Source organism: Podarcis melisellensis (assembly GCF_964234715.1).
Source record: "Podarcis melisellensis genome assembly, chromosome: 9".
Taxonomy (NCBI): Eukaryota; Metazoa; Chordata; class Lepidosauria; order Squamata; family Lacertidae; genus Podarcis; species Podarcis melisellensis.
In genome coordinates this window covers 11,319,657-11,463,835 of record NC_138541.1, presented here as the reverse complement: position 1 = coordinate 11,463,835, position 144,179 = coordinate 11,319,657, and positions in this window count along the sequence as shown.

Below are 144,179 nucleotides of genomic sequence, written 5' to 3'. Positions count from 1 at the left end.
TCATTCATTTTATCTGTATGCCATTTTTCCACAAAAGAAATCATGCTGGAAGCAGTTTGCAACAAAAAAACAAACAAACAGGGATGCATTTCAAACAAACACTACAAAAACAATTTCCTAATGACACAACCGAACAATAGCATAATCACAACTTCATAATAACATAGCAAAATGCATACAACGAAATCATATTTCAATACTACATAAGAAGGTTACTTAGACTACCCAATAGCAAAAATAACAAGGAAGCTTCACAGTTTCACCTTAGTCCCAGAAACCCTCCTTCCATGATGTTGCTCACAGTCCCTCTCTTGCAGCAACTTCTGATAAGGCTTCCAAGGGCAAAGGTTGGCAGAGCTGGAAACAACCCTTCCATGATGTTGGGGATAGCATGTTAAGGCAGCGGGTATGCCTGCAGAAATCAGAACTTCCACCAATTAGCTTCCACTAATTACTTCCATGACTTATGCACAAGCTGATAGTAACTTGTGCCTGACCTTCCTGAGTATTGACTCACGCAAGCAACCCAGTGGAAATTATTAGCAATGGAGTTTGCGTCTCATTGAACAGCAAGCTCTCTGGTACCTTGGGGAGATAAAAACAGGACCCACCTTGGTCAATATTCATTTTTGGGAGAGGTCACTGAATACCAGTGCTGACCTCAGCCACAAAAGATTCAATATGATCATGTCACTTACATCTGTCAAGCCCACTGTTAGAAATATAGGACATGTACAGTGGGGTAAGAACTTAATTCGTTCTGAAGGTCTGTTCTTAACCTGAAACTGTTCTTAACATGAGACACCACCTTAGCTAATGGGGCCTCCCGCTGCCACTGTGCTGCTAAATCGCGATTTCTGTTCTCATCCTGAAGCAAAGTTCTTAACCCGAGGTACTATTTGTGGGTTAGCGGAGTCTGTAACCTGAAGCATCTATAACCTGAAGTGTCTGTAACCCAAGGTACCACTGTATAATAATATGCATATTACAGAAGTATTTAAAATCAAAACCACTGTCTATGCTTAAGAGTCAGAGATGCTTGCCCAAAGCAGTGTAGGTGAGCAGAAAGGACCTTACCCTCAGCAACTATGTTCTTTGACAGGAGATTAATAACTGACCAGATAAGAGGAAAACATATTGGAATAAGGGTTGGCACCAACAAGGAGAATTGCCAAGGACAAGTCTGGGAGGGAAGGGTAATGGAATGTGTAAGCAAAAAACCTGCTGGAAAAGAATGGTTAAGGATGGCACCTTGATAAGATAACTGGAGTTTTTAAGTGGAAAACAACTCCAAATGTGGGATGTCCAATTAGAACATCAGGTAGAGTGTCCATGAGCTGTTCATGCATTGCTGTAGCCAACAATGTTTTTCAACATCGACTTTGTTGAACTGGTCATGTCGTGTGGATGCCTGATTATCGTCTTCCAAAGCAGCTACTCTATTCTGAACTTAAAAATGGAAAGCGTAATGCTAGTAGTTAACAAAAGAGGTGACTCTCTCAAGGGAAATCTAAAAAAATGTAGTATAAGCACCAACAACTGGGAAACACTGGCTTGCAAACACTCCAGTTGGAGAACAGCCTTTATCAAAGGTGTCGTGGGCCTTGAAAGCACTCAAACTAAGAGGAAAGCACGCTTGGCAAATCCACACCATGATTAACTCCTGCCCAAAAACCTAGGTGGAAGGACGTGTGGATCCAAAATTGGCCTCCACAATCACTTACAGACTCACTGTTAAAACCGTGTCACTCGGCTACAAGTGATTGATTTTGTTTTTATGTGTTGGAAGCCAACTGGAGTGGCTGGAGTAACCCAGCCAGATGGTTTCTCTGTCTTGTGATTCCAGTAGGAGAACACTTCAATCTCCCAGGACATTCTATACAAGATCTCAAAGTAGCTGTTTTACTACAAAGGAATTTCAGAAATAGACTGGAAAGAGAAGCTGCTGAATTGCAACTTATTACCAAACTTAAAACCATGGAGAGACCTGGTCTGAACAAAGACATTGGATTCTTATCTCATTATACATGACAAAGCCATTTTTCACCTTCTCACCCCTTGCTTTTTCCTGTAAGACCTATTGCAGTCGTTAAGAGTCGTCAACAGGCTCATCACAGCTATCTGCCAATCACCCATTCCCACCACCCTTCTGAGTAATACCCCTCCCCACCTTCTCATTATATAGAAGGGTCTGGTAACTTCTGTTTCAGTGTATCTGAAGAAGTGTGCATGCACACGAAAGCTCATACCAAGAACTAACTTAGTTGGTCTTTAAGGTGCTACTGGAAGGAATTTTTTTTGTTTATGCTTAAAATCGCTCTTCAAAACTGAATGGCACTAGGAATGTGATAATCTGTTGGTTTTCGTTCTCTCGGTTTCTCATTTTTCTAATCTAAAATTCAGTTCCGAACATTTTGCAGCAATCTGTGGTTTTTAAAAAAATCCTCATGGAAATGTTAGTGTGAATTTCTCCTAATAAACACATTTTTATGTGCACTTTTACGTAAGGTACACATTTTAAGAAGCCATTTTTCCTAATATGCATTTTTGTATGGTATTTTCATTAACTGAATCACAAAATTCAGATAAATGTGAATTTCAAAGGATAGCTACATTTTGGTTTACGTATTGTTTCAGATAGTGTGGATTTTATTTGTTCAGCTTAAAATGTGTACTGAATTTAATTTCTTCTCCATCCCACTTTTGTACAGTTTTTAATGGTGTTGTATGTTTTAACATGGTGCACCATACTGATGCTTTAGCTTGCAGCAATATATACTTTTGTAAATAAAATAAAATAGCCTTTGGCACAGCCTTCCAATCCCCTAGGTATGGAAGATAAAATTCATTCTGTTCACTTTTTAATTTGTACTTCCAGAAACAATACACAAACTGAAACAATTTATTTTAAATTCATAACTTTAATTTTACAATGCAGCTCTCCAACTGAAAAATGTCTATACTAGGGGAAAGTGTGCACATAAATACATATCTTTATGATACACAAAAACATATTTACCATGTTAGGTAGATTTGTTTGCAAAAATGTGCATGCTAACTGAAATTGTATACAAAAAAAGTGTATATTTGTGAGGGAAGGAAGCTTTCTAAAGTTGTGATGAATTTTCATGAGGACTTTACGAAAATAGTAACTTCAAACTGATTCAGCAATAGGAGCAGAACCTGAGAGTGAGAGAAAAGAGAAACTAACGTACTTGGGGTTCTAAACGATATGGGGAGTTGTCCTTTTTTTACAAGAACAAGAGACTCCCCCTCTTCAGAGGCTCCTGAAGAGATCTTCTGTGTGGTTCCTCTCTTGGAATTCTTCAGGTGTCAATCCTTCCATTGGAAGATAAGAAGAAGAATTTGGATATGATATCCCACTTTATCACTACTGTAAGGAGTCTCAAAGCAGCTAACAATCTCCTTTCCCTTCCTCCCCCACAACAAACACTCTGTGGGGTGAGTGGGGCTGAGAGACTTCAGAGAAGTGTGACTGGCCCAAGGTCACCCAGCAGCTGCATGTGGAGGAGCAGGAAATCGAACCCAGCTCACCAGATTACGTGTCCACCACTCTTAACCACTACACCACAAGGTCTCAAGTGCCTTTTAATCTTTCCAATACTTATTTTTTGTTTGGTTTTTTACCTGAAGCTTTCCTAACCCAATGCCCAAGCTGGCTGGAGCTGATGGGTATTTCAGCTTAGAACATCTGGAGGGCACCAAGTTGAGGAAGGCTGAAGGAGCATCTCCACCCCCATCATTCAGCCCGGACACTGAGGTCCAGCCTTCTGGTGGTTCCCTCACCGCGGGAAGTGAGGTTACAGGGAACCAGGCAGAGGGCCTTTTTGGTAGTGGCACCCGCCCTGTGGAACGCCCTCCCATCAGATGGCAAGGATATAAACAAATATTTTGCTTTTAGAAGACAGGGAAGTTTTTAATGTTTGAGGGTTTTTGTGTTTTGATATTTTGTTGGAAGCTGCCCAGAGTGGCTGTGACAACTCAGCCAGATGGGTTGCCAATAATAATAATAATAATAATAATAATATATAATAAATATAAATAAATAAATTCTGTGGTTCCACTATGACTCTATGACAAAGAGGCCCTTTAACAGGGCCGGGCCCATCCATGAGGCAGAATGAACCAGCTGCCTCACGTGGCAGAATCCAAGGGGCACCTCCAGAGAGGCAAAGAGATGCGGCTCCTGCAGCTTTCAGGATTTGGCAAGATTTTGCGAAAGCCCTGTGAGATTACGTAGAGACCTCTGGAGCTCTTGTGAGATCTCACTGGAACCCGCAGCTGTGCGACCCCAGTCAGCGAGGCTTTGGCAGCGGCAGTGAGGGGACACAGCATATACAGAGGGCGGCACCTTCACATTCGCCTCAGGTGGCCAAATGAGATGGGCCAGCCTTGCCATTTAATCACTGTGTGCTTGCTCCATAGCCCTGTTCCAATCAAGAGGTAGATGGAGAATGCCAAATTCTAGCAACAAAAACAAAACCCAGAGAATTGCAGGGCTGAAAATGCTTCTGTGATTTGATGAAGCAATTGACAGCTTATCTATGTGCCGCAGCCAATGTTTAAACCCCAACATCTTGGATATTTATTCGTTTTCAAATGCCGCGAACCATAAGTGAATGTTATAGACAAACCACTTGTCAAAACTCTACTATTTTGCCCCGTTTTTTATTTATTAGTGTTCCTTGAAAGTGCAAAGAAGCAACTTAAACAGATAACATTATTTTCACACTCGCATCAAATGAAAATAGCCAAGCCCTCAAATTTGGCAAAGGATTTACTGAACAACTGAAACAACTCCCAAGCAAAGATATCTCGGCTTGCCAACTTCTGATGACAGTTGAGATGTGGATATTATCATATATGGATACACAGATTCCTAGTGGAAAGTATTAGTGGACATTTTAGAGGGTGAGGGAACTAGACAGCTGTGCATACAATCGTACAACAAAACCCTGGAAACTTTCAAGGGAGAGAGAAAAACAAACTTTTTCTCAGTGGATTAATTTTCCACAATAGATTCATGTTATTTGTTTATTTATTCATTACATTTATAGGCAGAGTGGTGGATTTTGCCAGGACCCGAATCCAAAATTGGGTCTGTTCAGAGGAATTTGGGGATCATCCAAATCAGATTGAGACAGCCACGGATTGGATAAAATAGGTTGGATGAACTAGTGATCTGTGGCTGTTAGGGGGCAGGGCATCACACAGGAAGGAAAGGCAGGAATCAGGCAGGAAAACCGCACAAAATATTAGAATCATAGGGTTGGAAGGGACCATGGGGGTCATCTAGTCTAACCCTCTGAAATTCAGGAATCTTTTGCGCAACATGAGGCTTGAACCCATGGCGCTAAGATTAAGAGTCTTATTCTCTACCAACTGAGCTATGTATGTCTTGAGACCTACCTAATGAAATTTGTGGTGCAATTCTCGAATAAATAAATGAGTTCCCTCCAAAATGCTTCTACAGTGGTACCTCAGGTTACATACGCTTCAGGTTACATACGCTTCAAGTTACAGACTCTGCTAACCCAGAAATAGTGCTTCAAGTTAAGAACTTTGCTTCAGGATAAGAACAGAAATCGTGCTCTGGTGGTGCAGCGGCAGCAGGAGGCCCCATTAGCTAAAGTGGTGCTTTAGGTTAAGAACAGTTTCAGGTTAAGAACGGACTTCCGGAACGAATTAAGTACTTAACCCGAGGTCCCACTGTATTTGTGAAAAGTACAGTGGTACCTTGGTTTAAGAACAGCCCTGTTTGTGAACTACTCTGTTTATGAACTACGCAAAACTGGAAGCAGTGTCCCGCTTTGCTAACTTTACCTCGGTCTAAGAATGGAATCCGAATGGTGGAAGGGCACCGGCGACAGGAGGTCTCATTAAGGAAAGCGCGCCTCAGATTAAGAATGGTTTTGGTTTAAAAACAGACTTCCGGAATGGATTAAGTTCGTAAACCGAGGTACCACTGTAAATGCAAAAATAGGTACATTTGTGAAAATAAATAGCAGAAACAGGCCTTTGGAACCCAACCAAGGTGGGAAAGTGGTATTGCTGCTTCAGCAACCTATTAACCGGATGTACAGTGGTACCTCAGGTTACAGACGCTTTAGGTTACGGACACTTCAGGTTAAGAACTTTGCTTCAGGATGAGAAGAAAAATTGTGCGGTGGCAATGGGAGGCCCCATTAGCTAAAATGGTACCTCAGGTTAAGAACAGTTTCAGGTTAAGAACAGACCTCCAGAACGAATTAAGTACTTAACCTGAGGTACCACTGTAACTACAGAAACAGGGAATGGTGATTAATGATAGTTAGATGTTTATTCATTAACCAAGGTACATGACACTTTTTATTTAGATATTTAAAAGCAAAAGGTGTGGGGCAGAGGTCAGGTCCCTTAAACCCCAGGAATTTAAAATCTGAATGTCCTTATAGAAAGGAGATGGCAAAGAAAAAGGAGAATCAGATTTTTTTTTATTAAAAAAAAAAGAAAGGAAGGAGAACTAGACATAAGAACAGCGAAATATTCCCAGTTCTGGTGCACACTGTGATGGCAAACCAAGATTGCTACCAAGTGCCCAATCAACAGGGAGCTCACAAAAGTATAGTCTCCAGATCAAGGGAAGTAATAGTACCACTCTATTCTGCTTTGGTCAGATAACACATGGAGTACTATGTGCAGTTCAGGGTGCCTCAATTTAAGAAAGATATTGACGAGCTGGAATGTGTGACCATGATTATCACATTTCTGGAAACCAAGCCTTTTGAGGAATGGTTGAGGGAGCTGGATGTGTTTAGCTTGGGAATCAGGAGAGGAGATATGGTAGCCACCTTCAAATATCTAAATGGCTGTAACATGGAAGATGGAGCAAATTTGTTTTCTCGTGCTCTGGAGGGTGGGACTCAAATGGCTTCAAGGTACAAGAAAGAAGATTCCAACCAAACATCGGGGGGGGGGGGATTCTGACAGTAAGAGCTGTGTGGTGTAGTGGTTAGGAGCGGTAGTCTTGTAATCTGGGGAACCGGGTTCGCGTCTCCGTTCCTCCACATGCAGCTGCTGGGTGACCTTGGGCCAGTCACACTTCTCTGAAGTCTCTCAGCCCCACTCACCTCACAGAGTGTTTGTTGTGGGGAAGGAAGGGAAAGGAGAATGTTAGCCGCTTTGAGACTCCTGAAAGGGAGTGAAAGGCGGGATATCAAATCCAAACTCTTCTTCGACAGTGGAATGGTCTCCTTTGGGAGGTGGTGGACTCTCCTTCCTTGGAGGTTTCTAAGCAGAGGTTGGATGGCCGTCTGTCATGGATGCTTTAGCTGAGATTCCTGCATTGCAGCGGGTTGGACTAGATGACACTGGGAGTCCCTTCCAACTTATGGTTCTATTATTCTAATCCTGACTCTCTTGAAATGAATTATCTAGAAATCCAGCTATGGAAAGCAGACTCCATAACAAAATATAAACTTGGTATAATTCCTATGGGGTTATCAAGGAACACTTGCAGTCATTCTGGCTCCATTAGCTATGAGTGGCTCACTGATGGGGACAAAGCCACAGCAATAGCCTCCCAGCAGTGGAGTCATGGCTGCATATTGGGGGGGGGGGCAAGGAAATGGCGATGAATTATAGTGCTGCAGGAGACTCTTGAGAATCCCATGGACTGCAAGAAGATCAAACCTATCCATTCTGAAGGAAATCAGCCCTGAGTGCTCACTGGAAGGACAGATCCTGAAGCTGAAGCTCCAATACTATGGCGACCTCATGAGAAGAGAAGACTCCCTGGAAAAGACCCTGATGTTGGGAAAGATGGAGGGCACAAGGAGACGGGGACGACAGAGGACGGGATGGTTGGATAGTGTTCTCGAAGCTACCAGCATGAGTTTGACCAAACTGCGGGAGGCAGTAGAAGACAGGAGTGCCTGGCGTGCTCTGGTCCATGGGGTCACGAAGAGTCGGACATGACTAAATGACTAAACAAAACAAGGCGATGGCAATGTTGGGATTTCACAGATGTACTGGCAAAGACTGTCCAGCACTCCTGCCACTGTCTCTGCCACTTTAGCCACACATCACTGGCATCACCACCACCTCTGCCCTCACCCTCCCACTAAGTGATTCCACTTCTGGGAGGCTATTGCTGCAGCCCCATCTCACTGAGCAAGCTCTGCCATGAGATCTCTTCTAACCAAAACCCGGTGACAAACCAGCATCATGCTAATGAATCCATACTCCATACTGAAATTCTAACCCATCACTTGGTAGAAAGCCCCATGGCTTTCAATGGAATTTGCTAGTGGCTTGGATTTGTGCGTGGGAGTCCTCAATTTTCTTCCAATGCAACCCAAACTTCTCGCTCCAAAACAGACTCCAGAGGTTTCTCTAGTGTGGCTTTGAAGGAGATGGGGAGGAGGGCACAGAGAACTGAGATCATCACAGCTAAGAAGTGCCTTCCATTCATGCAACAGGACCTCTGCAATCAAAGGTTTCAAACAGAAATTTCAAACAGATTTCAAGAGTTCACTTTGTAAGTCTACCCCACCGTGATTCCCTTATTTCACTCCCTTTTCAACTCTTTCCCCAGCTGCTCCCCCCCCTTTTCCTTCTGAATTTCCTTTTCTTCCCAAGGTCACTTTATTTTCGGTTGTTTATTCCCTGCTCCGCCGTGTTTGTGATGTGTCTTTCTCTTAATCTTAGGGTTGCTTTCTTCAACTTGAAATGAGTTTTGCAGCAAAGAAATGCTTGTACCTCTCCGGGGAGGGGGAAAGAGGCATTGTTTTTAATACACTTGTATCAAATGCTGGCGGTCCTTGGGGAGGTTCAAAGGACCTCAAAGGCACTAGTCCTCTGCCCGGGAGCAAAGAAGCCATTACAGCTTGTACTCGAAGATTTAATAGGTGTCATAATTTATCATGTAAACCGAAAAGTGTTTCTTAATTAAGTGCGTACGTTAATGAATTTTTTAATTTGATCCCTGTAAGTACCTTGCTATACTAATTGCAATATTCTACACATTAGTCATCCGCTGTTGCCCTTGGCTATTTTCTACTCTGAGAGGGAGAGGCAGAGCTTTTCAGTTAAAGTTCATTTAACTCTTTCCACCCAACAAATTAGGTCCTCCTTTGACTTCTGCCAGAGAGTGACAGCCATATTTCACTCCCACCGCATATGAAAAATGTTTTCTGTGTACACGGGCTGGAGTGGCTCGAGTCTACCATGGAACAGAGACCAAAAGAATAAGAAGGAAACATGCCCATCTGCCAGATCCTCAGCACACCTGCAGTATCATGTCCAGTTCTGCTCACCACGTTTTAAGGAGGATATTGACAAACTAGAACATGGCCAGAGAAGGGGTTTCTGTCAACCAAGTCCTATGAAAGTGTCAGGGAACTGACATCGGAGCCAGACGTGGAGGCAGGGCTCCCAAGCGATGCCGGAGAAGGGCCAAGCAGGGAGAGAAGGAACTCATCAGCTGGGGAAGGAAATCAGCGTAACACCAGGGATAAAGGGGGGCGGATGGGGGAATCAGTGAGGGGGCTCCAGGACTCTTCGCTGGAGACCAGCAGGGAGAGCACAGGTCCTCCGCTACCCACACCCACCCTGCGCAGAAGACTTCTGCGCAGGGAAAGTAGGCGTAGACTTGGCGTCAAAGAACTTCTTTGCTGGAAGAAGTTCAAGAAACGCCCACTGACGGATTCTGCTAGCGACTGAACAGCCACGAAGTGACTGAACAGCCACGAAGCACCTGAACAGCCACGAAGTGAAGGGCTGTCCAGCCCAGGAAAGGTTTAACCAGGCTACCTAGCCAGGAGTGGCGGCAACGTACGCACGAGCAACCCCATATAACCATTACAGACAGGTATTGTTAACCTTCCCCATGTTGCTGGGCTCCAACTCCCATCAGCAACAGCCAGTGTGGTCAATGGTCAGGGGTGATGGGAGATAGAGTTTGAAAACATCTGGAAGGCCACAGGTTACCCATCCCCATTGAGGAATGGATGAAAGGACTGGATATGTTTCACCTGGAGACTTAAGTTTAAGGCCTGACAGATGTATTCATATAATCTGCAGCATAATAACAAATAATATTAACATAGGTGAGAGAGACACCGTGCTCCTTCTGAAGTAGTTTGTCCATCTTTGGTCTCCACCCTACACTTAGCTCTCACCCATGGCTCCTAGAAGCTGTCAGCATGCGATAGCTTCCATACCACAGGAATGGCAGAAAGGTCAGCTGGCCTTCTAAACCAGGTGAGGTTAGTTGATGAGTCTCAAACCCTTGGTAAGTTAGGGACTTACCTGCATGCAAAGACAGGCTCTGACAGATTGAGCGAGACAAGAACAATAGTTAGTTCCACAGTCAAGAGGGCGGTTTATGCATGTGCTGTACAGAGAAGTGAGAGGCAGATGGGACTCGTCCACCTGGGAAGGGAGCCCTGAGAAGGAAAACTCTGGTCCCACACCTCTTCTGCCCTGTGGGACATATTCAGGAGAAGAAAAGGCTAAGGAGTAAACCGTACATAAATCCAGAGTGGAGTCCCTAAGACAGTTGGATGGTGCCTTGTAATCTCCCTTCTGTCAACTTCTGCAGCCAAGCTGGTGCTGAACACATTATTCCTCTTATTCTTTGGACCACATTAACAAGATCAAGAGGGGGTCCTGTTGACTGGGCAGCCCAAGACCTCCATGCACAATGCCCAGGCTTGCACCCAGGGAGGTTACTTGGGTGGATCAGAGTGGGAGAGGTCCTTCTCAATGGTTGCTCCCAGATATTGGAACTCTCTCTCTCTGGAGAAGCTAGACTGGCTCCCTCTTTCTTGGTCTAACAGGCTGACTGCTTTTAATGGGTAATTACCTGTATGGTTTTAATAGATCATATACTGTGTGTGTGTGAGAGAGAGAGGGGGGGGGGAAAGAATTTACAGCTTTAATTCTATCAATGTTTAATTGATTTTTATTGATAGGTTTTTGTTTTGTTTTTTAGCACTTTTTATTTTTATCTGTAATCCGCCTTGAGTATAAAGGCAGGGTATAAATAAATGTATAATTATTATTATTATGGTTTACAAATCTTTATTGATTAGTTTTATTTTATTTATGCTGAAAGACACTTTGGTACATGCCGTGAAAGTGTGGATTCAATCCATCAAATAAATAAATAATAAATCAGAAGCCAGATCATGGACACATATAGTTAGAAAATGACCAAATGAACAGAGAGACAATTGACATCTGTGTTTTGGAGGCCACCAGTCTTTCCAGGTGTGTTCCAACCCAGGGTATTGGAACTACCTGGTCATTAAGTTACAGGTTGAGGTGGGAAGGAGTTCAGGATGGTGCGCCACAGGCCCTATACAGCTTAGGTCCAGGCTATCTGAAGAACTGCGTTATAATAATTATAATAATTTATTATTTCTACCGCGCCCATCTGGCTGGGTTTCCCCAGCCACTCTGGGCAGCTTCCAACAAAAGATTAAAAATACATTAAAACATCAGTCTTCCCTAAACAGGACTGCCTTCAGATGTCTTCTAAAAGTCAGAAAGTTGTTTATTTCCTCGACATCTGATGGGAGGGCATTCCACACGGTGAGTGCCACTACTGAGAAGGCCCTCTGCCTGGTTCCCTGTAACTTCACTTCTCACAGTGAGGGAACTGCCAGAAGGCCCTTGGAGCTGGACCTCAGTGTCCTGGCAGAATGATGGGGGTGGAGATGCTCCTTCAGGTATACTTGACTGAGGGCTTTAAAGGTCAGCACCAACACTTTGAATCGTGCTCGGAAATGTACTGAGAGTCAATGTAGGTCTTTCAGGACTGGTGTTATGTGGTCTCAGCAGCTGCTCCCAGTCACCAGTCTGGCTGCCACATTCTTGATTAATTGCAGTTTATGGGTCACATTCAAAGGTAGCCCCACGTAGAGTGTGTTGCAGTAGTCCAAGTGGGAGATAACAAGAGCATGCGTTCCCTCATACAAACCTGTCCAGGTTCTAAGGCCCTTCTCTCAGTCCGACCACCCTCACAGCCACACTTGGTAGGGATGCAGGAGAAGGCCTTCTCTCATCACTCTTGCAAGCTGGCCCCTCTGGGCCCTAACTGTTTCCCCATAAAAAATTTTACCACGCACCAGTGAGGTTGTGTATCCCCAGTAGTGACCAGAGGAAGAATGACCGCTAGGAGAAAAGAAATGTCATGGTGCATTTGCAGCAGCACAACTAGACACCTTCATTTGCCCCAGCTCCAGGTCCCGGGGGGAAGGTTACTGCTACCGTAGTCAAGGTTCAGTCCTGAGTCACTAGCCTGGAAATAGTCCACAGGATGAGAGGCGAGGTCCGAAACAGGGAGCCTGGCGGGGACAGGAACACTGGAGGAACAGGACTGGGTGCTGGCCGATACAGCTCTTCAATGACGACGTTGCTCCCGCAACCTGGGACCGGGCTGACTGGCCTTTATCTTCTCTGAGGCCAGGGGCGGTCCCGGCCCCCAGGAGCCCCGCCTCCCTTGGCCTTAAGGCGAGCACTCCTCCTGGAAGAAACCAGTTCCCTTCGCCTCTCTGCCCTAAGCCTCTGCAGTTCAGGAGAGGCTGAAGGGTTGCTGGGCCCAGGGGGAGACTCACCTGCAGGCACTGAGTCCTCAACCACCTCTGGGGCCAGAATGGATTCACCTGGTGCCTGCTCCTGAGGATCCGGCCCAGGTGCAGGCTCCTCAGAATCAAGGCCCTACCTCAGTTCAGCCGGCCCTGGGGGCGGGGACTCCTGTGCCAGCTGGGATTCCTCCGGTTCACTCTCAGACTCGGAATCCCAGGCCATCACAATGTCTCTCCTGTATCACTCTCTACAGCCACAGCAGGCGCTGTGACTTCCCAACTTTTTGACTTTACACTTTCCCAGTCTTTCCCAAGACACTTCACCCCATCCTGTCTCTCCCCTCTTTGTTTTTCATAAATGCATACATACACCAGAATATCTGGTAAACCTGACAGGAATTACTAGAGCAAAGCACATTTTAAAACAGTAATTTTTCATCCGCTTATGAGATATTCACTGTCTTCCTTTTGTATCTCTCCCTAAGTTTAAATGACATTAATGTGAGCAAGTCAGCTGTTCAAGTCTATTACATCACCGAAGAGAACCAGGCTTAATTGCTTTGCTGCTACTAGCACATATAGCTTAAAACAAACTGTTTTCTATATTGCAAATTAGGAAATATGTGTGGTCATTTGCTCGGAGCTCCTGTTGGGGAGAAGAGGACTTAACCTCAGGCAAAACCCAGACTTGAGAGGATTGCAGGCTTTGCAACACAAGTGTCTACTTAGAATTACCGTATTTTTCACTCTATAAGACGCACCAGACCACAAGACGCACCTAATTTTTGGAGGAGGAAAACAAGAGAAAAAAAAATTCTGAATCTCAGAAGCCAGAACAGCAAGAGGGATCGTTGCGCAGTGAAAGCAGCAATCCCTCTTGCTGTTCTAGCTTCTGGGATAACTGTGCAGCCTGCATTCGCTCCATAAGATGCACACAAATTTCCCTTACTTTTTAGGAGGAAAAAAGTGAGTCTTATAGAGCAAAAAATACAGTAACTAATACTTGTCTGCAATTCTGTGCACACTTATAACAGGGAGTAAGCCTCACTGAACTCAACAGGCCTTAGTTTTGTGTAGACACAGTATAGGATTGCAGCCTTGATTGCTTTAACTAGTTGGCTTATTATTGGCTGGATGATTATCTGCTTGGGATAACACAGAGGCGGATTCTAAATCAATGTTACTGTCTTCTTCCTTTTCATTGACCTCTGCACCACACCACAGTCTATGCTACCTTGAGCTCCTTTGAAAGGAAAGGTGGGATATAAATTGATTGATTGATTGAATGAATAAGGTTCTTTTCACCTGTTCTTTTCTATTTCTTTGAATCACTTTGAAAATGTATGGGATTAAACTTTTTCCCCCAGTGATCTTGTTGCTGCTGTTCTATTTAGCAAACCCTATCAGAGTTTTCAGGAGGAAAAGCAACTGTGATATCGCAAGGGCCGAATAATTGACACAATATAATGGAAACTACTTTAACTGGTGTATCCTGATCTTATTCCTGAAAAGAAGGCTGTGGACAACCAAAATAGTATGTGTGCAGTGGTATGGCAGCCTTGGCCCAGTATACCTGAAGGAGCTTCTTCACCCCCATCGTTCAGCACCGAAAACACTGAGGTCCAGCACAGAAGGCCTCACCGCAAGAAGCGAGGTTACAGGGAACCAGGCAGAGGGCCTTCTTGGTAGTGGCGCCTGCCCTGTGGAACACCCTCCCATCAGATGTCAAGGAAATAAACAACCATCTGACTTTTAGAAGACATCTGAAGGCAGCCCTGTTTAGGGAAGTTTTTAATGTTTAATGTTTTAAATATTTTGTTGGAAGCTGCCCAGAGTGGCTGAGGAAATAAATTATTATTATTATTATTATTATTATTATTATTATTATTATTCTCACTTTTAATCTCACCTTTCTATATTACTAAACACAAGGCGGTTTACCAGCTGAAGAAACAACAAAATAGACAGCAAAGATCACACACCTAATAACAATCTGATCCAATACACAGAAGTCATAATAAAAACGTAACTTTAAAATAAACAACTTCTATCAAATAAAGCAATATTCAATAGTCCATTAGAGGGCAACAGCAAACAGTAAAATTAAATATCAGCAAATAATTAAACAGTTTACACTTAATTACAAGAAAGAATTACTAAACTGTAATCAATTTTAAAAATGGCAAATTACAATGCATAAAATACCACAGCTCATGCAAACCATGTAAATGGATCAGATTGAGAAACAAGGACACAAAATGTATAACATTATTTAAAAAATATATATCCATGAACTCCTCAATGGAGTATGCACCCCATTGAATAGGGGGTCCCACTGGATTCTTTGGTATCTGCTATGGACCAGACCGGCAAGTTCAACACTGCCTACGCTATCATCAGCAACTGTGAGACTCCCAAGAGCAGGCGCTCAAGTTATTGACCTCATCATCAAACATGAATGTCTAATTCACCTCTGAACTAAAAAAGGCTGAAGACTACATCACTCAAGACTTACTTCTTTTAAAACAACCCCTTTCCGCCACTTTTGTGAATGCTGTATTGATTTGCTTCAGCTGCAAGCTCTTCTGACAAGCTTACACATACAATTAACTGAATTATAGGGAAGATGTTTAAATAGCCTAAGAACTTCTGAAGCCAAAAAGGCTTCTGCGGAGTAAGTCCTCCGAAAGCATTCACTCAAGAAGCTAGCTAGCCACCCACTCACATGTGGGGCTTGTGAAATTAATGGAGCCAGTGCAACCGATCACGCTTCTTTAGAGTGAGACTTCCTGATTTGGGTGGCTGTCACCTGCTTCTCAACGAATTTCAAACGGTTTTGCCTACAGCAGCCTGTTGTATTAGATCAAATGAGTCTTGACACCTTTCGTACTCTATTATGCCTGGCTGCTAAAATCTTGAGATGCAAACCTACGAAGAGATTCCTCCCTCTTTTAAATGGGGGGGGGGGGGATAAATAAATGCTGTCCAGTAAATTGCCAAGGGCTAGTTGTGCTGAGCTTTGAGGTTAGCAAGGAGGCTTTGCATGTGTGAAATTCCATCACACACATGGACCTTGGGGAATTTGTGTGTGTGCACACTGATATGCACATCCAAATTGCATAGGCCACAGTAAGACAACCACTATCATTGTCCATAGGAAACCGAAATTTTGTAAACATGTGGTCACTCTACATAGGGAACTGACTTCAGGAGTTGCATTTTGTAGCCGGATCAATTTAGTGCAACGTAAAGAATTTGCAGAAACAAAAAATAAGCCTAGTGAGTCCCAAATTTATGTTTTTATGACACTTTTATGTTGTATTTCTATATACTGTTTAGAGATTTTAAAATGTTAAGCAACTTAGAAATGCTTTCAAATAAATAAAATTAATATGGGTTGAGCATGATCCAGCTCTGTGTGCTCAAACGGACTTTTCGCTCATCTAAAATAAAACAGGTCATCCATGCAGAGTAAGAATAAGGAACCTATAGCCCGTCAGGTGTTTTTGGACTCCAACTCCCATCAGCCCCTACCAGCATAGCCAATGGCAACCATCTTCAAAAATCTTAAGAGCTGTCACATGGAAGATGCAGCCAGCTTGTTTACTCCCTGACCACTGGTCCTGTTAGCTAGGGATGATGGGAGTTGTAGTCCCAAAACATCTGGAGGGCCAAGTTTGCCTATGCCTGCTTTAAATGTATGGAGTGGAAGTGGCCTAGGTAAAGATGAGAACCAATTATCAGTCTTCCTTGGTGGTGGCACCACATCTCTCTAGTTGCCTCCTCCTGTCACCTGGTTTCACTCTGAATGATGCTTTATGCATTTGGGGTCACCAATGCCTTTATTCGTAGAGGCATTTAAAACATGGTGCTAATATTTGGCATTGAATCAGCAGTTCTTAAAGAGTTTTAAATGTTTTTAGTGCAGAGAAGCAGGACTAAGATGTGGAGATATGCTTCAGAGATCCAGACCGTGGGGAGCTCTGAGAAATTAATAAATATAAGTTGGACTATAATTTGATCTTTTTTATTTTAGTTTTTTTATTTTAATTGAAGTATTATGATTGGATATTTAACTGGATGTTTTTTATTGGAAAAATCAATAAAAATGATTATTTATTTATTTATTTATTAGTGCTTTACTAATGTTTTTAGTGCTTTACTTTTTTCCAATGTTCCCCCCGCCCCGCTTTTTAATTTATAAATCTTGTTTTTGAGGTGCTGGGGGTGGGGGTGTTGTAAGCATTTATCTTCTTATATTTCCTACCAGCCTCGCAAGGAATCGTGATAAGGCAGGCTGCTAATCCAGTTAAAATAATAACAATCACCCAACCTTTTAATATATATTTTAATGCTGCATTTTATGTTGACTTCTCTGCTGGTGTTGTCTTTCTTGTAATTGTCACCACCCCCAAACGGTTAGTATCATGGGAGGGAAAAGAGAATAAAATAAAGTCAAATCCCGTAGAATCTGGTAACTCCTTTACACCTGACTAATAAAGTCAGCATCCTTCTTCCCTGCTGCACTGAGGTGTATTGCAGCAATGTTTGTATCAAGACTGACAACTGCTTTAAGCATTACAAATGGCATGTTTTCGTGCCATGTAGGTGGTCTGTCTTATCTGGGAGAGGAATCCGCGGAACAGCTGAGCGATGCCTTGCCTCTTGATATCTCTCTCTCCCTCCCTCCTTCCCTCCTGTATCATTCATGTTAGGCTTTTCCACCTCAGCTTTATGTCTTCATCTGGAACAAACGCTGTACAGTGGTACCTCAGGTTACAGACGCTTCAGGTTACATATGCTTCAGGTTACAGACTCCGCTAACCCAGAAATAGTACCTCGGGTGCTTCAGGATGAGAACAGAAATTGCACGGCGGCAGCAGGAGGCCCCATTAGATAAAGTGGTACCTCAGGTTAAAAACAGTTTCAGGTTAAGAACAGACCTCCGGAAGGAATTAAGTTCTTAACCTGACGTACCACTGTATCTGATACACTCTGTATATCTCCCTTGCTAGCTAAATTTGGGTTGCGTTCCAGTCTAAATGGAGATTGTCGCTTTATGAAAAATTGAAGGGCCTGGGGCTTTCCCCACAAGAACTTATAGCCTCAGGTTTTGAAAAGGCTAAAAGGATAGTGAGCCAACGAATAGGAGATGTAGAGCTTCAGGACCATATGAGCAAGATAGATAAATATCCAGCTATCCAAGATTATGGAAAAGGGTTTAATCTAACACCATATTTGCTGGATCTACAAATCGCAAAATACAGGCGGGCGTTTACCCTTACCAGATTTGATGTACTGCCATCTGCCTTACTAAAGGGCAGATACGAGGGCACACCCTATGCTGAACGAGTTTGCCCATGTGGTCTGAAAGAGGTGGAAACGGCTTCACATGTGTTGTTACACTGCGACCTTTACGGGGATATTAGGTCACTGTTTATCTCCCCTATCGTTCAGAAATTTCCATGTCGATCTGAATCTCAGCGGCTGAAAATCCTACTAGGAGATAAAAACCCAGAAGTAACACTGAAAGTGGCCAAATTTTCTGCAGCTGCGATCAAGCGGAGGGCATTAGCTGTAAAAAAGTAAAAGACTTGACCCCTGGACAAGCCCCTTCATTTTTAAGCCTATACATATACTGTAGTGCATATATGTGTATATATGTGTGTGTGTGTGGGTGTGTGTGCATATGTGTATTGCTTTTATGCATAATTTTATAATTTTTAATTGACACCATTATTCCCTTTGTAAACTATTGTTGTTGTTTTTTTATGCTTTTCTGGTCTATGACCGTAATAAATTTATTCATTCATTCATTCATTCAAATTTGGGTTGCAATCAGGAATGGACAAATTTGTCAATTTCAGCTTATCTCCATCTCTCGTTTTTCCCAGGCTTAAATTCAGGTTGCTATATTTCCTTATCAGTTTGCCCCCCGCCCCCTTCTTCCCTACCTTATTTATGTATTTATTAACATTCCTATAATACATCAGTAAGCATTGTCATGTAAGGGACGCAGGTGGCGCTGTGGGTTAAAGCCTCAGCGCCTAGGACTTGCCGATCGAAAGGTCGGCGGTTCGAATCCCTGCGGCGGGGTGCGCTCCCGCTGCTCGGTCCCAGTGCCTGCCAACCTAGCAGTTCGAAAGCACCTCCGGGTGCAAGTAGATAAATAGGGACCGCTTACCAGCGGGAAGGTAAACGGCGTTTCCATGTGCGGCTCTGGCTTGCCAGAGCAGCGATGTCACGCTGGCCACGTGACCCGGAAGTGTCTTCGGACAGCGCTGGCCCCTGGCCTCTTGAGTGAGATGGGCGCACAACCCCAGAGTCTGTCAAGACTGGCCCGTACGGGCAGGGGTACCTTTACCTTTACCTTTAAGCATTGTCATATTACATTATAGGGCTTCTTATAATATGCTTTCCAACATGAATACAAAGATTATATACAAATTTTTTTTTGTACCTGAAAAGAAAGAAGAAGAAAAAGGAAAGGTAAAAGGAAAAATAAAGACAAAAATTCGCCGCCCCACTTCTTAAAGTGCTCACAAAATTTGACAGCATTTTAGTGTGCCTTTCTCCTACAATACACATTTTTACAAGCAATTTAATATCATAAATTTTTTTGGTAGGTTGTTTTCACTAGAATCTGCATTCCCCCCCCCCCACACACAAACACTTCCTCTTCTATAAGCCATCCAAGAGGGGTTATCAGGGGCCGATCACATCTAGGATGAGTTATGGGAGGAAGGGGGAAGTGTATGATTCCCTGCCCATCCCTCAAATTACTAGAATACAAAGCTGTAATGGGAATTGGGGTTGCTTGTGCGTAAATTCCAAACTGCTCCAAGCTGGTTGTATAGCTGAACCTTTCCCCGGTTTGACAGCCCTAACAGAGCGACTGTCTCAGTCACTGGCAGAATCCGTCAGTGGGCGTTTCCTGAACTTCTTCCAACATAAGAATTCCTTGACAGCAAGTCTCCGCCTCGCTTCTCTGCGCGGAAGCCTTCTGCGCAGAGTGGGCGTGCCAAGCGGTGGTCCTGCGCTCTCCCCACTGATCTCACTGGAAGAGTCTCGGAGCCTTCCCTCCGAAGTACTCTCAGCCTCTCCTTTCTTCCTGGTGTCACCTTGGTTTCCTTCCCCAGCGGAAGCTCTCTCTCTCTCCTTGCTAGTTCCCTCTCCGGCATCATTGGGGAGCCTTACCTCTCCACTCGGCTCTGATGGCAGTTCCCTGACAAAAGCCATTCCATGAAGCTGAGCATTAGAAGAATTGGAACACACGTAAGAAAATCCTTCTTGCCACGGTGCATCGTTAAACTATGGAACGCACTCCCTCAAGCAGCAGTAGTGGTCACCAACTTGGACAGCTTTAAAAGAGGTTTAGACAAACTCATGAAGATTCAGGTGGCAACCAGCCATGATGGCTAAGTATATACCACATCCATTGGCAGAGTTGGTGTGCCTCTGAATTCTCCAGTGTTGGGAATCACAGGTGGGGAGAGTGTGGCTGCATGCAGGTCATGTTTGTGGGCTTCCTGCGGGCCTCTGGTTGGCCACAATGAGAATGGGAGGCTGGACCAAGTGGGTCCTTTGGTTTGACCGAGCACAGGGTTGTCATAGGGTGGCCTTTGGTCTGGGCCCAGTCTGACCCCCTTCTTTCTATGGGACCCTGTATGTAAGTGGCCTCCTTGGCTCTTTCTATCGGCCCATATGGGACCAGCACGGGTGGTCAGGCCTCGTGAACTTTTAATTCCTTACCCCTATAGTTATGGTTTGTGGGTTCCCACTTAATTTTTATTTTTATTTTAAATGTGATTTCGAATTGTATTTTCATTTGATTTTGTGTTTTTACTGTTGTTGTTTTTACTGTTTTTACTGATTTTGTGTGTTTTACTATTGTTAGCCACTCCGAGCCCGGCTTCGGCTAGGGAGGGCGGGATATAAATAAAATTTTACTATTTTATTATTTATTATTTAATGTATTATATATTTGGTGTTAGCCACCCTGAGCCCAGTCTCGGCCAGGGAGGGCAGGGTATAAATAAAAATTATTATTATTATTATTATTATTATTATTATTATTATTATTTCAAAAAGCAAACCCAAATTGTTGAGCTGTTTCCCCTGCTTTTTCCATCGCGTTGCCATACATCCAAGTTTCGCCTTAAATTTTGCCACTTCAGCAAAATTCCCCTTGACACCAGAAAACTAGGACATGTCAGGGATTTTCCTGATGTATGGCAACCCTAACCCAGCAGGGTTTCTCTGAACATGGAGTGGGGGAAAGCGCCATCTTGCCTCGGGTAGCATAATGCTTTGCACTAGCCCTGGTTTCGACACACATTTGTGGTCCTGAAGACAAATTTCCCAGAATTTGTGTTTGAACCGCTCCCACAGCACAACATACTTAAAATGTTTTATCTGTCTTCACCCTTAATCATAACAAGAGCAGCATAGTCTGCGTCTGTCTGTCTGTCTGTCTGCCTGTCTGTTTGTCTCCATTACTTAAAATAGTCTATCCACTTTTTCAGTACAATAATTTAATAGCTTTATCTATTTCCAAGAAAACAAAATCTGGTGGTACAGCAGTGACACCAATGGCAATAGCAAAGAAGTGCATGGCCTCCCAAAATCATAATACTTTGTGATTTGGGGTGAGCCTAATTTTTATTTGTTTAACTGTGTGTGTTTTGCTCAAAGTCTGGGATTTCGGAGGGGGAGAGAAGACAGCCGAGTAATTTTCAAAAAACGCAACACACTCCTTTGAAATAGTTGTGTTGACATTTCTCTCCTGATTTGTTATGCCTCATTGCGTTTGATGACAACACAGAACTTACAATTCCTATCATGCTCCATCAATGTATCAAGAGAACTTCATGCTCATTCAATCATGACTCATTCTTCCTTCTCGTCATACAGAAGAGGCATTTTAATGTGTCTTCATTGTTCTTGGCCAATGGATGAAGAAGAGAGAAGAGAATGAGAGCTATTATGAGGAACAGCTTTCTGGCAGTAAGAGCTGTTTGACAGTGGAACAGGCTCCCATGAGAAGTGGTTGACTCTCCTTCCTTGGAGGTTTTTAAATAGAGGTTGGCTTGCTTTAGTTGAGATGATCTAGTTGAGATTCCTGCATTGCAGGGGGCTGGACAAGATAACCCTGGTGATTCCTTCAGCCCTACAATTCTATGATTGCACATCCAGGCACATGATGCCTGGGAGCCAGTGAGGGGCCAACCATAGAAATAAGACATAGGACATCAGTATTGAGTTTTAAAAGGCCAAAAAAAACAATGAAAAAAGAAAAGCCACCTCTATTGGTCTGTCACCCCCCCCCCAACTTTATTACCTGGGTTATGAAGGGGACCTAAAGACGTTAAAGCAAAAATTATGGGATAATACACACAGTGACTTGTGATCTCGATGAAACGCAGTCTGTAGTCCATTGGCAGTAGGAGTACAATATGGGCATGTCTTTAAGTTAACACCTTACATTAAAGACCTGACAGTACCAAATTATCGAAGGTTATTTACCAAAGCCAGGCTAAACGTCTTTCCTTCTGCAGTGTTGGATGGCAGGTTGAGAGGAGTTCCCTACCAGGACAGACTTTGCTCGTGTGCTCAAGACATCGATTCTATAAAACATATTTTGCTGCACTGTGCGAAATATGAGCAAGCTAGGGCTGAACTGATATTACACTTGATGGAACCTTTCCCTGGAAAATCAGAGGCTCACTATGTCAGGTTCCTATTGGAAGACTGGACAAACACTAGAACATTAGCAATGGTGAAGTTTTTATTGGTGGCTGCAAGAACAAATGATCCCTATCTTTAAGTCTGAACAAAATGCATGTTTAACCTGGAAGGCTGTCTGAATTGTGCATTGCTTTGTAACGATTTGTTGAGTCTCTGGACCATAATAAAGATTGATTGATTGAAAATCAATTATTACAGATGTAGGTAATACCAAGGCATTTGGTATGTATCCAAGTATCAATCAGGTTGGGGTATCTAAAATAAAGCTGTCAAAACCAACTACTTCTGATGACTAGGAAGGTACACACAGAGAGAGGAAGTTAGATCTCACAGGGTCTACAAGAAATCCACCCTGTGAGAGCCACTTCCGCTGTGTCCAGCCAGGTAAAGGGGTGCAACCTATATAAGCTGGTCACATCCTGCCCTCTCTCTTATCTCTTCTCTTTGATGCTTCATCAGTGACCGGGGATGTAAGACATGTGTTGAGTCTGAGTCACAGCTCAGACTCCAATCCTAATCTAAACTATAATAAATGTCCATAACTATATTTTAAGCCTGCCTCAAGACTGCTACTGAGAACCTGAGTGAGTAAATCTATCTTTACTTATAAGAAGACTGTTTTGTGTGTTTATTGGGGGGATGGATGAAAGGGGAAAATACCAGGAAAGCCAGTCTTCAGCATCCTGGTATCTGAAGAAGTGTGCATGCACACGAAAGCTCATACCAAGAACTAACTTAGTTGGTCTTTAAGGTGCTACTGGAAGGAAATTTGTTTTGTTTTGACTATGGCAGACCAACACGGCTACCTATCTGTAACTGTTCAGCATCCTGGATTACTGAAAGGCTAAAGTTAGTTTATCAATAGCTTTCTTATTTTTGCTGACAAGGGGATGTACTCTGCTGAACTCACAAACAGTTTCTATACACATCCCTACAAGCAGCCGGTCTACTGGTTGGTAAGTAGTGTTGCAGTCGGCCCTGATGGAGGATCACTCTCTAACATTCATCAGGCGATAGATCCTGCCAGGGTTGCCATTGGGAGGGATACTATGGCCCATCAGCCCCTGTGTGGACCCCCGGACAGAAACACCCTTTCCTGGCCTTTAGAAGGGTATCTGATCAGCTAGGGATCCAACCCAATGCCTTATCCACCAAAAGTTTGGGCATTTGTTGGTAGGTGAAAACTAGCAGTGTCCATTTTGTCTGCACTCTCGCACTGGTCCCAACATGGTTGTCAGCCACTTAAGCATCACACTTCAAAAATGTGTTGCTGGATACAGAAGTACGGAAACTTAAAAATGAGAAAGAGAAAGCAAACGTCTCTGAGCTTCTAGGGAAGCTGTTTCCTCTCCCCCAAGTTAAAATCTAAGAGCTCAGCATGCAAAGGCCACAGAGATCCCAACCAATCCTTAATCCATAAATATTTAAGCAGGACCCCTTCCCCTGAAGATGCCCCCCTCCCCTGGCAACATATGCCAGTGTCTCCTTCAGCTCATAAAAACTCAATTCCCCCCGCTGCTTCTAACCACCAGAAGTCTCTGAGTGGTGATTAGTAGATTACGTGCGTCGCAAGAGCTGCCTCCAATCACTTTCTCCCTGAAAATTGCACGAGCTTGATGCAGCGGCACAGTGCCGAATGGGGTCTCTCTCGCAGGGACCTAGTCTTCATTAAAGCCTGAAGGACTTCAGGAGTTTGTTTACATGGCAGGAGGCATCCTACGCCGCGGACAACTCATCATCTTCCCCCAGGGTTTCTGCTCTTTGAATACTTAAAGGTAATCAGCAGCAGCCGACTCTGCCCAGAGTGCATCTAAGCAATTTCGCCATGTCAACTGACAACAGCTTGAAGTAATATTAGCCCCTGTTAGAGGAAGACAAGTGCTCTTTCCAGGAAATGATGCCGGAGCCCAGTGCCACTCAATAAATCAAAGCAATGGTCTCGAAAGCTTGCTATCGGTTCTGAGCCATTATGTTTGGTTGTTTGGCAGGGTTGGCTTCCAGACAGGGACTTAATAGCCTGAAGGGTCATTTGGATATCACGAAGTTGTTGGAAAGGGGAGATCTGGATTAAGTAAGGTGGTGGTGGGGACACAGGCTAGCATTTTGATGCCAACGATGTTATGTGGAAGTTGCAAATAGAAAAAGGAGACATTGATGAGGAGCACCCATCACACAATAAACACCTGTCTGGGAGCACCTGGTATGTCAAGATCCTTGTGTTTAGAGCTCTTTATAATAATCTTCTCATTCTGAAATGGCGTGATGAAGCTCAAAGAACTTTCCTAATGCATGTTGTTTAGGTCATTGATAGAACCCATTAAATAAATCACACACCAGGAGGCCTCCTATTGGAAGATCAGTCACAACTCAATGCTCCTAGCAATGTACTTTCTGAATTAGTTTGGAATCAGGATTGCAAAGGAAGGCAAGCTCTGTAAATGTTACTATTGGAGAATGCTTCACTCATTCAACAAAGCAGAAGAGAGGGCAGCGGCAGCTAGTCAGGTGGGCGAGTCCATTCAATCGGGGATGACACCTTAAATAGCCTTATAGCAGAACAACCAGATTTGGCTGTGTGACGATGTCACTGAGAATGTCAGGGCAATTGAGAAGTAAGGGTGCTGTAAGTGAATAAGCAAACTTTGTTTTTGCAAATAATGCTGAAAGGGGAATGTTTTATCACAAAAAAAACTGGGTACTTTTGTCTCCGTTCTGTTTAGATTGTGCTTTCACACGCATCAACTCTACAGAAGCCTATGAGATTTTGTAAACAAAGTGGCAGGGAAACGGAGGTATGCAACAACAACAAAATCTCAACAGCAAAATCTCAGTTGCTTCCCCGCCCGACAGTCTCTCTCCTTTTTGTTATTGTTTATTAGCTGTTTCATGATGCACCGTACAGGACCTCTTTGCTTATGGGGAAAATCGATGGCAGATGGGCTCGGCAATCAGCCTGAGGGGACAACTGAGACACAACTTCACAACTCTGAAGTGCACCGAGTTCCTTCCCTTTCATCACACTGGCTAATGGACCCATGGGAAGCCCTTCGATCCTCCTGCAGGATCAGACGGGTGGCTGACACTGAAGAGGAGACCTGCTGCTTCCTAAAGAGGGAAAGAAGAGCTTTTCCTATGGTTTGGTGGCAGAAGTCTGGCACGAGCGAGGCGAAAGGGAATTGCAAACTTGTGGCACAGCCCTGCTTGAGCTGGATCCTGAATAATAATAATATCTGTGACTTTTTGTGCATTTTCTTACCTACTTCACTGTTATAAGAAAAAAAATGCTCCTTTATGGGTACCCAAGAGCCTGTATGAATTCCTTATGTAGGTTTTCTATCAGTAGGAGAAAATAACAGAGGCCAACCAGAGAATATCGAGAAGCAAAGCAGCTAGTAAGCATGATCTTTACTAAACTGTTGCAACAGGGTCCCCAACTTCCCCACGCAGGGAGGGAGGAGAGGAACCCAGACATTGGTATGCAAGCTCTTATATAGACTTTTGAAATTGCCTACCCTGTAGCTCAAGACCCCCCCCCCCAAAAAAAATCATACATACATCACAGAAAGAGGTGGTCCCCAGCAGAAATTTGAGCGTGTTGCTTCTCTCCTGTCTGTCTGCCAGGATACCTGATAATGCCTTATCTGATTGCCTTTTCTGGATAGCCTGGCCATTCCTTTGAGATGCTAAATACTTCAGTTCCTGAATCTCTTACAGATATTGATAGTTTGCTCAGCTTAACAGATACTTGCCAGACTGTATTTACAGGGAGGTGTAACCCCCTATAGTCCAAAGACAATTGGAAAGCTTTTCTCATTTCCTTCCTCCTTGAAGATAAATATTTGAGGTCAGTTTGGAAGAGTCCAAATGACTTCAGGATTGTTCTCTTGTACTATTTCAGACATGTGGTTTACATACTTATGCATGTGTTTGCCTTGTACATTTATGAACATTTATTATATATATATATATAAGAATTCCTATAACATTCACATTTCCTCATTTGGATTGCAGCGCTGATCTTTGCGTCTCTTTGGAGAGGGTATTGTCAAGCTCAGGAACACAATGTAAGATGCCTCCAGAATCTGCACTGAGACAGCTGCTATTCATTTGGTCATGCCACAACTGCACCATACAGTCTAAGCACTATTATACCACTTTAACACTCATGGCACACACACCCCAGAAGCCTGGGAATGATAGTTTGTTGAGAGTGCTCAGGGTTGTTAGAAGACCCTTCTTCTTCTCTCCATGCTACAGCTCCCAGGGTGCTTTAGCAATCAATCTTAAAAAGCAATAGTCCATATAGTCAGACTATTAATCCTAGGGATGCTTGAGGAACATGAATGTTGGGAATCCTGAAATGAACTGGTCTAATCTGTAATCTGTAAATTATGGAATTCAGTCCATTTGGAGAGAGAGAAGATCACCATTTTGGACAGCTTCAGAGGAAAGGGTTTGTTGTTGTTTAGTCATTTAGTTGTGTCCGACTCTTCATGACCCCATGGGCCAGAGCACGCCAGGCACTCCTGTCTTCCACTGCCTCCCGCAGTTTGGTCAGACTCATGTTTGTGGCTTCGAGAACACTGTCCAACCATCTCATCCTCTGTCGTCCCCTTCTCCTTGTGCCCTCCATCTTTCCCAACGTCAGGGTCTTTTCCAGGGAGTCTTCTCTTCTCACGAGGTGGCCAAAGTATTGGAGCCTCAGCTTCAGGATCTGTCCTTCCAGTGAGCACTCGGGGCTGATTTCCTTCAGAATGGATAGGTTTGATCTTCTTGCAATTCATGGGACTCTCAAGAGTCTCCTCCAGCACCATATTTCAAAAGCATCAATTCTTTGGTGATCAGCCTTCTTTATGGTCCAGCTCTCACTTCCATACACATCACTACTGGGAAAACCATAGCTTTAACTATACTGACCTTTGTTGGCAAGGTGATGTCTCTGCTTTTTAAGATGCTGTCTAGGTTTGAAAAGGGTTATCAATAGCTATTAGCCATGAAGGCTATGTTCTGCCTCCACTCTTAGAATCCCAGTTGCTCAGGATCACAAAGGGGGAGTCTGCTCAGTGCTGGACGTGGGTACTATGGCATTCTGTGTGAGGCCAAAATTTGACAACACCACCCAACCATCACCCTGGCTTCACAACGGTGGGTAAGGAGGCACCCAGCTTTGAGAAGGAGATGCAGGGGCTCTGGGAAAGCCCTAACTATGCTTCGTGTTGAGGTAAGAGGACTCTAGGACCCCGTTAGAGCCTCATGCCTCCTTCCTAAAGCCCAATAAATAAACACACCAAGAACTCAGGCCAATGTAAGTTTCAATAGTGGGAGTGGTCCCTACTCCCAAATCAATAGTTAATAGTAACAAAAACTAATCCATTCAAAAGTATGCATTCTGACAAGGATTACAAACTCAAATAGAGATTACAAACTCAAACTATGTATAACACAATAATTTGTTTCAGAATTAGAGATAAGAGTTAATGAGTAGAGATACATTCATGTTAGTCCATAGTCAGATTCATCATGGAGGTCTTAGTTTCAATTACTGAGCAGAAGTCAGAAGTCAATTATGGATTAGAAACCTTCCTAAAGGCCAGCACCTCACTTACTGGGCTTTGAGACGGTGTCCTCTTGGCTCAGTGCCCAGTGCATGCATGTGGCTCACAGAGCTCTAAATCTGCCCCTGCTGTGCTGTTACATTCAGGTCCTGCTTGTGGGCTTCTCATATAGCCATCTGGTTGGCCCCTGTGAGAACAGGATACTGGGCTAGATAGTCCTTTGTCCTGATCCGGCAGATCTCTTCTTAGGTTTGCATGTGCCCCCTGGGCTAATCTGTGTGTCGGAATGTTGCAACACAATTCTCAACTAAAAATAAATAAAAATCCTATGAAGATACATTTAAAATGTGCATTTTAAGAGAAAATATATTAACAACTATGCATTTAATACAAATCTTCATGTAGATTCTTTTTTTCGAAAAATGCTAATTAATGCAGAAACAGACTGCTACAGACTTCGGAGTGAACACATGGAGAAGTGACATGGAAATAGAATGATTCATCCTTCCCTAGCGAAGTCTCATCTATAAAGTATTCCACTGCATTCCTTTATTTTTATTTATTTATTCATCGTATTCGTATTCTGCCCTATTTCCAAAAGTAAAAGAGAACATCTCTCTCTCTCTCTCTCTGTGTGTGTGTGTGTGTGTTTGTGTAGCAACATCATTACAAAAACTAGAATAAATATTTTCAGCTGCTGTTTAACTTTCCACGGCGGGAGCCAAATGACTATCCTCTAGGGCAAAGTTCTGCATATAGAGAATTTCCCCCCAAATTGCACTGCCTTGTATCACCATTCTTCTGGCTTTTACCACAGCCAGGACCACAAGCAGAGGATCCTCTGCTGACTTCTATATATATAGTCCAGGTGGTAGTAGTGAAGGTTTTTCCCCAAGCACTTTTGTCATTTAGGACCTTGTATGGTCTGAAGCTCAACATAAAAAAAAAATGAAGTTCATGGCCACTGGGCCCATCACCTCCTGGCAAATAGAAGGGGAAGAAATGGAGGCAGTGAGAGATTTTACTTTCTTGGGCTCCATGATCACTGCAGATGGTGACAGCAGTCACAAAATTAAAAGACGCCTGCTCCTTGGGAGAAAGGCGATGGCAAAGCTAGACAGCATCTTAAAAAGCAGAGACATCACCTTGCCAACAAAGGTCCGTATGGTTAAAGTCATGGTTTTCCCAGTAGTGATGTATGGAAGTGAGAGCTGGACCATAAAGAAGGCTGATCACCAAAGAATTGATGCTTTTGAATTATGGTGCTGGAGGAGACTCTTGAGAGTCCCATGGACTGCAAGAAGATCAAACCTATCCATTCTGAAGGAAATCACCCTGAGTGCTCACTGGAAGTACAGATCCTGAAGCTGAGGCTCCAATACTTTGGCCACCTCAAGAGAAGAGAAGACTCCCTGGAAAAGACCCTGATGTTGGGAAAGATGGAGGGCACAAGGAGAAGGGGACAACAGAGGATGAGATGGTTGGACAGTGTTCTTGAAGCTACAAACATGAGTCTGACCAAACTGCGGGAGGCAGTGGAAGACAGGAGTGCCTGGCGTGCTCTGGTCCATGGGATCACGAAGTGTCGGACACAAGTAACAACTAAACAACAACAACATGCTAACAGCAAAACATTGAATCAGGTCTGTTAGCTCACGGGTTTTCCTTCTTCTTATACCAATATGGCACTTTATGCCAGAGTTTAATAACCAGAGAACATTTGGTAGGCTACATTACAATGATGTAATCCTAAATATTGACATTTTAAAAACAAATGAAGAGATATTGTCAAATGCATTGCGTGTTTCTTACATTTAATCAATGCTCTTTTTCTAGAAAAAGAGATGCCGGAACTCACCTCGTTCATTTTCTTAGAATGGCAATGACACTCACCTGAGAGGTGCCGGAACTGAGTTCCTGTGAGTTCCCTCTGAAGAAAAGTCCTGCATATAATAAAAATGTAAGCGTGTCATCACGCAGTCTGCTTTAGAGGATTTGTAGTGGCACATCACAACCCTGGATTTGCATAAAGTCAGAGCTCAGTTCCCATTGGAGGATTTGTAGTGACATGTCACACTCCTAGATTTGCATTAATTTAGGTAGCGGTAGGGGAGCAAATGTGAAAGCAGAAAGCAGTGTCCCTGGCATGGGAGCAAGAAAGGAGGGATAATAAGCATTATTTTGGAAGCTATTTTGGTCCCTGCCCCCCATCCTGCCCTGCTGTTGCTGCCCAATGGCTACTTTTAAGGCAAAAAGCATACCTGGATGTAATGGTTCTAGGGGTTGCTCGTGCGTAAATCAACACCACACCTGGCTAGGTTACCTGGGTGAACCCTTTCTGTCTGGACAGCCTCTCACCCGTGGCTGTCTCAATCGCTGGAAGAATCCGTCAGTGGGCGTTTCTTGAACTTCTTCCAGCAAAGAAGCTCTTTGACGCCTAGTCGCCGTCTACTCTCCCTGCGCGGAAGCCTTCTGCGCAGGGAGGGTGTGGGCAGCAGAGGACCTGTGCTCTCCCCGCTGGTCTCTGGCAAGGAGTCATGGAGCCTCCTCGCCGATTCCCCCATCTGCCCCCCTTCTCCACTGGTGCTACGCTGAATTCCTTCCCCAGCAGATGGGCTGCTTCTCTCCCTCCCGGGACGCTCTCCGGAACCCCTCTGGAGCCCTCCCTCTCCCTCTGGCTCCGATGGCAGTTCTCTGACACTGGAGAATTTTGGCTCAGCCCCAACCAGTAATGGCCAAGAACACTCTAGTGACCATTCACTGGCATAAGAGATAACAGGACTCAATCGATCCTTGATCATGCTAAACCTTTCTCATGTAGTCAGCTTTGCCTACATGGGAATGCATCACACTCTTCAATCTTAGCTGTTTGCTAGAAACATAAAGCAATAACACAACATATTGACTTACTAAATTCAATACTTTGATATATAGTATTACACCGCCTGGTATCTTAACGTTCAACAGAAACCATAATTGGCAATGGTCATTAAGATAACAGAACAGGCTTGGGTTTTTAAAACCAAATTTCATTCCAGATCTAATATATTCTCTTGTTTCTCTCCAGATCCCACCCTGACTTCTTTTTCTCTTTCTTTTACTGTGCTAGCCTGCCAAGTCAAAATGCCACAAAAAAATCTGGATTAAAGGCAGAGTTGGGGGAGATCTTTCCTTCAGTTCATAGCTAGCAGCTAACGTCCCTAATTTGCATTTTCCAAAGCCAAACAAACTGAAATTTGTGCATCCTTTGAAATTTGCACTTGTGTGAATTTTGCAACACAGTTATCCAGCCACGTCATATGTTCAAAAATGCACATACCGGAGTGAATTGTGCACAAAGTGTGGATATTGGTGAATAAAACATGCCAAGGTTCATTATGCTAGGGAAAATTGCTTTGCATATTGCCTATGTTAGGCAAAATTGCATATAAAACTGTGTATATTAGGAGAAAATCACACTAAACTTCTGATGAATTTTCATGAGGACTCTTTTATATATAAAAAAAGAACTGCAGACTGATTTTGAAAGGTGAAGAACTGAACTTAACATGGGAAGAATGAGAAATTGAGAGAAAATGGAATTGACATATTCGCTCGTCCCTATTTGAAGGGCAAGGGACTCCGCAGATTCAGTGGCTTCCAGGTCTCCAAGTAGAGGAGCTCACAGATGTGGAAGCAAATGGCACAGCAAAGGCTTTCGAAGAAATATTGATTGTGTGTGTGTGTGTTCCGTAAGGGGACATAAGCGAGCACATCTTCTTCCCATGACTTTTGCTAAAGAAGCACACGGTGCGGATTGCCATGATAACTAAATTTATTATTAACTGTGTATTTCATGATGTTAGTGACAATATGTTAATGTGATTTTTCACGTCCTCCTGCAGCGAACAGATGGCTCCTTTTACTTTACTTTCCACATCAAGTGTGATTATTTCTTGGTGCCAAAAGCCGCCTGCCGCTCCTCGGTCTCCAGTCTAATTTTTTATGTTGGTAAAACACAGCAGGACTTGTTATCTGTTGGATGGCATCTTAATAAAAGGAGACATGCCAACATATTGACATCATGTTCAAGGGGAAATTTCATCCCTCCTGACCCTCACCCCTTCCTGCCTCTGCCCTCTTTACTTCCCAACATTCCCCCCCCCTCTCTCTCTCTCTCTCTCTCTCTCGAAATGAAAACAAAGAATGATTCCACCAGCTTCAAGAGCCTTGATTGCTGCATTTGGGCCTCATGCCAAATGGTCGATCCGGCCCCCTTTTGTTCTCATACCGCGCACCTCACTCAGGGCTCTGATCTCTCGTCCTGTGTAATGATAATTAGCCATAACACATTCAGAAGTCAAATGTAAGCAGGAATATATTAACACTGAGATCAGTGCTGGGGTAATTTTCATTGGGAAAATGACAAAGAAAATGACACACACACAAAATTAAAATATCAGTTGTGGAAGATTCACAGTATAACTTTCAATTCCATGAAGGGTACATTTATTTGTTTTTTCCAATCACGAGCAATAACATCTTACCACAAAGCTGCCATTTACAGGAAGTAAACAGCATGGATTCGATTGAATGTTGGCTAAATTTTGTGCCTTCACCTGGTACCAAAGAGATAACAGAGATGGTGCAACCCAGGTGGGCCTGCTTGGAGACAGGGTTTCAGGGATGAGGCACCAGAAATATTTGTCACATTTGTAACCCCTTCTCACCTTTATTCCAATGAGCTCAAAGCAGCACAAATTGGGTGTGTTGGCATGTTTCCTGTTCATTTTATCTTCACAGTACCTTTGTGGGGTAGGTGAAATCACTTGACCACTGTGGGCATCCTAAGCATGAAGCTTGTTTATTTAATATAATTTAAAGACTGCTTAATAATAATAATAAAAATCTCCATGCAGTTTAAATAAAACATAAGATGGACCTCTCTGAGTTAAATAAGATTTGTACATCACACACTGGCTTTTATGCCATCTATAGTTTGTGCATGGGGACACAGGTGGTGCTGTGGTCTAAACCACAGAGCCTAGGGCTTGCTAATCAGAAGGTCGGCGGTTCGAATCCCCGCGATGGGGTGAGCTCCCGTTGCTCGGTCCCTGCTCCTGCCAACCTAGCAGTTTGAAAGCACGTCAGAGTGCAACCTAGCAGTTCAAAAGCATGAAGTGCAAGTAGATAAATAAGTACCACTCCGGTGGGAAGGTAAATGGTTTTTCCTTGTGCTGCTCTGGTTCTCCAGAAGTGGCTTAGACATGCTGGCCACATGATCCGGAAGCTGTCTGTGGACAAACGCCGGCTCCCTCGGCCAGTAAAGCGAGATGAGCACCGCAACCCCAGAGTCGTCCGCGACTGAACTTAACGGTCAGGGGTACCTTTACTTTTATAGTTTGTGCATAGTAGTCCAAAACAGAGCTGAAAAGAATATTTGCAAATACTTGAACTTTGGACAAAATTCCACTGCTGACATTTTTGAATGCAAGGAAAGAAAGAAATTCGGCGGCTGAATCTGCATTTTGAATTTATGATTTCTCCCTAGTTAATCATGTCTCTGTGTTAAATCATGTGGTGCCTGGGAGGTCATAGTATTTTGCAGATCTTTTCCCCCCATGGGCAGAGAGGGAGATCCACCCCTGGGGATGAGGGGGTTGCTCTCAGAAGCCCTCTCCACCTGCAAGAGAAGGCTGTAGCCCATTGGAACACCATTTGTTTCGATGCATATAGAAACCTCCAAGCCAGGCTAGGCCTCTCTAATCTTGTAACAAGATTAGCCATGTTCCTATTGTTTCTTTGTAGTGCCTTATCTTGCAAATACACATTCCACCATGTCTGCATAAGAGAAGGGACACATGCTCTGTTCCATGTCCTAAACAGCCTCAAGGTAAACCCATATAAGGAATGGAATGCAAAGAGATTGCGTGCAGCAAGGTGCTGCTTAGAAAGTGTTCTTCGTGTGCTTGCTTAATTAATATGTACAAGGAAAGACCATATATGGTACTACTAGTAGTAGAAACTTTTGCAATAGTAGGGCATTGTAACTTTGGATTGGAGGAAGTTTATACATATGTATTGTTTTAACAGATAACATCTATGTACGTTAAGGAACTCCTCCCCTGGGGAGTTGCTCAGCCTTTGGAGACTAATCCTTCAGCCTCAAAAGTTGCTTTTTGCAACAGTTTCACATGCAGAGGGCTGGGAGAAAACCATGTCTGAAGTTCTGGAAAGCAGCTGCCCATCAGTGCAGATAAATGCTGAGCAGGACAGACCATTATAAAGCTTTGGAACTCAGGAATGATGGGGAAGAATGCCGCCACCCCTGGAGCTCACATATGTATTTCCCCTCCAGCTTCTCCCTACATCTTCCATCCTGGCTGATGTTAAGACTAGCAGGGCCTTGTATATGGCTGTCCTAAAGCTGCCCTCATTATATCGCTTGTTAGACTTGTTGTCATCTCTTGACTGTCTTGGCCCCACCAAAGGAGGGGTCTCATAAGCCACCGGTTTGCAAATATTAAATACTGTTGCATGTCACCTATCCAATATTAAATGCCAGCAATGTCCATCAAAGCTGAACTCTCACATTTCAGATACTGAGATTATATATCAAAGGATGTCAACAGATACAGAAATTGAAATAATATTTAACATCAAACGTTGCAGAGGAGAATTTAAGGAGCATGCTTAGCAGTAAATTAGTTGGAACATTAGTTCACTCTAAGCTTTGTCTTTTAAAAAAGGCAAAAATATTTTCTCCTGTTTGACATACTTTAGTCCTAAATTTGCCACTTCTTGGTGTGTGTGTGCTTTTTAAAATATATATATATATATTCTGACAACAGAATGGGTGGCCTTTCAAGCTGAACAGTGCAGCAAGCCCACGTAACCTTAATGACAGAATTAAACTCTTCATTAGGCGTCATTTTGGTGGCTGGAATGTAGTCTGTCTCCTGATAATGTCTGGTGTCATTTAAAGCAAATTAATTTCTCATTTCTTGCTGATGGTCATAATTCTCAGCGTGGGACACATTACCAATGACCTTAAGGATGGACAGACAACAAACACCATTAGCAGAGCAAGAGAATTAAAACACAGACACACATGCAAGCCATGGCTATATAGCAAAGGACTGTTCTCCGTCACTCTTCCTCTGGCTTTTGAAACCTCATTTTCATAATTTAATTTACTTGATATTGGTCAATTACAGACCTCTTTCCCCTTAGGCTCCTGGATAGCCTCTGTATACTCTATTATAAAATTGGTTAATTAATAATTCCTCTTGATTGCCACTAAGCAGACCTACACGGTTAAATTAAAAGGCTGTAGCTTCATTACACACACTTTCTGAGATGCTGAATCACGTGCTGGACTTCACAAGTAAGCGTGTGCACACGGGGAGGAGCCACAGACACATAGAGTGTACTCTCATAGCATTATAATTTCATTCCGAGCTGCTTATGAAGGTAGAGCATATTCCATAAGATCACAAGAAGAACCCTGATGAATTGGATGTGTCAAAGGCCTCTCTAGTCCAGCATCTTGTACTCACAGTGGCCAACCAGATGCCCATAGGAAGCCCATATGCAGAGCATGAGCATGACAGTGCTCTGCCCACCTGCAGAAATTCCAGCGACAGGAATTCAGAGGCAAAGGTAGGATAAAGGCATCATGGCTAGTAGCCATTCAAGGCCATATCCTTCACAAATTTTCTCTAATCCTATATTAGGTAAAGGGTAAAGGGGACCCCTGACCATTAGGTCCAGTCATGACCTACTCTGGGGTTGCGACGCTCATCTCACTTTGTTAGCCGAGGGAGCCAGCATAGAGCTTCCATGTCATGTGGCCAGCAGGACTAAGCTGCTTCTGGTGAACGAGAGCAGCACACGGAAACACCATTTACCTTCCCGCCGGAGCGGTACCTATTGATCTACTTGCGCTTTGACATGCTTTCGAACTGCTAGGTTGGCAGGAGCAGGGACCAAGCAACGGGAGCTCACCCCGTCACAGGGATTCGAACTGCCCACCTTCTGATCAGCAAGTCCTTGGCTCTGTGGTTTAACCCACAGCGCCACCCACGTCCCTAATCCTATATTAAAGTCCTCCATATTGGTAGTGAATTTTGCGGTAGTGAATTTCGTTTTAGCCACCCTGAATAATTAGGTATCATATAATCATATTATCATAGAGCTGAAAGGGATTCTGAGGATCATCTAGTCCAACCCCCTGTAAGGTAGGAAAAATGCAGTTGTCCCATATAGGGATCGAACCTGCAACCTAGTGAATTATCAGCATTACGCTCTGTAAGGGACCATGCTGAGGACGGATGCACTGAGGAGGATTGGTGGGAGCCACCTCATCCCCCCAATCTTGAATCTTCCCAAGAGCAGGAGGACAGTATAGATTTGGAACAGTGGTTTGCAGAGGGGCATAGTTCAGAAGGCAGAAGCTGGGAAATACTGGATGGGGAACAGCTAGCAGAAGAAACACTAGAAGAGAAAGAGTTAACAGATTCACAGTCTCTGGATAGCATCCAACTCCTTCTCCAAATTCACAGAGAGCTCGGAAAGTGCCAGAACAGAAAGCGCAGAGGGTACAAACTCAGATTACAAGAAGTAGGAGTGACGTAGATTAATAGAGATAGAGGGGGGAGTGTCCCTTAATTGGGAGCACCGCCATTTCTAGAAGATGTGTTCTTTGTTCTCTCGCTGTAATTATTAAAGTTTCTAACTGGTAAGATGTTCCTTTCATTCCTGCTTGTTTACTGCCATGGGGGAGGAAGCCAATTCACTGTGCCCGACATGCTCTAACCAACTCAGCTATGTGCAAACTTGCAATCCAACATGGAATTTCTCCTAACATGTACATTTTTGCATTAAAATGCATTTTTTGTATGTCATCATCAATAACATATGTATGTTTATGCACACTTTCTCCTAATATATAATGTTTGAACACATTGTTTGGTTGGATAACTGCACTGCAAAATTCAGAGACGTGCAAATTTCAAAGGATACAGTCATGGAACTGTAGAATTGAAAGGGACCCTGAGAACCATCTGTCCAACCCTCTGCAATGCAGGAATTTTGCCTACAGCCTCCTTGGATAGGCTTGAACCACTAACCTTCTGGTTAATAGCCAGACACACTGACCCATTACACCGAAGAGATTCAGTTTCAGTTTCTGTATTGGCTTGAGATGTGCAAATTAGGTTGCTTCTCATAAACAACACCATAACAGCATGTTGGGCAGAAGATGCCATAGTTGTTGTTGTTGTTTAGTCATTTAGTCATGTCCGACTCTTCGTGACCCCATGGACCAGAGCACACCAGGCACTCCTGTCTTCCACTGCCTCCTGCAATTTGGTCAAACTCATGTTGGTAGCTTCAAGAACTCTGTCCAATCATCTCGTCCTCTGTCATCCCCTTCTCCTTGTGCCCTCCATCTTTCCCAACATCAGGGTCTTTTCCAGGGAGTCTTCTCTTCTCATGAGGTGGCCAAAGTATTGGAGCCTCAGCTTCAGGATCTGTCCTTCCAGTGAGCACTCAGGGCTGATTTCCTTCAGGATGGAGAGGTTTGATCTTCTTGCAGTCAATGGGACTCTCAAGAGTCTCCTTCAGCACCATAATTCAAAAGCATCAATTCTTTGGTGATCAGCCTTCTTTATGGTCCAGCTCTCACTTCTATACATCACTACTGGGAAAACCATAACTTTAACTAGACAGACCTTTGTCGGCAAGGTGATGTCTCTGCTTTTTAAGGTTCTGTCTAGGTTTGACATTACCTCACCCCAATAGTACCCAAGGCACCACTTTTGTCTCTGGCTTAACCCATCTCTAGAATGTTGTGTCCACATGATTACCCAGAAGGGAATGTGGTTCTTAAGCTGAGAAAGGTTCCTCACCTCTGGTTTCACACATAAAATCATTTGAAAGAGGAGTACAGTACCTGGGATTGATACTCTATGGGTCCTATGTTTCTCCTAGTTTAATTTGTTTTTAAAAACCATCGGGTCCTTTGCTGCTTGAGTCTGAAAAATCCCTTTTATCACTTCAGTTATGTACTATATGTGAAAACCTTTCCACACATGGCTGCCATCCCTCTCCCACTCCCTACAGAACCAACAACTGTCAGTTTCTACTTTATTCACTATTTTGCTCTTCTTGCATGGCTGGAGATTTATGATATATAAAGATTTGAGGCACAATAGGACACAATCGAGCAACAGGCTCCAAGGAACTTGTTAGTCCTGACTAAGGTTCTGCTTTCAACGAGATTTGTTAAAAATAAATAAAATAAACAACATTTAAAACACAAGTCACAGCGACTGACACCATCAGATTTATTGGAATGCAAGGGCAGGAAACAAAGTTAAGCACTCATGCTGGGAAGTCAACATGTAACATTTTTGCATTAAAAAATTATGAATGACCGGCAGGCAGATCCCCATCTGCTTTGCAGAATAATTATGTGATCTGTACTGCACCAAGCATACTGAACGTGAACTTAAAAAGATTCTTCACAGGAATGACATTGTATCATGCCAAGCAAAGCAATAATGCTCTCTACACTTCACTTCAACAATTGCCAAAGAAGGTTTTTAAATGAGCACTTACGATTTCTGATGGTTGTTGGCTACTAGGTACTGAACATCCCCACCCTCACGGGTGGAGCTGGAAAATAATGGTTTGGGAAACAGACAGGTGCAATAACTGGCTTTTAAAAAATTCATCTGGTTGGCAAGAAGCAGGCAAGAATGTCTGCAAGAACTACATCTTGTTCGCTTTTGGAGGGACCAACTGATGTTGCTTTAGAGGCTAGGACTGTCTAGTTGCTCACCTGTTTCCCCTACTCAACTTATATAATTGCATGTAAGTCAGTCTTATAGCACCATAAGTCTCCAGTACTCTTTCAACATGGAAAATCAACCCACGAAAGGCTTTTGTTTGTGTCTCATCTCTCAGGAAAATAGGTGCTTGAACCAACATTAACAAGAGCTGCAGTAGAATAGTTACTGAACTAGTGGGAACATCAGCTGCCCAGTTTTTCTTTGGCAATGTGAACATTTTAAGGGATGCTTCCGATGGTCTCATCTGATCTTCTTCCTAGCTTTTAGAGTTCAGAATTACCTAGTTGTATTCCCTCCCCTTTGTAAATTATTTTTTATTTGCAAATTTAATTAATAAAAGGAAGGTGTAAGGTAAATAAAAGAAAATAAAGAAAAAATAATAATAGTAATACCTCTAATACTGCTAATAATAATAATAATAATAATAATAATAATAATAATAATAATTTAGAATTTATACACTGGCCATCTAACTGGGTTGTCCCAGCCACTCTGAGTGGCTTCTAACATAATATAAAAACACAGCAAAACATCAGACATTAAAAACATCCTGATACAGGGCTGCCTTCAAATGTCTTTGGAAAATCATGTAATTGTTTATCTCTTTGACATCTGATGGGAGGGTGTTCATACAAATAATACTAATAATAACACAAAAACACAAAAACAAACACACCACCAGTTCACATTCTGGATATAGTAACTATCTGCAAATGGCTTCACCTGGACAGGTGAGAGTTCACCTGGCTCCACCTGGACAGGACAAAGACAGTTCCAAGAGCACCCCTAAGCATCACCTGTTCTTTCAGAGGAACTGCAACCCTATCCATAAGATTTCCAGGACTAATATGTGAATCAGCATGCAGCAATCCTTCTGTTTTTATACTTCTCCGAAGGAGGTCAGCTGCAGAATGCACATTCAATGCAACAAAGTTAACAAAACAAAACAAAAATCAAAAGAAAACATTACTAAAGGAAATCAGATATAAATTACACATTTTCAAAAAGCATAATTAACAAGAGAATGAAATATTGTCATAAGCATAAAGCATATCTGCAGTTGTGGTTGCCATTCCTGCCAGTGGTGGTTCCTCGCAGGAGGTGGCTGTGGAAGTTGTGGACTTGATGACTTGGGTCTGCACTAAGAGATTGTCAAGATGGTCTTTGTATGGTTCTGCTGTATATGTCATGGCCCAAGTTCATAATTAGTTTATAAATCCCCCTAGTTAATATTCAGTTCAGGAGTAGTGGAAGGCAGGGCAGAACAAGCCCATTTAACAATAAATCGGGCAAATCCACTCATCTATACAGTTATGCTCCAACTCCAAAAGTAGGGTGAAAGTAGGCTTGTGCATGTTTTAAAGAGAGGTGCAAGTCAAAATATGTTTGGAGAAGAGCAAAAGGTTGGGCAGGTCTCAGGTTCAACACCTGGAATCTCCAGTTGGACTGGGAGAGTCTCTTGCCTGAAACCCTGAAGAGACGCTTCCAGTCAGCGTAGACAATATTGAGTTTGATGGACCGTTGGTCTGATTTGGCATAAGTCAACCTCCTCTGCTCCTCTGCCAGATTTTTAAATGTATGATAAGGATCCTTCACATTCTCAGAGGTACACTGATGTATGACCAGCTCATATGTTCCATGGCTAAGCTGAAGCACTCAGAACAGGGCTGAGCCCTGGCACAAATTAATCCAATCCCTAATTATGAGTCCTGAACAATTAACACCAGGAAAAATGTTCCCTTTTCCATTGCTGACCATCCAGTCTATTAGTAACATTGCTGAGAGTTCAAGGAAGCAGTGGAGATTTCATTACATCTGTCTCTGCTTTCCTGTAGCCTATTAATCACTTTTTCACAAGATGTCATCCGAGTTAATGATGTGATCCATTTCACCACCGTAGGTGACTGTTTATCTTTCCAATGTCATAAGATAATTCCGGCAGCTTAATCTTGGTCAATAATGCAAACTACGGCACTCTCTTGTGTCAATGGTCCTCTTCAATAACAAATTCGTGGGAGGAAGGTGCGAGGGTTGGCGCCTGTGTGCGCCATGTGCACTTATGCACGAGGCTGTGGAAATTCCATGATCCTGTTGACCAGGGGTTCGCGGCATTTACTGGCTGACTATTTGCAGCATACCCTGTGTGCGCATGTGTCTGTGTGCACGCAGATAGGCCAAGAAGTTACCCAACAGGCAAGCTGGAGACAGATGACGGAAGGCAGCAGAGCTACCTCACTCATTAGACCACTTGAGGCAATGTCTGGCTTCAGGGAATCTGATCCCTCCAACTGTGGGCATCCAAGGATTAGATAAACAAGAAGAGTTCTTACTGAGTTTTCTATTCAATGTTCACAGAGAGAGGGGTGGCGCTGTGGGTTAAACCACAGAGCCTAGGACTTGCCGATCAGAAGGTTGGCAGTTCGAATCCCATTATGATGTTTAAAATGAGACTCCCAAGAGAGGATGGGGGAAAGTCCCAAAATTCGGAGAATCTCTCTATATAGAAATGTCTTGTTAAAAGGTAAAGGTACCCCTGCCTGTAGGGCCAGTCTTGACAGACTCTAGGGTTGTGCGCCCATCTCACTTAAGAGGCCGGGGGCCAGTGCTGTCTGGAGACACTTCCGGGTCACGTGGCCAGCGTGACAAAGCTGCATCTGGGGAGCCAGCACAGCACACGGAAACGCCGTTTACCTTCCCACCAGTAAGCGGTTCCTATTTATCTACTTGCACCCGGGGGTGCTTTCGAACTGCTAGGTTGGCAGGCGCTAGGACCGAGCAACGGGAGTGCACCCCGCCGCGGGGATTCGAACCGCCGACCTTTCGATCGGCAAGCCCTAGGCACTGAGGCGTTTACCCACAGCGCCACCCGCGTCCCTTCCAATGTCTTGTTAGTTAGTGTTTATTTGTACTTTGTATTTGTAAAACCAATACAAATTATTTCACAAAAGAGAGAGAAAACAACGGAAGCAGCTCTCCATAGATTAGGATTCACTGGTAATGTAGTACCAGCACCAAAGAGAGAAAATATTAACTTGTACATATACTGTAGTATGGCTGAGCTAAAAAAGCCAATGCAATTCTGGGCTGCATCAATAGGAGTATAGCATCTAGATCAAGGGAAGTAATAGTGCCACTGTATTCTGCTCTGGTCAGACCTCACCTGGAGTACTGTGTCCAGTTCTGGGCACCACAGTTCAAGAAGGACACTGACAAACTGGAACGTGTCCAGAGGAGGGCAACCAAAATGGTCAAAGGCCTGGAAACGATGCATTATGAGGAACGGCTAAGGGAGCTGGGCATGTTTAGCCTGGAGAAGAGGAGGTTAAGGGGTGATATGATAGCCATGTTCAAATATATAAAAGGATGTCACATAGAGGAGGGAGAAAGGTTGTTTTATGCTGCTCCAGAGAAGCGGACATGGAGCAATGGATCCAAACTACAAGAAAGAAGATTCCACCTAAACATTAGGAAGAACTTCCTGACAGTAAGAGCTGTTTGACAGTGGAATTTGCTGCCAAGGAGTGTGGTGGAGTCTCCTTCTTTGGAGGTCTTTAAGCAGAGGCTTGACAACCATATGTCAGGAGTGCTCTGATGGTGTTTCCTGCTTGGCAGGGGGTTGGACTCGATGGCCCTTGTGGTCTCTTCCAACTCTATGATTCTATTATTCTAAAGCTATAAACAACAAAAAATCAATTTATAATGCATGCCAATACAATGAAACAATAGCAGCCTAGTAGTAATGGGTGAGCTCTCAGCTCAGAATTAGGCTTTGATATGCTCAGCTACTTCCCATGCACAAGAGGCCTTGGGTGCATGTAATTCTTCATGGTGCCTGACATACATAGTATTGACTTGGGGTTAAGGGAAACTATATTTCCCAGGTTCCCAACAGCTGGGATGCTGCCACAGTAGTGCTCAAGGCACCAGGGAAAGTGAGGAAGTACACTTTCTTCATATATTGTATTACAGTGTAAGCTGCCCTGTGATGCTTGGATGAAGGGTGGACTAATAATAATAATAGAGGAATAGGAATAGGAATAGGAATAGGAATAGGAATAGGAATAGGAAGAAGAAGAAGAAGAAGAAGAAGAAGAAGAAGAAGAAGAAGAAGAAGAAGAAGAAGAAGAAGAAGAAGAAGAAGAATTACTATTGCATAGTACTGGACTAGGACCTGGGAGACCAGCATTCAAATCCCTACTGAGCTATGAGGTTTACTAGATGATCTTGGAAAAGCCATTATTGTGTAGCCCCACCTGCTTCATGGTGTTGTGGTGAGGAGTGAACCATGTACACCCTCTTGAGCTCATTGGAGCAAAGGTGGGGTATAAATGTGAACTTCTGCTCGGTTTGCAATGTGCGCTGGAGAAATTTGCATTCCAAACCAAGTAAGTGCAAGTTTTGGTGACGTCGCTACTTCAAATCCGCATTCTCGCACCATCATCTTTAGCAATGATACGAAGAGGTCAAGAACACATTCTCTCAAATGCAAAGCAAGTGTAATTAGGAGTGCTGATGAAGAGATATTTCTGTACCATTAAGCACTGAGTTGTATGTTTCATTGATCTTCCCTGCATGCTATGACAGGATGCAGCTGTCCAGCTGTCCTCTGGACCCATCGCAGAGAATAACCTGCTCCTGGGTCACCACCTCTCAGGAGAGGAACATTCGGTACCAGCTCTTGAGCTGGAGGGCATAGAAAAAGATAGTTGATGGCATGGTTTCTCTGGCGCAGCAAGGGGTCAGCCCAAGGTCTTACTGACTGGGTATCACCTGTCTTCTAGAAGGAAGACATATAATGACCTCCTTGTGCCAAGCTGACAACTGCCTTTTTGCCTCAAAGCACACATTGCTTTGTAAACGTACAGCAGGACTAGAATAATAATAAAAACACCATTGCCTTTGGTAGCCCTGTGCTCCTTCTGGGCTGACATAAACAGCAGAGTACACATTTATCTGTACAGTTGGCATACTGCTTATTAACAGCAATTTGTATACTAAATCTGAATCATAAATAAGTGTGTAAAAAAGATCAATAGCGTACACAAGCACAACAGAAATATTCAGTAAAACTTCCTACAAGTAGCTGTTCGTACTTTTATCATTAAATCACCCTAGGTCCCTGTCAGGAGAAAAGGCTAGAGATAAATAAATTAACAACAACAACAACTCAGTAAGATTATAGAAGGTTAAGTGAAAGTGAGCAGTGCACAAAACAAAGAAATGGATGATTGTTGGATATCAGAGTTCCTTAAGTCAGTTTATTTCAGTGGTTCTGCTCTGAGTATCATTTTGCTGGATCTTACTCACCGTTTTGAAGAGGCATTAAAATGCTATACTGTCTCAGCCTAAGTAAGGATCTGTGAATATGTCAATTTCAATTTCTCTCTGTTTTTCATTATCCCAAATTTAAGTTCAGTTTTCTACATCAGTTTATGATTTATTTATTTTTGAAGATCCTCGTGAAAATCCGGCAGCATCTCAGTGGACATTTATCCTAATACATGCATGTATGTATGCAATTCTGTTTAATACAACTTTTTAAATGCAAAGCATTTTTTTCCTAATATCATACATTTCTTCTATGTTATTTTCACTAACGTGTTATGTTTATGCAGTCTTTACCATATTATATGCATTTCTGTGCACATTCCCCAGATGGAGAGATGTAATGCAAAATTCAGAGAAGCGTGAATTTTGAAGAATGGTTGTGTTTCAGTACACAAATTCTTTGGGGTTGTGCAAGTTTAGGTAGGTTTGCCTTTATTCAATTTCTGCCTCATCCTTAGAGCCTTCCAAAGTGTGGGTGCTACCACCAAGAAGGTCTGCTTTGATGTTGTCACCAGGTGACAATCCATTGATCATGGACTAGCCAACAGAGCCCTCCCCAGAAGATCTTAGAGACTGGCTCAATCTGTACTGCGTGAGGTGGATCCAAGTTGTTCAAGGCCTTAAATGTCAAGAACAAAACCCTGAGCAAGTAGCTCTAGTCCAGCACCAGAATTGACTGACAGTTCTGATACAGAAGTTGCTTGGATCTCATTGACCTGAGTCGGGTGCAAATACAGTACAGTGGTACCTTGGTTTTCAAACGCCTTGATACTCAAACGCCTTGGTTCCCAAACACCAAAAACTGGGAAGTAAGTGTTTCGGTTTTTGAACTTTTTTGGAAGTCGAACATCCAATGTGCCTGTCAGCTATTGTTTCCGGGGTGTCTGCCCAATCAGAAGCTGCGCCTTAGTTTTCGAACATTTCGGAAGTCAAATGGACTTCTGGAATGGATTAAGTTTGGCACTTTTGTTTTTGCTATTTATTTTGCATTTTTATTTTTGCTATTTATTTTGCATTTTTGTTTTTGAGGCTTTTTCGGTTACTATGTTATTTGTGACTGCGTGGAACCCAGTTCAGCTACTGATTGATTGATTGTGTGACTGTGGAAATGGATAAAAATCCAAACAGTGACTATCATCAGTGCAAGTAAGGGGGGCGGATATTTTTATTTTTATCATCTGCAGTAGTGTCTATTTTATAGTACAGCACATTGATTATTGTTTTCATTTTATGGCTCAATGCTCTTGTCAGATAGTAAAATTCATGTTAAATTGCTGTTTTAGGGGTTGTTTTTAAAAGTCTGGAACGGATTAATCCATTTTGCATTACTTTCTATGGGAAAGTGCACCTTGGTTTTGGAACGCTTTGGTTTTGAAACGGACTTCTGGAACGGATTAAGTTTGAGAACCAAGGTACCATTGTACTTCCAGGGCACACTTCTGATCAATAAGAAGGTGTTTCACGAGCGATGCCACATGATAGATTCCCAAGTAGGTACACATTTAATAGGTGGGATTTTGTATGCCCTGTCCTGCAGATGGACCTGTGTGACCATTTCACATGTCCCCTTGGCAAGGGCGCCCATGATTCTGCTTCCGAGAAGGGCATCCTGGCTCATATATTCCTGTGGTAGACTAGACAGATGTGACCACTGAACAGAGTGCTGAATGCTATCTGAGTACCCACAATTTCTTACAGTGAAGTGATATCAATGTATGAACACGAAATGCATGAAGCAGCACTAAGAAGACCTTTCATGCTCTAATGTACCATCTCTGAACCCTACTGGTTAGGCATAGAAAAACAGAAGAGAATAATTTTCAAAGTTATTTTCCGGTCTATCTGCCTCTTTCATCCAATTTAGCCTACCTGTTTGACCTTAGCATATCTCTGGATACTTCCATCACTCTCCCAATAGTTCATACATTTAAACAAAGGCATTGTGTCTTTGAAGACAGGTGGAACTTCAACAGAGATCCCTTTCCCCAACACATATAAATAGTAACTGGTTGGTTCAGCTAACCAGATTTATAGGTTTTACACCAACAAAGTGATCACTGCCCAGAGCCCTTTTGTAGTCAACCGTGATACCAGGTCTTACGTCTGTTGGATAGCCTGGATTTGGCCCTAACTACCCCATATTTCAGGACATCAGGAAATCAGCCCTGAGTGCTCACTGGAAGGACAGATCCCGAAGCTGAGGCTCCAATACTTTGGCCACCTTGTGAGAAGAGAAGACTTCCCTGATGTTGGGAAAGATTGAGGGCACAAGGAGAAGGGGACGACAGAGGACGAGATGGTTGGACAGTGTTCTCGAAGCTACCAGCATGAGTTTGACCAAACTGCAGGAGGCAGTGAAAGACAGGAGTGCCTGGCGTGCTCTGGTCCATGGGGTCACGAAGAGTCGGACACGACTAAATGACTAAACAACAACAACACCCTATTTTTAAACCCAACTTTTCCACTTATAGAATATCGATCGAGACACACCCCTGCAAAATCTGGTGTGGAAACTCTGAGGCTGAACCCGTAAAGGGGCCCTCTCGAGTTTTAACTACCAGTGGGGGTTTATGACAAGTGAGGAGCCAAGCTTCCAGCTGAATTTCCGTTTAGTTATTTTTGTTTTAATGTATGTGTGAATCAATTAATCCTGTCATAGAAGGGCATCGTAAACTGTGTGCCAGAGTTAATGAGTCAGACATTATCACATCATTACACCAGCTGGCATAATGTAGCATGTGTTGTTTGTCATAATATACACTGCCATGCTTAACAACCATTAATTGTTTACACGAGCAGTCGTGTTTTTTTCTTTTCTTTTTTTCTTTCAAGAACCTTTGGTGACTGGTGGATATTTTGAAAGGGAGTTGCTGTTACAGAGAGTAAGAGACAGACACACAGACAGAGAATTTAACCCATGGCTATTTAAATGGCGAAAGAGCAGAAAGTAAGGGCGTTACCCAAGTAACACACCCCATGTTGGTCAGCGCAAAGATTTACGCTTGCACAACAGAACATCTCCCTGCTTCTTCCCTGTATGCAACTCTCACCCTCTCCAAATGTGTTCTGGAGGGCTGGAGGAACCCCTAGAACAGATTTACGGGCTACATGGGGCAAGAGGAAAGTTCCATTTTTCAAGCGTAAATCCTTGCACTGATGGGATGTGATAGATATCGCCCTAATGTTGTTGTTGTTTAGTCGTGTCCGACTCTTCGTGACCCCATGGACCAGAGCACGCCAGGCACTTCTGTCTTCCACTGCCTCCCGCAGTTTGATCAAAATCACCCTAATAGCACAATCTTATAAACATCAACTCAGAAGCAAGGTTGTCTGAGTTCAGTGTGAGAAGGGGGTGAAAATAGAATTCTTGCCCAAGAGTGGTATTCTGCACTAGTCCTAGTTCAGTCAATGCACATGACAAACTTAGGTCCATTAATTTCAATAATTATTCTTCTATGAGTAGGACTTGGTTGAAGACAACCCTAAGAGATTGGAAGTCCATTCCTATATGTTTCTACTCTGAAGTAAGCACCATAGAGTTCCATGGAACTTTCCCCCACTTAAGTGTCTATAGGATCGGCGGCCAAAATGGCGGGAGTCATTATGGTAGCTCCGCCTCCTTCAGAAGTCTGGAGTGTTGGAGTCAGCCCGTGAGAGGGCATTCTAGATTAAGTGGTGGGATTCCCTTCCCAGAGAAGTGCCTTCTGAAACCTTCCTAGCCAGCTTTTGGTGAATGCTGAAGACGCACCTATTTAATATTTGTTTTCTTTCATTGTTAAAAATACCCTGCTCAAAGCCATCTACCTAGCTCAGTCAGTAGAACATGAGACTCTTCATCTCATGGTCATGGGTTTGAGGACTATGTTGGGCAAAAGATTCCTGCATTTCAGGGGGGTGGACTGGATAACTCTTGTGGTCCCTTCCAACTCAACAATTTTGTGATTTTACTTTTGATACTTGAGATGTGCTTTCTTCAGGATAAAATTTCTTAATCTTGGTTTTAACATACCCTGGTACCTGCTGGTGAAGGGCAAGTAGTAGTAGTAGTAGTAGTAATAATAATAATAATAATAATAATAATAATAATAATAATAATAATAATACCAACCCCACTTCAAGGATGAGGAGGAAAATAGGACACAAACATAACTAATGCCATCATTCTATTGCTTTTGAATACTGATTGGAACATTCTCATAGCAATTCCAAAGCACACCAGACTTTAATGTTACCTGCTCATCATAAATGAGCATTAGGTATTCTTGTGACCTTTGAATTCGGTCATGCTTTCCATAACAAAAAGGAAGAAAATAAAAAGTGTGTTCTGGATACAGGAGTAAATTTGGGAATTACAAAAGAGGAGAAAATAACAAAGCTGACGTAGCCTAGCTCTAAATACATACCAAAGAGGTGACCTGTTAGGAGCTTTAACATTATGCAGAACATGTAGAAAGGTGGATAGATTCCCCCTCTTCTCTCACAGTACTAGAAGTCGTGGGCATTCATAAAACTGAATGTTGGAAGATTCTGAACAGATAAAAGACAATACTTCTTCATGAAGTGCATAAAACTATGGAACTCACTCCCACAGGAGGGAGGCAGTGACAGCCACCAGGTTGGGCAGCTTTAAAAGAGGATGAGACAAATTCATGGAGAAGAAGGTCATTGATGGTTACTAGCCATAGGAACCCTGGGTGACGCGGGTGGCGCTGTGGTCTAAACCACTGAGCCTCTTGGGCTTGCAGATCAGAAGGTTGGCAGTTCGAATCCCCGCGACGGGGTGAGCTCCTGTTGCTCTGTCCCAGCTCCTGCCAACTTAGCAGTTCGAAAGCACACCAGTGCAAGTAGATAAATAGGTACCACTGTGGCAGGAAGGTAAACAGCATTTCCGTGCGCTCTGGTTTCCATCACGGTGTCCCGTTGTGCCAGAAGCGGTTTAGTCATGTAGGCCACATGACCCGGAAAGCTGTCTGTGGACAAACTCCGGCTCCCTCGGCCTGAAAGTGAGATAAGCGCTGCATCCCATAGTCACCTTTGACTGGACATAACCATCCAGAGGTCCTTTACCTCCCTTTTTACCTTACTGGCCATAATGGCTAAACCCTGACTCCATGGTGAGAGGTAGTTATGCTTCCGAATACCAGTTGTTGGTGTTAGAAATTTCACTCCTCCAATGCTGCAGATGAGATTGTTGTAAATCACATGCCTGTCTGAGAAGAGCGTGGTAAATGGAAGACAGTCTTATTTCTTCCTCTGTAATGTACTTTCACTTTCACTTTTACTTGTGCTTGTTTGTTCTCTTGGAGCTGGAAAGAATGGATACCATTATGCTTTTGTCTGTAAAGCACCCCTGACTGTTAAGTTCAGTCGTGGACGACTCTGGGGTTGCGGCGCTCATCTCGCGTTTGTCCGCAGACAGCTTCCGGGTCATGTGGCCAGCATGACTAAGCCGCTTCTGGGGAACCAGAGCAGCACACAGAAACGCCATTTACCTTCCCGGTACTTATTTATAAACTTGCACTTCATGCTTTCAAACTGCTAGGTTGGCAGGAGCAGCGACCGAGCAACGGGAGCTCACCCCGTTGCGGGGATTCGAACCGCCAACCTTCTGATCGGCAAGTCCTAGGGTCTGTGGTTTAATTCACAGCACCACAGTTTTGGGGGCTTGCAGGCACCCCCAGGGCATTTTTCCAACAGTTGGAAACCACAGGAAGAGAGAGTGACCTGCCAAGCACAAACTCAATGGTAAAGCACAGATGATGTAACACACACACACACACACAAAACATCACAAAGACTGGGAAAATGAGAAACTGGAAAAATCAAAATGGATGGATTTGTCCAACGGTACTCAGTTGGATAGGGACACGGGTGGGTTAAACCACAGAGCCTAGGAATTGCCGATAGGAAGGTTGGCGGTTCGAATCCCCGCAACAGGGTGAGCTCCCGTTGCTTGGTCCCTGTTCCTGCCAACCTAGCAGTTCAAAAGCACATCAAAGTGCAAGTAGATCAATAGGTACCACTGCAGCAGGAAGGTAAACCGTGTTTTTGTGCGCTGCTCTGGTTCACCAGAAGCGGCTTAGTCATGCTGGCCACATGACCCGGAGTATGCCAGCTCCCTTGGCCAATAAAGGGAGATGAGCGCCAGAACCCCAGAGTCGGCCATGACTGGACCTAATGGTCAGGGGTCCCTTTACTTTTACCTTACTCAGGTGGATGACATCAAGCTATTGCTATTAGATAATCCTATGGTCTGTGAAAGTGTGGGGGAGAGGACTGTTCTTAATATGATCATTTTTCTATTAGCCTCTTTGCCTGTATGCTTTTTACCAGTGCTTTTCTTTTGGGGAAAAAGGTGCTGGTATTGCATACTCTTGAGTACCCCCAGAAAAAAGCATCTCTTTTTACTATGTTTTTATTATGTTTTTATCACTGGTGATTTTGTAATGTGAGATCTTTTGATAAAGGACGCTATATAGATTGAAATCATCACTATCCTCAGGGCTTTGTTTCAGCTGAAACTTCTCAGAACTTGGTTTAGGAGACCAACAAGCCAAGCAATTCAGAGGGGAAACATTTCAAAAGTTTTATGGGAGCAAAATGTGCTTCTCAGAAAGTGGGTCTTTCCTCCTCTAGCTGGAGGCAGGAGTGAGGGGCGAGCTCTGTTTATCACACCTGATCTCCATGAACTAAATATGAGATAGAGAAGGATTTCCCCTCTCCCCACATAATGAAATTGAATCTCAGAGAAAGCAATATCAGTATCTCTCTCCAGTCCCATATTGAGGAAATGATTTCACCTCTTAGATGGGACTTACAGTAATTGTCTAAAGGCTTGCAATCTCTGAAAACTGTAATGAAATTGGTAATCCTGACCTGCTGGATATGAGCTATACAATTACTTGGAGTATATTTAGAATAAATAATCCATTATCATAAAGCCCTAAATATTCCTAGGCTTCTGATATAAAACACTATGTCCAAGAGCTGGATTATGATTACTTTGACATTCCCGGTCTTTGATCTTTCCATAAGCCCTCATCCCCTGTCTTCAATAGTATATGTTCGGGACTTCTTTTGTTTGAGATTTCTTGGATAGAAGGATTCTTTTTTTAAGTGAGTGGTTACAAAGCAGAGAAGAACGACACAACTTGTAAATAAATGTATTTCAATTTCTATTCTGTCATCACATCACAAGGCTCAGGGTAGTTACAAAATATAACCTTCGCAACAGTCATTGTTCTGAAGCTAGCCTCTAACTTTCATTCACAAGCATTAAAGGTAAAGGTAAAGGGACCTCTGACCATTAGGTCCAGTCGCGGACGACTCTGGAGTTGCATGCTCATCTCGCTCTATAGGCCAAGGGAGCCAGCATTTGTCCGCAGACAGTTTTTCTGGGTCATGTGACCAGCATGACTAAGCTACTTCTGTCGAAACAGAGCAGTGCACAGAAACACCGTTTACCTTCCCGCCAGAGTGGTACCTATTTATCTACTTGCACTTTGACGCGCTTTTGAACTGCTAGGTTGGCAGGAGCTTGGACCGAGCAACAGGAGCTCACTCCGTCGTGGGGATTCGAACCGCCGACCTTCTGATCGGCAAGCCCTAGGCTCTGTGGTTTAACCCACCCGTGTCCCTATCCTGTATACACACTTTACCTTCCCTGCCTTATTATTATTATTATTATTATTATTATTATTATTATTATTATTATTATTCTACCCTGCTCTGGGCAGCTTCCAACAAAAGATTAAAAATACATTAAAATATCAATCATTAAAAACTTCCCTAAACAGAGTTGCTTTCAGATATCTTCTAAATGTTATATACAGTGGTACCTTGGGTTAAGAACTTAATTCATTCTGGAGGTCTGTTCTTAACCTGAAACTGTTCTTAACCTGAAGCACCACTTTAGCTAGTGGGACCTCCCATTAATGCCACGCCGCCGGAGCACGATTTCTGTTCTCATCCTGAAGCAAAATTCTTAACCCGAGGTAATATTTCTGGGTTAGTGGAATGTGTAACCTGAAGCATATGTAACCTGAAGTGTATGTAACCCGAGGTACCACTGTAGTTGTTTTTTTGACATCTGATGGGAGGGTGTTCCACAGGGTGGGCGCCACCACCGAGAAGGCTCTCTGCCTGGTTCCCTGTAACCTCACTTCTCACAGGGAGGGAACTGCCAGAAGGCCCTCGGAGCTGGATCTCAGTGTCCGGGCTGAACGATGGGGGTGGAGACGCTCCTTCAGGTATACAGGGCCAAGGCCGTTGAGGGCTTTAAAGGTCAGCACCAACACTGTGAATTGTGCTCGGAAACCTCCAGCAGGCCACAAACCTTTTCAAAGAGGGTTCTGCATGCACTGCGATGCATCGCTCCCGATAATTCTTAGCTGCATATTATCATATTTTACAGAATGTCCCCTGGTGCATTATGACGTGTGCATTTCCAGGAAAACAAACATCAGTGCCACGTGGCTAACATCCCTATTATTATTGCGTAAAGGACCGTTTGAAATAAAGCTAACGGTGAACAGTAACTACCACCGCTGCGTTCACGTTGCTTTGGCAATAATGCTATTAACAGTACAAGAGCCGTGCAGGCAACAATTCTTAGAAACCGAGGAAGTCTGAGTACCGGGAAAGATAGGAACAGCTTGTCAACAAGGGTTAAAAGGCAGCTGGCCGTCAGCCTCCCTGCCTTCGTCTCTCAAGAGTGCAGCAAAGTGTATTGTTTGGCGTAATCATGACACAGATCCGCATGTGTACGTCCTCAATAATTCATGTTTGCAGCTTGTCTCACTGTGGGGACAGATGTCAGTGAAATCAGTGACAGCCGATCATGCTGATCCCTCGCATAATCATGTGTGAGTTGATCCCATGGTGACAGCCCACCCGGGGAGTGTGCCCACTGAGGCAGGCATGAGGGCTACGCTTAGAAGGCAGCATGGGTCAACATGCTCGTGTATGCGCTTGAGAATGTAACTTCACTTTCTCTCACCCAACACGGATCAGTCTTAGCCTTGAGAGCCAGTGTGGTGTAGTGGTTAAGAGTGGTAGTCACGTAATCTGGTGAACCGGGTTCGCTTCCCCACTCCTCCACTTGCAGCTACTGGGTGACCTTGGGCCAGTCACTCTTCTCTGAAGTCTCTCAGCCTCACTCACCTCACAGAGTGTTTGTTGTGGGGGAGGAAGGGAAAGGAGAATGTTAGCCACTTTGAGACTCCTTAAAGGGAGTGAAAGGCGGGATATAGGCTGCACACACACCATACATTGAAAGTGCATGTCTCATTCCAAGGAATCATGGGAACTGTAGTTTGTCAAGGGTGCTGGGAATTGTAGCTCTGTAAAAGGTGGCGCGGGTGGCACTGTGGGTTAAACCACAGAGCCTAGGACTTGCCGATCAGAAGGTCGGCGGTTCGAATCCCCTCAACAGGGTGAGCTCCCGTTGCTCGGTCCCTGCTCCTGCCGACCAAGCAGTTCGAAAACATGTCAAAGTGCAAGTAGATAAATAGGTACCACTCCGGCGGGAAGGTAAACGGCGTTTCCATGAACTGCTCTGGTCAGGGGTCCTTTAGCTTTAAAAGGTAAACTGCAGTCCTCAGGATTCACTGGGGGAAGCTACGTGCTTTTAAAGGCACAGTGTGTGTGCTGCCATGGACTGTAGGCTTCTTAGGGCACAGAACTCTATTTTTGCTGGTTTTATTTTGCGGCATTCATAGGCTACCGTTCTGCCAAGGCAGGAAACAAGGTGCTGGTACTACATACCTTTGGGTATGTTTTGGAGGTGAGGGGATGATTATCAAAATCAAACTGGGGATATCCCCTCACTCGCACAGTTTTGGGCATTCCACACCTTTCCTCAGCAGAGTTTTGTTTTTTTCAGTTGGGAAAAATTAAGTGACTCACATAAATGTAAACTAAGCTTTAACATCGAAGAAATAATAAAGAAAACTGTGACAAAATAACATTATTTTGTGAACCGTCCTGAGACCCCCGGGTATAGGGCAGTATAAAAATTCTAATAATAATAATAATAATAATAATAATAATAATAATAATAATAATAATAATAGGAGATACTAAATACAATAACATGAGGCAGGTCTGAGGTACGAAACAAGAAAAGCCAGTTTACCCCTCTTAACCAGGCTTCCTCAAACTCAGCACTCCAGATGTTTTGAGACTACAATTCCCATCATCCCTGACCACTGGGTCCTGCTAGCTAGGAATCATGGGAGTTGTAGACCAAAAATATCTGGAGGGCCAATTTGAGGAAGCCTGCTCTTAAGTGAAATTCTTAACTAAACACACATTGAAGGGAGGGACTGATTCTTTATATATACAATGCATCATCTATATCTATACCTATGGTGGTTGGTTTTGTTTTTGTTTCTTAAAAAAATACCTCACTCAGGTTTGTCTCTTTCCATTGGTTATATGCACTGGCAGAGGAAGAGGGGGGCAGGGGGAGTGCACTGCTCCCGGCACCACAATCCCAGTGGGGTGCCATCACGGCTGCCCCACACACTGGGCGCCACAGCCCTGCAGGCGGCACGCCATGCACCCCGGGACACGTGCCAGCCACACCCTGGCCTGCTCTGTGTCCCCGGTGCCGGAGCATGAAACTCCGCCATTGGTTATATGAACCACTTGGTCTGCCTCCTTTACTTCTGCCTCAGCAGCTCCTAGGGCAGCCAAGTTGAACTACAACTCCCATCAACCCTATCTAGCAAGGCCAGAGCTCAGGGATGATGGGAGTTGTAGTCCAACAACATCTGGGGACCCACAGGTTGAGAAAGGCTGCCCTAGGAAGAGGAAAGAGCTTGTGTTATTTCGCAAAACAAAATCCCCCAAACCCCATTGGCAACCATGTGTACAACAATGATGATTCACATTTGCTAAAGATATTTAGGTCAGGACTGGACAGTCATCTGTAGAGGACACAGCAGTTGTGAGGTTCCTGCACTGAGGAGGAAGATGACCATATTCCTACTGTAAACTTCTACAAGGATGGTGCCATCATCATTCCCATCAATAGTTGCATCTAGTAAGCAGAGCACAAGGGACACGGGTGGCGCTGTGGGTTAAACCACAGAGCCTAGGACTTGCTGATCAGAAGGTCGGCGGTTCGAATCCCCGCAATGTGGTGAGCTCCCGTTCCTCGGTCCCTGCTCCTGCCAACCTAGCAGTTCGAAAGCACATCAAAGTGCAAGTAGATAAATAGGTACCGCTCCGGCGGGAAGGTAAACGCTGTTTCCGAGCACTGCTCTGGTTCTCCAGAAGCAGCTTAGTCATGCTGGCCACATGACCCGGAAGCTGTCTGCGGATAAACGCTGGCTCCCATGGCCTATAAAGTGAGATGAGCGCCGCAACCCCAGAGTCGGTCACGACTGGACCTAATGGTCAGGGGTCCCTTTACCTTTTAAGCAGAGCACAAAAGGGGTTAAAGCCCCATAGACACCACCTATGGTGATCTGGACTGGGTTCCCCGACACCTGCTAATACTTCTTTAGCAAACATTTGTATAAATTGTTCCTTTGCCCCTTCAGGAATCTCTGGAGTTGTGGCTTGGTGAAATACTAAGACTCTTCCATTCCCAAAACTATGATTCCCAAGTCTCCCCAAGGGGAATGATTGTGTGATTCTGAATCTGCAGCCTCTGGATCCCTCCTACGAATTTGAATTTCAGTGTTTCCTTCCTTCACTGCATGAGCCGACATTTATTTTCCTCTTTTGAATATTCCAGAAAGCAGCGGCTGCAATGATAACAAAAATAAAAAATAAAATCTGATCTAAGATCAAGATATGGGTCTTCTCCCCCCCCCCCTTCATTTTAAGACAGAAAGACGGAAAAGAGTAATTTTTTCATTACTGTTAATTCAGATTGTTTCTGAGGCAACATTGCGGCTGAGTCAAAGTATCTCATTACAGCAGCCACACGTTTGGCTGCCTAACACCAACTGCCATTTCTCTTCTGAAGGTACATTTACATAAATATTTCTAATCACAGCCCTGTAAAAAGAGACACGGCATAATCATTTGCGACTTTTTAGGTAGTATGTCATCTGAATCTTAACATATGGCATTTGCGCTGGATGACAGCAACCTTGGCTATACGAGAGAAGGCCTGGAAAACTTCCAGGAAGCTGCAGATCAGCCAAAAACAATGGAGGAGCCCTATCAATGAGACGCCAGATTTACACCTTCCATTCAACCACCAGCGCTCATGAGCAGATGGTTTAGCAGGAGAGGCAGAAATTGTCGCGAAAAGTGGGGGACATTTCACTTGCTTTCTCCTTGTCGTTCACGGGGGCTATTATTCCTCACGGACTGGACTTCAAAATAAGACGACTAAACAGATGCAAGAAGAATTGTCAGAGTGGCTGCAACCATGGAGCAGTTCCACACATTACAGTAGACTCTTGGGTTGCGAACGTGATCCGTGTGGGATGCATGTTCGCAACCTGCAGCATTCGCAACCCGCAGTGGCGCGTCTGCACACACGCGGGTTGCGATTCGGCGCTTCTGTGCATGCACAAAGTGCGATTTAGCACTTCTGCACATGCACGGCCACCGAAACCCAGAAGTAACCCATTCCAGTACTTCCAAAACGCAACCTGAAGCATCTGTAACCCGAGGTATGACTAAACAAAAAAAATTCCTTCCAGTAGCACCTTAAAGACCAACTAAGTTAGTTCTTGGTATGAGCTTTCGTGTGCATGCACACTTCTTCAGATACACTGAAACAGAAGTCACCAGACCCTTCTATATAGTGAGAAGGTGGGGAGGGGTATTACTCAGAAGGGTGGTGGGAATGGGTGATTGGCAGATAGCTGTGATGAGCCTGTTGATGACTCTTAATGACTGCAATAGGTCTTACAGGAAAAAGCAAGGGGTGAGAAGGTGAAAAATGGCTTTGTCATGTATAATGAGATAAGAATCCAATGTCTTTGTTCAGACCAGGTCTCTCCATGGTTTTAAGTTTGGTAATAAGTTGCAATTCAGCAGCTTATGACTGTATGTGATACCAAACCCAGGTTTAGCATCATGTGTTGCATCCAGTGGTGAACCACATCACCTCCTGGTTCGCTGACAAGGAAGGTCACTTCACACCTTACCCAATAACAGGGATGTAAGCATTTTTTTTCCTCTAGGAGGGCCTGGGCCAAAGGCCTACCAGTGGACTTTCCCACACACCGCCGACTCCACTCTTCTGCATCCCAATGGAGATGCCATTTTATTGCATTTACTGTTTCACTTGGGCTTTTGTTGCTAATTTTAATTAAAATCATTTCCCCATAAACCACTTACAGGTTTTATTTTTTTTGATTAAGAAATGTACAAATCTTAGAATCATATAATTATCGACTTGGAAGGAACCCTGAGGATCATCTCGTCCAAAGCCCTGCAATGCAGAAATAGGCAGCTATTCCATACAGGGATCAATCCTGCAACCTTGGTGTTAGTAACACCACTCTCTAACCACCTGAGCTACCTAACTTCCTGCTTCCACTGCTGAATCCCACTGAGACTGGGTCTGATCCTTCCACCTGCACAGCAATCAGGGCTTCCTGCTGGTTGGTGCCAGCTCTGGTTCCAGCAGATCCCAGACCGGCAAAACCCCAGACCCTCAGAACACCCTGTTATATAGCTTTCTGCTGCTCTCCTCCAGAATAGATGCCAGTTTTGGTGCTAATTCCCCCCTTAGTGTAAACATTTTCCCCTTATATAATGCATTTTGGTATGTTATTTCAACTCACTCATGCATTCTGATGCACGCTTGCCTCTAATTTATGCATTTTTGTAGACACGGCTTGGCTGGAGAACCGTATTACAAAATTCAAAGCATGGTGAATTTTGAAAGGTACTTGTGCTTCAGATCGCATATTGGTTTGAAAAGTGCGCATTGGGTCATTTCTCATTAGCCTGCAAAGCAAACTGAATTTATCCCCCATCCATAGATGCATGCGCCTTTGCAGTCAGTACTTAATACATTTAGGCTCCCCATTTCCTTGTCCTCGTCGTGTTTTGTGCCCTTGCTCTATTTATTCACATGAACGTGTCTGCCCTCTGTGCTGGCATATGACGCTATGTGCAAACTCGGTTTATTTGAGGAATAACTATTTCATTCTGCAATAAAAGGCTTTGATGGAAGCCGAGTGACTGAGGCTCAAGCCGTATTGGATAGTGCCTAGTAGGCTGGTGGGCTGGAAGAAGCAGATGGAGGACATAATAGAGGTAGCTTTGAGCCCCCTTGGTTAAATATGTTTGCCACCTTTGTGGCTCATCTTGGGAGTCTTGCTGGATACTTGGCTGCCTGAGGCCAGATGGCTGCAGCGTCCATCTGCACTTGGCAAAGGAGGCAATCCACATTGCATTTGGCTGCAGACCTGCCTTGGTACAGTCACAACTGCTGCTGTCTCCATCACATTGCACGCTGAATATATTTGCCACACACACTGCTATCTCTCTCTCCCATCTCCTCCTTTCCAAAGCTAATTTAGTGCAAAGCAATGGCTACCCCCAAGTGGAACAGGGAGAAGGAAGGGGAAGTGTCAATAGGTCACATACCCCAGGACAAAAAAGAGATGCTAAGGTCATGTCAAGGTTGAGGATGCCAATACTCAAGTGTATCTCAGATCTATCCCTGGAAGGTGTGTTCTCCAGCTCATACCCTTATTCCCCTCACAGAACTACAATTCCTAGAGTTCCCTGGAAAGAAGACTTGTTCATTAAACCACTTTGGGAGTTGTAGCTCTGGGAGAGGATCGGGGGGTCTCCAAACAACTCTCAGCACCCTTAAGAAAGTTCCCAGGATTCTTTAGGGAAAGCCACAACTGCTTAAAGTGTTAGGATTACTGCATTAAAGACATAGCGCTGATGATTCATACCACAACGAAAGAGTGGGCACACTGCAATGAACAATCAGTTAGAGAATCAAAGGATCATACAGTATCTTCACGCTACCATAACTGAGTTCAGACTAAACATCTCTCTCTGGCCAACTCAGAATCAGCACAGAACACTTTGATGCATAGATTTGCAAATCTATTCAGAAATTAAGTAAAACTAATGAGTTGTCCCCAACAACTTTCTACTCAGAGTAGACCCATTGAAATCAATAGACCTAAATTAGGCATGGCCATTAATTCTAATAGGCCTACTTTCAGTAGGACTAACATTGGTGTTGTTGTTGTTGTTATATGATTTCTCATAGGACTTCGCTTCCAGAAATCTCATGCCACTATCCTGGTTGGCTTCCTCTGGGCATGTCCAATTTTGTCATCAAATAGAAAGGTATTTCCTATAGCTCTTTAGTGGTTCAGACAACGCTTTGCTGCCAATATTGGGGTGGAGTGGGGGGTCTTATACAAGCATTTTTTGCCTACAGAGCTCATTGCTTCCATGGCAGCTATGCCTCCATCAGACACAATAGCTTTATTGCAACGCAATTTATTCAGAACAAGAGCTTTGAATATTCAGCAGGGCTCCAGGCTAGTGATTCTGTTGCGAGTGAGGTTTCCTTGTCTTCCAGGAAGCCCTTCACGAAGGTCACAAACAATTTGCTCATTCCTCTTATTAAAATAAAGATGGAAAGCACTGATGATAGCTCTGCCCAGCAGCTAACTTCATCATCTGTAGCCCTTCCAACATATGCTTGTGAGATAATGAAAAATATAGCATTAAATACAGTGGCAGATTGAATCTTGTTTCAGGGTAAATATAGTAAGTCATTTTTCCCCCTCCTCATTTCCTCGGAACCTGTTTAGCATTAGACTCTTAATATCATTGCTGAGACATGACAAAGCCGTTGCATAATATACTGCGTTCCAGGCCGGCCCCCACATAAAAGTGAGCAATGGGGAAATAGGGACATCATTCAGGCATCCTTAATAATGAACTGCTGCAAGCCAGACTTCTTCCAGCGATGCCCCCATTGGTAGACCTTCAAAGAACTTTGCCAAATCCCCACAAATTGCTCAGCATCTCAGTCTGCCTTTCGGCTGGGTTCTCAGTTTTAGTAGGACTTGGTGGTTGTGTCTTGGATAATAGCTAGCTCTCTGTCTGACTGGTTGACATTCAGAACGAACAAGCCAGGGTCATGCAGTTTTAATACTGCCAGCCCAGTAACTCCGACAACACTGCTTTGAGGGGTTGAGATAAACAAAACGTGGAGTGGGATCCCAGTGCCAACAAAGCAGATTGTGCTGTCAAAGTCTAGAGTCCAGTAGTGTCAACATTGCAGCGCAGATGTACACATGGAGTCAATCCAGTGCCTTTGCTGGTGGGTTTGCACCACACTGACCTCACCGTTGCCTTTTCCCTTCCTCTCTACCTCCCAACAAGTAGCAGAAATTCAGCTAATGGCAAGTCAGATGAGCACCGTCCTGCCCATCACTACTGCTAGGTTTAATTCCCCAGGATTGGGAAGAGGACCATGAAAAAGCTCAGATCTTTCTCCTCCCCATCCTGTCCAGGTTGAGCCTTCAGATTATGTTGGCCAATGTTAGAGGAGGATGGGAACTGAAGTTCAGTAGCAATTGGAAGATGACAGGCCCTGATGGATATCTGAAACAGAAGTGATAATGAACTAGGCAACAACAGAGCATGGATAGCTCAGTTGGTTAGAGTGTGGTGCTGATAACGCCAAGGTTGTAGGTTCGATTGCTGCAAGGGAAAGCTACATTCCTGCATTGCAAGGGATTGGACTAGATGATCCTCAGGGTCCCTTCCAACTCCATGATTGCCTAACCCTATGTCTAACCCTAGAGCCTTTTGGATGGGAAATAATCCTGTATTCCTGAAGGGTTACCAGAGAGGAACCAACTTGGGGAGCAATATGTTTCTTGTTCAAGGCAGCAATGCACCTGAATATCAGTCGCTGAACAGCATAGGAGGGGAGAGTGCTGTGATCGTATCCTGCTTGTAGGATTCCCACAGGCATCAAGTTGGCCACTGTGAGAACAGGATGCTGGACTTGATGGGCCATTGGCCTGATCCAATAGGCTATTCTAGCGGGGCCTTTCACACTGAAGGTTTTGATGGGGCACTTCTAGAAGCACCCCGCATCCCTAAGGTTCAGTTGATCCAAGCCTTTAAGACCTCAGCACAAGAGCACTCTCCCGTTTGGCAGTTTCCAGCAACTGGTATTCAGAAGCATAGCTGCCTCTGACTGTGAAGGCAGACCACAGCCATCATGGCTGGTAGCCATTGATATTCTCCATGAATTTGTTCAGTCCTCCTTAAAAGCCATCCAAGTTGGTCAGTTGAGATCTATCTCTCTTTCTCTCTTTACCAGGGATAAGAGGCTATATCTTCCCAGATCTATGGACAGGGAGAGCAGTCCATCCACACCCACCAGAATCCCAAACAATTCTAGTCATCTATGATCCCACTCCATTCCTTATGATTCCAAGTGTACCCAATCCAAAATTGGCAAATGGTGAGAATACCACTGCAACTATCATTGTGAAACTGGGCAGCTCTCAGAAGGCATAACTGTGCCTACAAATTGCATCCAATTCTGGCAGAATTGAAGAAGAAGAAGAAGAAGAAGAAGAAGAAGAAGAAGAAGAAGAAGAAGAAGAAGAAGAAGAAGAAGAAGAAGAAGATGATGATTTAAAGGTGCTCTGCATGAAATCTCCTAGTTCTATTTGCCTACAGATTTGGCAGGCTTAATTCTCTCTGGGGAGACTGCTACGCCTGCAAATATCATCCACTTCTGTGACAAGTAAAAAAATAATAATGTTATGGCCATTTTTAGGCTCCCCATTATAGTGATTGAGGGAAATACAGGGCTTCATTTTCAGCATATCTAACGCAGTCCTGGATATCAAGTCAAATTGGAAAGGCACAGAGCAGCTCTGAAACAGGTGGCGTTGCTTCCCAAACCTAAAGATACATTTGCAGACACATTTGCTTGCTTGCTTGAATATCCACACTTTCATAAAAGAGATCGATAAAATCAATCTATAGCTATCTACTGGTTTCTGCCAGTCACATCATACAGTAGCCAGGATGATGTCACAACGTTATGTGGCCAATCAGATAACAAGTATATGGTGAGATCATTGACAGCAAATGGTCAAAAGAGAGAGTGGGCAATAAAAATGTTTTTGCCAGCAATGCAGAAACAAAAACAAAATTAGAAAATTTAAAAGCGGAGCAGGATTTTGGGGGGGGGGGGGTGAGGGGAAAGTTCTGGAAAATGGTGAGTAGTCTCAGCTGCTCCACTGTGTAACCCAGCTAATGTTCCCATTTATTTGAGCCCATTGAATCGCTTTGGATGTTTCCAAGGGAACCATAAGGTTGTGCTATGTTGCTGTTAGGTACAAGGTTTCTTTTTAGGGGCTAACAAGTAGTTTTACTGAGGCTGAAATAAAGCAGCTTTTGGGGGGGGGTGAGTTGTCTCTATGGAGGGCAAGCTATTTTGTCTCTCTCTTCCCCCTTTGGCTTATTCACAACTGTTCCAGTCTCGGTATTGTGACCTCAGACATATTTTGCCTGGTTTGGCAATGATAATCAGGCCAAAGTCGGGTGCCAGAGGTGATGTCTGTATCTTAGCCCGTAATAAGATGCACATATATTATCCTGCAGGTCCTCCTTTGCGATGCAGCTGAGAGCAAGTCACAAAAGCAGCGAGCGAACAGCACAGCACAAGAAGCAGCTGCTGGAACCTCAGCTGAGGAGCTCGCAGATGTTCAGGCCTAACCTGCGAACTTTTGGAAAGAACGGGGGGGGGGGAGGAATTATATTTGCAGAGAAGCAATTCACTCCAACCTTCCTGCTGGTACCAAGGCACAGGGGAGAAGGGCGGAGTGCCCCTCGCGGCTTTGTCACCCAACAGTCTATAAAGACAGGGAAGTGGTTCGGCTGCTCCTGTATCAATGAGATCTAATTAAACAAGGGCAATTCCGCCAACAAGGCTTGCCTAGCTTTTGTTTATCCTTCATTGCAAGGCTTAGGAACCATGCAGAATGCCTCCTTTGCCCAAAGCAAATCACAGATTTCATTGCCTTTGCTCACTTTTTTCCTATTTATGGTGGGAATGCCCAAGAGTTCTATCAATGTAGGGATTGTGTGTGTGTGTGTGTGTGCGTGTGTGTGTGTGCGTGTGTGTTGTTGTTGTTGTTGTTGTTTAGTCATGTCCAACTCTTCGTGACCCCGTGGACCAGAGCACGCCAGGCACTCCTGTCTTCCACTGCCTCCCGCATTTTGGTCAAACTCATGCTGGTAGCTTCGAGAACACTGTCCAACCATCTCATCCTCTGTCGTCCCCTTCTCCTTGTGCCCTCCATCTTTCCCAACATCAGGGTCTTTTCCAAGGAGTCTTCTCTTCTCATAAGTCTTGGAGCCTCAGCTTCAGGGTCTGTCCTTCCAGTGAGTACTCAGCGCTGATTTCCTTCAGAATGGAGAGGTTTGATCTTCTTGCAGTCCATGGGACCTGGAGGTTAGCAGGGGCTAGAATTTCCATAGCACAACAGTGGGAAGATGCTAAGTGATTTAAATCTTGTGCTACGGTGCAAAAGACATGTGGACACTGGTGACTGCTGGGGGGGGGAAATAACCCACAAACTCTGGGTGGCCCCCAGCGCCAAAGAACAGTTCTATGCAATATGGTGGGACTTTATATCTCACATCTCATCCACCAATATAGAAGACTCCTTATCTAGAAGAGAAATTGGGATTTCATAATCAGAGTACAGTGGTACCTCGGGTTACATATGCTTCAGGTTACATACGCTTCAGGTTACAGACTCCGCTAAACCAGAAATAGTACCTCGGGTTAAGAACTTTGCTTCAGGATGAGAACAGAAATCATGCCCTGGTGGCACAGCGGCAGCAGGAGGCTCCATTAGCTAAAGTGGTGCTTCAGGTTAAGAACAGTTTCAGGTTAAGAACGGACCTCCGGAATGAATTAAGTACTTAGAATCATAGAGTTGGAAGAGACCACAAGGGCCATCGAGTCCAACCCCCTGCCAAGCAGGAAACACCATCGGAGCACTCCTGACATATGGTTGTCAAGCCTCTGCTTAAAGACCCCCAAGGTACTTGGAGTACTTAACCCAAGGTACCACTGTATAAATAATGAAATCTTACAGAAGGATCATTATTACCCTTTTTATGTACACATTCCTCTTGTGGCACTTTGGTTTCTCAGATTGATGTTGGCTATTGTATGCTGTTATCTGTAAGAAAGAAAAAATATGTTATTGTGGGAACTCAATATAAATAAAAGTAATAATTTCATGCCCTTTGCTTATGGCACTGTGGACAGAATGGAAGGCAGACGGCCTGTGTGTTTTGCATTTATTCTCATCCTGTTCTTCAGCACCCTGCCTCCACTTGAATTTTTTATTTATTTACATTTACACCCCACTTTTCCTCAAGGTGGACGCGGGTGGTGCTGTGGGTTAAACCACAGAGCCTAGGACTTACCGATCAGAAGGTTGGCGGTTTGAATCCCCACGATGGGGTGAGCTCCCATTGCTCGGTCCCTGCTCCTGCCAACCTAGCAGTTTGAAAGCACGTCAAAGTGCAAGTAGATAAATAGGTACCGCTCTGGTGGGAAAGTAAACAGCGTTTCCGTGTGCTGCTCTGGTTCGCCAGAAGCGGCTTAGTCATGCTGGCCACATGACCTGGAAGCTGTACGCCGACTCCCTCAGCAAATAAAGCGAGATGAGCGCCGCAACCCCAGAGTCAGCCACAACTGGACCTAATGGTCAGGGGTCCCTTTACCCTTTACCTTTCCTCAAGGAGTTCACAGCAGTGTACATAGGCCTTCTATGTGGTATACTTTATCCTCACAACTGCTCTGTGAGGTAGGTTAAGCTAAGAGAAAGGGACTGGCCCAAGGTCACCCCACTGAGCCTCAAAACCTGGTCTCCCAGGTCCTAGTCCAACACTCTAATTACTACAGTACTCTTTGTGGGACTGTAGAAGGATGAGCAGTTTCAGCTGAGAACTCCAGAATGGCCAAACACCTTTCCAATTGTAAAATACAGAATGTGCCATGTTATGCTCTGGGACAGAGCCATTGTTTCCTGGGGACATCGAAGCATTTAGCTGAATCGACTCTCCTCAGGCGTGAGACTTCTGGGGAGTTCCGCCAAAAGCCATCAGGTCACTTGAAAGGCACGCTGACTTGAGCAATGCCGTCGGGCTGCCAGTCTCCCGACCGGAATGTGCCATTTCTCTGGCTGGCCAGGAGTGCAGAGCTTGCAGAAACTCCTGAACCAACATCTAAAGCCACAAGGATGACTGAAAAGCAGCCCGTCCTTAAATCCTCCTTTGCTTGCCTTCCTGCTGGGTCATTTTAACAACTTAGTTGCTAAATGTTCATTTGAGTGCTTCACCCAGAGAGACGGCTCTTAATTGTACCGGACAACTAATTATTGCCAGGATGAGCCCGTGAAATATGGTGCAAAGTTAGCAACTGACAAGACTGGTAAGTTCCAAGTCTAAGCTTACCCTAGATATGCCAGAAACTATAGATTTCAAAGGAGGCTCTGTGTCCTTTGGAAAAAGAAAAAAAAAGGCTATTTGGGGCAGGCAAAAGAAGGCTTTGTTCATAAGAAGAATATCAGACTTTGCTTGCTGTCCAAAGGTATGAAACATTTGCACATGAAACTGGCCTATGCTGCTCAGGTGTTCTGTTTTGGCCAATCTAGCTCAATATTGTCAACACTGACTGGCAACAGCAACCCAAGGACTCATGAAGTTTGCCAGAAGCAGCTTAGTCGTGCTGGCCACATGACCTGGAAGCTGTACGCCGGCTCCCTCGGCCAATAAAGCGAGATGAACGCCGCAACCCCAGAGTCGTTCATGACTGGACTTAACAGTCAGGGGTCCCTTTACCTTTACCTTTATGCTCACCAATGTATGTAAAAAGGAGGAAGGTGCGATTTTGTCCTTCGCTTCAGGCATCATAATGTCTTGGACCAGTCCCAGTTTTAGGAAGTGTGGGTGGAGAGTGGTTGAGGTTGGGAAAGTGCTTCTATTTTGGGTGCAATCCTGTAACTCTTTACTGTTGAGACTTACTGACAGTGGCTCTCCAGAGCTTCGGATCAGGGTCTCTCCCAGTCCTAACTGGAGACATCAGTGGTTAAACCTGGGACCACCTGCATAGCGACACTCTGCCTCATCAGATGCCCTCCCCAAACCCTAAATCAATCACAGCATTCATTCTCTCCACAGGTGAAGGGTACCTGAAGGAGCGTCTCCACCCCCATCGTTCTGTCCAGACGCTGAGTTCCAGTGCCTTCTGGCGGTTCCCTCACTGCGGAAAGCAAAGCTACAAGGAACCAGGCAGAGGGCCTTCTCAGTAGTGGCCCCCGCCCTGTGGAACCTCCTCCCAGCAGATGTCAAAGAGATAAACAACCACCTAACATTTAGAAGACATCTGAAGGCAATCCTGTTCAGGGAAGTTTTTAATGTGTGACATTTTGATGTATTTTAAATCTTTGTTGGAAGCCACCAAGAGTAGCTGGGGAAACCTAGCCAGATGGGCGGGGTACAAATATATTATTATTATTATTATTATTATTATTATTATTATTATTATTATTACCTCCCTTCCCCACCCCCCAGCCAGAAACTCGATTCAGGACAAGAAGAAAACCTTCCGTATCTTCTGTAAATTTCCTTTCATCTGATCTTACTGCTCCAAGAAGCCACCTTCAGAAGGAGGTGAATGAAAACTGCGCCCCTCTAGGCTCTTCCTAGGTGCACCACCTAGTGTCTGGGATGGTGAGTCAGATTTGCAAACATCTCTTCCTCCCTTCAGCCCATTCCAGGCCGATTCCCCTCCTTCCTCTCCTTGTTGCTGCTTATGTGAGTAAATGAAGACTATTTGCTGTTAATCTGCTTTAAGGAAACCGTAATTTCCCATTCGCTGCTTATACAATAAATCTCCCAATTCCCTCGTCTCCCTTCCCACAGTAGAAAATAAAAATCCGTCCGTCCGTCCCGAAAAGCATGTGTTTATCTCTTTATTTTTAAATATTACAGCTTCCCAACATCTGTCTTTGCAGGGTATAATCTTACTGATGAAATATTTAATGTTTTCCTTCGGCCCCCGTCAATATGTCTCTCTGCGTTATCAGCTTAGCAGAAGTGGAAGAGGGAGGCTGTAACCTCATCTTACCTGCCTGTTTCTGGGTGGCAAGTGTGGGGTGATGATTTTTAGAGGAAGACTCGGGGTAATTTCGTGTGACACGGCTTCACTATTTGCAGCTGCCTCTGTTCCATCTGCTTCAATAATGGACATGCTGTTTCTGGGGCCCTCTTGTCTGATCTCAGGGTCATGTAGCCATGCTATGAACCCACAGAGTTGTTGGCACAGTTTCTGCTGCCGCCATACATACCTCCCTGCCCCCACACCCTGCCTCACCTTGTCCAGAGGCATTTCCTCTGGCCACGTAGTAAAGAAGACCTTTTGTTGTTGTTTAGTCATTTAGTTGTGTCCGACTCTTCGTGGCCCCATGGAGATGCTGAAGTCCTGTTCCATCTACTGCACTAGATGAACTATTGGTCTGATCCATGAAGCTCTTCATCTGTTCTTCTGGGGTGTCTAGCTGTGGCTGCCTGTTCACACAGCAGCCATTCTGCTAGTGGAAGCCCCACTCTTTGTTGTTGTTGTTGTTTAGATGTTTAGTCGTGTCTGACTCTTCATGACCCCATGGACCAGAACACGCCAGGCACTCCTGTCTTCCACTGCCTCCCGCAGTTTGGTCAAACTCATGCTGGTAGCTTCAAGAACTCTGTCCAATCATCTCATCCTCTGTTCTCCTGTTCTCCTTGTGCCCTCCATCCTTCCCAGCATCAGGGTCTTTTCCAAAGAGTCTTCTCTTCTCATGAGGTGGCCAAAGTATTGGAGCCTAAGCTTCAAGATCTGTCCTTCCAGTGAGCACTCGGGGCTGATTTCCTTCAGAATGGATAGGTTTGATCTTCTTGCAGTCCATGGGACTCTCCAGAGTCTCCTCCAGCACCATAATTCAAAAGCATCAATTCTTCGGCGATCAGCCTTCTTTATGGTCCAGCTCTCACTTCCATACATCACTACTGGGAAAACCATAGCTTTAACTATACAGACCTTTGTCGGCAAGAAAGAAGACCTTACCACCCGCTTATATTTATGTATAATAAAAACACGTGAAAAATTAAAATCAGAGACCATTGACTATTTTGGAAATAGATTTTTCAGCTGTTGTTTAAAGGCTAAAACAGAAGGCATCTACTGAATCTCTGGGCTGACGATACCAAAGGCTCAAGTTTGTGTTGGTGTCAAATGAGCCTCACCAACTTGGCAGATGGTCAACAACAAATCGACAAATCTTATTGGTAGCCACCTTAAGACATTTGTAAAAATGGTGGGGTACAAGCCCTGTAATAAAATAAGCAAATGTTTGGCAAACTGTTCCTTACTGCTTGGCAGGATAATATAGGCAACCTTTAAAAATTATAATTTTAAATGTCTGGGGGATTTTTCCAGTTATTTCGATCAGAACTACTACTGTGGCAACACAATGCCAACTTCTAATGGCTTTGCCAGGGCTGTGAAAACCACACCAGATAAGTATCATTTATTGTGGCATCTGTATGGATAAAATTAACTAAATAAATCCAAACTATCTCTACTCAGAAGTAAGTCCTGTTGAACTCAATGGGGCTTCCTCCATGGTAAGTGGGGTTAGGATTGCCTGCCAAGAGAGAGAAATGAGGGTGAAAAGAAGAGATGAGAGTCTGTGGGTGTAAATCAGGGCTGTTGAACTTGTGGTTCTGCAGACAATCCTGGACTGCAGCTCCTGCAATCTTTGATAATTGATGTCAGGCGTGGCGTATCCTCTGCTCCCCCGGCAGCCTCAGAGGCAAGAAGAACAAAAAGTTCATATTTTATGACTTTTTATTCAGTCATCTGGTTGCAAAATAAAAGATCCATGTCTCCACACATAGGAGATGTTGGCTCCTCTGAGTCTCTCCTCTTCCGTCCCCAACAATTTCCTGGAAACCTACAGGAAGTCACAGGAAGTCACATCCCTCAGCATTGAATGCAGAGGGGCCAGTGAGCCCTTGGACTAGGAAGGTCTCCCATACTCTCCAGGGAGATCTCTGCTGCCTGCTCTCTAACATCCCCCTCCTCCCCTATCTCCTAACTAGGCATTTCCTCATTCAGCTGCACACAATCCCTTTCTCTCTCTCATCCTGAAACTACTGGAGGCTGGGGGGGGGGACTTCCCACTCCTCTTCCTCTTCGGAGAGGAACCAATCAGACCGAGGGCCTTCTTCGTAGTGGCACCCGCCCTGTGGAACGCCCTCCCACCAGATGTCAAAGAGAAGAACAACTACCAGACTTTTAGAAGACATCTGAAGGCAGCCTTGTTTAGGGAAGCTTTTAATGTTTATTGTTTTTTAATATTCTGTTGAAGGGTGGCTGGGGAAACCCAGCCAGATAGGTGGGGTATAAATTATTATTATTATTATTATTATTATTATTATTATTATTATTATTATTATTCAGGTTCCTTAGTCCTCCAACAGACACTAGCAGCACATCATAGGGCTGGGGGGGGGGGGAGAACATAAGAATAGTCTGCCAGATCAGGCCAAGGGCCCATCTACTTTAGCAACTCACAATGACCACTGTGATATTTTGAGTTTTCTGGTTCCTCAGTTTCCCAGTTTTTAATTGAGTTTGCCACATCCCGGCATCTCTTTGTGGTGTGTGTGTGTGTGTGTGTGTGTGCGTGTGTGTGCTATATCATGTGTGCTATACCTTTGTGTTTGCTCCTGGCAGGCCTTCAATCATCTGAACATTTGAACATACGTAGAGCCTACGGCATCAGGCCAATGGCCCATCTAGTCCAGCATCCTGTTCTCACATTGGCCAACCAGATCCTGGTAGGAAACCCATAAGCAGGACCTGAGGAAAAGGGCATTCCACTGTTGGGATGCTTCCAAGGGAACGGGGGCAATTTGTAAGCCCCCAGCTGGCTCCAGCCCACCGGCCGGTAGCCGGGCGATCTCCGGTCCTTGGCTCAGCATGAAACAGTGACCCGCAGCTTCAGAAGCCTTCAGAAGCTGGAGCATGCCTTAATCAGCAGAGTAAATAACACTGCACAAACAGAAGTGGCATGTGCTGGTCCGGGGGGGGGTTACCGTGTGGCGTAGTCTGAGTCCGGTCCTGGGTCAAGGGTCTGGAGGCTGTCCATCAAGGGCGAAGTGAGGTCCAAGGCAAGGAGCTGGGCGTGGTCAGGAACTCCAGAAGAGCAGGTCAGGGTGCTGGCAGGAACAGCTTTCCAATGATGTTGCTCCCGCAACCTGGGACTGGGCTTACTGGCCTTTATCTCCTCTGAGGCCAGGGGCGGTCCCGGCCCACAGGTGACTCGCCTCCCCTGGCCTTAAGGCGAGCACTCCTCCTGAGAGAATATAGTTCCCTCCGCCTCTCTGCCCTGAGCCTCTGCAGCTCAGGAGAGGCTGGAGGGTTACTGGACCCAGAGGCAACCTCACCTTCCCCTGACAGGGCTGGGAGAGGTGCACCGGCAGGCAATGGGTCCTCCATCACCTCAGGGGCCAGAGCAGACTAGCTGGTGCCTGCACCTGAGGATCCAGAACAGGTCAGGACCCTTCAGGCTCAAGCCCCAGCCCTGGCTCAGTTGGTTCTGGAGGCGGGGACTCCTGTGCAGGCTGGGATTCCTCCGATTCAGCCTCTGAATCAGATTCCCAGGCCATCACATGGCAGGAGACGGCTGTGAGAGCATATTTACAGGCAGTTTATTCAGCGTATGTCAGGACAAAGGAAAAACATGTCTTCTCCCTTTCGTTTCCAAGCAAGCAGCGTAAGCAAAAGCTATGCACACAAACGAAAGTTCCCAGCAAGCTGTGCTGGAGTGTAAACAGGAGCCGCCCTCCTGTGGTTTCCATCAACTGGTATACAAGAGTGTTGCTGCCTCTGACTATAGAGGAAGAGCACAGCCACCATGACTGGTAGCTGTACCTGCATGATCCAACCCATGGGTAGGCAAACTAAGGGCCGGATCCGGCCCAATCACCTTCTAAATCCAGCCCGCAGGGGGTCCGGGAATCAGCGTGTTTTTACATGTGTCCTTTTATTTTAAATGCATCTCTGGGTTATTTGTGAGGCATAGGAATTCGTTCATTCCCCCCCCAAAAAAAAATATATATATAGTCCAGCCCCCCACAAGCTCTGATGGACAGTGGACCGGTCCCCTGCTGAAAAAGTTTGCTGACCCCTGATCCAACCCTTCATTCCTTTACCAACACTCCTATAAATGCTGTTCTGAGTAAGGACTCTGAACTAAGGGGCTCAAGGTTCGCAGACAAGTTTTAATTTGGGTGCATCCGAATTAATAGCGTGAGGCTTCCATGGGGTCCCTGCACAAGACCACCGCTGGGTGCCACAAGTGACAAAGACAGAACTGCAGGGTCCCTCTTTTGTTTCCATCTCCTTCCCTCCATTGCGGTGGGAAACCGCGGCTTTAATCATAAAAAGCCGAGACTCTAATCTTGAAGAAATCATCTTGACCAGTATTTAATGACTAGTCTGGTAGTTAACTGCCTGAGGCAGAGCCCACGGCTATTAAAGCTATGAAGGGGGAGAAATGGTAATTAACTGGACTCAGCTGAGGCAAGGCTTTCTGAGGAAAGAGAGAGAACTGTATCAAACAGCGCTCCGGGTTTGTAGCAATCAGCCCACAATGCATAATAGGCTATTTCTCCCTTTCAAATGAGGTGGCCAACTCACTGGAACAACCAGCCTGGCCTGCTCTTCTGCCTTTCAAAGCCAGCATATCTGCTGGAAAACCTCCAGTGAAGCTCTCCACAGCCTGAAGGACAGAGCCCAGCTGAGAGAGAGAGAGAGAGAGAGAGAGTGTTGGCAACTCTGGTTCCAGTATATGCCAGTTTATGCAAAGAGTCGTTCTGGAAGACCTGTTTGTTGATTTAGGCCTTGGATTTGCAAATACTCAGAGCAAGACGACCCTTAGATATGCAAGCTGAGGAGGACAGACCTCTGTTTGAAGGGCTGTCCACATTCACACCATACATTTAAAGCACTGTGAACCGTCTTCACTTTCTCGAAAGAATCCTGGAAGCTGTAGTTTCTGAAGGGTACTGAGAGTTGTTCGGAGATAACTGATTAGATTTGGGATATGCAATTCCCAAACTTCCCTATGAATAGGGGCTGTTTGTTGAGGGTGCTGAGAGTTGCTAAGAGACCCCTATTGCCTTCCCAGAGTACAGTTCCCTGAGTGATTCAACAGACAATCCCTCTCCACCCTTAACAAACTACAGCTCCCAGCATTCTTTGGGGGGAAGCCATGATTGTGTAAACTGGCATCATTGCATTTTAAATGTATGTTGTGAATATGGCCTCAGTGAGAAGAGACAGCAGCAGGTGTTTTGAAGTTGCCCACCAGCTGTATAAGCCTGGACATCAGACCAGGAGAGCAGGCACACAGATTCCTCATTATGTTATATATATATATATATATTTGTTTTATTTAACACAGTCTGCACACTGCTTGCCAGAACTAGAAAAGACCTTCTAACAACTGTTAGATGTGTTGTTGTTATTTTTAAAATATATATATATTATTTTTTATCAACCACCAAAATACAAACAGTGAAACCCCCCAGGTGGCTGATACATTGGGTATACAATATTCAATAATATACATATTCAATAATACACATATTAAATACTATTCAATAATAACATATTCAGATCAACCATATGTACACTTCTATATACCTTAACACTCCTCCCTCCACAAGGTTTATTTAACTTGTAACATTTTAATTGCCCCAAATTGTTCAAACCAACCCAAATAATTCAATATCTTCTCAAACCAATTCTCCTCTTTCTCACTGACCTTAAGCCCTTTCATTCTATGTATGTTAGATGTGTGGTGATTTTATTCAAATTTAGTAAATATTTCCAAGTTTACCAGCCATGGATGTCCATAATAGCATGGAGGAAATGGATAGAGGTTCATAACACTAGAACTTGTGGACGTCCAACAAAGCTGAATGTTGGAAGATTCAGGGTTGGTAAAAGAAAGTCCTTTTTTATGCAGCACATGGCCAAATTATGAAACTTGCTTGCACAGGAGCCAATGATGGCCGCCATATTGGATGAGTTTAAAAGAGGACTGAAGAAATTCATGGAGAAGAGAGCTATTGATGGCTACTAGCTAGGATGGCTATGCTCTGCCGCTGCAGTTGAAAGCTCGAATCCTGCCTGCTGGTCTCCCACAGGGATCTGGTTGGTCACTGTTAGACCAAGATACTAGATGAGATGGGCCATTGGTCTGACCTACCAGGGTCTTCTTATGCTCTTATGTATATCCGCATATGCATATATGCTGATGTGTGTCTTCTTAGGAGGGGCAATTTCTAAACCTGCAGCTACATGGGTGAATTAGGTTGTGTGAGTACATCTCTGTTTCCTTTTGCGTCCCTATTGGTCATAAGATTCCACACACAAAAAACAATCCCCACAAAAACTGATTGGCAAGCAAAGATGATAGAATATTCAGAACTTGCAAGGATGACGGGGAGAATAAGAGGAAATTCTAACCAGAAATTTAGTAAAGATTGGGCAATGTTCAAAGAATATCTTGAAAAGCACTGTAATAACACAAATCTCCTGACAGAGTTGGATTGAATCTCGAAGTTTAAGGAAATTATAAAGTAAAAAATGTTTTCCTGATAATCAACTGAAAAGAAGAATAAAAACGAAGTGCATATAGACTTGTAAGGTATAAAAAGCACAATGATGTGAATCTGAAGTTAAAGGGTATGTAATGTCAAACAAGGTGTTGTTAGTCAGTGTCTATGGTCTGTTTATGTTGTTTTTTGTTGTGTTTATGTTCTATGTAAATTATTTTGTAATAAAGATTCTTTTTTTAAAAATCCACTCTAGATGCAAGGCAGGCAACAGCTCTTGATTCACAAGGCCAAACTATGTCTTATATATCAGTGTCTTTCAATAATAGTGTGCTCAAGATCGGGTGTAACTGTGAGGATTTTCAGAAAACTTTCCCCCCTGTCCCTCCTCTATCATGATTCGGTTTATAATCTTATCCACCTAAAGGTAAACACCGAGAGATTATCAGCCAAATGAATATAAACTGCAGCAATTGAGAGAGGAAACTGGTAGGGGGAAGGGGCGATCGGGGGGGGGAGGGAACCCTCAAGAGGGTCAGGCACTAATGAAGATTATACCTCAATATTAGGATTATGATGTTAGTTCTTGATTTCAATAAAAGTGGATAGAGATCTTTTATATCAGGGACACAGCTAAGCTGTAAGGACGGGGTAATCTCCTGGGAATTATGCAGAGAGAAAGAAATTCAACATCATTTTTATTGGAGGGCTGATGAGCTGGAAACTGGGATAGCCTGGCTTTAATTTGTAATCTTAATTTTCATATAAATCGGTGCTGTGCAGAGGAGGGGGTGCCGAGTTGGAGGAAGGGATAAGAAAATCGGGCTCTTTCCTTTCCTGATGACATGGTAACAGTGAGAGAAGGAGGAGGTGGCCACCGGTTTTCAGAGAGCATGTGATTCTCTATCTCCCCCCCCCCCGGCCACCATCCATCTGTCTTTCTATCTATCTATCATCCCCCTCCCTTTAAAAAAATGTTTAACAGCCATACAAGAGCCAGGAGAGATAATGTTAGCACAATTTTTTTTCCTCTTGCCTCCTCCTCCTTGGAGAATGACCTACAATAAATCCCCTTAGAAGCAATCATTTCCTTTAATATAGATGACTCGGGCTCAAGCAGAAGCAGATTGCTCACTGGGTTCAGCAGTGTGAAAAAGAGACCAGCCATGTCAGTCGGTAACCTTGGGATTAAACACTCCTTTTCCGATTGGCTCGAGGACCCTCTGGATTCGGCACAAGAAGGAACAGAGGTGCTTCTCAAATGCCCACCTGTTGCTCCAGAAAGGGAGCCATGTTTCGACTGAGGCAGTTAAAAAGAAAGATGGGTAGGGTTGTTTACAGTCCTTGTTGGGTCCTCTTTTTGCAATGGGCCAAGCCAAAATAGCTTGCACATCAGAACACAACTCCTGGTCTGATGATGCGCTTCTTCCAATTTCATGATGTACAATTTTGGTCTGCAAAACTTGAGCATTAATATATGTACTTTGCAGGAAAGATGCATGCAAAATGCAAGTTTTATGGATGAAAGCATTGAAAAGTGCTTACGGTACTTTACATTTTAAAAGTGTTGTTATGTACTGAGTTGAATAGGATCCAAAAGGCAGCAGTCTGATTGGTCCACAGGAGCCACCCAATCCAGCTCCAGGTGGAAGTGAATCCGCAACCTGATTGGCCTACAGGTGAATCCCGGAATTAGCCAATCACGTGGGGCCCATTGTATAAATAATGTATATAAAGCAGACATTCTGGGGGAACTTCCATTCCTCCTCACCACTATGAGCTGAATAAAGAGCATGAAATCCACTCTCGACTCCGAGTATATTTCAAGTGTGTACCGTATTTTACATAAAATTGCGTATAAAATGTCAGCATTGGATTGAACCGCACCCTAAAAGAGTTGGTAAACCTACTCTTTACCAACACTTTGTTTAAAAGGAAGTCATATGGCATTTAATATCAACCAATAATTTAACTAAACATATAGCATTTCACCCACCGCTAGAGATAGCAGAGAAATTCAATTTTGTTTCCATTTAAAGGCCAACCCACCTCATCCACACTTTCTGAAACAATGCGAACCAAAGCTTAGCTCCCCTTCTAAGTTTGAACTTCTCTGAATTTTGCGATATAGGGAATATTTACAATTCCCAGAGTTCCCTGGGGAAAGGAACTGTCTGTTAAACCACTCTGATAAGTATAGCTCTCCGGGGTGGGGGGGAGAGGGATCTCATAGCAACTCTCAGCATCCTTAGCTAAGTACAGTTCTCAGGATTTTTTTTTTTGGGGGGGGGCAAAGCCACAACTGTTTAAAGGTTAATGGTACTGCTTTAAACGTATAGAGCAAATGGCGCCTCTAATGGAAAATTCAGGTGCTCTAATAAAGCTTCCCAATTGAATGCAAGCCAGGACTAAGTTCCTATTGGACTTTCAATCCATTTTTAATTGCTGAAGATTCCATTCATCACTCCTGATTTTATTCATCCTTTCCCACTGGGTTCTCCCATTTTCTCATAAGCCCCTGAATGGACTTGCCCATGTCTTCCTCCTCATAGTTAGGAAGATTGAAACAGACCACTGCTGTTATTGTAATCCCTCAAGGAAAGGGCTCTTATCTTTTATCCAGCTAGATTTATTGGTACGAAAGAAGAGGAGCAAAGCAAAGCATCGTTTACATAAATAACATGGAGTTGAACAACTATCAGAGATGACTGAGTGCTCTCGAGTTGACATGTTAAATCAATCAGGGAGACCCCAGTGAATGAGAAAAGGGCTGGATATTGCCTGAACAGCCCCTACCATGCCATAATATCTCTCCTGCTTATGATGAGGTAACAAAATACCCAACGTTCACGGAACAGCTGCTTTCATAAGGACAGCAATCACCGAACACGCTCCCAGAATTCCTCTAGGCCACCGTGGCAAAACAAAAATTCCAGAGAGGAAATTAAAATGCCAACAAGATTTATCTACACCTATGCAGATGTCCTGTGGCCCAGAGCTTTGAAACATCAGCTGTGATGTGAAAGAGAGAAGGAGCTTGTTTTGTTTTTAAAATAAATAAAAGACATCTGACCAAAAGGGGGGGGGGAGAAAAGGAATTGAAGGAAAGGTTTAGCCTAGAAATAAGGTGGAAGAAGAGAGCAAGTGATAAAATGAAACCATCTAAATCAGGGGTGAGGAACTTCAAATCTTTGTGATTCTAGCTACACTATACCCACTTCCCAGGCTGCACGTCCTTTCCTCAGGCCACACCCCTTTCCTCAGGCCCCTCCCCTTACTGGCCCTGATTTGCATCCTCCTTGAGTGTTTTTGCCCAGCTGGAATGTGAACACCTATTATGCTTCTTGGTGACCTGGATGGAGGATAGAATGCGAGGTGTGAGTCTGCAGGAACTAGACTAGTTAGACAAAAGCAAATGAAAGGAAGGAAACAAGGAAGGAAGGAAGGAAGGAAGGAAGGAAGGAAGGAAGGAAGGAAGGAAGGAAGGAAGGAAGGAAGGAAGGAAGGCATTTGTTGCTCCACCCACTTTTGCCTCTGTCCCTAGAAGGGATGGATGAACGTGTCAATCCTTGTGTCTCTGTGTTTCTTATTTTCCCAGTCTTAAATTTGATTCGATTTAATATTTGTGTTCTGCTTTTCCAACCATGACGTTGAGCTCAAAGCAGCTCACAATCATAACAGCGTTGAAAATCGGGAAAAGTTACAATCTCCACAATCATACCAAAAACACAACAGCATGTAAGGCAAGAAAACAAACAAGAAACAAGGCGAGAAAACAAACAAATTCAAACAATGAATGCAATTCAGTAGAAATGCACAGCGATTCAAAGCATCAGAAATGGCAGCTGAGCACCAGCCCAGTGTCAGAATAAACCTCTCCTGGGCAGCAAGATAGTTCGTAATTTTTAGCCTTGATTTCTTTTTCATCCTCAAAGAAGGATGTTGTTGTTTGTGAAGGCAAAGGGTTCCCTAGAAGACCTAGGTTGACTATGATGTCTTTTCTCCTTGTGGGATATTTTGGATAACTCCCCTTTGGAGGAGTGCTCTGGACTTGAGCCCCACTTCTCTCAGAGTCCTGGGCAAAAAGCCACATGATAAGAGCACTTCTTGGCTTCCCACAAGCATCTCCTAGGCCACTGTGAGAACAGAATACTGCACTTGGTAGATGCAACTGGGTTCTTCTTAGGTTCTCTATATAGCACACTGCATAAGTTCAAGAACTCAGAGCAGGACTCTTACTACGGCTGCCCATGTTTGGTGGAATCGCATTTGTGTCTGGATATAACTAGCGTTCGCTTTCTGTACTTTCTGGAAATGATTGAAAACATTTTTGTTCTGACCTTTTGAATTGATTATTTATGTACTGTATGCCACTACTGGGACACAGGTGGCGCTGTGGGTTAAAGCCTCAGCGCCTAGGACTTGCTGATCGAAGGGTCGGCGGTTCGAATCCCTGCTGCGGGGTGCGCTCCCGCTGCTCGGTCCCAGCGCCTGCCAACCTAGCAGTTCGAAAGCACCTCCGGGTGCAAGTAGATAAATAGGGACCGCTCTGGCGGGAAGGTAAACGGCGTTTCCGTGTGCGGCTCTGGCTCGCCAGAGCAGCGATGTCACACTGGCCATGTGACCTGGAAGTGTTTCCGGACAGCGCTGGCCCCTGGCCTCTTAAGTGAGATGGGCGCACAACCCCAGAGTCTGTCAAGACTGGCCCGTACGGGCAGGGGTACCTTTACCTTTTACCTATGCCACTACTGTGGCCCGTGTTTGGTTAGCCCCAAAATGGAAGAACGAGTGAGGTCCCAACTAAAGAGGAATAGCAACTTAAGTTGACGGAATATGCACAACTTGCAGACTTAACTTATAGAATAAGAGAAGGAAAAGAACATACATTTAGAGAAGACTGGAAAACATTTATTGAATATATGGGAAATAATTATGTACAGCTGAAAATGCTGGCAGCATTAAGATAAATCCAACAGGCAAGCTTTGAATGAGTTTTGATGGATGCAATAATGGAATACTGAAATGGTATAGTTTTTGTAAAATATGCAGGGATTTGTGATATGTAAAATGAACCATGGAACGAGAAGAAGGGAAGTCATTGATATCTTAAGGATATAAAAGGAGTATTTTAAATTGTAAAACAAAAAAATTAATACAAATTATATATATAAGAAAACATTTTTGTTCTAATGGGCTTTTCCAGCAAGTGTCTGCTTCGTTAAACTTTTTGTCTTGTCTCAAAACTTGTTTTAAAATGTCTTTCACTATTTGGAAAGCAAATAATGAATCGGTGTTAATAATAACATCTCTTGCTGGAAGAAGAATGTATGGTCTATTGCCGTATCAGAAAAAACAAAGAGATTACATGCATTGAATAATGCAAATGATGTAGACGATTTTGTTGAAATATGGCATCCTTTTATAAATACTTCACTGACAATCCTGAAGAATGGCAACTACTGAAATCACAGACTTGGACTTCAGCAAACTTAACAAGCAGGGAGGGTGGCGAGTTGGGATTTTGTTTTTGTATCCCTTTTTTGCAATTCTTATATACTGGAAATCAATAAAACTATATTTAAAAAAGAAAAGAAATATATAAATTAAACCAAGATTGTTGTTGTTGTTGTTCCACCTCTGGAATTAAACCTAAACATTGTCCTGGTTAAGCTAAAATTCAGCAGAAATGGCAGGGGAAATCCAGAGAATAGTAAGGGAACGGAAGAAGAAGACTCTTCACATCCCTAATAGCCTCTAAAACCCCACCCCCTAACTCTCCCTCTGCAATTTCACACTTGATCATCTTCCTTCTCCCTTCTCTACCCAATAATTTAAGGTAAGCTTTTATTTATTGTTTCTGGTGAGGATCCATCGTCCCAAAGAGCCTTCCCCACCATTGCTTTCTAATCCTAAGCTTTTATTTATTGTTTCTGGTGAGGATCCATCGTCCCAAAGAGCCTTCCCCACCATTGCTTTCTAATCCTCCTATTTACTAACCTGAAGGTTCTTCAGTTATTTTGCTAATCTCTCCTTGTAAACCCATAATCCTGGAAGATTTCCAGAAGATGATCAGAGATAGATAAACTGCTAGATTACCACTCTTTGGAACATTGTCCTAATTTTTGCACCTTATGCTCCAGCTAAGCTTGAACAAGTAGAATCCACGGAAGAGAAAAGAGAGGGTGATTTCAGAAGCTCTGTCCCACTTCTGAGGTAATGTAGATTTCCAGAAAAATGAGATTACACACACACAGAGACACACACACACACACACACACACACACACACATATATATATATATATATATATATATATATATATATATATATATATAAAATCAGGAGTGACAGCGCAACAGCACTTTTCCCCCTAGTGCTGTTGGGCCCACCCTAACTTAAATATAGTGCACCCACCTCACAGAACACCAGTTCCACGAATTCCTACGAACTATCCCAGATTATTTTGTGGGGGGGACTTGTGTGAGGGAAAACTTAATAATTTGGAGTCCCAGGCAGGATTTGATCAAATAAACAAGAGAGATTTTATTTCACAAATGAAGTTTATGACACAAAGTGGATAAAACATAGGATACTTCAGATTATAATGTTATTTCAGTTCAGTTCCTTCTCAGTTGTTGCACAGCTGTTGCCACATAATATTTTGGTTCTTAAACAAGGTGGTACTTCCTTTCAGTTACACACCCCTTAGACAACCCTACGCCCAAAGGTACGCCAAGTAACAGACCCAAGGGATCACTGGTTTGGGAGTCTTCTCTTTTTGTAGAAGAATCTCTCCCCTCCTGACTGGAATGAGACCTAAGTAGACTGTATCCTCGCAGCTTCTACTTCTCCTGGCTCAGCCTCAGCCTCCCAGTTACCGTATTTTTCGCTCTATAAGACACACCAGACCATAAGACGCACCTAGTTTTGGGAGGAGGAAAACAAGAAAAAAAATATTCTGAATATCAGAAGGCAGAACAACAAGAGGGATTGCTGCGCAGCGAAAGCAGCGATCCCTCTTGCTGTTCTGGCTTCTGGGATAGCTGCACAGCCTGCACTCGCTCCATAAGACGCACACACATTTCCTCTTACTTTTTAGGAGAGAAAAAGGTGAGTCTTATAGAGCAAAAAATACGGTAATTCCTGGCCTAACTACTCTTCCAGGTAGTTTTTTCTGGAAATCTACATTATACACTATCCTTCACACTAAGCTCAGAGACTCCTTTCTCTAGCTTGTGATATACAGTGGTACCTCGGGTTAAGTACTTAATTTGTTCCAGAGGTCCGTACTTAACCTGAAACTGTTCTTAACCTGAAGCACCACTTTAGCTAATGGGGCCTTCTTCTGCTGCCGCGCCGCCGGAACATGATTTCTGTTCTCATCCTGAAGTAAAGTTCTTAACCTGAAGCAATATTTCTGGGTTAACGGAGTCTGTAACCTGAAGTGTATGTAACCTGAAGTGTATGTAACCCGAGGTACCACTGTATTCTTCAGAGTGGAAGTTTCTACCCCAGATCCAACTCTCCTCTCACTCCCTGACTCCCAACCTATCTCCAAACCTATTCTCCCAACCTCAATCCCAACATACTCCAAAAACTAACTCAAACTGTCTCTCCAAATCCTCTCCTTTTCAACTCCACCCTCCTGGAACCCCAGCCAATCATAAGCTGCCGTTCGTTAACCATTTGCTGGCAGGGGAAAAGAAAACACTTGTGGACCTAACCTGCCCAGCAAAACAAACTTTCCCGTCACATCAGGCCACAACCCCATCTAGTCCAACGCTGTCCTCACAGTGACCAACGCGCCCCAGTGGGAAGCCAGCAAGCAAGAACTGAGGGCAACATCACTGTCCCCACCTGTGATTCCCAACAAGTGGTATTCAGAGCCAGTGAAGGTAGAACATAGGTATTGTGACTAGTAGACATTGGGAGCCTTATCCTCTATGAATTAGTCTAATCTGCTGCTTGCCCCCGGGACTGCCAAAGTTAGGGTTGCCATACGTCCGGACATATCCAGAATACTGCAGTCGGCAGCTGTGTCTGGGCAGGAATTGCAAAAATGTCCAGGGAGGGGGGTGAAGCTCAACAACTTTGGCAAAAAAAAGAGAATTCTGTATGGATTTTCACTGTTGGAAATATGGCAACCCTACCAGAACCCTACAAGAAAGTAGATTCCACCTAAACATTAGGAAGAACTTCCTGACAGTAAGAGCTGTTCGACAGTGGAATTTGCTGCCAAGGAGTGTGGTGGAGTCTCCTTCTTTTGAGGTCTTTAAGCAGAGGCTTGACAACCATATGTCAGGAGTGCTCTGATGGTGTTTCCTGCTTGGCAGGGGGTTGGACTCGATGGCCCTTGTGGTCTCTTCCAACTCTATGATTCTATGATTCTATTCTACCAAAGTGGAAGCTGCCAAAACAGGGTGTACAGACTGTAGCTCATTGGTACAGCATCAGCCTTGCATGCAAAAGTTCCGATGTTCACTCCCTGGAATTTCCAGGAAATCTCCTGGAATCTATTTTTTTCCAATTTTTTTTAATTAGTTTTCCAAATTTAAAACAGACACATCAACAAACATAAAAAGAAAACATTAAAAAACAAGCAAACAAAAATATATCCTAACTGTAGAAAATCCAGTTTTGTTAACATTGTTAAGTGACTTCCTCAAATCCCCCTAGCTGAGTTTCCATATACAGTAAATCATTGTAGCAGTTTTCCAAAACTAATTTCATATATAATTTACAGAGTCCTATTAACATCTTTCTTTCTTTTCATTTTAACTTTTATCTATAGTATTCTACAACATCACATATTTAAATCCCAGGCCAATTTGGTACTTGCAAGTAATTCTATTTAAGTTATCTTAACACATTTAACTACATAATCTTTAAGTTTCTTCCATTCCTCTTGATACTCCTCCTCCTTCTGCTCGCGGACTCTTCCGGTCAGGTCAGCTAGCTCGAAAAATCCATCATCTTCATATGCAATTACTCTACTGTTGATACTTCTTGTGATTTCCAACAATTCAAAATCCTTTATTAGGCATAACACACCACACATTAACTAACAAGCATCATATACAGACTATATAAAATACAGGCTCAGCAAACACAGTTTACCCCAGTCTTATTCTTAACTCCAAGAAATAAATCAATGAACATAGATAATATAATACAACATAGTAACATCACCTACCAATAAAAACCACTAAGTCTCTTTATCATGGCCCATTCTTTCTTCATGGACAGCACTTAAAAATTCAGCCGCTATTAACGTAATTTGGTCATCGCTTCTTGTGATTTCCAATTTTTGGCCAGCAAAATTCTAGCAGCAACTACAAAAACAATCTAACATCTTTTCTGGGCAATTCCAAACCTATTATTCCAAAAAGAAAGGCCTCTGGTTTCTTAATAACTATATATTTCAATATATTTTTTCAATTCATTATAAATCTTTTCCCAGAAGTCTTTCACCTTAGGACAGGTCCACCACATATGGTAGAAGGTACCTTCTTTTTCTTTACATTTCCAACATAGATTATCACTCTTATGGTAAATCTTTGCTAATTTTACAGGGGTTAAGTACCAACTATACATCATTTTCATAACATGAAATCTCCTGGAATCTAGAGGAACTGCTGGGCAGGTTACCTTTCCAAAATCTGGAAGAGCCTGCCCATGTTGACAATACTGAACTAGATGGACCAATGGTCTGAGCTTGTAGAATTGTAGAGTAGGAAGGGACCCTGAGAATTATTTAGTGTATGTCCCTGCAATGCAGGATTATTATTATTTTTCAAGAATATTTATTAAAGTTTTCAATAATAATACAATAAAAATCAAAAAGAAAAAAGAAAAAATAACAAAAATACAAAGATAAAAATAATTAAAAACACATAAAGTTTCCATTACTTATTTTTCATTAACTTATTTCCCAGACCTCCTCATACCTCCCTTTTTTGTATTCCAATTCGAATTATTAGTTCAGCAAATCCTTATTAATAAATTTTAACCTATTTCTAAACCTTCCCCCCCCCCCCATATTCTCTTAAAGCATTACAGCTGGAAACCACTTAATTTCTATCCGACATCATTCTAACATTCATTAATTTTAGTTACAGATAGGTAGCCGTGTTGGTCTGCCATAGTCAAAACAAAAAAAATTCCTTCCAGTAGCACCTTAAAGACCAACTAAGTCAGTTCTTGGTATGAGCTTTCGTGTGCATGCACACTGAAGAAGTTAATTAATTTTGCAATATTTCCCAAGATAGTCCTTAAATTTCTTCCAATCTTCTTCCGCCGACTCTTCTCCCTGGTCTCGGATTCTGCCAGTCATTTCTGCCAGTCCCATATAGTCCATCACCTTCGTCTGCCATTCTTCCAGAGTGGGTAGATCCTGTGTCTTCCAGTACTTTGCAATGAGTATTCTTGCTGCTGTTGTGGCGTACATAAGAAAGTTCTATCCTTATTTGACACCAATTGGCCGACCATGCCCAGGAGAAAGGCCTCTGGTTTCTTCAGGAAGGTATATTTAAATACCTTTTTCATTTCATTATAAATCATTTCCCATAAAGCCTTAATCCTTGGGCACGTCCACCAAAGGTGAAAGAATGTACCTTCATTTTCTTTGCATTTCCAACATTTATTATCGGGCAAATGATAAATTTTTGCAAGCTTGACTGGGGTGATGTACCACCTGTAAATCATTTTCATAATATTCTCTCTTAAGGCATTGCATGCCGTAAACTTCATACCTGTGGTCCATAACTGTTCCCAGTCAGCAAACATAATATTATGTCCAACATCTTGTGCCCATTTAATCATAGCAGATTTCACCGTTTCATCCTGAGTGTTCCATTTCAACAGCAAGTTATACATCTTTGACAAAATCTTAGTTTTAGGTACTAACAGCTCTGTTTCTAATTTTGATTTTTCCACCTGGAAGCCAACTTTCTTGTCCAAATTATATGCCTCCATTATCTGGTAATAATGAAGCCAATCTCGCACTTTGTTTTTTAATTTCTCAAAACTCTGCAGTTTCAATCAATCTCCTTCTTGTTTCAAAATTTCCCAATATTTCGGCCATTTGGCCTCCATATTGAGCTTTTTCTGAGCTTTCGCTTCCATTGGGGACAACCACCTTGGGGTTTTCTTTTCCAATAAATCCTTATATCTTTTCTAAACATTAAACAATGCTTTCCTGACACCTGCAATGCAGGATTATGAAGGAATAAGGGAATCAAACCTTTGACCTTGGTGTTATCAGCACCAAACTGAGCTATCCACAAGTGCTCGTATACAGAAATTTCTTACATTCCCAGCTGCTAGGTGCCAGGTGGGTCTTCAATACCAACAAATAGCCAAGAAGTCTTTTTAAAATGTGATTCTCTCCCCCTTTTCAATCTCCGTACAATATCTTTTTAATCACGAAGCACAGGCTAATCCTGGCTTTTGAAATATATAATCATAATCACAGAACCTTGTTATACTTTCCACCCATGGGGGGGCAAAGAACTCTCCACACCCACATATAATCTCGCAAAGCTACAGAGATTTCTGATCAAAGTTTCGCAGGTAAATCAAACCTGAAATGAACAGATTAGGAGAGGAAGGTTCCTGTAATATCCCCCCCACCCCCGGTTAAGTGAGACAGAAGCAGATTTTGCTGAAACTTGCTCTCTAATTCCCATCTGGAAAGGGATTTCTCTGGGAATGAACAGGTCTGTGGGAATGTCTTTTTTTAATAACATCTGTAAAGTCAAAAACTTACAACCAGAGCAGGCTTAAGCTGTCATTCAACAGCAGGTGCCTTACATGCAATCAGCAGGCCAGGCTGATGAAAGTCAGATATTTTGAGGATGCAACATGTTTCATCGGATCAAGACAGGGCTTTATCCTGCCTTTAACCTGCCTCCAGTGGGACTGGCTTCTGTGCTCAGCTTGCCAGGTCAGGAGATTTCAGAGCCCATACCTGAGACCTGGGGGCAGCTCCTGGTGATGTCATAGAAGCAGCCCCTAGTGATGTCACTGTTGTCACTCCAGTAGCACCTTAAGGTAAAGGTAAAGGGACCCCTGACCATTAGGTCCAATCGTGACCGACTCTGGGGTTGCGGCACTCATCTCGCTTTATTGGCCGAGGGAGCCGGCATACAGCTTCCAGGTCATGTGGCCAGCATGACTAAGCCGCTTCTGGCAAACCAGAGCAGCACACAGAAACGCCGTTTACCTTCTCGCTGGAGCGGTACCTATTTATCTACTTGCACTCTGACGTGCTTTCGAAATTCTAGGTTGGCAGGAGCAGGGACCGAGGAACAGGAGCAGGGATTTGAACCGCCAACCTTCTGATCGGCAAGTCCTAGGCTCTGTGGTTTAACCCACAGTGCCACCCGCATCCAGTAGCACCTTAGAGAGCAACTAAGTTTGTTATTGGTATGAGCTTTCATGTGCATGCACACTTCTTCAGATACCCTGCGTGCACACGAAAACTCATACCAATAACAAATTTAGTTGGTCTCTAAGGTGCTACTGGAAGGAATTTTTTTATTTTATTTTGACTACGGCAGACCAACACGGCTACCTACCTGTAACTAGAACTGTTGTCACTGTTTTACTTGTTTGTACGGTGGTACCTCGGGTTACAGACGCTTCAAGTTACAGATGCTTCAGGTTACAGGCTCCGCTACCCCAGAAATAGTACCTCGGGTTAAGAACTTTGCTTCAGGATGAGAACAGAAATTGTGCGGCAGCGGTGTGGTGGCAGCGAGAGGCCCCATTAGCTAAAGTGGTACCTCGGGTTAAGAACAGTTTCAGGTTAAGAATGGACCTCCATAAGGAATTAAGTTCTTAACCTGAGGTACCACTGTATACCTGTATTATTATATCATTGTAACCTGTCCTGTGACCTTATGGTGAAGGGTGAGCAAGAAATCTTACAAATAAAAGATAAATACATAAAATCCATCACCTTTATTCCCATGTTGTTGATTTTGAGGAAAGAAAACTGAGGACATCTGCTCTAACTGTGCCATTCTGCTCACCCAGTCTTCCTGCATCCCATTGCCCTCCAAAATGTTGAGGCCAAAACATGGGGTACACATCTTCCCGGCCACACTCCCATGTGAGTCACATGACCTATCACAATATCACATGTTTTGGGGGTGCTGTGCTTAAAGCTATGTTGAGAGATCTAACTGGGGCAGTTGCTGGGTAGGACATACAGTATCTGAATATTTAACTCCACACAACTCGCGATTCACCAGGACATAAACGCAGTTTATGAGCTCAGGTTTGGCGGCCTGTTGGGGCCTCAGTAACCTTTTGCATTTCCTGTTTTTGCATTCTCTGCCTACCTGAGACATAATGACTGGCTGGATGACTTCCTTTTGCCTAGACAGCTGATAGTTAAAATGCCACATTAGTTTTGAGACATGAGTCAAGGCTTTTACACTAAATTATCATTTAATTTTTAACATGCCAATCATGCAGCCTGAATGGTGTGTGGCGCTTTGTGATTCAGTAGCAGTTATTAAATGGCTGTACTTGATGATGAAATATAAAGCTGAGATCAGGGACATTATGCTGAGGCACATTTTGCTGAATTCATCAGAGCCTGCACTTCTGTTTAACAGACACAATCAAGGGGGCACTGATTTGTGCATAGAGCTTTATGCAGGCAGAGGCTCCCCTGTTCTCTTCTAAAAGCAAAGTGAAATTCTTTCTATTGCAAAGAGACATGCAAAGCCAATGTCTGTGTTGTACACCACACAAATCTCCAACTGGTGAGAGGCTCCAGTAGTACCAAACTCTTACCCAGGTAGAAGAAGAAGAAGAAGAAGAAGAAGAAGAAGAAGAAGAAGAAGAAGAAGAAGAAGAAGAAGAAGAAGAAGAAGAAGAAGAAGAAGAGTAGTAGTAGTAGTAGTAGTAGTTTGGATTTGATATCCCGCCTTTCACTCCCCTTCAGGAGTCTCAAAGCGGCTAACAATCTCCTTTCCCTTCCTCCCCCACAACAAACACTCTGTGAGGTGAGTGGGGCTGAGAGACTTCAAAGAAGTGTGACTAGCCCAAGGTCACCCAGCAGGTGCATGTGGAGGAGCGGAGACGCGAACCTGGTTCCCCAGAGGAGCGTAGCCTAGACCGTCCAAGTTCCCTGTTTTCCAGGACAGTCTCAGATTTACAGAACCCCTCCCAGTTTCTGATTTGAGACCAGAAAGTCCTGCTTTTCCTTAGGATGTCCATATTTTCATGTAGAAATGTTGGAGGGTAAGGAGTTAAGTGAAGATCAAACCTATCCAGTCTGAAGGAAATCAGCCCTGAGTGCTCACTGGAAGGACAGATCCTGAAGCTGAGGCTCCAAGAATTTGGCCACCTCATGAGAAGAGAAGACTCCCTGGAAAAGACCCTGATGTTGTTAAAGATTGAGGGCACAAGGAGAAGGGGACGACAGAGGACGAGATGGTTGGACAGTGTTCTCGAAGCTACCAGCATGAGTTTGACCAAACTGCGGGAGGCAGTGGAAGACAGAAGTGCCTGGTGTGCTCTGGTCCATGGGGTCACGAAGAGTCGGACACGACTAAACAACTAAACAACAACAACAAGGAGTTAAGTGACCTCCGAGACAAGGAGACAAATAACTATACAACTTTTAGAAGACACCTGAAGGCAGCCCTGTATAGGGAACTTTTTTAAATGTTTAATGTTTTATTATGTTTTTATATGTGATGGAAGCTGCCCAGTGTGGCTGGGGCAGCCCAGTCAGTGTTACAGGGGAGCTGACAGTCAGATGGGTGGAGTACAAATGTTGTTGTTGTTGTTGTTGAATAGGACATCCCTATATTCATCAGAGAAATGTTGAAGGGTATGGTAGACTGAGGTGTCCTTAGGATATATAGTTTTATTTATATTTAGAATTATAATAATTTATTCCTTATACACTGCCCATCTGGCTGGGTTTCCCCAGCCACTCTGGGGGGCTCCCAACAGAATATTAAAAATATAATAAAAAAAATTAAAACTTCCCTAAACAGGGCTGCCTTCAGATGTCTTCTAAAAGTCAGATAGTTGCTGATTTCTTTGACATCTGATTGGAAGGCCACTACCGAGAAGGCCCTCTGCCTGGTTCCCTATAACCTCATTTCTCGCAGTGAGGGAACTGCCAGAAGGCCCTCAGTGCTGGACCTCAGTGTCCGGGCAGAACGATGGAGGTAGAGACACTCCTTCAGGTATACAGGGCCAAGGCCATTGAGGGCTTTAAGGGTCAGCACCAACACTTTGAATTGTGCTCGGAAACATACTGGAGGCCAATGCAGATCTTTCAGGACTGGTGTTATATGGTCTCAGTGGCCATTTGCACATATTTACAACCTGAACATAAGGTGGATGTGCTCACAACATTTCTCTTTTCTTCTCTTTGGCGATCACTCGTAGCCGAGTAAGATTGTCTTCCATAAACATGGTTTTAACAATGAGTCCCTAAGTGACTGTGGAGGCCAATTCTGGATCCACACGTCCTTCCACAGTGGGAACATTGGTTCCTGGGCAGGAGTTGATCACGGTGTGGATTTGCCAAGCGTGCCTTCCTCTTACCATGTTTCTCCCTTGCGTTCTGAGTTCAAGCTTCTTCAAAGTCCATGACACCTTTGGTAAAGGCTGCTCTCCAACTGGAGCGCTCGCGGGCCAGTGCTTCCCAGTTGTTGGTGTTTATACTTCATTTTTTTAGATTTGCCTTGAGACAGACTTTAAACCTCTTTTGTTGACCACCAGCATTACACTTTCCATTTTTAAGTTCAGAATAGAGTAGTTGCTTTGGAAGACGATCACCAGGCATCCACACAGCATGAATAGTCCAACGAAACTGATAACATTATCACCGCAACAGATCTTGCTTCTCCCTTAGTCATAGTTTTGGATCCAGGAGAGATCAAGCTTGGCTCCAGCTCTAACTTCCAGCCTGCTTTCAAGCTCAGTTCTCTCACATTTTCTGGCTATTGTTCTCCTACCTGGCAGCTAGAAGGGGAGAAAGGCCCATACATTTGTCTGGAGGACACCACCACTTAGCTGTCACTCTTGCAACCTAGCTCCTTCTTTTGGGATGCTGATCAGGACCCTCAAGTGCCCAGTTAAGGTCACGATTCTTACAAAGGAACTTGTCTAACTAGTTAAGCAATCTCCTCTGTTGGATTCAAACCCTCGTTGGGTACAGGACCCCAAGAATGAGAACCCACAACATCATGAAGCACTCGGGCAAGCAACCAGCCTCTCATCCTCAGCCCTCCATCTGTAATAGGGGCAGGTAATAGGACTACTTGCTGCATACCATACAAGTTGGTTTTAAGGAGGGGTGACCAAGGGGTGAGAACCAGTGTGGTATAGTGGTTAAGAGAGGTAGACTCGTAATCTGGTGAACCAGGTTTGATTCCCTGCTCCTCCACATGCAGCTCCTGGGTGACCTTGGGCTAGTCACACTTCTCTGAAGTCTTTCAGCCTCACTCGCCTCACAGAGTGTTTGTTGTGGGGGAGAAAGGGAAAGGAGAATGTTAGCCGCTTTGAGACTCCTTTGGGTAGTGATAAAGCGGGATATCAAATCCAAACTCCTCTTCTTCTAAGTTGCATCCCTCCAGAAGTTGCCATGACACCCCTCATCCTTGACCATCAGCCATGCTAGCTGAAGCTGAGTTAGCTTCTTACAGCAGGTTAGCCACCCTCCCCTAATCAACCTAAGGTAAAGGTAAAGGTACCCCTGCCCGTACGGGCCAGTCTTGCCAGACTCTGGGGTTGTGCGCCCATCTCACTCAAGAGGCCAGGGGCCAGCTCTGTCCGAAGACACTTCCGGGTCACGTGGCCAGCGTGACATCGCTGTTCTGGCGAGCCAGAGCTGCACACGGAAACGCCGTTTACCTTCCCGCTAGAAAGCGGTCCCTATTTATCTACTTGCACCCGAGGGTGCTTTCGAACTGCTAGGTTGGCAGGCGCTGGGACCGAGCAGCGGGAGCGCACCCCGCCGCGGGGATTCGAACCGCCGACCTTTCGATCGGCAAGCCCTAGGCGCTGAGGCTTTAACCCACAGCGCCACCCGCGTCCCACGCCTAATCAACCTACAGGCCCTCAAAAGCTGTTGATGCCTCTTTTAAAGAAATGTGTAAAGCTAAATATGAATAAAGAAAGCAACTGTGACCAGGGGCATAGCTAGCTCCACTGGTACCAGGTGCGGTGGGGGTGGGGTGACCTGCCCATGGGGTGGAGCAACCCACCCAAAGGGCCGCAGCCATTGCGATCCTTGCGTGGGGCAGCCGCCGTGATCCTCGCATAGGGGCAGCCGCCGTGAGCCTCGAACATTGTGTGGGCCCCCCAAGCAGATCAATGCGTTGGCGATCCACCAGGGGTAGACAAAATCGCCCCCTAGGCAGATCACCACTCTCCTTAGGTGCCCCTCCCTCCCCCCTATTCCTACGCCAGGGACTGTGACTTAGCATCATTGCTTAGCCTTCTGGAAATGAAGTTACATTTCCCCTCTGATAAGACCGCTCATAGACTCTCATCTTTCAAGAAAGATGACAACATTTATTATTATTTTTTAATCCTGGAACATCCTCTAGCCGCCAAAGAAATTGTGACAAGTCATCGCTGAACAAGATAAAGACAGACACACAGACAGACAGAAAGGAAGGGAGAGATTAGGTATCTATTTGGAAGCAAAGAGCATCATCCTTACAATTGGTTAAAGTGTGGAGATGTTTATATTATTAATGTCTGTTGAAATTTACCGTAGTTCCTAATTTGCAGCTATCGCCAGGCGGGAGTCGTGACATCTGATTTATGGTCATGCAAAAAATCTTTACTAACCCGGGCCTCGTAAATTTGATCATTTGATAATTTAGTGCTAGATTTCTTCCTTTAATGAAAGAGTAGTTAATGTGATGGTTATTAATTCTATTTTTAGTGCATTTAAAATCACAGCATTATGACAAAATGGTCTATTTAAAGTTTTTCAAAAAAATATTTCAGCTCAAAATGAAACCGTAACGGCTTTCATTTTTGTTGGTCTGGTATTGAATTTCAAGGCATTGTAACATCAATTGCAAAATTATTACTTGTAAGATGTATTGGAGAAGGAGGGGGAAGAGAATCTATAATAATATGGAATGTTCTCCATCTAAACCATGAAAGTCTTGCTTTCAGAAATCTGCTTCAAAGATTCGTGGGGTTTGTGGATTTCTGCCAAAGCCTTGGTCCAGCTTTTCAGCTAAATTACTTTGGTGTTTCATACAACAGTCCTTCAGTGTAGGTCAGGTTATTTGGGGTTTTGTGGGGTTTTTTTACTACCTTTGTATTGATTTTCCCAGTGCTTAACTAAAAGGTATGGAACATAAAACAGGAGAATACTGAGAAGAATGCTGAGGTGCGGCCAAGCCTGTCAATAATATTATGCTAATACTGATGGCTGAATTTTGTCAATTTCAGTTTTTCTCAGCTCCTATCTTTTCCAATCATAAGTTCAGTTCACTATATTTCCACGTCACTTTGTTGTTGTTTTTTTAAACTCATCAGCATGTATTATATCCCCATATCTTCTGGAACACCTCTCCCAATATGAGCATGAAATTCCACTCTGAAAAGCCAGAGGTGAGATCCAACATAACATTTATGCAGCAAGTTCGCTGGCTTTGTTGTGCAAGGGGTTCTGCAAGGGTTAGTGCACAAACCTTAAGAATCACCAAGTATAATAGCAGTTGCATTGGGAGGTACTTGGTTAAGTTAAAGGTGTTAGTTCTGATGGACAAAGCTTGGGATCGAGATATCTAAGAGAGAGCAGATTTGGGGGAGCACATGGAGGGAGAAGAGGGGGAAGTCCCGTTCCACACATGGAAATCCTTGCATGGAAATCTCTAACGTGTCTGAGTAACCAAACACATTACTCTGTGTTATTTTGAATACAACACTGGGTCCCAGTCTATAACTGTATTGGATTTGAATTTTTTGTATATACATTGAATTGTTTTCATATAAGGAACTGTTTCTAATTACTTTTATCGTTGATGTTTTTACTCCGAAATCGCTTAGGCTGCATTTGCACTACAATTTATTCTATTTCCCCATTGTTTCCCTGTTAATTTCTGCATTATATTTGAGCTTTTGCATGACATAAAAGCCACACCCAGAAATACATTAGACTACAGTGCAAGTTTAGCACTCATTTCTGTGTTATTTGCGTTTTTGTTTCCTGGAAGCAAATAACAAGGAAATGAGCAGTATACTTGTGCTGCATTCTACAATATTTCTTGAAGTGGGTCAAACAGAATGTGGAAATTAACAGTTAGGGAAACGCTGGGCAAATAGAATGGAATGCACCGTGAATGCAGCCTTGGGCAAATTTTGAAAAAAGCCACTCGCCAGTGAAATGAAATCAAATAAATAAACAAATGCTTTTTTGCTAGCATAAGGCACCTATTGGATTGGGTCGTTGTGCTATGCTAAGAGTTGTGCTCCACTAAGAGACATTACCTTGCCAACAAAGGTAAGTTTTTTCTTGATTTAGAATTGTTGAGTTGTGGAGGGAAAGTTTATATAGTTAAAGCTATGGTTTCCCCAGTCGTGATGTATGGAAGTGAGAGCTGGACCATAAAGAAGGCTGATCCCCGAAGAATTGATGCTTTTGAATTATGGTGTTGGAGGAGACTCTGGAGAGTCCCATGGACTGCAAGAAGATCAAACCTCTCCATCCTGAAGGAAATCAGCCCTGAGTGCTCACTGGAAGGACAGATCCTGAAGCTGAGGCTCCAATACTTTGGCCACCTCATGAGAAGAGAGGACTCTCTGGAGAACAGGAGAACAGAGGACGAGATGATTGGACAGAGTTCTTGAAGCTACCAGCATGAGTTTGACCAAACTGCGGGAGGCAGTGGAAGACAGGAGTGCCTGGCGTGCTCTGGTCCATGGGGTCATGAAGAGTCAGACATGACTAAACAACAACAACAAAGAGTGGGGCTTCCACTAGCAGAATGGCTGCTGCGTGAACAGGCAGCCACAGCTAGACATCCCAGAAGAACAGATGAAGAGCTTCATGGATCAGACCAATGGTCCATCTAGTGCAGTAGATGGAGCGGGACTTCAGCATCTCCCAATGTTTTAAGGCACATCTTCAGAAAGGGAACATTGGAGAGCTATGATGGATGCAAAGCCAGCTCAGATCAGAGGAAACAGCAACATACAGCTGACAAGCCCTTTTTTCAGGAATGATTTCTCCCTCCCATCTCCCATGAACATGAACATGCCCATACTCTTCTCTCTCCAAAGTGCAGAAATCCTTACATTTGAGCCGCTTGCCTCCCCTGCATCAGCTGCCCTTGGCTGCAGCGGACCCATAAACCATTTTACTGCAAAGCCATGAACAATCCATATGCCCATTTGATGTGTCAGGCCACCAAGAAGCCAGCGCTTGTGGGGTAGCATAAGGATATCTGAAGGTGACACATGCTGTCATTCGACGAACAGAGAGGCAGAGGGAGGGAGGGGGGTCTGGCAACCAAAGCCTTGGCCTTGACAACTTGTGATGGTGACCAGGTGGGGTGTGTTATCTTAATAGTCTGGAGCTCTTGTGAATTATTTGCTGATAGATGTAAACAGCTGTTATTCTTGGTAATGGAAAGCAATTAGAAACATCTGTACTCTTGGCTATGAGTAATGCCTCCTATCCTCATGGCTCCCAAGTGCCAATTGGAAATAAGTACATCATCCGAATGGGGCTGGCAAGTCTACCCTGCATTCTGCACCGATGATTAGTACTGAGCTGTGAAGAACAAGAGGTGAAGAGCAGAAGAAAGAAGCTGTCCCTGGCATGGAAGAAAGCAGGAAACAGAGGCAGAAAGAATCTTGTCCCGAGAAATTCCACTCATCCCAATGTTCTATCTGAACCAGCAACAGAAGCAACTATGGTGGGGCACACAAGCACACTTCCAAAACAGGCATAGGCAAACTCGGCCCACCAGATGTTTTGGGACTACAACTCCCATGATCCCTAGCTAACAGGACCAGTGGTCAGGGATGATGGGAATTGTAGTCCCAAAACATCTGGAGGGCCAAGTTTGCCTATGCCTGGTCCAAAAGATCACTGCTGGTGTTGGCATAGCTGGCAGCTCTGGTCAAAGGACTCCTTCTTGTGGTGTTATGACCTGGCATTAAGGCATGGTGGTAAAGACTGGGAATGATCATAGCTCAGTTGTAAGGAATGTGCTTTGCATTCAGAGGGTCTCAGATTCAATCCCTGGTATCCCCCATTGTTGTTGTTGTTGTTTGAAAGCAAGTAATATGAAATATTTCTTCCGGAGATCCCAGAGGGACTAGTCAGAGTAGATGATTAGTGGGAAAGCTGGACAAATCATCTGACCTGCAATGTCACTTTCCTGGTTTCTTAAATCCAAGTTTGTGGTTGGTTGCCATGATGTGTAGTTTTGCAATACCTGGAAAGGGAGTTTGGGACAGCTGCCCATGTTGATTGGAGTTCAAGTCAACATGTAAGTCACTGGAAGATTGTAATGATTATATGGCAACTTGACCATTCCAAATTTTCAGTACAGGTTGACTCTCCGTAGAGTAGTAGGTAATTGTCAGTGCACAAACGCTACCAAATTTTATCACTGTATGCATGGGTTCTTTATGCCATGAACCAACTCTAGGACATTTCTGATGTAGTAGGCAAAGGGAGGACAAAGGGATGACAGTCTGCAGATAGTTCTGAGTTCATGAGCCCTGACTGCAGTGACCTAGACTCCTTACATGAGGAGCCCAACCTCTGCTCTTCCAATATCCTCACCATCCAAAACACCTGATTCTCCTGAAAGCCATAGAAGAAGGGTGGTAACTTAGTGGTATCTGTTTTTCATGCAGAATGTCCCAGGTTCAATCCCTGGCAAGGATAAGGCTGGGGGCAAAATCCCTGACTGAGACCCTATAGAGCTGATGGTGGTCAATATGGACAATACTGAGCTACATAGACCAGTTGTATGACTTCCTATGTTCCTAAGCTCCTACTAGGAGCCACCTAATGATGTTGATGTGAAAAGTTTCAAAACAGGCTCTTCCCTTTAAAGTTCCTGCCAGATGAGGGGCATGACTTCAAAAGTCAGCAGAACAGCTTCCCTCTAAATGCACAATTGGGCTTTGACTTTTATTGGAACAACATCTGTGCTCCACTGGAGCTCTCCAAGGTCCTATGAATCTTCCAGTCTTCACTTTTTCTTCCTAATTCCCTGTTATTTTTCTCCTTGTTGCTACCTGACTCATCCTGCCCCTCCTGGTCCATTGCCCAAGAGTGTTCTCTGAATCATTGTACTTCTGTAAGACATCAACTAAACTAGTAAAGATAGGACACCTGAGAGTAACTTTTGCACAATACTGCATGCACTGGCAAGTTGCTCTGCAGGGAATGAGGTAGCCTGATTTGTGCTTCCATGTAAACATGTGAAAAGGAACTTGCACAATGAAGCCAGGTGTGCGTTGTCTCTGCAACTTAAACATAGTTCCCCTTCAGACATTACAAAAACTGGGCGCATGAGCCACTTGTGCACCTGCTGGTCTGTGCTTTCTGTAACATCTGAAGTCACTCTTAATCCTACCTGTTGTATAGATATGATGTGTTAGTGATCTGGGGTGGGCAAAGGTTCTGGACTACCTGTAAGTCCATCTTTATACTGTGAGCGTAACACACACATGCAAGTTCTAGGTAGGCACAGGTTGTACCATACAGGGTTTATATTCTGCAGTAAGAGTGTCAGACTCCTGATAGTAATGATGCTTGTTGTGGGGCTGGGAAGGGGGAGGGAGGGAAGAAGAGGGAGGCTGAATAGGCTGGCAACATGCACCTCTCATGGGAGCTGTTGATTCCATAGCTGTTTAATCCTCAGCTTGGCGGCTGTCTTGGCAGTCACGGAAACCCATGATTGCCAATTGTGCAGTGTTGGTTTCTGAGATGGGAACACCTGTTTATTAGCATTTGGTTGAGCACATCCAACATATTTCATAGAGGCTGCAGCAGAGGGGGGGAGAGATGCTTCTGATGGCTTGAATTTTTATTTTTGCTCGGTCGCCATGCTAGTTGATTGCCCTTCCTGGATAAGGAAAGGAAATGAGTTTGTTTTCCTTGTGTGAGTCTTTCTTGCTCTCAGTATGTTCCTGCTGCATTAGTGTGTTCCCCCCCCCCCTCCCATCTTGGGGCACCACATGAGAACTCCAGAGAACAGAAAGCTCTCCAGGTTCACAATGTATGGCTCTATTGTAGAAAGCATATGGTGAACACAAGCTGGTGATTGCTGCTGGGGAACAAAGGATGGCCATATCGCCCATGACAACTTTGAAACACCCACATACCTTCACATTATTCAGAGCAAGTTATCACTTGTCACTTCCAGGTGATGAGCTGTAGGAAGTGCCATTTCCCCCCTCCAAGGGTGTCTCTGGAAGCTTTGGAAGAATGAAAACCCCATGACCTGTTGAATAACAGGTAATGAAACTGTACATGGAAATTAATGAGGACACAGCACTGCTCCACAGGAATGTCATTGCCATGATTGTGTGGACTGCCCTTTCTTCATTGCCAATTGAAGGCACTAGAAGCTGGTCCCCATACGACATCTCCCAAAAGTTGCATGCTGTTGAAAGTCTACATGAACCCAGAGCAGAGATGGCACCTATCATCCAATACAGGCTGTTAGACCAGGAACAGGCAAACTGGGCCCTCCAGATGTTTTGGGAGTACAACTCCCATCATCCCTAGCTAACAGGAGCAGTGATCAGGGATGATGGGAGTTGTAGTCCCAAAACATCTGGAGGGCCAAGTTTGCCTACACCAGCTGTAGACAGCTAGGAACTTCTTGCTCCTGCATGCAGTTCGTCCAGACATTAAGAATGCCTCATGAGACCCCATTCTGAGCTTTCCCACCATTTGAAGAGAGGCAACTGGTGTACAGAGATGGGATGCTTTTATCTGTGGTACCCTGTCCTTGGAATTCCCTTCCCATAGTAATGCTTGTGGACTCTTGTTCAAGACACAAAGAGAAGCCTTTGGCCAGGACATCATCTATTAAGATTGGAAGTCAATGCAGCACTGTGGTTAATGCGTTGCACCCGGACCTGAGAGAATAGGATGCAAATTGCCACTCAGCCATGAAGCTAAGTGGTTGACTTTGGGCCATTTTAACCTACCTCACAGGGCTGTTGTGAGGATAAAATGTGGAGGGGGAGAACAATGTATGTCCCCTCAAACTCCATGGAGGAAAGGTTGGCTGTAAATGTAATAGTACATAAAGGAAAATAGCAATGTTACAATGATTTGCAAAATTAGGTGCCCTTTTGTCCTTCCAACCCATGATATTATGGGAAGATTCGGGCAACCTGTTAGCAGCAATCTTATCTTTGTTCTGCAGCTTTCATTTCAAGGGTGCTTTCGTGCCACCTGGCCTCTGCGGGATAAGGGCAGAGATGCATTTGCAAGCAGGACGGGAAGAGGGGCAAGGAACCAGGTCAGCCTTCCCACAACACTGGCATGCCCGCTCCAGATGGGAGCAAAAAGGGCATATGAGCTGCTTTTACCCACATCCATGCTTGTTTAGCTTCTGGCCAGCATCCATGCTACTCACCCTGTACTCAGTTAAGGTGGCACCAATTCCTTGGAAGGGAATTTCAAAGACAGGGGTGGGGATTGTGGGAGTTGCAATCTAGTAGCATCTGGAGGATCACCAGTTTACAATAGAGCAGCATTTCTCAAACTTGGATACCCAGCTGTTGTTGGGCTACAACTCCTGACCACTGGATCCTGCTAGCTGGGGATGATGGGAGTTGTAGTCCAACAGCAGCCAGGGGCCCAAGTTTGAGAAACACCATGATGGAGGAATAGGACTGGAAGACAGGGAGGGGAGAGACAAAGTTAAGGGGTGAAAACAAGTAAGTGCTGTGTTTACTTTCACACACTTAATGTTCCTATCAGCTGGGGGTGATTTTACCCCTTTGTTATCACCCCCTGGGATGGCCTGGGACTCGGGCTTGGACTCAGAACCAGAGGAGTCTCAGTCCGCACTGGATCCTTTGCCTCAGGTGGCATCTGGACCAAGTCTGGGGTCTGATTCTGAAGAGCCCCAGTCTGCACAGGTTCCCCTGCAGCAAACACCAGCTGGGCCGAGTCAGGGGCCTGAGCCTGCCCTGGCTCCAGATGCAGGGATTACCTCGTTGCCTTCAGCTGGGCCATCACTTACAGCTGCTCCACTACCGGTTGGGTCAGAAAAGTCTAGTAACCCACCAACATCTCCCAAGCTGCAGAGACTAAGGTCTGAGAGAAAAAGAGACCTGAGTACTCGCAGGAGGAGTGCTCGACTTCGGGCGAAACGGAGGTGAGTCACCGGGGGATCAGAACCGGCCGTTACCCAACAAAGATAAAAGGCTGTCGGACCCCACTCCAGATTGCGGGAGCAACATTGCTGTTTGCTAGAACCTGCCCGAGACCCTGCACCTGACCTAGCCTGGTTTCCTGCCTTGGCCTTGTCGGACTGACTGCTTGCAGAATCCTTGGATTCGGGCCCGGCACAAAGACTAAGGCTTCCCAGCATATTTTGAAGGAAGAGTGACAGGTAGCATCATGTTAATGTTCTGGGGGGACTAAGTTGTAGGCATAAGGGGTAGCAGGGGTAGCATTAGGTGGTTGCAGAAGAGCTGGAGGAGCAAAGGTCACTGGGCGGGAGGATATTGGGAGATACAATCCCTCCCTTCTGCTCCTCCAAAGCTTCCTTGTGTTCATCAAGCTGCTGCCTCGGCTGCTGTTGTCATCATTTTTGTTATTTTGGGGGAGCTGCTCTCTCGCCTAGGGCTCTATGCCAAGCAGAGCAGAATGTCATTATGAGAGGAGGCTGCTGTGAGCTGCCACCATCGCGGGGAATTTATCACTGCAAGCCTTGATCATAATGGACTCCTTCACCAAATGACTTTGGATGAGCAAGGCTTTGGCAGTGGGCTTGGAGGCCCACATGGCAATTATTATTAAACTGAGTGGCCGTGTAATAGAATTGGGGGCGGTTGGCGGGGGGAGAGACAGGCAGAGAGAGAAAGGAACATCACATTGGAACAAGCAGCAATTTCTCACAAAGCCCCACATGCAGAACTGCAGGAATTCGCTCCAAATGTCCAGACTGGCCGACAGGCGGTTGGGGAAACGGGAGCTCCCAAGCGTTGCTAATCCAGCGGCCTAGCTAACCAGGGAGGTCAATATCCCTGGGAAGTTGGCTGAAAGGAATGGGAATAGGAAAACAGGGAGCCCTCATCAAACCAGACCGCCAAATGGTTTGCAGTTATCCTTCTGACGTATCCCATAGCTGTGTTGGAAGATCCAGTACATCTCCAGTGGCGTTGGCCACAGGGAGCTGGGTTTTCTTTGGCTTGTTGGTACACAGGTATCATTTTAGTTTTATATATTGCCTTTTGAGAGTTGCTCCAATGCTGGTCATTAGAGCATGGAGCTGAGTAGAATTTAGTTGGAGACAACCCTTTGTAATTTCATCATAACACAAAAGCAGGCTTTTGAAACTTGTGGAGAATCTACCCGTTCCCACAGAAATATATTGTTGTTTAGTTGTTATTGCTATTGTTTAGAGTCGTGTCCAACTCTTTGTGATCCCATGGACCAGAGCACGCCAGGCACTCCTGTCTTCCACTGCCTCCCCCAGTTTGGTCAAACTCATGCTGGTAGCATCAAGAACACTGTCTAACCATCTCGTCCTCTGTCGTCCCCTTCTCCTTGTGCCCTCCATCTTTCCCAACACAAGGGTCTTTTCCAGGGAGTCTTCTCTTCTCATGAGGTGGCCAAAGTCTTGGAGCCTCAGCTTCAGGATCTGTCCTTCCAGTGAGCACTCAGGGCTGATTTCCTTCAGAATGGAGAGGTTTGATCTTCTTGCAGTCCATGGGACTCTCAAGAGTCTCCTCCAGCACCATAATTCAAAAGCATCAATTCTTTGCCGATCAACCTTCTTTATGGTCCAGCTCTCACTTCCATACATCACTATGTCCTCTCCTAAATTGAGGCCCCTGAAAATTAGACAACTTAGAATCATAGAATTGTAGAGTTGGAAGGGACCCCGAGGGTCATCTTGTTCAACTCCCTGCAATGCAGGAAACACAATTAAAGCATCCACGACCCAACCTTTGCTTAAAAGCTCCAAGGAAGAAGAGTCCACCAACTCCCAAGGGAGACCATTCCACTGTTGAAGAGCACGTACCCTCAGGAAGCTCTTCCTGGCACTAAGTTTGAATCTCCTTTCTTGTAACTTGAATCCATTGGTTTGGGTCCTGCCTTGCAGAGCAGAAGCAAACCAGCTTGTTCCAGTCAAGGACACATTCCAGCTATGCAAAAACAAATGGGATACCAACAGGGCCTGTAAGGGTGTGGCCTCAAGGCAGTTCTAAGAGCCAGATAGAGAGCTCTAGTTTGCTGCTTTCGGCCTGATGTTCCCCATCTCAATTTAGGGAAAGGAAGGAACCTGTGTAACAATAGTCCCCTCTTAAGCTGGGACTGCTGGGAGTCACTTTCCAAGACATCTGGAGTGCACTGGGTTGGGGAAGCCTGCCTTATACCACGCCACACCAAACATATATGAGACTAGCAAAAGTGCTTCAAGCCCAAGAGCTCAAAAAGCCTTCACAGAGACGTAGATGGAGGCAGAAGGTCCAACAGACGCAAGAATTCTCTGTTATTAAAACACAAATAAACCAGCTCTGAAACTTGCAATGCACTCCTGCTCATGAAGACTTCCTGGCACCTGGCAGGTTTGGTTTTACTGCCATACGCAACACTACTTTTAACACCTTTAAGCCAAAGATAAATTTAAACATTCAGCTCCGGGACCATCTGTCTTCTTGATGGAAATCTGCTCTAATGGCATGCCATAGCATGGACCATTCATCACCACTGCTCCATCCATCATGCCACACCGAGCAATGTGTTTGGCGGCCATGACGGCAGGGTGGGTGACGAGCTTCCCAATCTGCATAAGGTAGTGATTGAAGCTTTTGTTTATGCTTGTCCTTAAAGCAGGAGAGGGTGGCCAACCCCTTCACACATGCCATTGATTCCTTATGAAGACATCAAGGCCGCTTTCTTATCCAAGACAAAGCTTGTCTGCTTTGATAAATATGAGGGAGGATCCTAGGATTGTAACTTGACAACTCACACTTTGAAATACAAGATGATGTACAAGGCAAACATGCTCATTTGAATGGCCAGGGGATTGATTATTCAAAGCATCCAACCAATCGGTGGACAGTGAAAACTTTGATGGTGGGATGAGACTACTGGAGAGAAATTCATCTGAATAGGGCCAGATGTCAGAGCTTTGTAGGAGCTCAGATCCAGAATTATATTCCATAATCCCATTTTTCCATAATGAAAGAAACACCATTCCGTCACTTTCTTCCAACACTCTGTCACATTCCAGCAATTGAAAAGGATGAGGCTATGCAGACAGAAACTGGATAAGATCTCATTTCGTGGGATTTTTTTATGCATTATGTCCCATTATGTTTCCATCTCACAAAGTGGGACACATGCACACCCCATGGCAGGGAGCAACACTTCCTGGCATTCTATGGGACTAAGGACACATCCTTGCCATACATACCTCTTATAACTCTTTAACAGCCATGGCTTCCCCCAAAGCATCCTGGAAACTAGGGGTGTTAGGTAACTCCTTATTCCCCTCCCAGAACTACAATTGCTAGACTTCCCAAGGAAGAGGCGTTGGTTATTAAGTCACTCTGGGATTTGTAGCTTTGGGAGGGGAATGGGGTCTCCTAACAACTTTCAGCACCATTAGCAAATGACAGCTCCCAGAGTTCTTTGAGGAACGCAATGACTTTTCACAGTGGTATCATAATGCTTTAAATGTAAGGTGCAGATGTGACCTAGGTAAGACAACAGTCTGTAATCCAGGACACTTTTAAGAAATGGTGAAACTTGGCATTTCTGCCACCAGGAGTAAGATTGCATGTCTCACCCCCAGCAGTGCTCCAGAGAACACAACACCCTATGCTTTCCTTCTTATAAGGCAATGGTCACCATTCACTATGGGGGAAATGAGAGACAGGGAAGAAAACATGAGGACCTTTAACAGTGCACACTAATGCAGAAATGTGATGAAGTGGATTTAAAGTTTTGGAAGTGAGAAACCAAGAGGAACTGAAACGGACACTTTGCTGTCCCTAGAAAAAGTCAACTTTGTTTGGGAATGCAGGTGCCCCCTGACATTGGAGAGACCTGCCTTCCCAGAAAAGCACAGGGACACTTTGCCCCCTCACTACCTGTACAAGCAAAACATGCACAGTCTCTGTGCAGTAGGCATTTCCTCCTTCCCATATTAAAAAAGCACACACACACCCAGCATGCTGACATGAGCAATAGTTGTTATGCAAAGGTTTGTCAGGTCTTTAAGCCCTTCCATCAATACATTTGTGATCAGGTATTATCCAAGCCCTTCTGCAAATCCAGCATTGCCTCCTTGCAAGCCACTGGCTCCATAAAGCCCTGGAGAAACTGGAAGCACAGAACTCAGATGCCACCATGAAGAGGAGGTTTTGGTTGCCTTCACTTGTTGCTGTTGTTTGGTTTCAGAAGAATCTGCTTAGCTGGCCAATCCCAAAGGGAGCTCTAGGAATTGCCTAGGCTGCAGTCTCTAGGAACCTTTGTCTATTTTTACTTTTCTTATACTAAGAGGGCAGTGCAAAGAGGCGCATGAAATAGCCACCATGCTTGCTTGAGACAGCATCTGCATGGGAGCTTCTCTGCCAAGTGGCCTGGGTATCCTTTAGGCAGAGGCCATTTTGTGTGGAGCAGAACTTGGGTTTTCAACAAACAGCGTGGACACTCCCTAGAAGAAAAGAAAATCCACAATATACATTAGGTTGTAATATGTCAAGAGATCAGCTACTTCTTGAGAAGTTAGCTCCCCATTCCCCCACAGTGTATTGAAGCTCTGCATATAGGTAGAGTTACGAAACTCTATATAACTTTGCTTCTGCATCCTGGAATACTAATGAAGCTTTTTCCTGTTATGGGAAAAACAGGAAACTGCCATTTAACAAGTAATGGGTCCACCCACTGCATGAGAACAAAACAACATAAGAAGAGCCAGTGATCCATCGAGTCCAGCATCCTGTTCTCTGTGTGGGGAAATTTGGGGGTTCAAGTATGGAGGCTCACACCAAGTTCCCAATGAGTCAGACTTTATTCAGTAATGCATTACAGGGCAGAGTCCAAAGTGTCTGAAAAAGCATTTCTATTAGGACACAAACATGTAGGCAAATATTTGCTTTTATTCCGTGAACTGCCCTAAGACCTCTGGGTATAGAGCGGCCTAACAACAACAGCAGCAACAGCAACAACAACAACAGCAGCAGCAGCAGCAACAGCAACAACAGGAACAGGAATAACAGCAGCAACAACAGCAGCAGCAGCCGCAGCAGCAACAGCAGCAGCAACAATAACAACAGCAACAACAGGAAGAGGAATAACAGCAACAACAACAGCCGCCGCCGCCGCAACAACAGCAGCAACAACAATAACAACAGCAGCAGCAGCAACAACAACATGCATCATATTAGCCATTCATCCTCTACTCAGCAACCTTCTGCTACCCCAGTGCCTCACCATCTCTCAACCAACCACAGTCTCTCATGAAACCTACACAACTCATTTTTACAGTGCATGTCAGAACGCTCCTTGTACCTTATATCAAGCAGTCTCCATTCCCCCCCCCCCCACTTTGGCTGTCAGGCATTCATTTTCTCTTTCACTGGCTCTTACCATTCTTGTGGTCAGGTCCCATTCTTGCATACGTGGCACAAGCCTCACTAATAATGGGTCTAACAGCAATTTCACCTCATCTCACAGTGGTGGGAAACCTACAAGCAGGACTCAGGCACAAAGAGCCCTCTTCCCTCCTGTGGTTTCTAGCAACTGGCATTCAGAAGCACTGCTGCCTTCAAGAGTGGAGACAGGGCACAGCCATCATGCGCTCTACGTGGGGCTACTTTTGAAGGTGACCCGGAAACTACACCTAATCCAGAATGTGGCAGCTAGACTGGTGACTGGGAGCGGCCGCCAAGACCATATAACACCGGTCTTGAAAGACCTACGTTGGCTCCCAGGACGTTTCTGAGCACAATTCAAAGTGTTGGTGCTGACCTTTAAAGCACTCAACGGCCTCAGCTGAAGGAGCGTCTCCACCCCCATCATTCAGCCCGGACACTGAGTTCCAGCACCGAGGGCCTTCTGGCGGTTCCCTCACTGCAAGAAGCAAAGCTACAGGGAACCAGGCAGAGAGCCTTCTCAGTAGTGGCGCCCGCCCTGTGGAACGCCCTCCCATCAGATGTCAAAGAGATAAACAACTACCTGACATTTAGAAAACATCTGAAGGTTTAGGGAAGTTTTTAATTTGTGGCATTTTGATGTATTTTTAATCTTTGTTGGAAGCCGCCCAGAGTGGCTGGTGAAACCCAGGCAGATGGGCGGGGTAATAAATTATTATTATTATTATTATTATAGCTAGTAGCCATCAATAGCTCTCTCCTCAATAATTTTGTCTAATCCTCTTAAGAAACCATCTAGGTTGGCGACCATCACTGCCTCCTGTAGGAATGATTTCCATAGTATAACTAAGCACCGCATGAAGAATTTCGCTCTTTTCTCTATCCTGAATCTTCCAACATTCAGTGTTGTTATCAACACTGACTGGTGGAGCTCCTCCAGGATTTCAGATAAGAGTCCTTCTCAGCTGTCCCTGGAGATGCCAAAGATTGGACCCGTGGCCTTTTGCATGCAAAGGAAAAGCTCTACCATTGAGCTCCAGTCCTTCCTCATAAAGAATTCACCTCCTTGATGTCTTCATAAGTCATATATACTGTGCTTAAATGATGTTTTCAATCCTGAAGGATTATGCCATTTTTTGCTATACATGAACAAAACTCCTCCTCTGTTTACAGCATCCTTTTTCAATAACAGAAAGTTCACTTCTAAATGTGACCCAGCACTGATTAGAAAATATGGATGTAATTTAGGGTTAATTGCTGGAACAGAGCAATTTGTGCACTTGCTCATCATTGTTCATTATTAAGAACTTTTCTCAAACTATCCATGTGGTTGTTGTTTTTCTTTCCTTTTACTTAATATCTTCTTATCTTAACTGCTGCATCAACACAGTCACTGCTTTTCTGTATTAAGAGTTTTCACCACTGGAGTCGTTTAGACCTTCGTTACTTTGGTAATTCCATAGCTCTGATTTCTGCACCAATCATTTTAGTTGAGTCAAATATGTACAGTGCTCTTTTAGTGAAACATGCATTTTTTATTTTTTAGAAACATTTACATTTTTTTGCAAAAATTATTTGTGGATCGCTGTATCGTAAAATATATCTTTCAAAGCAGTTTACAGCAATGAAAACATAAAGCCATAAAAAATGTTTGGAAGTCGGTTTGACTTCCAAAACATTCCAAAACCAAAGTGTGGCTTCTGATTAGCTGCAGGAAGCTCCTGCAGCCAACCGGAAGCCACAGAACCCGCGTCAGATGTTCAGGTTCCAAAAGAACGTCCGAAAACCAGAATACCCAATTCCGGGTTTTGATTGTTTGGTTGCTGATTTCTTTGGGACCCAAGGCATTTGAGATCCAAGGTATGGCTGTTTTCTTAAATGCCTATGTAGGCCTAGTGGAATAGAAAAGTTTTCAGCAGGCATTTAAAAGTTGGCACAGATGGAGCCCACTGAATCTCGATTGGCAGAGCATCCGACAGGACTGGTCCAATGATACTAATGCCTCAATTTCTCACTGTTGTCAAATGATCCTCACCAACTCTTCAGCATGCTAAACATACCCATCTCCTCTCACCTTTTCTCATAGTCTCCGGGCCTCTCGCCAGCTTTACCATCCTCCACTGGGTACATTCCACTTAGCCAACATCCTTCTTAATCTGTAGTGCCCAGAACTGGACACAGTACTTCGAGCAAGTAGCAACCAAAGCAGAATAGAGGAGTACCATTACATCTCATGATTTGGATGCTACACTTCCGTTGATGCATCCTAGAATCGCATTAGCCTTTTTAGCTGCTGCATCACAATGCCAACTCCTGCTTAGCTTGTGGTTTAGTAAAACCCCTAGATCCTTTCTCAAAAAGTCTGCCACCTATCCTCTACTTTAGTTACCTGCTGCTTCCTACCTCAATGCACAAATTTACATTTCTCTCTGCTGAACCTCAGCTTGGCCTTGTTCTCTATCATAAAGAACATATTGAATCCTGTTGCTGTCTTCTGTTAGTTACCTCCCACCCAGATTAGTGTGGTCTGCACCAATTCATGTCTCCCCCTCCCCAAACACACACAAAATCCTAGGAACCATAGTTTGCTAAGGGAGCGGAAAGTTGTTAGGAGACCTTAACAAATTATAGTTCCTATGATTCTTGGGAAGAAGCTTTGGTGCTTAAAATGGAATAAAGGCACTTTAAATTTATTGTGTGGATGTGCCCTTAGACAGTCTTATTTTTATAGAAAAAGAAATGCCGGAACTCACCATGAATCTTGTTGTCTTATAATGGCAACGGCACTCACCTGAAAGGTGCTGGAACTGGGTTCCCATGAGTTCCGGTTGGCCTTAGAAAATATTAAGACCTGGGAAGAGGCTACAAAGTTGCCTTGGTGACACTACATGGGTAACTCACTCTTACCTGCTGCAAACAAGAAAATAATAATAATAATAATAATAATAATAATAATAATAATAATAATAATAATAATTTATTATTTATACCCCACCCATCTGGCTGGGTTTCCCCAGCCACTCTGGGCGGTTTCCAACAAAACACTAAAATACAATAACCTATTAAACATTAAAAGCTTCCCTAAACAGAGCTGCCTTCAGATGTCTTCGAAAAGTTTGGTAGTTATTTTTCTCTTTGACATCTGGTGGGAGGGCGTTCCACAGGGCGGGTGCCACTACCGAGAAGGCCCTCTGCCTGGTTTCCTGTAACTTGGCTTCTCACAGCGAGGTAACCGCCAGAAGGCCCTCTGCGCTGGACCTCAGTGTCCGGGCAGAACGATGGAGGTGGAGAAAAAGCAGCAACTGCTAGAGAGTCAGCCATACAAACTCTTAACCTACAGATTGGCAATGCCAATAAGCAATGCTAATAAACATTGGCAGTTTTGCTGCTTTCTTTCGACCTTGAACCTAAATGATCATTAACTTTGCAAGATCTTCCAAGAGGTTGTTCCTTGGTCTCCCTTGACAAGCAGAAAAATATGAACCCGATCAGACTGTGTCCCGGCAGCCACACTGCTGCTGTGGCTGCTCCTTTGTTTTCATGGCTACACAAGAAATGCAGCCTGGCTAATAGGATCACAATATGTGAGATGCCAGAGTATTTCTGTGATTTACAATATGCCTAATGAGCAAATCCGATGAAGAGGTTTGTTGTCTACCATAAAACCAGATGGATGTAAGCAGTGATTAGAAGCAATTAACTCCATGCTGCACTAAATAACTTTCTGTCATTAAAGAATTCCCCACCACCACCACCACTACCACCCCCTGTTAGAGATAGGGAAAGAAGCAGTGCAAAGTGTGCTCTCTGGGTGATTGCTGTGGCCCAGGTGGAAGAGAACCAGAGCACAGCAAAATACAAGCAAAAGGAGCAAGGGTTAGGTTGTAACAGGAGAGGTGTTGAGGATCAAACCTGCCTCAAAGAGCCCTTAATTTTAATTCCATGGGCATCAAATTAATTTGTACAGTGCTCATGAAATACATGTACTCAGAGGCGCCATACTCTTCAGTCAGATAGTTGCCACAGATCCATCATGCGCACACTCACACACATGCACACATGTGGCTGCTATCTGGTTGAAGTTTGTGTAGGTAGGTAGACATACAAATACGTACAGTGGTACCTTGGGTTACAGACGCTTCAGGTTACAGACGCTTCAGGTTACAGACTCCGCTAACCCAGAAATAGTACAGTCATACCTCGAGTTGAATGTGCTTCGGGTTGAGCGTGTTCAAGTTGTGCTCCGTGGCAACCTGGAAGCAATGGAGCGTGTTACTTCCGGCATGCGCAGACGCTCAAAATGACGTCACGCACATGCGCAAAAGCGGCGAAACGCGACCCGCAGACACGCCATTGTGTCTTGCGTTCCATTCGGGATGCGAACGGGGCTCCAGAACAGATCCCGTTTGCATCCCGAGGTACCACTGTACCACGCTTTAAGAGCTTTGCTTCAGGATGAGGACAGAAATAGCGCGGCAGCAGCAGGAGACCCCATTAGCTAAAGTGGTGCTTCAGCTTAAGAACAGTTTCAGGTTAATAACGGACCTCCAGAACAAATTAAGTTCTTAACCCTAGGTACCACTGTAGTAGTATGGAGTGCCCACGCTGCCTGGGATTGGGGGGGGGGCACAAAATTTGTCGTTTTTAAATGGATGCTGCTATTTGCAAGCTGTGCCTATGCACCCACACACACATTGGTGCCATGGGCAACACTGCCTCTGTCCCTCTTTCCTTCTCCCCCTCCTCAGATGCCATCTTGTGTCTCTGCCTTCTGAAGGCTTGCAACAGCCCTGGCTCTCTTTGGGGCAGGGCGGGGGCAGCTCACAGATCAGGGAGTGCAGAGGACTCCCAAGGAGACAAGAGAGGAGAGGAGGCTGAGGGAGCACACCACAAGGGAGGGTGTTCGAAAAAGGGTGAGAGGCTGCCAGCTCTGAAGGCAAAAAACAGGGTGTTGCAGAAAGAATGTAGTTGGTTAAGGGAGCCATGGACTCAAAAATGTTGAAAAGCTCTGTCCTAATCTGTCGTCTGGGGCATGTGCTTACATCCACCCCCATCCCTGCTTGATCAGGATGTGAGTCTATTTTCCCACCTCTTCCTCTTCTCACTCTGGCTTTCTCCTTATATGGTGTTGTAATGAATAACTACAACACATTGGAGACAGTCTGTCTGTCTTTTGAGAGACTTTTATTTACCGTATTTCTGGTTTAGCACAAATTGCTATAAATTGATTTAAGTCGAGCTGACCAGATCTGTAGTAATTTGTAGCTGCCTTAATCCAATACTGATTTGGCACAGATTGGCAGAAATCAGCCTGAATCAGTTCAGGATTCAGACAAATCTGTTGCACAGATCTACACAGAATAATACCTGAGCTGTGAACCTGCAGTGTAGAACATGAATGAAAACTGAGAGAGACACTTTTGAAATTCTTCTGAAATTTATTCTTGGATTTTAGAATTCCAACTTATCTGTACTTGATTCCATGTGGAACTGAAACATGAAGTTCTATTGTTCTATTATTCTTATTCTTATTGGCTACTGTTGTTTTCTGCTAGCTAACACATGAGTGTTTAACCTTAGATCAGGTGATAAAGGCATTTGGTTGCAATTTTGGTCCATTTGAGAGGGTGCTGCCTTTAGTCCAGAGAAGCAGACACGGAGCAATGGTTCCAAACTACAAGAAAGAAGATTCCACCTAAACATTAGAAAGAACTTCCTGACAGTAAGAGCTGTTCGGCAGTGGAATTTGCTGCCAAGGAGTGTGGTGGAGTCTCCTTCTTTGGAGGTCTTTAAGCAGAGGCTTGACAACCATATGTCAGGAGTGCTCTGATGGTGTTTCCTGCTTGGCAGGGGGTTGGACTCGATGGCCCTTGTGGTCTCTTCCAACTATGATTCTATGATTCTATGATTCTAGTCTTTGTTCCTAGGCTCTGTGACAGTAAGGATGCAAATGAAGCTCTCTAGAAGCACATAGCCCCGGGGAAAATGGAGACTTTGAGGAAAGAGACATTTGGTTCTGGGCCGGTTTGGAATTATGTTTTATTTCTAAGATGCTGAGCCTGTGCTGGGCAGCCCAAGATGGAATTATTCATGTATGTTTGAAGTTTTTGTTTTGTTTTGAAGAAAGTTCTGCAAGTAAAGTTTTGAAATACTTTACTTGAAATCCTAAAAATACTTTAGGAGTCTGTTTTTGTAGCCTTATTAGACTTTATCGACTGGTGGGGTCTGCTTTGCTCCCGGACTGGAGGAAGGAAGTCAAATGACACCGAGGTTGATTCAGAGAAAGAGTTTATTCTGCTCTCTGGATAGCAGAAGGCACTTGCGTGGTCAGTCCACAGCAAGTCCAAAGAAATGAAAAATTTCATGCAGTATATATATCCTCCAGGCACCCTCTCCCCCCTTCCCCAGGAATCCAACCATGTTAGCTTATACACGTAAGTTGGCATCCATGACCATAAACAGATATTCCTGTTCCGGTACTCTTGGCCATAAAAGGTTGTTCCTGTTCCTATACTCTTATCTTGGGGCAGGAGGTCACCAACTCTAAGAACACTCCTGGCGCCGTTCCCGGGTCTCTTGTCAGACCTGACAAGGTCTGTGAGTCTTTGTGGTCAGGATGTAAGATAAGACCCAGACGTGCCATCCCTGCTCCACTTTGGAATGGACAAGGCCATTCATTAGGCATCATGGACTGATAAAGGGGAGAGCTTTGTTTATACAGCGGTGTTCTTGTTATGCATTTGCTCAAGAGCTCAAGTTAATGGTTCTTAGCTAATGCACCCTTGGAGAAGGAAAAATGGATTTTAGGGCCCGTTTCAGACTGGTTTTAGATTTGGGAAACCCATTCCTTCATTTTTATGCATCCAGCCACTTCACATCACATCACAGCTAAAAACAGGCAGGAACAATATAGAAAACACAGAAAGTTCCCTTATACCAATGCAGACTGTTGGTCCATCTAGCTCTGTAGTGTCTAAACTGGCTGGCAGCAGCTCTCCAGGATTTCACACAGAGATGTCAGGGATTGAGACTGGGATGTTCTGCATGCAAAGCCCATGATCTCCCACTAAGCTATGGCCCTTCCGAAGGCAGAAGGAAAATAAGGGTCATAGAAAATGCTTGGCCACATTTCAAAGAAATAATTGATGAATGTGGGGTTTCAGTGGCAAGTATGCCCAAGTTACAGATTTCTGCAGAAATATGCTTAGCTCGGAACATTGCAGAAACGCTTTAGCTTGAATGTCTAAAGTCAGAATAGCGGAACAAAGTGAGGAGTCGGATACATGTGTATTGCAAGGCAGGTTGAGATTAAGTAATGTTCTTGAAAGGGACAGGAAAGACAACAAACAAAGTGAAAGGTTGTTACCAAAAGACAAAAGGACGTATAGGGAGTCAATCAGAAAATGGCAACCCAAGTAGAAAAATGAATAAATGACAAAAAGGATGAGTTAGCTAGAATAACATGACAAAACCCTACCTGGACAGGATAGGTAAGTCAGCAAAAAGGATCTACTCCTAAACACATAAGGATCTTTAAAAGTATTTTTTTTAATTCCCTCTGTGTTGTTTCTTATTCTTTATTCTGTCATAGCTGTAGCATGGGGTTTGTGATGGTGCATTGTCAGAGGTAACAAGCAGCCAAACCAGAGATGTGGAACATCTGGCCTTCCCGATGTTGTCAGACTCCAACTCCCATCAGCCCTGGCAACTGGGGCCGATGGTAAGAGATGATGGGAACTGTAGTCCAACAACATCTGCAGGGCTACAGTCTACTCCTCCCTGAGCTAAGCAAAGCACAGAGGGCCTATTCTGGCAGACTGTGCCAATATCCAAGGTCTCATTCTGTGGCACCCAGGACAGGTTTTAATTAGTAAATGTGATCCTACCTTCTTGGATGCACACTGTTAAAAGAGCATCAGAGCATCTGTTGACCATTTTCTATATTGTTACAAAAGTAACACCAGTGTTACAAAAGTTGGGTGTCACCCGCACTCTCTGCTGAGTGGTAGCAAGAACCCAGGGGGTTCCAGGCATTCACCCAGGGTCTGTGTTCCTTTGGAGAATTGAGACACGGTGGAGACTGTCATAGCTTTAATAAATATTGTTTATTCACCTATTTACAAATTCAGTGTGCATGGAGGGAGTCCAGATCTTACAGCATGGTCATCTCAAGAAGGGCTTGTTCACCGCAGCAGTGCAGCCCTGGAGTCAAAGGCATCTCTCCCAGCCAGCCTTCAGCCAGCCTGCCCAAAATGGATCCAAGTCTTTTTTCTAGTTACAGGTAGGTAGCCGTGTTGGTCTGCCGTAGTTGAAACAAAATTTAAAAATTCCTTCCAGCAGCACCTTAGAGACCAACTAAGTTTGTTATTAGTATGAGCTTTCGTGTGCATGCACACTTCTTCAGATACTTCTTCGTATCTGAAGAAGTGTGCATGAACACAAAAGCTCATACCAATAACAAACTTAGTTGGTCTCTAAGGTGCTACTGGAAGGAGTCTTTTTTTCTCTCTCCCTTCTTCTTCCTAGCGCACCTTGACAGTAGCCAGAGCACACAGAAATGCTGTTTACCTTCCTGCCACAGCAGTACCTATTTACCTACTTGCACTGGTATGCTTTCAAACTGCTAGGTTGGCAGAAGCTGGGACAGAGCAACGGGAGCTGACTCCTTTGTGGGGATTCGAACCGCCGACCTTCTGATCAGCAAGCCCAAGAGACTTAGTGGTCTAGTCCACAGTGCCACCCGCATTCTTCTTCCCAGCATACCTTGCTCTAAAAACTCTCTTTTATCAACATCTCAAACACACACCCTATGAACATGGTAACCTCTGTCTGCCTAGGTCCAAGAATTCCTCTCAGATGGGCCATCCATACCTTTTGTCGTGTTGGTGCCTCTATCTGAGGTGAGGCCTTGGCCTGGAATAGAAGCTTAGCCTACATTTTTCCACTGGCCTGTAATCTTCCCTTCAATATGCCAAACAATAAAAAAGCTACCATTTATTAATTTCCAAGAGGGGGTCCCCCAAATTTATAGCAATATTAAGCCTGCATTGACTGTGCTCTTGTAAAATAAGCAGCACACATCTGCAAGAGAGTTGTTTGTTGCGTTGTTGGTGTGGTGTGTGTGTGTGTGCTTTATTCTGCTTCTTTTATCCTGGGGGGGGGAATCTGCCATAAAAGTCATGTGACCCCTACAGTAGTCATGTGCTCTCCCTCCGACGTCAAATAACACCTTTGCTCCTTTGCCAAACAAAGCTTGCTTGAAGGATACCTTCGATTTTGTTCTCCCGTGTGAACTCCTGCAACTTTTGGAGAGGTCAGAGGACATTTGGAAGAGTACGTCTTAGGGGTGGGAAGGAAGCATGGCAAGGAGGTCTGGACAGCGATGCTCTGAAACACGGAAGATGTGATTAACTAATTTTACTTTTAATCTTCCCTTCTGCGGCGAAGTGAGCCGTTCAGCCATCACATCTTCTGACTGTTCCTTGCTGCTTTCAGGAAAGCATATTGGGGCAGAGCTTGCCAGCTGTCGACTTCCTCAGCCTTCTGCTGTCATTATCCTAAGGCACCTCCCCACCTTCTGGCCTTCCAGCTTGTGGTGGGGGGGGCGAGGAAGAGAAGAGGAGGGAGGGAGAGTTGCTCAGTCTTACACACATATCACTCAGCAGGGAAGAAGCCGAATTTAGTTATATGGCCGCATGATAGATGTATTCTATTTATTTTCTCGTTCTTAATCCATTTATTTATCCCTCTATCAGATGGCATCTTTCACCACCGCCACCCCTTTCTCTCACACGCTCATTCATTGGCATTTTCTCTCTTTCTTTCTCCTTTTCTCCATATAATAGTAAATATGTGACTTTTAAGCAGACAGGTTCAAACCAGAGAGAAAGAGCTTTGGTATTTTACTGAATGCCCAGATTGTACTGAGATAGGAAATCTGCCTGCTTGTCTGTCGGTCAGTCTCTTAGGGTTGTTTCTGTGTTGTTTGAATGGACAGAGGGACGTGGTTTCTCTGAGCATGGGCAGAGTGCATTCTCGCACTGGTAGAAGGTGGCCAAAATGAGTGTGAAGCACAGAGGGCTCCCCGCCCCACCGAAGTGAAAACAATGTTGAGTACATTTTATGGGAAGTATGAAAATAAATAAAAAATACGGATCACATTCCCCTGTCTGGCTTTGAATGCTAGCACACATGCAAATTATCTATAGATGAGGTAACACCTGGACCTTTGTATCACAGTTATCTAGTTATCTCCTGCTTGGACTACTGCAATGCACTCTACGTGGGGCTACCTTTGAAGGTGACCCGGAAACTACAACTAATTCAGAATGCGGCAGCTAGACCGGTGACAGGGAGTGGCCGCCAGGACAACATAACACCGGTCCTGAGAGATCTGCATTGGCTCCCAGTATGTTTCCAAGCACAACTCAAAGTGTTAGTGCTGGCCTTTAAAGCACTCAACGGCCTCAGCCCAGTATACCTGAAGGAGCGTCTTCACCCCCATCGTTCAGCCCGGACACTGAGGTCCAGCACCGAGGGCCTTATGGCGGTTCCCTCGCTGTGAGAAGCCAAGTTACAGGGAACCAGGCAGGGGGCCTTCTCGGTAGTGGCGCCCATCCTGTGGAACACCCCCCCACCAGATGTCAAAGAGATAAACAATTACCTGACATTTAGAAGACATCTGAAGTTTTTAATGTGTGACATTTTAATGTATTTTTTATCTTTGTTGGAAACTGCCCAGAGTGGCTTGGGAAGCCCAGCCAGATGGGTGGCGTACAAATAATAAATTATAATTATTATTATATTATTAATTCGTTCATTGAGATGAAATGGAGGAACATCCATGGTCTTCTCTCAAGTTGGTGAGGCTCATCTTACAGTGACATGAAATTGAGCATTTAGTGTCATTGGCTCAGTCAGGCTTGTTTCCTGCTGTTCTAGAGGATAGGACCCAAACCAATGGGTGCAAGTTACACAAAAGGAGATTCCAACTTAGCATTAGGAAGAACTTTCTGACAGTAAGAGCTCTTCGGCAGTGGAACAGACTCCCTCGGGAGGTGGCAGACTCTCCTTCCATGGAGGTTTTTAAGCAGATGTTGCATGGCCTACTGTCACTGATGCTTTAGTTGAGATTCCTGCATTGCAGGGGGTTGGACTAGACCAGTGTTTTTCAACCACTGTTCCGTGGCACACTAGTGTGTCGCGAGATGTTGCCTGGTGTGCCGTGGGGAAAATCGAAAAATTCAAAAGATTTTTTAAAAAAAAAAATGTCAAATTTTCACCCACTAGGCGGGTGCCAGACTGTGTCCACCCTATTTTCCATCCATCCTGGGTGGGGATCAGATTGAATGGTATTGGATGAGAGCGGTCAGGCGGTCCGCTCTCATCCGATTCCCCATAGAGAGCAGCGGGGCTCTGACATCTCCCTCTCCGCACACAGTGCGGAGACGGAGCTGTCATCCGCCGGCTCAGCGGGGATCAGCAGATCGATCCCTGCTGAGCAGAGAACGGTCCGCAACATTTTTGTTTGCCATTAAAGAAAAAAATATTAAACATTTTCTAATGGTGGTGTGCCTCGTGATTTTTTTCATGAAACAAGTGTGCCTTTGCCCAAAAAAGGATGAAAAACACTGGACTAGACGACCATTGGGGGTCCCTTCCAATTCTAAGATTCTATGGGTGAAAATAAACAATAATTAATAAAAAATATATATATTTGTACCCCGCCCTCCCCAGCCAGAGCCAGGCTCTGGGCGGCTAACATCATAAAACTAACACAGTATATAAAGAACCTAAGAACATAAAAACAGGCGATCAATGAATTAAAATACATCTTAAACTTAGTTCAGAGCAAATTAAAATCTGGACAGACGGCAGTCCATGGGTAAAATTGAGAGTGGTTAATATTCTCCAGGGCCAACTGCTACCACTGGTCTTATAAAGGACCTGTGAGGGGGCTAGGAGGCCTCTTGAATGCTTGTTCTTATACAGAAAGAAAAGAATCAGACTGAACCCCGACCTAAAGGCCTGGCGGAACAGCTCCATCTTGCGGGCCCTGAGGAAAGATGTCAAATCCCGCAGGGCCCTAGTCTCTTGTGAAAGAGCGCTCCACCAGATCGGGGCCACGGCTGAAAAATCCCTGGTTCTGGTCGAGGCCCACCTAAGCTCCCTGTGGCCCAGGATCTCCAAGATGTTTTTATTTGCAGACCTTAAGGTCCTCCGTTGGGCATACCAGGAGAGGTGGTCCCGTAAGTACGAGGGTCCCAGGCCATATAGGGCTTTAAAGGTTAAAACCAGCACCTTAAACCTGATCCTGTACCCCACCGGGAGCCAGTGCAGCTGGTATAGCACCGGCTGAATGTGGTCCCGCGGCGAGGACCCCATGAGGAGTCTCACCGCGGCATTCTGCACCCGATGGAGTTTCTGGGACAGTTTCAAGGGTAGCCCCCCCATAGATTGAGTTACAATAATCAAGCCTGGAGGTGACCGTCACATGGAGCACAGTGGCGAGGTCAGGTTGAGAGAGATCCTCATTTCTAAGAGGTGGCGATTTTTAATCCATGGCAGTCTTTTCACCATTAACAACAACAACAACAACAAACCTTTTCTCCTAGTACCAGGGAAGCCAGAATACAGCCAATCCAAGTTGGCTATGTGACAATGAGAAAACTAGTTCAGAGTAAGGGCAATGCATATTCAGGAAGCAGTGCCTTCACTCTGAACCTGCATCATATGCCCTTGATGAATCCGTCACCTAACCAAATCTTAATTGGAGAACAGGCTATTTTTCAAAACAAAATGGCACAAAAGCTGCAGCCAATTGAGGACATAAACATCAGTAGATGCAAAAAAAATATGAGATTTTGAGGCCCATAGGAAACCCTTTTGGCCATCCAGAAGCCCCTTTTTAATACCGAAATGTCCCCTGGAGAATACTCAGCTTACGCTTGCAACGCACATAGGTAAAGGTAAAGGGACCCCTGACCATTAGGTCCAGTCATGACCGACTCTGAGGTTGCTCATCTCGCTTTATTGGCTGAGGCAGCTGGCGTACAGCTTCCTGGTCATGTGGCCAGCATGACTAAGCTGCTTCTGGCGAACCAGAGCAGTGCACGGAAACACCGTTTACCTTCCCGCCGGAGCGGTACCTATTTATCTACTTGCACTTTAATGTGCTTTCGAACTGCTAGGTTGGCAGGAGCAGGGACCGAGCAACGGGCGGTTACCCCATCACGGGGATTCGAACTGCCAACCTTCTGATCGGCAAGTCCTAGGCTCTGTGGTTTAACCCACAGCACCACCCACGTCCCCTTGCAACGCACATAACCCACATGCAAAAAGCACTGTATTTCAAGAGTAAACTTTGCTTTCCCCTGCAATCTCAATAAAGCGCTTGCCATTAGAAACCATTCCAATCAGCTTCACAAGTCTCTCCCCCACCACTAGCCCGCACCACCTTTCCAGGTCTCTGTAGTATTTCGAAAGACAAAAGCTCAGCCAAACGGCTTGGAACGGTGGCAGTTTCATGGCTTGTAGAGGCTCCAAGTGCTTACAGTAGCTTGGAAACAAAATCCCACGGGCCTTGTACTGTATCTGCGTGTAGGTGTAGCGACTTGCAAAATACACAGCGCATCCGGTATATTGTGTCAACATCGAAGCATCTACAGATGGAAGCAAAAGATGAACAGCATCAAAGTGGTGCATAGCTTCACTGCCAAATGCTCACATTGATGGGAAAGGGATGCTGAACTACCTTTTAAAGCAGCAGTTCCCATCCAAGATTGGAGTTGTAGTGCAGACTCACCTGCTTCAACAGACTTGGGCAGAGGGCACAGGAGAAGGGAGATGGATTCATCTATTTATTCCCTGCCCTTCACCCTAAAGCCCCAGGGCAGGTTCAAGCCTTCCAACATTTTTAACCTGAGATCCAGGACATGGGTGCAGAGAAAGAGCAGTGATGTGCCTCTCCCACTGGTAGAGGAAGGGGGGGTGGGGGCGGTTCGCCCCGGGTGCCATCAATGGGTGTGTGTGTGATAAAATGCAACTTAACGCTGCCTGTGGAACCGAGCAGGGGTGAGTTGCATTGAGAGTTTGGATTTGATACCCCGCCTTTCACTCCCCTTCAGGAGTCTCAAAGCGGCTAACATTCTCCTTTCCCTTCCTCCCCCACAACAAACACTCTGTGAGGTGAGTGGGGCTGAGCGACTTCAGAGAAGTGTGGCTGGCCCAAGGTCACCCAGCAGCTGCATGTGGAGGAGCGGAGACGCGAACCCGGTTCCCCAGATTACGAGACTACCGCTCTTAACCATACACCACACTGGCTCTCATTGTGAAGTGTCCCCGTCCCAGCAATTGGCCAGGCTCTCCCTGCCCATCCGTCCATGTCCTGCCCTTGGGGGGGACCCTGCCTTGCCTTGTGAGCAGCAGCACAGCTGAAGGGGGGTGACATTCGGTACAGCGCCCGCCCGCAATTCCCAAGCCTACCCTGAGCCTTCGGGGGAAGGGGGAGAGATGCACCACTTTGCCAGTGTCCTTCCCCCTTCGTTTTTGACAGCTCAGGGGAGGCTTGGGAATTGTGGGTGGGTGCACCATTGCCCCCCATGCTCCTGAACTGCTGGAGGAGGGCACGGCTTTCTTTGATGGGGGGGCTTAGAGGGAGGGAGGGAGATGAAGAAGGCAGGATCTACATCAGATAGCTGCCTGCATGGCTTTCTTTGACAGAGGGTGGAGGGAGGGAGGGGGAATTTCAATGTGGGGGGTGACAAAAAAAATTCCACACCGGGTACCACCTGACCTTGCTATGCCACTGACCTCTCCTCTGGGCACCAGTGCACAAAGGAGCTATGGAGACTGCAACTTCCTCAGTGCCAGTCCAGCAGGCGGGAGGGAAAGAACAGACATTGCCACTGCCACCAGAGAGCATCCAGATCTCCTTTGCCTCCTGTTTCTTCTGCAACGGCAGCTGCTCACATCCCCACTGCTGAGATTCATTGCTTTCCATGCTCTGCCGCCACCTTCCTGCCGGGCTCGCGGTTCCCCGGGGCTGTGTGCTCTGCACACTCCAGCTGGGCAAAGCAAAATGGAGGGCCGTCCTCACTTCCTCACTCTGCCGAGATGCCTTACCGTCGTGTCAACATTGTTTCACTCCCCGCTAAGCACTCTGATCGGTGGAGAGTCCGGCTTCTCCCTGCAGCCACCTTCTCTCCCCGCTTAGTTTATTAAGACACTGAAAAGAGGGGAAAGTAGAGCTCTGTGGTAGTGGCTGCCCAAGGAAGGATGCATGGATCCCGGGACATTCTGGGATCAAATTCGAGACCAGCATGTCTGCTTTAAATTCGTGATGTCCCTCTCAGAATGGGACAGTTGTGTGGTATGCAGGTTACACCATTAAAACACAAGATTAAAAACATTTCTAAACAACTGTATCAACAGTGGGGATATAAAAAGGCCTCGTTTTCCAATCTGCTCTGTATTCATTGCATGCAGTGCTGTTTCCATTCAGCTGCAGTGTGTCTTCCACCAAAAACTACGTTATTCATCATCTCGCTATCCACAGTGATGGGTGTAGCGTAGTGTATGATCTGAATGTGCCATAATCTCTATGCCTGGTACTCAATGCTGAACACCCCGGGCTAAGCAATTAGCACTGGGTGCCCCCCACTGTAATAACCCACAATGCCCCCAGGAAAATAGAACATCCCTTTTCAGAGGAGCATTGCTCCAAGCAAGACAATGCAGTCCTGTATCATAGCTGTGCATTACTGTCCACAACTGGCCAAATGCACATCCTGTCTCCTCTGCCTGTTTTTCACAAATCCAGTGACAATATTCTCCTACTTGCTGCCTTATGCACCACAGGTGAATCTGTGGTTTCGTATCAGGAGCAGAAAATCAAGGTTAGTCATTCAGCTTTCCTAGTGCAGATGTGTGGGAAAACTTCCCATGAAAAGGCAGGTTTTCAAGTTCTGAGTGTCCTTGGATGGGGGCAGGACATAGGAGAGGAAAAATATGAAAACATGGCTTACATTCCTCAGGCTGTTGAAAACACCAATAAATATCCATTACCTGTCAATTTAATATACAGCGCCGTAAATCATCTTTATGAAAGCTAACCTGGTGTTGCCTTAACGCATGATAAAAAGGAGGCAAGAAAATGTACATAAAACGGAACTGCTGTTCTTTGGTTTTTGGATTACAGCATTTGCCGAGTAATGAGGGATAGTGAAGGGAAATCACATTTAATATGTGCATAAAACCAGAGTTCGGTAGCAGAGCTCAAGAACCACAACACCAATAAAATGCAGAGAAGGATAAACACAGACTGTGAGGATAACCAGTATCCGTGCCTGAGAAATTACTAGGGAAATGAATAGCATGTCAATAATCAAAGTGAAGGTGGAAGATAACGTTGCAATTGCATGGGTTGCAAAGGGAAGTGAAGGGCCCTCATTTATCCTGGATGATCAATCTATGCCAGGGAAGGGGATCCAGTTCCCCAAAACCTGACCTACACCAACATACTTCTCTATACATGGGTCATAGAAACAACCCTACAGGATCAGGCCTATCTAGTCAAACATCTGGTTGCCCTCACTGGGAAGCCCCCAACAGCCCTGGTGCTTGCTGGATGAAGAATTTGAACACGGGTTTCAGTTTCAGCTGAAATATTTAATGCTCAAATCAGTACACATTCTTTGGTGATCACTCGTAGCCGAGTAAGATTGTCTTCCATAAACAAGCAAGGTCTTAACAGTGAGTCTGTAATTGACTGTGGAGGCCAATTCTGGATTCACATAGTGGGGACACAGGTTTCCAGGTGGGAGTTGATCACAGTGAAGGTTTGCCAAGCGTGCCTTCCTCTTAAAACGTTTCTCCCTTGCATCCTGAGTTCGAGCATCTTCAATGCACATTAGAATGGGTTTTTGGAAGAAGCCTGTGCGTGAATTTATTTTGTGTGTGTTAATCAGTGCCTGCTGACCAACGCACAGTCTTCGCAGTAAGGCTCTATTCCGATGGCACGAGTATCACGACAACCGGTAGGCTCTTATCTGCTGCAGCCTTCATCTGCCTTCACAGCCCTTGTAACATACTGCGTGTTATCTTCTGCCTGTTCTGCCATGGAGGACTTTGCCATTGGATCATTCTTTGACTAGCTCCTCCCCTTTGACCTTACCACCTTGGGTGACCCTACTGGGAGTATAAGGCTCCCAACGACTTCGCTCACAAGGGTCATAGGAACGTGGAAGCCCACTCACCATGACAAGATGATGATACCCTCAAAGTGTCCTGAATTTCCAGGGACAGTCCCGGAATTACAAAAGTCATCTCAGCTTCTAATCCTAGAATGTTCCTATTTCCCCTGCCAGTACTGCCGCTGCCAAGCTCGGAGAGGAGGATGAACCAGTGTTGTTCCAAGCAGTGGTGACAAGGGAACATCTCATTGCCATGCCCACCACTGCCATTTTTTGTAAATCTACCAAAGAAGAAAATAAAATTGGAATTTTCTCAAGACAATGGAGGGCGTGTGTGCTTTGTTCCATTGTTGTAGCGGTGGTGGCATTCGCTGTGGCCAATGGGAATTGTAGTCTAAAACACATGGAGGGCACCAGGCCAGCCAAGACTAGTCAAGATAAATACAGTAACACAAAGATAAAGGTTGGATTCTTTAGTTGTGATTCCTGCATTGTAGAGGGTTGGACAAGATGATGTTTGGGGGTACCTTCCAATAGTACAGTTCTGTGATTCTATTATTCTAGTGTAGGCAAACACAGTTCCAGCTGTAGCTTATTATTTCACAGAAAGACAGTCACGACATATGAAACTTCTATAGCACAGGAAGAAAATTAAGCAAATAAAGTGTTGTCATTTAGTCCTTCTCATTAGTAGCTGGAAGATAATGATGTCTTTGGAATAATTGGCAGCATTGGCTATCTGGGACTTCAGGATTCCACTAAGCCAATCAGAAATTAAAAGATTTCAAGGAGAAAAGGCTAAAATTAAATGGCTGCTAATTATGCCTGGACACAGCTGATTCTTTGCCTTTATGCACCCAAGATTCTTCTCTATTTATAAATGTTTGATTCCGGAAATTGACATTGAAAGAGAGGCTGGATAATGGCAAGCAAGTCATAAGGAATAAAGAAGCCATTATTGTAATGAGATCCATTATCACTGAGAACAGTTTAGAAGGGAAATTATAAATGGCTTCCGAGAGCCCAGCCCATAACTTGCATGTCGCTATCTCCTCGATTTGAAACGAATCATTCCTTTTTTGTCCAAATAGTAAAAGTGAGCAGGTGCTAAGCAGCAGGGGAATCAGAATGCCACTGAGACCCTGCAGTAATACCCAGGAATATTAGACAACATTGCAGGGTGGGTTGAAGCTGAGAGAGTATAACCCTGCTTTCATCCCTGAAGTGCATATAGGATTCTGAGGATATTATACAACAACAGCCCTGCAGTGTAGCTCACTCTTATAACCCTATTGTCATTTGGAGGGCTGTAACAGTGGGTGGCGCTGTGGGTTAAACCACAGAGCCTAGGACTTGTTGATCAGAAGGTCGGCGGTTTGAATCCCGCGACAGGGTGAGCTCCCGTTGCTCAGTCCCTGCTCCTGCCAACCTAGCAGTTTGAAAGCACGTCAAAGTGCAAGTAGATAAATAGGTACCGCTCCAGCAGGAAGGTAAACGGCATTTCCGTGCGCTGTTCTGGTTTGCCAGAAGCGGCTTAGTCATGCTGGCCATATGACCCAGAAGCTGTACGCCGGCTCCCTCAGCCAATAAAGCGAGATGAGCGCCGCAACCCCAGAGTCAGCCACGACTGGACCTAATGGTCAGGGGTCTCTTTACCTTTACCTAACAGGAGTGAGGCTCACATGAACTCTGCAGCAGCAGCTGTGTTAATATTGCAGGTAAGAGGGGATGTTAAGTCTGCTTTGGTTTCCCCACCATTAATCCCCTGATAACTCTGCAGCTGTAACAAAGGTCAGTTTGGTTAAATTGCCCCTTCGGGCCCACTTCCCAAGTTGAGGGAGAGCAGTAGACACCTTGAAGTTGGCTGTCAACATCAGGCTGAGCAGGCGCACAGTCACCTGGTCACAGTTTTCTCCACCTAGTGAGGTGTATTGCATTTCTGTTTGAATTACATGGGGTTCCCACCACTGCTTGCTCTGCTTGCTAACCCCACCCATAGAATCATAGAATCATAGAGTTGGAAGAGACCACAAGGGCCATCGAGTCCAACCCCCTGCCAAGCAGGAAACACCATCAGAGCACTCCTGACATATGGTTGTCAAGCCTCTGCTTAAAGACCTCCAAAGAAGGAGACTCCACCACACTCCTTGGCAGCAAATTCCACTGTCAAACAGCTCTTACTGTCAGGAAGTTCTTCCTAATGTTTAGGTGGAATCTTCTTTCTTGTAGTTTGGATCCATTGCTCCATGTCCGCTTCTCTGGAGCAGCAGAAAACAACCTTTCTCCCTCCTCTATGTGACCTCCTTTTATATATTTGAACATGGCTATCATATCACCCCTTAACCTCCTCTTCTCCAGGCTAAACATGCCCAGCTCCCTTAGCCATTCCTCATAAGGCATCGTTTCCAGGCCTTTGACCATTTTGGTTGCCCTCCTCTGGACACGTTCCAGTTTGTCAGTGTCCTTCTTGAACCCCCATCCCCTTCTGCCACTTCTGACTAACCCCACAACTGCAGCCACTCTCCACAGCAGGCTCCCACCCACCACAGTTCCTCACAGCTTGCCGAAACAATTCTTTCCTGTCAACTCATTAAGCGTTTAACAGAGCAAAGGGATGCAGGTGGCGCTGTGGTGTAAACCACTGACCCTCTTGGGCTTGCCGATCGGAAGGTTGGCGGTTCAAATCTGCTCAACAGTGGTGAGCTCCCGTTGCTCCGTCCCAGCTCCTGCCAAGCTAGCAGTTGAAAGCACATCAGTGCAAGTAGATAAATAGGTACCACTGTGGTGGGAAGGGAAACGGCGTTTCCATGCGCTCTGGTTTCCGTCACAGTGTCCCATTGTGCCAGAAGCGGTTTAGTCTTGCTGGCCACATGACTCAGAAAGCTGTCTGTGGACAAATGCTGGTTCCCTCAGCCTGAAAGTGAGATGAGCACCGCAACCCCGTAGTTGCTTTTTACTGGACTTAACCATTCAGGGCTCCTTTACCTTTACCTTTTTACCTTAACAGAATGAGGAGCACTTCAGAGAACGGTCTGTCAATGCACTCCTTGAAACTCTCCACATCCTCCTTTGTTTAAAGGCGAGGGGGACATTGCAGCCAGTTGTTTGGTTCTCTTCCCTCTTTAAAATTTAATCCTTCATCAGGAGCTCTACTGTGTTCCCCAAAACATGCACTCCTTGTTCACTCACCTTCCTGCTGGTCTTTCATGAGGCTGCACTTGGCTGCAATTTTTGTGCATGAGGCTGCAATTTTTGTGCATGTTTGCATGGAGAAATGTGTCTTTGAAATCTAATCATGCATTTTGCTCACCCAGATAGAGGACAGACAGGCTGGGTGTGTAGAAAAACCAGCCTGCTGAACGAACCAAATATTTCCAGTATGAGAAAGCTGGATTTTTCTAGAGTCAGAAATGAGTCAGGCTCGGGGAGGGTGGGGGATAACAAAAAATGTTCTCTCTGTGATTCCCTGTTTCCATCTTCATTTTTTGGCCACATCCCTTTATTGCCATCTGTTTCTTTCTGGCTACTAGGTACGGGCAAGCTACTGTAACTGCATGAGTATAAGGCCTGACATCTGCTATTCAGATCAGACTATGGACACCATTCACCAAGAAAGTCTCTTCTCCATGCCAAACTACAACATGAGGCAGCAGGTCTGTGATCAGATCTCCTGACATTTTTGGTTGTTGTTGTTTTTTTACTTTAAAGCATGGGGGGGTCCAGATTTGATCAGAGCAGAAGTGCTGGCAGAGGGGGAAATGTAAGCCATTTCTGTGCACCATTTTCTTGCTCTAAATTCCCCCCACCCAATGCTGCTATTAGTCGAACATCAGGGAAGAGCAGGGTTGGGGAAACAGGAACCTGCATGCACGTAAAGTAAGCCATAAGAAAAGTTCCAAAATAATATGGTTGCACGGTATCTTTACAGTGGTACCTTGGTTCTCAAACTTACTCAGTTCCGGAAGTCCGTTCCAAAACCAAAGCGTTCCAAAACCAAGGTGCGCTTTCCCATAGAAAGTAATACAAAATGGATTAATCCGTTCCAGACTTTTAAAAACAACCCCTAAAACAGCAATTTAACATGGATTTTACCATCTAACAATACCATTGATCCATAAAATGAAAGCAATAATCAATGTACTGTACTATAAAATAAATAAGACAGTATTATAGATGATAAAACTAAAAAAAAAAAAATTCTTCCCTGCACTGATGATAGTCATTGTTTGATGGGGGGCTTTTATCCATTTCCGCAGTCACACAATCAATCAATCAGTAGCTGGACTGGGTTCCACATAGTCACAATAACAAATAAACCGAAAAAAGCCTCAAAAATAAAAATGCTAAACAAATAGCAAAAACAATAGCTCCAAGCTTAATCCGTTCCGGAAGTCCGTATGACTTCCGAAATATTTGAAGACCAAGGCGCAGCTTCTGATTGGTGCAAGTGCCCTGGAAACAATAGCCAACAGCTGCATCAGATGTTTGGCTTTGTCCATGCACAACAGAAGAAGAGCATAGAAAAAGGGCCATGCAGGATCAGGCCAAATGCTCATCTAGTCCAGCATCCTATTCTCACAGCGGTTAACCACACAGGTGACTCCTGATTCACAACATTCAGCTACGAATCATTAAGAGTGCAGCAATCCAGGTGGAAAACTTCAGGTGATGTTACATGGAGTAGCGGATGACTGGGGGCGGGGCAGTACTCGCTTGACCTCTGATTGGTTGCATCACAGCTGTTTACTGGCAGGTGGAGGTGCAAGCTGGTAGCAAGCTTAGCACAGTGCCAGTGGCATAGCGTGTGTTGCCTGTGCCCGTGGCAAGGGAAGTATTGCACCCCCTAACTGGCGCCTCCATGCAGCACTGCTGCTGCCACAGAGCAGTAGCGGGACATGTATGTGAGTGCTGCCGCCGCCACCTCGAGTCTCACTGTCTGCCTGCCTCCCCACCAGTGAGGAACACCACACGGCTGAGGGCCTGTCCTCTCCCATCAGCTGCTCGGTGTGCTGCCCAGGTGAGGTGTACAGGTGAGAAAGGAGCACCTCCGGTCAGGGCAGCAGCTGCAGAGGAATGCCCCTATTTTATTTTTTGTGCCCAGGGCAATTGCCCCGGTATCCCTCCACCATGCTATGCCACTGCGCAGTGCAAACGCAGTGCCAGGAGCAACAAATTGGTTCTGCCAGTGCTCGCGCACTGCTGCCTTCCCACTTCCCCGTCCACCTCGCACTGAGCAGCAGTCAGGTGATCGACCTGCTACTGCTCACATGTATGTGTGAACTAGCCCCCGAAAGCCCCATGCCTATCAATGCACACACCCTGGTTTCTGCATACAAGCAGAGTGCTTTTTGAAAGCCCAAAGAACTTTGGCACAATACGAAGAGGTGGCTGTGAATATAAACAGATGGTAAAAGAACTGGGCATACTTTGCTAGTTCCCTTAAACGAAGATTGGCGGCGGCGGAGGGGGGGGCTTGCCTGTCTTCTGAAATACCATCCTTCGATAGCCAGCATCCAAACATGTAGCGAGCTTCTTTTTGATTTTAAAGTGACAAATCGAACACCGCAGATGGAGGCATTCAAATCATTCTGCTGAATTCTTCAGGCAGGTTGGTTCCTTGCGCTCTTCAGGGAACAGAAATACCAGCCAGGATCCAAAGAGCTGAGCAACTAAGGCTGCGTGCCCAAAAGTGAGTGGCTTTCGGAGTTGCGTGGCGATTCCCGCCTCCCACCAGTTGAAATAAATAAAGACACAGGACACCATTATTTTAGGTTAATGGGCAAAAAGTGGCCACAACTTGATTGGTTACTGGTAAGAGCGGTATCGGCTTAGGCATTGGTCCTATCAGGCTCTCCAGCTTCAGCCTGTTAGCATGAAAACTGGAAAGGGTTAACACCAGCAGGGGGTACCCTGTGATGCACATCACTAGGAACTCCCCCCGGGGTCACCGCTCAGGGGTGTGCTTTAGGCCCTGGCCTCCATAGGTTTCGGATGAGGCATCGCCCCCCAGAATCCTTTACCAGACTACCCTAAAATATTTGGGGTGCTCCTCCCCCCAAACACATCTACATAATAATACCCCTACCAATGCCTAACCGCCATAACCAAAGATGTTGTGACGATTTGCTACGAGGGGGGTGAGAAACCAAATGGCCAGTGCCAATTTGCCAAGTGGAAAAATTTCCTACCAGGCCCCTCGACGGCGACCAATCGAGGTCCATAGCAAGGTCAGAAGGAAGACCTAAAGGGTGGGTGGGTGGGAGGGAAACCAAATCAGCTGCATGGACGAAAAGGGGAGATCCCGGGGCCGCGCCAGCCTTAAATGACCTAGGCCACGCCCCCGGAGCCAGCCAATTGGCTGGCTCTGGGGCTGACACAGCCTGAGGATTCCCCTGATCACGCTGAAGCCAGCCACCGCACGATTGTTGGGGGCGTGAGCCCGCAACACCACCTTCTCCTGATGTCGGAAGTGGCTTTGCGATGCTTGAATGGCGCTCTGCCTGCTGCCTGGCCCATGCTCTTCAGCTGCTGATGACACAAAGGGAGGGTTTCAGAGCAATTCCTAGCTAAGGGCTCTAACTGAACATAGGGAGCTGCCTAGGGCCAAGTCCCCCTAGCTCAGTATTGTCTACACTGGCAAGCAGCTTCTCTCCAAGGTTCCAGGCATGGAAACGCCAGGAATCGAACCTGGAACCCTCTGCATGCAAAAGAAATGCTCTACCACTGGGCTACAGCCCTTCTGCACTAGGCACTTTGGCACTGACCCAGCCTAGCAGGAAACCTAAACCATTTGACAATCACAGAATGATATTTTTGCGGCCTTCCGTAAGCAGAGAAATTCCGTGCAAAAAAACCACACCACCCAGCAACCCACAGTTCAAGAAGCAAAATGAAGAACTGTCTTCCCGCTTGTCTTTTATGGATCATTATTGCCGAGCTGCTATTAAAACCGGTGGCCCTGAAGTGCTTCATACATTGCAGTGCTAGACATGTGCTTAACAAAGCTAATCAGAAATGCCATAATAATGCTCACTGAGTTGTTCACTGGATAACGTCAATTCCTTTGGAATGAGAAGAGGGGAGGTTTAAAATGGACCTTGCTCGCTGATGACGTCGCTTGATGGCAACGTGTCTTTTCGCCTGTCTGCTTGAATCAGAGGTGTCCAAGGCTGTTCAAAAACTGGAACATATACTTCTGGGTTTTCGGCGTTTGGGAACCAAGGCGTTTGAGAACCAAGGTACCACTATATTCCTGTAGTAGTAGTAGTAGTAGTAGTAGTAATAATAATAATAATAATAAAGGACCCATGGGTGGTTAAGTCCAGCCAAACTTGCCTATGGGGTGTGGTGCTCACCTCAGGCCAAGGGAGCCAGTATTCGTCCACAGAGAACTTATACTACTACAATTGGAATAACACAAAAAGGAAGATACACACACAAACACACACACACACACACACACACACACACACAACACAGAGTTAAAGTATAGGAGGCAATAATGGCCACCAACTTGAATGACTTTAAAAGAGGGTTAGAAAAATTCATGGAGGATAAGGGAATCGTATTGGCTTTATGATAGCATTGTGCCTCTGAATACCTGTTGTGCTCATGTTCATCTTCTGGATGAGCACTGTGAGAACAGGATACTAGACAAAATAGGCCACTGATCTGATCCAGCAAGCTCGTCTTATTTCTGGAACCCAAGGCCTCATCTCTGAGATTTCCAGGTGATCACCTGTCCATCTGAACGTAAAGCATATGCTCTTCCATTAAGTTATGACCTCCACCCCAGAAATTAGCCCAAGACTAAGAGCCACAGATGGAAGAGACAGTTGTAGAAGCCTCATAAGGCTTGGGAGCATGCAAAAAGATCTTTGGGTGCTAGCCAGAGCCCAAAGAAGCAGCGTGTAGGGTATGTTGGAAGTGTTGGGGTGCAACTGCTTGAATTAAGGCTGATGGGGTTTGTATGGGGAGAAACTTCCAGACCCCCTAGACTGCCTGTCTGAGGACTGTATTTTACCCCACACCCTGGTACAATCCCCAGCACCCTCCACAAACTGTGTTTCCCAGGATTTGAGAGGGGGGAATAATGTGCTTGTTGCATATGCAGGCTGAAAGAAGTGTCTACCCAAAACCTGTACCATAATGAAATTCCAGACAAAGTAGAACCAGAGGATTTTCTTGTTTGTTTGCATGGAGAAGCTGTAATGAAGCTGCATGAAATGCTCATTAAACATCACAAGTTGTATTGACGGCTGGCATTAGTTTGCAGAGAGACCTGACCTTTTCAATACCTCTGGAAAGAAAAAGGGAAAAGGTGAAGTCCCCCCAAGAATTATGGTGTTTGAAATCCCACTTAATTGGAAGACAGTCTCCCTGGCTTCCCAGCCCAATCCGTTGATTTTATTCCCCACACCCATTTTTTTTTATTGCAATTTGTCAGTTGCAAAACCATAAATTCACCATCAATTGTGAGTGGCATTAATTCCAGGGATGAGCTTAATTTTCCGCGGGTGTGCAACAAAGAGAACCGCCGTAGCCGCGCTCCCCTTGTTAGCGTTGATCTCTAAAGTTCAATCATGGTGGATGCTGAACTACGAGACAAGTCGTTTGGACGTCAGCGCTTTCACCTTTGACCCCAGCAGAAGCTTAATTGTTTGCCGGGCTGCGCAATGGAGGTGGTAAACAAATTAGGCATGTAAAGCACAAAGACAATGGCTTGTAATTTACGTGCTCCGCTCCGCTTGGCTTTATTGGGCCTTGGCTAGTCATTCGACCAAGCTGATGAGACCAAATGGGGAAATTTAAGGATGGGCCCGAAGTAAATCTCAGGTCACTCAGAGCAGCTGATACTCTTCTCTCACTCCTGCTCCTACTTAGCAGCCAGCAGGCTAGCATACCCTCCAACATTTCTCTGATGAAAATAGGCATGTCTTATTCCATCATCATCAACAACAACACTATCATCATACCCTGCCCATCTGGATGGGCTGCCCCAGCCACTCTAGGCAACTTACAACATATATAAAAGCATAATAAAACATGAAACATTAAAAAGAACTTCCCTACAGAGGGCTGCCTTCATATGTCTTCTAAAGATTGTATAGTTACTTATCTCCTTGGCTCAGAGGTCACATAACTCCACACCCTCTGATGAAAATAACAACATCCTACTATGCCTTCCAACATTCCTCCAATGAAAATAGGGACGTCCTAAGGAAAAGCGGGGCATTCCAGGATCAAATCAGAAACTGGGACAGCTTCCGTAAATCCGGGCCTGCGCCAGGAAAATAGGGACACTTGGAGGGTCTGGGCTAGATACTGTATGACAAGTAGAAGAAGAAGAGTTTGGATTTGATATCCCGCTTTATCACTACCCGAAGGAGTCTCAAAGCGGCTAACATTCTCCTTTCCCTTCCTCCCCCACAACAAACACTCTGTGAGATGAGTGGGGCTGAAAGACTTCAGAGAAATATGACTGGCCCAAGGTCACCCAGCAGCTGCATGTGGAGGAGCGGGGAAGCGAACCCAGTTCACCAGATTACGAGTCTACCGTTCTTAACCACTACACCCCACTGGCTCTCAGTATGCAATAATAATTTTTTAAAAAGGAAAGCAGCACAGATATCTCAGACCTACATGACTTTAGAATTCTGGAAAGAGAATGTGTTCCATTTATAGCCCTCCAAAGAGCTACAAGAAGGGCGCTATCCCCAATTTATCTCCAACAACTATATTGTGAGGTACATTCAGCTGAGAGATTATTACAGTCCTACTCCACGACAAGACCTTGGCTGGATACAGCGCTCTAGAAGCACAGAGCTCTGCTGTTGCTGAGCCCATTAACAAACCAGAAGGAGCTGCATTCAAATAGTTAGTTCCCCCTGCCCACCCATACACACACACACTGGAAAGTGCTACTCTAATTCAAGGGACCTAAGGTCTTGCTGGGGCATCTGCAATGGAGTCATGGAATCATAGAAGTGTAGAGTTGGAAGGGACACCAAAGGCCGTCAAGTCCAACCCCCTGCAATGCGGGAATCTCAACTAAAGCATCCATGACAGATGGCCGCCCAACCTCTGCTTCAAAACCTCCAAGGAAGGAGAGTCCACAACCTCCCGAAGGGAGACCCAAGTTCTCACAACTTCAAGGATGGTAATGCCCCATTCTCAGGCTAGAGGGAAATGGGATGCTAGCAGCACTTCTGGGGCTGGCCCTGAGTTCCTATCCCCTCCTGTTTTGGAGTCCTCTTGGAGAAGAAGAAGCAGACTTCTAGACTTCTACACTCCTGGACCCTAGCAATGTCTAACATAAGGTCACACAGCGAGGTTTATTATTGGGTGGGTGTTTAAACCCAAGTTCTCCCCAGTCATTGTGGGATACCTTGTCATAGAACTGTAGAGTTGGAAGAGACCGCAAGGGTCACTGTGATGGCCTGGGATTTGGACTTGGAGGCTGAACCTGAGGAATCCCAGCCTGCACAGGAGTCCCCACCTCCAGAACTAGTTGAGCCGGGGCTGGGGCTTGAGCCTGAAGGGTCCTCACCTGTGCTGGGTCCTCAGGTCTGCTCTGGCTCCTAAAGTGATGGAGGACCCATTGCCTGCAGGTGCTCCACTCTCAGTGCCGTCAAGGGAAGCTGAGGTTGCCACTGGGTCCAGTAACCCTCCAGCCTCTCCTGAGCTGCAGAGGCTCAGGGCAGAGAGGCGGAGGGAACTAAGTTCCTCCAGGAGGAGTGCTCACCTCCAGGCCAGGAGAGGCGAGTCACCTGGGGACCGGGGCCGCCCTATGCCTCAGAGGAGATAAAAGCCAGCCAGCCCCAGTCCCAGGTTGCGGGAGCAACATTGTTGCTAGGCTGTTCCTGCCTGCACCCTGTCCTGCTCTTCTGCCAGAGTTCCTGACCTCACCCAACTCCCTGCCTTGGACCCAGCTACAGCTTTGACGGACAGCCTCCATACCGCACCCTCGACCTCAGACTGGACTCAGACCTCGCTGCACGGTTAACCCTCGGGACCAGCACAGTCACTTATTCCAACGCCCTGCAGTGCCAATCTTTTGCATAGTGTGGGGCTTGAACCCATGACCCTGAGATTGAGAATCTCGTGCTCTACTGGCAGAGCTCTCTCTCTCTCATAGGCAGGCTCACCATATCTGTAGGATGTTCCCATGCCATGCACGAATGGGACCTGCAATGAAATGTTGCATTGCGGGCTATTCCCCATCACTGTTAAGAGCAGAATAATTTAAGGCAAGCCCTGTTGAATCAAGCCAAAGGCCCATCTCGTCCAGCATCCTGCTCTCAAAGCGGCCGACTAGATGCTCTGATGGGAAGCCCTCAATGACAAGCTCAGCACAACAGCCCTCTCAACACTTGTGGCTCCCAGCAATTGGGATTCAGAAACATTCCTGCCTTTGATAGTGGAGGTAAAACAGCCATCGTAGCCAGTATTGTCTGAACCTCTTTTGAAGCCATCCAAGTTGGTGGCCATCTCTACATCTTCCATAGTTTAACTGTGTTAACTGGGTGAAGAAGCATTGTCCAAGTCAGTAAGCCATTTGCCTCCTCTATGGTATTCCATTTTATTCCCCACTCACCTGGCTTCGCTTGTTTTCCGCTTCCCCAAGAGTCAGCATTCACTGGCCACTGAGCATGCTCAGTCCTTGTTGGGTGTCAGACTTCCTCCCCCATGGCAGTAGATAAGCAGAACAAAGGAAAAGGAGTCTTCTTACAGGTTAGAAACTTTAATGATCACAGCAAGAGAACAAAGAACCCATCTCCTAGGAATGGCGCTGCTCCCAATTAAGAATCCCACCCCTTACGTCCCTAGTCATCCACGTCACTCCTGTGTCTTGTTGTTAGGCTATTGATGTTCCATTTCACCCAAACAGATGTGTGGAGCTGTTGTATGTCACATGTCTGTTTACATTCCAGCATAGCCTGCTAGGAACTTCTGTTTGTGTATAGCTTTTGCCTTATGCTTCTTGCTTGGACATGAAGGGGAGAAGACATGTTTTTCATTTGTCCTGATCTATGCTGAATAAACTGCTTGTAAATATACTTTGCATATGCCTCTGTCTGCCCTTCTGTCATAAAGAGTTTGTTATCTCTGCTGGCTTGCGTGCTCAGCTTCTGAAAGACTTCTGAAGCTCTGTGTCACAGTTTTGATGCAGAACTGAGGACTGGAGTTCGACCTGGCTGCCGGCCGGTGGGCTGGAGCCAGCTGGGGATCTGCCAATTGCCCCTGTTGCCTTGGACGCATCGCAACACTTGTAACCGGAGTTTATACCCTCTGTGCTTTCTGTTCTGCCACTTTCTCAGCTCTTCTTGACCTTAGGGAGAGCAGATGAATGCTTTCCAGAGACAGTGAATCTGTTAACCCTCTCTCCCCCAGTGCTTCTTCTCCTAGCTGTTCCCTATCCAGTATTTCCCAGCTTCTGCCTTCTGAACTATGCCCCTCTGCAAACCACTGTTCCAAATCTATACTGTCCTCCTGCTCCTGAGAAGATTCAGGATCCAGATCAGGAGCAGGGGAAGGAGGAGGCTCCCACCATTCCTCCTCAGTGCAGCCCTCCTCAGCACCGACCCTGACATTGGGCCAGCATGGCCAATGGTCAGGGTTGGTAGCAGCAGTAGCCCACCAACAGCTGTAGGGACACAGGTTCCCCATCACTGTTCTACAGGCCAAGGCACCCCTGTATGCTTTTGTAAATAAACTCAGCAGCAGAGGCCTTGCCATAGTGGAGCATTTGAAGGAACATAGCCAGCTGCCTTACACCAATGGACCATTTGGCTCTGGCTTGTCTGCACAGACTGGCAGCGACTCTCTGGGGTTTCAGACAGGAGGTCTTTCTCACTCTTACTTGGAGATGTCAGGAATTGAACCTGGGACCTTCTGCACTGGGCTATGGCCCTTCTCCTTTGAAAATCTTTGAAAGTTGACTCCTATTCTCCAGTAGGCTGTTCTGTACCCATGCAAGTGAAATGAAAGAGCCCAAACCCCACGATTCAGCAATGACTTATTATTATTGCCCATTCCTGTTGACACAGTGACATTGGAGCTGGGGAAAGGGGCTCCAGAGGGAGTCTGGCCCTATTCAGTCCTGATTCAAATGCCTCGCTGGCCTCTGAGTTGTTAATGTGATTTACCCAGGCAACTGGCAACACCTCACATGCCCATATGGGGTGGGAGCAGCCATGTCCCAGATGCAAAGAGAAGTGGAGGAACCAATTGCCTTTGCTTCAAGGGCACACGGAGGAAAACAGAGAGCAACTCAGCACAAATGGAAAGAGGAGGGCCTTGGAGATTTGCTGTGCAATGCCACTCCAGCACATCGGTGATAATCTAGGGATGCAAATCAAAGCTCTATGTCTGGGAGGGGAGAAATGCAAGGATCCACCGCCACCATGGAGAGCTTGAATGGAGCACAAAATTCATCACTGGCCCCAGCCTACTGATCCACCCCACCTTTCCCTATTGCTTCTTAATCGTCAGGGTGCAGCAGAGAGAGAAATTCCCTATGGGTTCCTACTCCACCCTGTCCTGGTGGAGGCAACAGTACAGAAGAGGAAACCAAAGAGGTGGACAAGAGGAAGTCAAAGGGTGAGGCAGTACTGGTTGCTGGGCCATTTGCAAACCAAGCAAGAGTAGAATTTATTGCACAAACTTCCAGTTGCTGATCACCTTATAGGTAGCGCCATTTTGCTAGAAAAAGAGGTGCCAGAACTCACCACAAATGCCTCCCTTGTAATTATTGTTGTTGTTGTTTATTTATACCCCGCCCATCTGGCTGAGTTTCCCCAGCCACTCTGGGCGGCTCCCAATCAAGTGTTAAAAACAGTACAGCATTAAATATTAAAAGCTTCCCTAAACAGGGCTGCCTTCAGATGTCTTTTAAAGATAGGACAGCTGCTTATTTCCTTCACATCTGAAGGGAGGGTGTTCCACAGGGTGGGCGCCACTACTGAGAAGGCCCTCTGCCTGGTTCCCTGTAACCTCACTTCTCACAATGAGGCCCCATTAGCTAAAGTGGTACCTCAGGTTAAGAACTTAATTCGTTCTGGAGGTTCATTCTTAACCTGAAACTGTTCTTAACCTGAGGTACTATGTTAGCTAATGGGGCCTCCCGCCGCCACCGCGTGATTTCGGTTCTCATCCTGAAGCAAAGTTCTTAACCCGAGGTACTATTTCTGGGTTAGCTGAGTCTGTAACCTGAAGCGTCTGTAACCTGAAGCATCTGTAATCTGAGGTACAACAGTAATGACAATGGCGCCCACCTGAGAGGTGCTGGTGAGCTCTAGCTAGAAAAAGAAGCCCTACTTATAGGGTTTTAAAAATTAAAATCTGTTTTATAGAGCCAGGTTGAAAGCTTGGAAGCTGGAGCTACCTGCTCCCACTGCCACCCGTTCCGTCTCATTCACACAGCACTAGCATTGTTTATTGGATTTCGTTCATATTCCTTTGGTGCTTTTGTGTGTAATGTATAGAATGCTTTAATGATATATCGTTTGCTTTTTAGACTATACACCACGCAGAGATTTTTGAAATCTTGAGAGGTTGATAAATGCTTTTAAATCAATAAAGTTCTGCCGCAATTGTTAAACACAATTTGGAATGAAGAACTTCTTGCCAAACAACTGGAAATTGCATGGATCTAGCAGAGTCCTATCTGCTATCTGCTATTGATCCTCACCAACTCTTTCCCTACCTTGTATATCCATAATTCTTTATCGGTGACTGTAAAAAGGGACAAAACTCATCTCTTCCTTCCCCCTGCCCAAGACCCTAATTCCTACAGGAGCTCTTCGGTGTCTTTTATTAATCTTGGAGAAAATTAAAAGCAGAGAGCAAGGAAGAGGAGAAGGTATGTCTACGATAGTCTCCGGTGAGCCCAGGAAGGTCAAAGACTAATACACTATGAAACTGTTAACAAAGAAACTTAAAATTAACTAGTCCCCTGGGAGAGATTCTGCCCTAATGTGCATTGCCTTATGTTCTCTTCATCTCTTATCCTCTGCATATTTGCTCCCTCTCTGTGACTCCTGACAAGGCCAGTTCGCATGGCACCATCAAACTGGCAGCCACAGACAGTCCCAAGGGCACCGGCATCTCCTGGGGGACTAGAATGACATTTTAGTGTTCGTACTTTAGAGCCACTTAGCACTGCTTTTTGCTGACAGAAGAACTGTCTATATGCCGCAACTTACTGCAGTTCGAACCTGTTGATCTGCAAGCTTTGAACTACAAATGCATTTCAGCAGAGCCTGTGCATAAAGGAGAAAATAAGTACATTTTATCAGAGCACAGGGGTCCAGGATGGGACTAGCCCAAGTTGCAAATCCATTACCATAAAGGTTAGGTGGAAATGAGGCTGAATTGCATATTGGGTCTATTTATACAAACTAATTTCCCTTGTTGAAATAGCTGGGCCCAATAACCTGTTGAAATAGGGTTCAATTTTTGTTGTTGTGGTTTAGTTGTTTAGTCGTGTCCGACTCTTCATGACCCCATGGACCAGAGCACGCCAGGCATTCCTGTCATCCACTGTCTCCTGCAGTTTGGTCAAATTCATGTTGGTAGCTTCAAGAACACTGTCCAACCATCTTGTCCTCTGTTGTCCCCTTCTCCTTGTGCCCTCCATCTTTCCCAACATCAGGGTCTTTTCCAGGATGTCTTCTCTTCTCATGAGGTGGCCAAAGTAACATTCCCCTTTTTAAACTTACAGCGGATGCGTTTGCGCAGGCTCGCTATAGCCTCTAAAAGAACTGTTCTGGTATTTTCCCCTTATTCCCTCATAAAAGAGGGGCTGGCCTGGGTGAACACCTGGAACCCCCTGAAATCTTGCTACCAACTTTTGTAACAATACATTCTCCCTTTTCTTCCCTTTCTCTCTCTCACATATGCAAACGAACACACACACACCTCCTTTCACAAGTCCGTACAGTGGTACCTCGGGTTACAGACGCTTCAGGTTACAGATGCTTCAGGTTACAGACTCTGCTAACCCAGAAATAGTACCTCGGGTTAAGAACTTTGCTTCAGGATGAGAACAGAAATCGCGCAGCAGGGGGAGGCCCCATTAGCTAAAGTGGTACCTCAGGTTAAGAACAGTTTCAGATTAAGAACAGACCTCCAGAACGAATTAAGTACTTAACCCGAGGTACCACTGAATGTGAATATTTCTCCTTTTTAGAAGCGTTTCTTGCATTGGTTTCTTGCATCCCTTCTTGCATGGTTAGCCTCCTCACTTTCCTGCTCATATCCAACCAAACAAACCCCTTTGGTTCCCAAAGAGGGAGCTGGATGCAGAGCGGAATCAACATCTTTGATTATCATCTCCACAAAGCATGTTTCCTGAGACATCCCTTGTTTGTTTTCTGCCTTCTCTGCTTCCCTGCTTTTTGCCCTAGGCTAAGATCAGGTCAACCAAGCCAACCCAAACCAGAAAAGAAGTAAGTTTATTGTATTTTTCTTTCTTTTTTTAAATATCCATTAGCATGCAGACAATGGAGAGGGGAAAGGCAGAAATTGCTCTAATAGGAGCTTTTTGTTTTTCTTCCTTTCCAGCTCTTTGCTTAAATGCCGCAAAGAGGAGTGGGGGGTGGGGTGGAAGAGGCATTGCGGGTCTCAGGCACAGCCTGCGTGTTGGAGCAAAACAAGCTTGGCTGATTGAATATGTGGCTGTGCATCGCATTATACGGGTCTGAGGGAAAGAGAAGGCGGATGTATTCCAAACAGGGATGTATAACACGGTCGTGGTGTTGCTGATATTTTACAGTGGTTACCTCTGAAAAAGCTACATGCACACTCTGTTGAGCATTGTAGCCAACGCTTCCAGCGTCAAGGAAAAAAATATCTTACTATGTCATGGGTGGTTTATCCAGCGAAAAGCGATAATCGCAGATAACTGCATGGGTTCCCACCCCCCACTCCTCGCCATTAACAGAGCTGAAGAGAAGGATACAATGTGAAAAATGAAAACATCGCTTTGTTGTGCAACCACACAAATGCAGGCACACATCCAAATAAAAGAGGAACACCTATGGAGTAGAAAAGTCATTGCTTGAGAATTAAACAAGTTGGATTTTTCAGCACACTAAGAGAAGATCATGAGGTTTCAGAAGAACTCATTCAATGACCAGTCTTTATATGAGTTCTTGGCGGGCACAAGACAACTTGGGCCCCTTGAATGAAAGGATTTGCTGAACATTATGCCACATCTTGAAGGCTCAAGGTGTAACTCTAGAAGACTCTGGAGTAACTATGAGAAAAGAAAAAAAAAGAAAAAATATCTTTCCAGTAGCACCTTAGAGACCAACTAAGTTAGTTATTGGTATGAGTTTTGTGTGCATGCAGACGTCTTCAGTTAAGACAGATGTAGGGCCATTTCTTCCATGCAAGATGTGAGCTAGTATGAGAAGGCATAGCCTTCTCACTGATGTGCCTAGATTACTGCAACTAGGGAGGTTTCACAGAGGGAACATCTGCCATCAGAGCAGAAGTGGTAGACTGTGAAGCGCTCTGAGACCTGCGGGTGTAGGGCAGTATATAAATTCAATGAATAAATACATAAATACCATTGCATTGTGCATAATGTGCAAACTGGTTCTCACAATCGATCCACACATTCCATTATCTCTTGTCAGAAAGACCCTGCCCACAGAAAACCAGTGTATCAGGGATAAACGCTCTAGACTAGTTAGCACCATTACATGGTAATTTTCAACGGCAAGGTTCAGATGCAACATTAAATCATGGCTTGGGGCTCTGTAAATGTGCCTGACCTCCTCCAAGGCCTGTAACATTTGCAATTCTCCTTCTTCCTCTCCTCCTCCCACTCAGGGACTTACTGGACAACGAGGAGTGGTGGGAGGCTCCATCTGGAGAACCCCCAGGGAAGCCTCAGGGAGAAAGGATCAGAGTCAGGGGAGTGGTGGTGATAGGATACTGAAGACAGGACAGAGGATGAATGGTTGGATGCTGAACAAGCAACAAGCTTGAGTGAGAGAGAGGAACCAGAGGCAGAAAGCACTGCAGACTTAGGACAGGCAGCTGAGGAGGAGGGGGCAGAGGCTGCAGCAGTTTCACAGGAGCCTGCTAGTCCTACTGTATTAGGCTCCCATCCTCCCTTGTCTCCAGCCTTGCATGTAGCAGAACAAGGAGCACAGAGTGAACAGGGGCCCCCTCCCAGATGGAGTTTAAGATGGCTGGGAAAACAGTCAGACAGGGAGGAGACTTAAGGGAAAGTGGGAGGCACAGATTGTCAGTTCTGGCAACTGCTTTATTGGGGGCCAGTCTTGCCCATAATTTTTCCGTTTGTATTCTGTTTCCTTAAATAAAGAATCAACTTTACTGCTCATCTTTGAGTCTCCATGCTGACCTGCAGCTCAGCCAGCCCTGAAATCTGAGAAGAGGCATTGAGAAGCTTTCGCCTCTAGTTTTAGCGAAGCGTGGCTTGTTGTTTCATCCAAACAAACGTAGTATGCTTAACACTAACTAACACTAACTACGAGTAGTTTCAACTAGCCAGCTTCTGAAATCTTCCTCCCAGCCATGCAGGAGGAAAGGAGCAGTGAGAGTGTGCAAGCATTATGAGCCTTGGAAGAAGGCTAAGATCATCTTTGTGGTGCTAAGCGACAAGTGGGGAACCAGCGAACCAGCAAAGCCAATGCTCAGGGATGGTGATGGGAGTTGCAGTCCAGCAACACCTGAAGGCCAAAGGTTCTTCATCCCTACGCCAAACCATGGTGGTGTAGTGGTTAAGCCAGTGTGGTGTAGTGGTTAAGAGCGGTAGTCTCGCAATCTGGGGAACCGGGTTCGCGTCTCCGCTCCTCCACATGCAGCTGCTGGGTGACCTTGGGCCAGTCACACTTCTTTGAAGTCTCTCAGCCCCACTCACCTCACAGAGTGTTTGTTGTGGGGGAGGAAGGGAAAGGAGATTGTTAGCCACATTGAGACTCCTGAAGGGGAGTGAAAGGCGGGATATCAAATTCAAATCCAAACCATGATTTAAGCCATAGTTTAGTGTTTAAACCATGGTTTAAGCCATGGCTTCATGTTTAAACCATGGTTTAAGCCATGGTAGTGTTTAAGCCATGGTTTAGTGTTACAACAGAACACAGCTGTTGTTGTTGTTTCTAGATATTCAACATTAACATGGATATTGGCTGTTCTCACAGAGATGCTGCGTGTTTCCACCTGCCTTGAGGCATGAATCAGGCACCCAGTTTTTGCAACAGCTGCTTCCTGGTGCAAAGTGGGGAGGAACTGTGGAAAGAAAATGCTTTTAAATGGAATTTCGAACCAGCCCCCAGTTACTATACAGATCCTGCCCCTGTGAAGCAAATCAAGATGTTGTCAGTTAGGATAAAAGCTGGAGTCACACACTGCCTTTTGCAACGCGTAATTGAAGAAATGATCTTCAATGGACCTGGAAATGCTTCAGTGACAATTCACTCATGGGCTCCTTTGATTTCTCTCCCCCGCTCAACTTAATTTTCTCAATTCAGAATCATACACTCGGAAAGGGGTTTAGTAAATCTAATGAGGGCCGCGCCCAGCAGAAGAAAGTCCCGTTGAGCATTGTGTGTTTTGCTTCTGAGTATAAGGCTGGGCTGCAAAAAAAAATGAGGCTTTCTTCTTTTCTCTGGAGCTCTGCAGATGTTGTGGTCTACTTGAAAGCTTCCCGTAGGCATGTGATTGGCCACTGTGTGAACAGGGTGCTGGACTAGGTGGGTCACTCACTGGTCTGATCCAACAGGGTTCCTGTTCTTGTAGCTTTTTGCTAAATCCTTGGCAACCAATTGCATCATTCTTCAACTCCCAGTAGATGCCAGTCTGTGTTCTGTCCACCTTTGCTGTGGACATTGTAAGGGAGGCGAGTTGACCTGGGGCAACCTAGTCAGTTGGGAAGAGTACAAATAATGAAATTATTATCACCTTCCTCATTACTAAAGTCTCTCAGAGCATTTGCAGGGGCCAAAATCCTTCCACTCTCTGGTTAGGCCTCCATCCTTCGCCTCTCATCATTATTATTTTCTCCACCGACAAATCTGAATAAAGATTTACACAGGTAATAGGGAAAAAATACGACCTAAGTAAATAGCAGATGTGAGAGCTGGGGTTAATAAATTAGTCAAATAGGAGTGTGGCCGACAGTGTGATTTAGAGGGTGTCAGTTTGGGGGGGATATACGAGTGGGCGAATGAACAAGGAAGAGGACCAAATCAGAAGCAATAAAGAAAAAATTAAAATGCCATTGCTTCAGCTTCCAAACAAGAGGGCAGAAGAGAAGCAGGAAACTCATTAAGTGGTTCCTGTTGCTGATACTAGCTAGAGTCTGCTTTGTCTTGCAATCTTGAAAGTAAAGCCACCTACAGTTCCTTCTGTCTATCTATAGTTAATTTATTTATCTATGGAATATATAATAGCCTTATCCTTGGGTAGAATAGTGCTATAAACTTGTTCCTTGATAGTGCAAAGTAGCCCTCTCTCTTTGCTGTCATATAACCTGGTGTTAGCTTTGCAAAGAAAGCAATGGAACAAGTTGTTGTTGTTGTTGTTGTTGTTGTTGTTATATTTATTACTTGCCCTTCACCCACTAGGTTCCAGAGCAGGTCATAACAATGGAAAATGCAGCAATAAAAACAGTTCGAAACAAATTGCAACCACCACTAGGTAAAGGTAAAGGGACCCCTGACCATTAGGTCCAGTCTGGGGTTGCGGCGCTTATCTCACTTTATTGGCTGAGGGAGCCGGCATACAGCTTCCAGGTCATGTGGCCAGCATGACTAAGCCGCTTCTGGTGAACCAGAGCAGTGCACGGAAACGCCGTTTACCTTCCCGCCGGAGTGGTACCTATTTATCTACTTGCACTTTGACATGCTTTTCAACTGCTAGGTTGGCAGGAGCAGGGAATGAGCAACAGGAGCTCACCCCGTCACGGGGATTCGAACCACTGACCTTCTGATTGGCAAGTCCTAGGCTCTATGTTTTTACCCACAGCACCACCCACATCCCTCTAACCACCACTAGAGTTGGTCTTAAAAATATCTATCTCACCTGTGAACAGGTAAAGGTAAAAAAAGCACATATTAAAAGCTGTGTAAGGAAGGTTCCAGGTGCACCTCTGTTGAGAGGGAATTCCACCCAGAACTTCGGCAGTAGAGTTCCCGAGCTTTACTTTACTGCAGAAGTATCCCATCTGATGGCATTTTCATTGTGTCTCCCCCCACCCACCACAATTTGAGAGTTTGAATTTTGCTTTCCTATGGCTCAAGAGAGGTGATAGTTTTCAAAGGAATTGAAAACAGCATGATAGATGCACCTTCTGTGTAGTGTGTGCCATATAGAACAGGCTAGTCACCCAAGTGATTGGAGGACCCCAGCTAGACAGGGACCACCCAGTGCAAGTTCCTCTTATGGCAATCCAAAGGAGAGTCTTCTCCACGTCAGTCCACACAGTGTGGTACTACCTCCCCTCACAGGTATGACTGTCACCTCCTATGCAGGTGCCCCACTGGCTGGTAAAAACTTACCTTTCCATGCAGGCATTCCTGGGCAATGATCATTAGTACTGGGTCTACTGTGTCGGATATCCCAGTTTGCATATTTTACATTTTATTGTATTGGTTTTATTTTGTAAACTGTCTTGTGCTTTTGACAATGAAAGGTGCCCTTTGTGTGATTTTAAGTAAAATAGCGTACGGCCATATTTCTTTGTCAAATTAGCAGCTCTGGTCAAAGAGATTTCACGCACACACAAAAACTCCTGCAGAAACTAGGAGGAAGAAGGAATGTCTGCCATGAAGCCATTCTAAGTGCTTCCCAACTTAATAAAATCACTTTCTCCAGAGCGCTCACAAAACACAAGCTCTAGTATCCCTGCTCAGATAGGTGCTTAATAAAATGAGAATGAAAAACATGATCAATCTTATCATTAATGATTTCATTTTAATATACCCTATGGTGTATTGATGTATTGGTGTGGTGTATTGATTAAAATGTTGGAGTAGGCCCTAAGAGTGTTCAAAGTCCCATGATGCTCCCTAGTGACCTTGGACCAGCCACGGTCTTTTACCCTATCCTCATTCCTGGATTTTTCTATTTAACCGTGCTAGCAGCACACCTAGTTCCCTTCTTTGTGCTCTGCCATCAATGACCTTCTGCATGACCTTGTTTTCTTGATGATACCATCATCCTGTGCGTTCGTGAGGACTATTGGGCTTCACCCGCCAACCCTCAACACCTAGCAATCCGGCAGTTTTGATACCTGGCGGCTTGGCATTTTTGCTGCGACGGCTTTAGCAAAAGTTGCAGAATTGCAACCAACTTCTGAGAGCAAAGGAGGCGCAGCAGCCTTGTGTCTGACGTCTCTCACGTTATTAATGCACCCCTTGTGGGTCCCATTCATTT